The sequence below is a fragment of the Gopherus evgoodei genome, chromosome 8, assembly GCF_007399415.2.
Source record: "Gopherus evgoodei ecotype Sinaloan lineage chromosome 8, rGopEvg1_v1.p, whole genome shotgun sequence".
Taxonomy (NCBI): domain Eukaryota; kingdom Metazoa; phylum Chordata; order Testudines; family Testudinidae; genus Gopherus; species Gopherus evgoodei.
Window position 1 is genome coordinate 5,972,617 of NC_044329.1, and position 144,179 is coordinate 6,116,795.

General features: G+C 45.5%; 4 protein-coding genes across 10 annotated transcripts in view; 3 read left to right on the forward strand and 1 right to left on the reverse strand.

Annotated features, from left to right (window-relative positions):
* The first annotated feature begins 2,263 nt into the window (after positions 1-2,263).
* On the forward strand, positions 2,264-70,930 carry GLRA1 (glycine receptor alpha 1). 2 transcript variants are annotated; one of them, XM_030572755.1, is made up of 9 exons: positions 2,264-2,631; positions 25,043-25,173; positions 38,278-38,345; positions 51,152-51,375; positions 57,293-57,375; positions 58,422-58,559; positions 59,184-59,398; positions 60,367-60,513; positions 70,513-70,930. In XM_030572755.1, exons 1-9 carry the CDS (start codon positions 2,576-2,578, stop codon positions 70,801-70,803), a joined length of 1,353 nt encoding a protein of 450 aa, XP_030428615.1. In that variant the 5' UTR covers positions 2,264-2,575; the 3' UTR covers positions 70,804-70,930. The 2 variants fall into 2 exon arrangements, with proteins under 2 accessions (XP_030428615.1, XP_030428616.1); XM_030572756.1 differs by having other exon boundaries at positions 70,516-70,930.
* Positions 70,931-92,547: 21,617 nt separating this feature from the next.
* Positions 92,548-130,352, reverse strand: G3BP1 (G3BP stress granule assembly factor 1). 6 transcript variants are annotated; one of them, XM_030572421.1, is made up of 13 exons: positions 130,230-130,349; positions 121,496-121,742; positions 111,658-111,771; positions 103,297-103,378; positions 102,295-102,468; positions 99,806-99,896; positions 99,319-99,409; positions 98,703-98,907; positions 97,543-97,644; positions 96,825-96,936; positions 96,274-96,399; positions 96,046-96,176; positions 92,548-93,622 (listed from the first exon to the last, which is right to left on the reverse strand). In XM_030572421.1, the coding sequence occupies exons 2-13, from the start codon at positions 121,540-121,542 to the stop codon at positions 93,416-93,418; spliced, it is 1,482 nt and encodes a 493-aa protein (XP_030428281.1). In that variant the 5' UTR covers positions 121,543-121,742; positions 130,230-130,349; the 3' UTR covers positions 92,548-93,415. The 6 variants fall into 6 exon arrangements, with proteins under 6 accessions (XP_030428281.1, XP_030428282.1, XP_030428285.1 ...); XM_030572422.1 differs by having other exon boundaries at positions 96,046-96,155; positions 130,230-130,348; XM_030572425.1 differs by lacking the exon at positions 97,543-97,644 and having other exon boundaries at positions 130,230-130,352.
* Positions 130,353-131,341: 989 nt separating this feature from the next.
* On the forward strand, positions 131,342-131,899 carry LOC115656122 (proline-rich protein 2-like). The gene has a single exon (XM_030572432.1). The coding sequence runs from the start codon at positions 131,342-131,344 to the stop codon at positions 131,897-131,899; it is 558 nt and encodes a 185-aa protein (XP_030428292.1).
* Positions 131,900-138,344: 6,445 nt separating this feature from the next.
* The window catches only part of ATOX1 (antioxidant 1 copper chaperone), a 10,133-nt gene continuing 4,298 nt past the window's right edge, over positions 138,345-144,179 (forward strand). The window contains exons 1-3 of the mRNA XM_030573704.1: positions 138,345-138,452; positions 140,350-140,425; positions 143,993-144,168. Of these exons, the coding sequence (XP_030429564.1) occupies positions 138,447-138,452; positions 140,350-140,425; positions 143,993-144,117 (207 nt within the window). The 5' untranslated portion in view covers positions 138,345-138,446 and the 3' untranslated portion in view covers positions 144,118-144,168. The remainder of the gene's footprint in view (positions 138,453-140,349; positions 140,426-143,992; positions 144,169-144,179) is intronic.

Here is a 144,179-nt window from a genome sequence, read left to right on the forward strand (position 1 = left end):
CCTCTGAATCTACTCCCAGCTCTAGCACTGATTTGCTGCTTGAACTTGATCTTTAATTTTAAATCACAATTGGATTTTTTCTTCTAAAAGTTCGAAGGGGAATTAATTCTGTGAAGTGCTAGGACCTGCATTATATGGGAGGTCAGACTAGATGCGCATAGATTATGAGGCCAGAAGGGACCTCTGTGAATCGATGGATATTGAGAGAAATCCCAAGAGATACTCAGTCCTACTGGGGAATCAGATCTCTGCTAAAGTCAATGGGGTTTGTTGGTCCTTGGAGCTGGCCCATCAATCAAAAATCACAGTGTCCTTCTCTACTATTGTCGTTCCTTTGCAGTCACCAAAAGCCAGCATAAATATGATTTAACTGTTAACTGGCGATCTATTTAACATTCACTGCTTGGTGCTCCACCCTAGTGCCTTCAGATTACTCTGGGATAAAAGAGGAAAGTTTGCTTCATGACACTGGCTGACCCATCCCAGAAGGATAATAGGGCTAAATGTATATTCATGAGTCAGCAAGCAGATTGCATGATGCCCTTGCACATTGTTACACCCCCAGGAGTCACTGCCAGTTCAAATCAGAGCAGGTTATTAATCAAGGCCAGCTACTGAAACCCAATAGCTAGAGTAAATCTGACTAACCTACTTCCCCCAGCAGCTGCTGGAATCCCTACCAGATTTTACTATTTTTGAATGACACGAGCAAGGGGATATTTTGCACCTGGGCTTGTCTAAATGAGGACATTACTTTTTAGAAAACAAGGACTGAAAAGCCTACAGTGGAGGTTGTTTTAGAAATGACGCCTCCTAAGAGATAGCCCCATAAAGGCATCTTCCCCACTTGATTCTTCATAGACTGGAAAGAAGGCGCAATGGAATAAACAGAATCTTTCTCCCTCATTTCTGTGGGTAGTAGCGGGGCATAGCCACTCCAGAGGGAGGATACATCGCTATAAGAAACCTGACCAAGTGGTCAGAAATCGGATGCATGTAGCGGTCAGAAATGCCGCTGTATGTAGCAGAGGAGGGGGAAACAAGGCACAACTGGGGACAAATCTTGTTACACTTAGACAGCAGCTAACAGGTTTCATTCATTTTTTTTCTCTTAACTCTATCGAGTTGTAAATTTCACTCAGAGAATCAAGCAGAACCAAACCTCCAGCTCTGCTGGTCTCTGTGCGGGCTACAAAGTAAAAGAACAAACAAACAAACAAAAAACCCACCTCCCGCCATCCTCCTGGAGAACTCAGCTGCACTGCCCAGCGCGGAGGCGGATTTCGAGCAACCATGCTGTGATTTGAAACTGACGAGGGCTCCTTACCTGGCTGGCTGGGGGGTTCCTTAGCTTTCATGTTTGCCAAACCTCTGTTAAAAATGCGAAAGCGGAGGGGGTGGAAAAGGCGGCTCCTTTTCAAAGAGCTCCCAAGCTCAGGTGTGTTACACATGAGGAGGATTTCAGAGACTTCTTAAAAAGCCAGTGCCTGGGGGTAAAAAAAATCGTCCAGCGCTTTAAAGGTTAACATCCTCTGCTGAACAACATGCATTTTATCCAACCGCCTCCCGGAGTAGCTTTCTCAGCACACTGACCAATGAAAGCAGCCAGAGGGAAGGGCTTAGGGTGCTGGGTAGGTTGGGTTCCCCCTCCCCTTTCTCACCTCCTCCTCCCCCCATTTTTTGTTTGTTTTGTTTAGTAAATTAATGCAGCAAGAAAATCCCAAAATCTGGCGAGCTCTATCCGGCTGAGATGGGGCAAGGAGGATAATGCAATGGATTAAGAGGCCACTGAGGTACTTTTCTTTCTTTCTGATGACCAGGGGAGTCCCAGACCCATGAAACTTGCCCTCGGCTTCCTCTCCACTTGAGCCCCAAGCAATGGGACACCTTCCCTGCAGCAACAACAACTTACTCCGGGGGGGAATATCCCAGAAGGCAGGAATCAACAGCAGCCAAACGGTCGAGCAGGAGAGCAAGATTTCCGGGACAATACCGCAAAAGCCCAGCACTGACAAATTCTCTTGGATTTAACTGGAGAAGGCACCCCAGCTAGAGGAGGAAATTAAAAGCGTTGGGCTGGTGGGGTGTTTTTTGGGGGGCGTGGGTTTTTTTGGTTTGTTTGTTTGTTTTTGGTTTTTTCCCCTATCCACCCTCCCCCATGGCAAATATACTCTGGTTGCATCTCGCCTGTTCCAGCAACTCGATGCCAGGACTGGGATCCCACTGAAGGGAAAGGAGATTTCTGTGCAGGGATCTGCTCGTCCAACCAAACCACACTGCAGTGTCGGGGGGTGGAAAAAAATCCGCGGTGGAGTTTAAACACCAAGTCTCTCTCCAAGGTGCTGACGCGGGGGTCTCTGTCCAGGGTCCTGAATTCACAGCCTCCTGCTCCCCCAACTCTCTCCTAGGAGGATTGTCTGAACATGACCACGTAGGAAGTTCCAGCACTTTATTCCGCCTGGTTTGGGGGGGCTGGTTTTTATTACCGCCGTCGTTGTTTTTTTAAGTGGAAATTTAATCATTGGTTTATTTCTTTTTTTAAACTCGTGGACTACAAATCACCAGATCCCAAACAATGTTTAACGTCAATGCACTTGGAGTCTACGTTTGGGAAACTCTAGTATTCTTCAGGTAGGCTGTTTCCTACTGCTCACTGGGCTCGGATGTGTGCGTCGGAGTTTGCATGGATGGATGTGCTGATGTTTCCTTGGGGTTAGTACCTGGGCTTGATATTCTCCAGCCATCAGTTGCCCCCCTCCCCCTTTTCCTTTCCGATTATCCCCTGGGTCTGACTATTTAACATTCCACTTTCGGTACCTTTCTGCGTTACTCCGTTTAATTAGCACTGCGTTCTCTCTCTCTCTCTAACCGCAGTGCTGAAAACCCCAGGTCCTCACACTGGTAGGAAAGTGACAACTAGTGGTGGCTGAGAATATTGCATTTGAACTTGCACCACTAAATCGTTTATTTTCTTCTTAAAATTGCAGGCTTCAGGGGGATCTGTTTCCATGTTCAATTATCATGATACCTTTAGAAATAAGGGACTTGCTGATTATGGAATACTCAACCTCCTGTTTTTCAGCCTGTAATGTATGCACCACCTGGACACACAGGAGTAAAATCATTTCTTTTCCTAAACTTTCTACAAACCACATTAAAAAAATCCTAAAATTAGAAAGAAAAATAAACAGATGATGAATAAGGTCATTTTGCAACATGATGCACTTTAAATCTTGATTTTGATCAGTTCTATTTTGAAACTATATCTTGTTTAAAGAATAAGATAGGAGAAAATGAGCACTAACTCTCTGAAGGGACTCTGTATCATCTCTCTTATGAATGCTTTTATTAAACACATCAAGAGAAATATTGGCACATAACAGCACTGCTGTATATGAATGAATAATGCAATCGTCTGTGATGATAATGATAGATGTCACATACATGCATTTGGAAAATCATTCTTCTTTTATGACCTGCAGAGCTCATCCATCTTACACTTCATTGAAATTGCATGGCTCTCATGTGGCAATCTCTGTGTGTTTTAAACATATTAATGCCCAGTATTGTATTTTAATAAGGGACAGCGAATAGTATTCTCTACAGGTATAATTTCTATTGCCAGGGTCATTGTTAATTATGTTTTTTTTTTCACAATAGTAGTGGGACAAGTATTATCTATCAGATTTTGCTAACCGGCTTTTCCCTACAAATGCCAAGGTCTTCCCAAACATAAAACTTGAAACATTTTCCAATTCCTCTGCAATCAGAGTTAAAAAGAAGGAACCCCTGATAAGAAACCACAGTTCACATGCTAATACTTTGTAGAAAATGCACAGCAATTTTGCAGCATAAGAGCAGAGTGCTTCATAATGGGCTATGTAGAACGTAGGTCAAGAAAGTAGGACTTTGGAAACAACTTCTCAGGGACTCTAAAACAACCCAACCTTCAGTTCTTTAAAATGTGTCTCTTCAACTCCCATGTGGCGGCACTGAAAACCATGGTGGAGGTGGGCAAATAGGTAACATTTGTAAGCAAATTAAATCCTTCATTTGGCCAGCAGTAGGCAACAGTGAACCAGAAAGATGAAAGAGAAGATTACTTAAAACATACACATCTTCCCACTTTGCCCTAAACTTTCTGGAATGGTGGCTACCCTTTTCTGGAAAAACAACAACAACAAAACACAACCACCTAGATGGCAAGAACAGAAAAAAATACCTAAACCAAAGTTTGATGTGGTCCTAATATCATAGACAATGACAGCTTCTCCTATAAACAGACTGAGGTTCAGAAGAGTCATATTTGTGTATACTCATTTTTCCTCTTGCCTATCTTGGTCTAAAACAAATTCTGCGCACTCTATGTTTGATTTATATCACGCAGCGTGTGTGAGGGAGAAGGAATTTATATTCAGAGGTACTGAACATCTGCAGATCCTGTTGCCTACGACTGGACTTCTGGGTATGCAGTACCTTTGAAAACCAGGCTCCTGTGTTAATATATATTAATATATAATGCTGTGTATTACATACATAATTGTGCCTGTGTCGCTCATACAAAAAGGGTAGTTTAGTTTTAATGTGTAATATAAAATATTTTAAAATATTCCTGACAATTATCCTTAACAACAGAAGTTATTTGAATTGAACTAAACTATCACCTGCAATTATTTTCCAAATAAGAAGCAAATCAACAATCCCTGTACAGAGTTGGTTCTCCATCTTTTTCCCCCCACTTTACTTATTACAGTCTAAAATCCACCAGCCCGTCAAGTCAGGAATAGTTTGTCTATATTAGCTTTAATAAGATAACTTAAGATTAATAGATTTAATAAGATAACTTCCATTAACCACCGTTTACAAAGTTAATATGCCAACTATCCACGCAGAAGTCATGCATAGCGTAATCCAAGAAAACCAATCTGGTAATCCAAGAATCCAAAACAGAAGAATGCATTACATTAAATTATATGGTGTGCCCACTTTATTATCAGTCTGTCAAAAATATTGTGGAAAAAGGATCTGTGATGTGTCAGCATGACAACTGTAAAATAATAATAAAGAAAAAACCAATAAAGACAGATGGGGGGGGTAATCAACACAGCGGATACAGAAAATAAAATTAGGTCTGCTGTTTAGCCATAAGGCCTCTGCCAGCCTTACAAAAAAAAAAATCCTGTGGGGAAAAATAACATCTGGTGTCTGATTGCAAACATTAAGATATTGCCAATATAATATTTGTTTCTGTTACAGTTGGGGTGTTTTAGTAAGATTTGCCATAAGCAGCTTGATCCGAAGTGTTTTTTTTAATGGAAGAAGGTGTTTTATTTTTCTACCTGCCTTCAGAGAGTGCAGTCACTTTACTGTGACTAAGACAATTATGGAGTCTCTAGGGAAGACCAAATGGAGCGGTGTTTATATCAGACAAATTGTTGGGTTTGTTTTCTAATATTTCTCTAAACTGAACTCCGTAAAGGGGGAATAATATTTCTTGAGTTGATAATGGATAGGGCCGCATTTTCAAATACACCCTTTTAATTGGTGAATACCTTTATGCAGACATATTAAAATAATGTGTCTAGGAGTCAAACTGTCCAATTTGCGTGCACAAATCCTGCAAATTCCATCATGCAAAACACAAATTAGAGGCTATATTTTCAAATTTGACCTGTAATGATCTTGCCTGTATTTCCTGCCTATTGTACCACTGCACTAAACCTACTGATGCAGAAAGATCACTCTAGATGTCAAGAGAGAGTGTACATGCACCTAGGCTATATTGGGATGGGATAGAAAATAAGGGGAACCTGGAATATATTTTTACTGAGATGGACATTGCTTTGAAATGATCCACTAAAATAATATGGGCCCATTTCTTATCTCACTTATACTGCTAAAAATCAAGAGTAATTCCAGTGAAGTCAACAGAATTATACCAGTATATACAAAATCAGATTCAGGCCCTGCCTGAACAGAGAGTTCTTTGCGCTCACAGGAATGATACTAGATTACTGTTAAGAGTCATCTGCATGCTGAAAGTTGCTGCCCATGTGAAAAACCTGTTGGACTGCTTTATCCAATATTTTCCTACCTGCACCTCCTACTCGTCTCAAAAATTCCTTTAAATAATGTATTTGTAAACAATGAGAAGTTCCCATATGGAATATGAAATCCCCGTTAACCTTGCAGAGACCAAGGAACCCACAAATTTTCTTCCATCTCTGGCTCTATGGACTTTAACAAGCAATATGCACTTGGAGCCACTCACTTCTGTTTCATGAAAATACAGCGGAGGGGGTTATACGTCCACACTTCCACCATACCTCTGCAATGCTGAATAGCATTGCAGTGAAATCTGGGAGCAGGGCACTAAACAAGGCTTCTAGAGTCACAGGCTGAACAGATGAGCTGCTGTTTCCTTAAGGTAAGGAGCAATTTCCACACACTAAAGAAAACAACATACTGAGAATTTTTCATCAAGACCTGTTGTGCCTGTGTTCTGAGATTATTCATTTTGTCACTGAAGAAGAATATTTAGCAAAGCCTTAAAATAACTGGTTGTAAAGAGGCTCTTTAACTTACTTAGTCTAGGATCTATAATAGCGCCATTAAAGACCATTAAAAGGGTTGCATCTTCAGAGCTTACAAATGTGATGAGGTGGACAGCTCTTCCAAAAGAAACCTTTACCAATCATTCCACTAGAACAGACCAATTTGGAAGCACCCCTGCTAGAAGCGTGAGGCACTTTTGTATGTTGTCTGATAGAGATTTTTGAATTATATTTGTAATATTCATTTTGATGGGGGAAAGAAAAGGTCATTTTTAAAAATACACCGGACGCTTCATAATATGTAACAGGCTGCATCCTGATGCCTCACAGCTAATCACCACCATCAATTCCTTAGGATGGTAACTGTGTGGGTTATTGGGTCTCTCCTTGATTAGCCGTGAAATCCAAAGGAAACCCCATGATAAAGCAAACAAAAATCAAAGGATCGATAGGTGTCCAAATAGAAACCATGTTTTCTTAAGAGTCTAAATGGAGGAGAGGGAAAATGTAACTGTGCCAGTTGAAAAGAATGCTGCAGAAAAGCCAGTTTCTCCCTCCCGCCACCCTCTCAAAAGCCTTGTTTCTACAGCATGGTCACAGTCCACGGTTGAGTTACTAAAGGCCAGTTTTTGCCAACCATATTCTCCTCATTCTGAAAGTTCATCTGGCATCACTAAATTCAGATGCCTCAGTGCTCACTGAGGGTCCAGATGGCAGAATCTGACCATTACATATGATGAGCATGTAAGATCTTTTGTGGTCCCAGGGATTAGCTGAAAACAAGACCTTCTTCAAGGTCATCTGAGTAAGTGTCCAGAATGTTCCCAATTCCACTCCTCAGGGGAAAAGCTGCCTTTACTGGAGAAGGCCTTGCATTTGAGTTAACGTTGCCACTGAGATGTCAGAGGAGAACAGCCCTCCAATTCATTTTTAAAAGCATATAGGATTTGAACAACCATCCTGGAGTCTGAGGGGTTTGTTACTTTAGCCACAAAGCTATTCAACTCCAGAACGGAAGCACTTGTAAGAAGCAGCATGCTGCCATTCCCATACTCCTGTGTCACCTCATGACATTCATACTGCCAGACTCTCACCGGGTGAATTTGGTAGAATAAAATGAATGTTCTCAGCATCTGAACTAGATGTTAGGATGATAAGGTAATTTCAGTCCAGTCACTGACTAACGCTGACTGATGGCCATTAATCTGAGATGTAAAACCAGCTGAGAAGTCTGATCTCATTTCTACCTGGAGTGCAGCTTAGCAGGGCTCTGCAAACTCCATTGCTAATAGTCACTTGAGATCATAAACCCAAACCTTCTAATTAATATAACTGGTTTTAAATACTTAAAAAAATCACCCTAGCCATATCAGACCATGTCAGAGTATATCCACACACTAGGTCTCAGTTATTCATTCATGGAAACTTTTTAACTTACTTTAAAAACCCCATGTGACTGATACTAAAAGGATAGCTAGGTCACTAAGGAGCTTTGATTTTTCTCTATTTTGTTTGCATCAGCTCTCATAGACTGCAGGAAGGCACATTAAATCACCTTTTTTTCATTATTTGCAGTAGTAACCCTTTTAATTTGTTACTGTTACCTTAGACAGCTTGACTTGCATACCCTCCACTAACTGAGAGCCTTTGGCAGAATCATTTCTATTCTTCCCTTTAGATAGTAAGGTTACATGTGCTCTCCCCATATCTAAGCATGTGTGGCTTTTCTTGTTTTTTTTCCTAAGCCACACTCCCCTCCCCACAATGACTTCACTCATCAGCTGTGACTGTAATGACTCACCTCAAGTGATTTGGGGAAATTAGCTTTATAAAAAGCTGCTAATATCATCATTCCATGGTGGTTTAGCAAAAAGCTAGGGCTTTTGGAAGAGGTGATTCTACTAGAAAGAAATGGCCGGCTGCGTCCTGCTATATGCAACAGAAATCACTATCTATCATGTTTGCAGAGACCCCATCACTATATTATCTCAGAGCTAGCCTCCCATGCCTGCTATACTTGTCTTCAAAGAGGGAGAAAGAAAAGCATCCATTTCATCAAACCTTGCATAGTACAATGTTGTGTTTCTGAGCTCAGTGTTCCACTTCCCCAACAAATGAAACTTAAAAAGTATACTGGTGTCTATATACCCCTGGGGTAGAAAGGTCATTTTCATGATGGAGAAAGGCTTGCACAGATTTACACCAGTATTTCATTCTTAGCGCTCACGGATCAGCTCCTTGGCTGGTGCAAATTGGCCTAGCTCAGTTGTCTTCAGTGGAGCTATGCTGATTTACTCGAGCTGATGTTCTGGTCTGCATGCTACAGATTACACATACACACACAAACAGCTTCTGAAACTCTCCTGATGCTCCAATGGACCAACACACCGATTCTGAGAAACAGCCTTTTTACAAAGCACGCATAGAAATACCCTGCAGAGAATAGAGACAGATCTAGATAGATGCAGTCTTCAGTTATGCGGATGGAGCACAACCCATGATGCAGACAATTATTAATTCCATATATTGCGCCACGGTAAGCTGCCGATTTCAGTACTGCAGCACATCTGGTTGGTCCGTAGGCATAGCCGGCATCATATAAATATGTCTTGATCAGAGCCAATTCCAACTGAGAAAAACCTGAGAAACCTTAATTTACCAACACGGAATTTTGATTTAAAAGCAAAAACAATGAAAGAAGAAACCCTCCCATATTCTTGCATCTTTTTTCCTCCTCCCTCCTCCAATTCCTCTCTGACTCGCTGCCCGCTAGAAAAAGGAGAGCCCATAAATAAAATGCCTCATCGGACAGCCTACAGTGGGCTCTGTTGTATTTATCAGTGCCTCATTGTGGGCAGGGGGAAAAAAATAACCATGGGGTTGCCAAGACAAAGAACGACATGTGTGGAACAGTGGTTCTTGCAGTGCAATCAATCACTGCATACGTTGCCTTCAGACTCAAGCTGGCAGCAGCAACCCGAGATACACCAAAATCAAAGACATTTTTTCTCCCTAGACAATGGTCCATGGTACTTGTTTTCATTAACAATGCAGATCCGAAAATACCTAGCAGGAGTGGAGTAAAAATCAATGGCAATTTGGATGTCTATAGTATTGGCCTGTGTCGGCAGTGAAGCACAGCATAGCTAGAAATCTGCACCAGATAGAAAATTCCCCTCCATCGCCTCTCAGCCACCATTACTTTTTTTATTTTTCTGGCTGTAGTCTTGAGTGACACGGTATGAAGCAAACCCCTGAAAAGTGCCGAGCACCCACACTCTTCAGAGGTGGGAAAAGTAGAAGAACCTTGGAGACAATAAAAGAGAAAGGTAGCTGATTGCATCCAGCAGCTCTGACAGGGTGCTCAGTTCCTCAGAAGATCAGGCCTAATACATATTAAAAAAAAAACCAGTGTGCGAGATTTATAAAAGTCAAAGACAAAGAGGTACCCATGGGAGACACTTGAGTGCAGCAGAGGCAGAAGGAGTGGGACACAAACGTCAAATTCCTGGTATGAGGTTCCTTTCCTGCAATATAAAGTCTACTTTGAAGCACTTGAAAGGACTGTGGCCAGGATAAGCAACTCTTAAAATGACATCTTCTGTCCTCAGTACACACGGCTCAATTCTCTAGTCAGTTCCACCACCTCTATACTAGGGTAACTCTGCCAACCTCTCTGCAATTCCTTTTGATTTACTCCACTAAAGCAAGCCCATAGTCTCCCTTTCAGTGACATCTAGCTCAGATCTATTCCGTTTATGAATCAACACCAGGCCTTCTCCCACCCCTTACCATGATCCTCACAAGCTCTTCCTGCCATCCAAAAATCAAAGCCATTCCCATGCTCTCTGCGCCCTCCATTGCCACCTGCCATTAAGATTGTGGGATTAGAAATTAGCCGTCAATTGCACTGTTGAAGTGTGCAGCTGAGTCAAATACAGCTTGTTCTTCCATAACAACACTGGCCCTGCAGTGTTGGCAGGAGTGAAAACATGATTTTGTCAGGAAACTGCATAGATCTTAGTTGGAGGGTGCATAGGGAACCAGTGTGGGGAGTTCTCACAGTTGTGCCTCAAAGCCTCACATTCATTTAAAAAGTTACATTTCCTTAGAGATCATGAAAGAGCTGGTTAATTACACCAGGAGTCAGAAAGAGCAGAGGAAACATTTACCTTCAGTTCCCCTTTTCAAAGCAAAGTATTCTCTCTCATCTAGCTTTCCAAACCTGTTTTCATTCACCTGGGCTTTCCATGGGCCCAAAGGGCCCTAAATGACTAGGATTATTTTTGATAGAATTGAATTTATTTCTCAGTAAATTCATTTTATCTCAATACAATGTAATTTTCAGATGGAGTTCGGATGTTACAGTAGTGACTGCGTAATTTCACAGATAAGCAATGGATTGTGTCTGGTATCAGGGTGCCTTTTCATAATGTTTGTGGTGTAATTTTACAGAATAAATGACCCTTTGTGTTGGATATTACATTTCTATTAATGAAAAGGAACTCTATTTAATCTATGATTCATCACAAACAGCAACTGTAATAGCGTTATCCAGTCTTAAGAAATGTTAACCATCCCTAAACTGAAAGGGGCTTTATTTTTAAAAAGCATCTGTAGTGAACTCTCTATGTATGCTGTTCTGATGTAAATGCAAGTGATACTAGAAAGGAACACAGGCAGGATAGCAACAAAATGGCAGCTGAAATTTAATGTTGATAAATGCAAAGTAATGTACATTGGAAAGCATAATCCCAACTGTACATATAAAATATGGGGTCTAAATTAGCTGTTACCACTCAAGAAAGAGACCTTGGAGTCACTGTGGATAGTTCTCTGAAAACATCCACTCAGTGTGCAGCAGCAGTCAAAAAAGCTAACAGAATGCTGGGAATAATTCAGAAAGGGATAGATAATAGGACAGAAAATATGTTGCCTCTCTATAAATCCATGGTACACCCACATCTTGAATACTGTGTGCCGATGTGGTCACCCCATCTCAAAAAAGATATATTTGGATTGGAAAAGGTTCAGAAAAGGGCAACCAAAATGATTAGGGGCATGGAACAGCTTCTGTCTGAGGAGAGATTAATAAGACTTGGATTTTTCAGCTTGGAAAAGAGATGACTAAGGGGAGATATAACTGAGGTCTATAAAATCATGACTGGTGTGGAGAAAGTAGATAAGGAAGTGTTGTTTACTACTTCTCATAACACAAGAACTAGGGCTCACCAAATGAAATTAATAGGCAGAAAGTTTAAAACAAGTAAAAAGAAGTATTTCTTCACACAACACACTGTCAACCTGTGGAACTCCTTGCCAGAGGATGTTGTGAAGGTTGAGACCATAACAGGGTTCAAAAAAGAGCTAGATAAGTTTATAGAGGATAGGTCCATCAATGGCTATTAGCCAGGATGGGCAGGGATGGTGTCTCTAGCCTCTGTTTTTCAGAAGCTGGGAATGAGCAACAGGGGATGGATCACTTGATAATTTCCTGTTCTGTTCATTTCTTCTGGGGCACCTGGCATTGCCCACTGTCGGAAGATGGAATACTGGGCTAGATGGACCTTTGGTCTGACCAAGTAGGGCCATTCTTATGTTCTTACGTTCAGATGAATATTTGAGAGCTGTTAGAAATCAAGGGCCGGATCCAAAATCAAAGGAAAGGCCCCACATTTCCTAGTTGTGAGATAAATAGGTTCACAGATTCCAAGCCCAGAAAGCATATATAAATAATGAGAATATACTTACCTAGAGTCTGAGCCCCTGGCCTTGCAAAGGCTTAGATACATGCTTAAATGTATTCACTATAGCCCTGTCTGAGCAAGGTGCTTAAGCACATACCTAACTTTAAGCATGTGAATAGTCCCATTGAGTTTTAAAGGCTTTGCTATATGAAGAAGTGATCATAAACATTTGTGTGTGTGTGTGTGTGCGCGTGCGTGTGTGTGTGTGCGTGAGTGCGCACATGGATTTATTGGATTTGTTTCCTAATTCACGGCCAGCTAAAAACAATATTGTATGAAGTTCTGAATTATTCTTCATTATTTTTTTAAGAGAGGGATTTTTAAGAGACGTGAATTAGGACTGTAAATCCTATTCAAATTCAGCAACACTGTTTCCGGTGCTGCCCAAGACACAAAGATCTTTATCCCTGTCCTGACAAACTGACAATCAAGAAGTCGGAATGTCATCAGACAGGCTGTAATGAGAGTTTGTAGCTTCACAACCGTATATTTAAGTGAGTCTCAGGTAGGGAGAATAACCCCAAATTAAAGTGAAAATAGCAGCATTATCAATACAAGGGCAACAATTAAAAAGATAGATCTGTAATACACCTAAATAGGAATGGAGAGGTAGCTTCTGGTTTGTGGTGGTATGTCTGGGACCCTCTTCTCCCCCAGAAGGTTGCATTGTTTTTGCACTGTGACAATGCATGTTCATTAGTGAGAGAAAAACTATAATGGGCAACACTGAATTAAAACAGTAAATATAAAGCGGCTTGGACAATGTCATTAATCACAAGAGTGGGGATTGTGAGAGCAGCAAAGGACCTGTCCTATACAATCTGTCTGCCCCTTTCCTTGTGCCTTTCCTTTTGACATTGTATATAGCCCAGGGATTTCTTTTTTGCCCTGGGGTTGCTTTTTTCTTCTGTTCTGGCCACCTGGACTTGCTCTCAAGTTGCTCTGTCCACCCAGGGTGAGAGATTGTTCCAGCCACCAGTGGCTCTGCTTCGTTTTTGATCAGTTTTATTGGGATACTTTACAGGTGTGGATGAGGCCCTTTGCAGGAAGAAGTAAGAGATGTGGCTGCAGGAATATGCTATTGAAGGATGTAGATACCTGCATACCTGAAAATGATTTTCCTCTACCTTTTCTAGAGGGTCTTTGATTTTCCAGCGGATATTAACATTCCCTGGAGGGTTAATTTACTGGTGCCAGTGGAAAACTTTCTCCATCCTTGTTATATGCCCATGCAAGTATGTAGTAATAATTTACATTTATATAATACCTTACATCTTAAAGAATCCTAACGTGATTTAAAAACTCTGCCACTAGTGCAATGCAGCCACTTCTGGGGTGAAACATAATCACTGCTTATACAGCTCATAGCAACACTGCACAACATCTTAGGACAAAGATAAGACTTTCAAGTGTGAATTTTTTTTTGCATGACAAAGATGCATGCAGAACCCCTGGCAGTGTCTAATGCATCCTTCTCTTTTGCAGTTCTCATGCCAGCAACATTCTCCTGCCTCAAGACCAATGCCTATGATTCTTATCCAGCTCTTTAATGAAAATACCAAATCCAGATGCTCCTTGAAACTTGGCTTTGCAAGTCCATTCCCTTACCTCATCACCTCCACAGCTGCTACTGGCATGATATATTGTAACCACTATCCATTAACTGCATTGCATGGGGTACAATCAGCTGTGCAGCATTATATGACACTTTGAGTGAAGCGAGAAAGAGATACTCAGAGCTCTGTTCACCCTGCGGCACACCTGCCCAAGAATTCAGCATCAGAGTCCCCAATTCCTGCAATGCGAGTTGCAAAGACAAACATTCAGAAAATTAGTGTGGCTCTTTTTAATTTAATTACATATAAATATTGATTGAACTCTTCATTTCAATATTTAATCTAATAACAACCTCCATTTTTGGAGGGTTTTTCCAGGCATTTGAGGCCACTGTCTGTCTGATGCTTTGCCACAGGATCCAGTGCTGACGTGCTGCAAAAATCAGGGATGACATGATGCAGCAATTAAGATTCCCTCACCCTCTTTCAGACTCTAGGCCTCCCTCTTTCTGGCTGCTGAGGTGGAGGAGAGCAGTGGCAGCAGACATGAGGGAAGAAGATAAGAAAGTAACTGGGGAGAGAGGAATTCTATTCATCTTCTCACTTACAGATAATTGGGCAAATTCTGCTCTCGATTAATGCTCAGGCATTGCAGTACTGAGTTTGCAGTTAGAGGTGGGAGGAAATATGACCAGACTGCCAGCTGGGGGAGCTAAGGGATGGGGAGCAGCTGGGAAGGCAGAAATGTGAGAGAAGACCAGATATTTCAAGGAGGAGTCAGCTGTGAGATTGGCAGCAGGAGAGGATGGGATCAGAGAGAAAGACAAAGGGGGAAGTAGGCAGGAAGGCAGGCAATGGTGAAAGGGAAAGGAACTGGCCATGCAAAGCCACTCAGAAAGGCTCCAGGGAGATTGTTAGCAACTCTTGGCTGACTTTTCTTTATCTTGAGGGGAAGGAGGTGCCAGCCTGCCGGATTCAAGTTCCTAATCAGAAGCTGAGGTCCCCGAAAGGTGCCATGTTGGGGCCAAGGAGGCAAACTCACCTAGTCTAGAAATAATCAAATGTCCTCTTTGCGTGGAAAGGACAGGCAGGAAGGGAGCACAAAATGGTGGTTCACAGAAGGGCCCACGGTGAGACTGAATCCAGCCTCTTTTATGCAGCCCATTCCTGTTGTTCGAGTCCAAGTGCCATGTTAGTGGCTGCTGGCCTCTGGTAGTCCTAATCTGTATAGCTAATATCAGGCCCCTAGGATGTCTCTCTGTCACCAATGGATGCCAATGCTCCATTTATATTTACACCTCCTAGATGGGTCCAGTTTAATAAGGGTGCGACACCCAGGGGTGCTGGTAAGACACTGTGTTTATTTCCTGACCCAGCTCCAGGCTGTAAAGGTTTCTTATCTTACAGTAGTCCAAGAATAAGCCTAGCAACCCTTGAAGGGCCATCTTCTGAGTAAATACAAAACCAGCCTGCCCACTCATGAAACCACCCTGCCATTTCCGGTGCTTCTTTTCCCCATCAAGACAGCAGTGTGCAAATAGAAGCCTCCTCCTCTGCCTGGAATCCTTCAGAGGGATCACCGTGACATCACCGCTCGCTGTGTTTGCCCCACCCAGCAGTCTGTTGGTGACACTGTGCACTGCCATGTGGAAGTCAGAGTTTGGTCCCCCAGGAGTTTGGAGACAAACTCAAGCCAATCTTGAGTAACTATCCCCTGGCTGATGCTCCTAAAAGCATTGGTGGCTTCCTTGCCCAGCCTTCCTAGAGTCCCAGGGAGGGTCAATGTGACATGAGGCATTTAAGAGTGCTGAAGGGGGAATAACATGGAGGAAATGGGGAAATCCAAGCAGATTTCTTCCCTCATTGCCCCAGAACAGAGCAGAACATAGAATGTAAAGTCTTAGACACACCGCTCTGTTGTTGTGATATTTCTAAATAAATCCGGTAGCCAGAACAGGCTGATTAGACAGGAGGAAACTTTTAAGCTACAAATATGATGATAATCAGCAATGATGGAAAGAAAGAAAATAGCTGACAGTTAAAGGAGACTGTGTGAAGATGAGGTGGGGAGGTCTGTCTAAAGTGTTTCACTGATGCTTGTGTGTGTGTATGTGTTAGGACAATGGAGGCAAACTCAGGCTGATCTCGAGTAACTATCCCCAGGCTGACACTCCAAAAGGCACTGGTGGCTTTCTTGTCCAGCCCAGAGATGTTAGCCAAGAAAAATATACCTGATTAATCCGCCACTATGGAACATCTCACGTGCCTGAGTGATCTGAAACCCTATTCAGCCAGCAGGGAAATAAATTCAACCTGCCACATTTAAATGACGGCTCTCCAGGTTCTGCATGTGGTAGGAGCAAACATGTATGGCACAGCATGTGACAGGAGTCTGGCACACTACACTTCCAGTGACAGTGTATCATTTAGCTCAGCACTACAGAGTAATTCCTGTTCAGTTCCACATTAACTACAGGACAGGGCAGCAGCCCAGCGTAGCTGTCGTGGCTTGTGAGTCAGTCAAAGGGGACCCATTGCCTTCAGCAGCAAAGGCACAGACTAGGCACTCAGAGAAATCCCCGGAAATGGAACTGTTGCTTCTGTCGTGAAAGCTACAGGAGAAAAACCTAAAGCTAGATGCGTAGCTCAGCACTCACTCATTCAGCTCGGGACTGGCACGCTGGGGAGAGCTGCTGTCTATGGATCAGGCTCCTGTGCTGTCATGTGAAGGACACACATATATGGCAGACCTAGTCATGGGATCGAGAGCTAGCAGCTCAGTTAATTGGGTACGTCTGCTCTAGTGTTCAGACACCCACTGGGAAACACAGCCTTGGTCCTCCTGGCTAATGGGCTCATACGTTATTTATCACACATAACACAACAGCAAATACAGATATTTTTAAACTGTTTATAACTTGCTACACAAAGAATTTTGCAAGAGGTGCTAGTAGATGACTCAAGGGCTTAACAGTGGGCTAAAACTCTTGCATTTCTGCATCACTGGTTGAAATCCAGCTGAGGTCCATTGTGCCTGAAAGTTCTTTCTGTAACTATTCATCAGCCTGCATGAAATGAGTTTAGCATCTCAGTCCATTTCCCAGTCTCCCGGTCAAAAGCAGAATCAGGAAGTACAAAGATTCCCTCCTCCCCACCACACACCTCATGCGGGAAGGTGGAGAGGGTAACAAACTCACTCTCTGGAGCTTCAGAAAATTAGCAGCCGGACAACTCTGGATTGCAGCAAACAGAAAAATAAATTGCCTGTGGGACTAAACATCGCACTATTGTACGTTCAGTTAGCTTGGGCTGAAATTGCACTTTTTTTTTTTAAATTGCACACTCGTTAAGGCCGAGTTCCAGTGAAATCCATCTATAACCTAGGCTTCCACACTGGCAGAGCATGTGATGTCTTCTGAGTAGTGCCATGATAGCAGTATTATCATCATTCTGATCCCAAAGATTTCCTCCTGATTTCTCTAGGGACTTCCCCATCATTTGCACCCTCCTGTCTTCCTCACTTTAAAATGGGTGACAGCCTTAGTTGGGTGTTTTATATCGGAATTCTATTCATCTTCTCACTTACAGATAATTGGGCAAATTCTGCTCTTGGTTAATGCTCAGGCATTGCAGTACTGAGGTTGCACATGTGTGACTGAAAGCAGAAATTCGCCCTGGGAGGAATACACATAGCACAGCATATTCATATTAAATAGAAATAAACCTCGGAGGACAACTTCCCTTTCAATGTTAGCTAAGCTTGGCAGAATTTGATTTTAATGTTTTTGTAATTTTGATGGATAATATTGATGCTTATCTTTAAGTCTTTTTTTTTCTATTTTTATCCATTTTAAATTTTCACAATTGCGGGAAATTATGGGGCATCAGACAACAATTATGTAATGAAAGTCACCTTTGAGATTCGAAACTTTACAACCATTAAAACACAAATTGTCAATGTCACATGTCAAAATACACAGAGTAAATACCCTCAAATCAAACTCTGATAAGTTTGAAGCAGCATTTTTCTTACTTTGCCTATCTACAAATTTCGATTACCACTGATGGAAATATTTTTTCATGCACTTGTGTGCATAGGGTGAAATTGACATTTGCCGATAAAAATCTAGTTCTTACAAGCCATTCTGTTGATGCATCCCATATTTATGATCACACTATGTAATGCCACTTTAGGAGTCTAACTCTCACTGCTAGTCACCAGCAGGCCCACGCTGGTTTTCCTGCATCCCAGACCTCTCTCATCCATGCAAGTAGGAGGGAAAAGATTTGCTTCACAGTGCAGATTTTATTGCAAATAAATATTAGGAGCCAAAACCTTGCCCCCACTGTGTCTGGTTTGAGCAGCTCCAGTGGCACAGAGACTCAAAGTCAGCTTGAGTGACTAGCTTAGGGTAGAGCTGGTATCACTCTCCATCACTTCGCCTCTCAGAAACCCTGGGGCACAGGTATGACTGACATGACCTTCTCCTCCATTGTCCCTCAGCTGCTAGGTTGCTGCATTATGCTACTTCTCAGGTCTGGACTAACACCCTCCCCTAAGCTGTGTGCAGGTCACCAAATGGCCAGGCCCAAGGATCTGGTCTTCTGTTTCTCTCTGCTGTAAACAGAGACTCAAGAAAAAGAGGAATGTGAATTGCCTCAGTTGAAAGCAACCCCCAAGTGTGTGTCTCTCTTTCACACATTCACACTCACTCACACACCCCTTCTGCATGGCTGTTTCTTGATTAACAAAATCCAAGACATTATTTCCACACAGCACTGTCCTGTAGGAAATGATCATGTAGCACATATTAGATGTACATTGTACTACGTGTCTGAATTGTCCAGATTTCCCTGGGCCAAGTTCTAGCTGGTGTACATCAAAGTTGCTCTAGTGCAGTTAATGGAGTCATGCTGATTTACACCAGACCCTGACCCCGTTTGTCTAACATGTACTATTTAGTTGTGCATTTCCCTCCACAAACACTTGCTTTGCACTAGTTTGTGCTGCTGCTGCCAAATGTTATTGTTGCTCTTGGTATTAAGGATTAACAATTACCTTCCTGCTATTTAATGGAGGAAGAGGAGTGGGGTGCTGATTACATTGCTAGGCTTTTCCTCTTTGTGGGGAGAGAATTGATAGTTCTCTGCACAAGCATTCCACCAGAGCTGGAGGTTTGGGGATGTTGGATTTAATCAGGGGGAGAGCCCCAGCCCCAGCCCCAGCCACAACCACAAACAAGCATCAAAATGCAGCATTGTGGCCAAATAAATGAAAAGGACAGAAAGCAGCTGGATTGGGGACCTGTCTAGACTTTGGGAGAAAGTTGCTTCCTAACTCAGACCCCTGGTTATAAGAATCTTTCCTCTGTTTGTTAGCAAAAGAAAACAATCGAGTAACACAGCTGTTACGTCCATGCAGATGCCAGCCTATGCCGAGGAGTTCTGAAAACTGAAGCCTCAGAAAGCCTGGGTAGTCCATTTTAGGAAATGGGATGCCACAAATTCCCAACCAGCCCAGTTCATCTTCCAGTGATTTTCACCTTCAGATGTGTTCTGCTGATTAGAACTCATAAAGCTCAGAGCCGGGTCTTCCCTGGTGCACCAGCATTTATTCTCACAAATGATAATGCTGGTTCACTGACCCTTTTTGTTGGTAGGATTGTTTAACAGCCGTTCTGGGCCAGATTCACCTGGGATTGCAACCGGTAAATGAAAGGAGCATCCCTTTGTCCTCTGGTCCCTGGGCCAGTACTAAAACACAGCAGGCTTCCATCTTCCTGCAAACCGCACTGTGACTATAGACACTGCATTCTTTATGATTTCTCTTAGATCCTTGGTCGGTTTGGATTGCCAGCTCTTTGGGACAGTCTCGTTAGGTGGACTGAAGCACCTAGCACAATATGGCTCCAATGTCGGTAGGGCTTCTGGGCATTAATGTAATACAGGTAACGAATAGGTTCTGTGTTATGGTGCCAATGAAACTGAAGCAGTGTATGGTTCTATTTACTAGGGGTAAGTTGAGCTGGTTTGGATAACCCAACAACCAACGCTACCCCTGAAGTTCACTTCTTTTTATCTTCAATAACTTTAGACTAACTGGAAGATTTTTTTCTGGCTTGTATCTGGAGGACCCAGTGCTGTCCAGGGAGAGGTTCTGAAACAAGCCATGAAAGGGTCACTTAGGGTCGCACTTCCAAGCCCAGACGGAAGGCGGAATTCCCAGATATCGCACAAGCAAGCCTCTCCTCGAGAGTTTCCATCTCTAGCTGCAAGAGGCTCAGGCAGAGTTCAGAAAATCACCAGACTTGCGGGGGCTTGTCTTATCTGAGCCCCCAATGCAGCGTTTGCCCAGAGCAACCCTCTAGACAGCAGCTGTTGGCATAGCCTGTGCTGGCAATGGTGATCTCCTGATCACATGGGGCTCTCCCCCTGGTCACATGGTAACACTTAGGAGCCCACTCAAGTGCTCTTTAACCTCCTGGATATTACATGCAGCAAACATAGATGGGTGCCTAACAGCCTGCACAAAATGCCACTGGCAATCTTGCCGTGTCCAAAGGGAGAGAGAGAAGCAACTTTTCGGGGTGCACACTAAAGCTCCAGAAGGCAGGGAAACACTTAAGGGCTCTCTCTCTCTCCCCTCCACCTGCCTTCCAGGTCTAGCAAACTTTAAAAGGCAGGGCTGGCGCCTCATCTGAAGTCAATGGTGCTATCCTAATTTACAGCAGCTGAGGATCTTGCCACATACACTTTCTCTCTATTTTCATGTCCATTATCGGGATGCGTGTTTAGCTGTGTAGAAGGTCTCTTATTTAGCAGCACCTGCCTCCACCTACCCAACTGCTCCAGACTTATCTAGCTACACACAAAGTTTTGTTTACTGTTCAGGCAACTGGATGCCAAGCACAATTTATCCTCTGCTGTCCGAGCCCAGCCCTGAGATCTTATCTAGAATTCTCTCTTGAACCTCTTCACCACAATGCACTATCACTGGCTACAATGCAGAAGAATGTTGTGTACATTTTTCATCACTTTCGCCCTAATGCCTCACTCTCATGCAGAAGCAAATAATTTTGTTCCCTGACATAGATCTGAAAATGCATTAGGCCATGGCGTATATTTTAAATTTTATGCAAAGTGGTCAGTTTCAACATGTTTTAAACACGAAAGACCATTTCCCAGTGGTTAAAGCAAGGGATTGAGAATTAAGTTTCTGGGTTCTCTTCACATATCTGCCAGTGACTCACTCTTTGACCTTAGTCAAATCATTGAAGTTCCCTCTGCTTGAGTTTCCTTATCCTAAGAGCGGGGAAGGGGAGGATTTAAAGAAGCCCAATGAAGCTAGATGTCCAAATGCCATTGAAATTCAATGAGCCTAACTCCCTTAAATTCCCTTTGAAACACCAGCCATGATATTGTTTCCAAATGCAGGTAATATCTGTTGGTGAAAGAATTAAAGAAGACCTCTGGGGAACTCAAAAGCTTGTCTCTTTCACCCACAGAAGTTGGTCCAATAAAAGATATTACCTCCCCCACCTTGTCTCAGCTATAACATGTCCATTGCCACATACCTTCCCTTCACAGAGCTGCTGTGAGAATTAATGTTTGCAAAGTGTGCCAGGAGGAAAGTGCTCAGATACTAAGGGGATCGGAGCCATAAAGGTATCTAGCTAAATTCAATTATTTCTAAGTATTATTATTAGACTAGGAAAACTATTGTTATATTTTGCACGTGAATGATTGCAGCAAGCCTATTAGAAAAGATATTTTTGCACGTGAACTGAAGCCAGGCAACTTGTTTCATTTGTGGCTTAAAGCTGAAAAGGATCTGAATAACTGCATCCATGAAAAGCCATTCATTTGCAATATATTAAAGCCTCCTTCCGTACATATACACAACCAAGGCTGCTTTATTAGCTATCAGTTTTCCTGTATGTTCAATCTCTCTGTTCCATCATCTCATTATTAAAGTATGGTAAATTCCGATGGAACTAGAATGGTATTTTTAATAATCTTTTTATACTTAAAAAAACCCTATTAGACTTGTATTGCATTTTTCTTCCTGTATTCTCCCCAAAGCCCACGGTTAATGAGAAGAAATCAGTTTATTGCACTAGCTGGCACCTCTGTGCTGAAATGGCAGGATTCTTTGGTTACTGAGCCATTTGCTGCTTAATTGAAATTTTTTCTCCAGACTAATTTCCATGCAGAGGCTCTTTTTGAATACAGATGTATAGTCCAGGATTGATCACCCTCCCCTCCATACACCCTTTTTCTACCGAGTTTGCAAATCAAGGATACCATTTTTTTAAAGCAACCCATTCTGTTGTGCAATCTCATCTGAAACCTTGGTTTAGGGTGGGGCTATTTGCTGGATCAGACATGGGAATCAGGGTCAGATAATTTAGTCTGAAATATATGAAAACTAGATATACTCTATTGTAAAATCTGTGTGTGCAGCTCAGGTTAGATTTAGATTGAGAGAGGATTAAAGCATAGAGGCCGTAAAGGAACAGAGTAGATAACCAACCTCCTAATTTCATATTCCAGATCACTTCTGGTTATAAATTTTCTCCACCATCAGCAGACCAACATCTTTACTGCTGAAATAGAACAAAAACAAGTTTAAGGCAAAAAAAAAACCCAGCCTTTGCAATTTGCAGAAAATTATTCCATTAATAATCTTCTGGAGATCAAACGTTGTGTTCATGAAGGTTAAAGGCCTAGAAACTGAAACCCTGCTCTTAATTCTTTGCCAGCCATTAGAGACAAGAGTCAATGCAATGCTATCTTCCCTTATACACAGGCATATTATATGCACCTTAAATCACCAGTGACCCCTGACCCATCAGGATATATAGCATGTTGTTTTAGATGTTAGTAAACCTCTATTTTTTTTCTGGGTCATGATAGTAATGTCACGCCATGTCAATCTAGGAGTTTCAGTTTTGGAGAGAGCAGTCCAAAGATGGTTTGTGCTGTAACCATTTAACCCCTGGTCAGTGTGGGTTTGGTGCTGCTCCACCATGCCCCGGCCTCAGAGGATTTGCAACTGTGACAGCCCACAGAGACAGAACTGGCGCATTAGCTCAGGCTGCAGAAACTCATACTTTTAGCTTTGGAGGTCCCAGGTCTAATCCCCAGTGTAACAACCAAGATGGCAGCCAACATGCCATCAACATTAGCATTTGGTAATGTCAATTACCGAGCAGGAGGAAATGGAAGATGATGTTCATAGAGACTTCCAAGCACCATTCCAAGGGGCATTCAAACATCAGATGAAGAGCCCAGTCTAGTACTTCTCAGAGTCGAGGGCCAGCAGGAGGGACCATGGTGATCATTGAGTGTGACCTCCTGCAGGACACAGGCCCTAAGACATCCCCAAATTAATTCTCTTTGAACTAGAGCAGCCCTTTCAGAAAAACATCCCAACCTGATTTCAAAATTGCCTGTGATGGAGAACCCACCATGACCATTGGTCAATTGTTCCATTGGTGAATTACCCTCACTCAGTTTGAGTAAATGTTGAGGAGTCCCCCTGAGTGTCGAGAAAAATCATGCCCCCCCAATAAATATATCATAAAATAACAGTAACTCCCAACCTCTGTCTACCTTCTGATCCTGGAAAACAGTCAGATTTGCACAGGACACAACTACTACTGCAATCCTTTCCCTTCACCAGACAAGTGACAACTGCCTCTCATCAGTGCGCCCCTCCCACTAATAATCCAGCAGGAAGTGCCTTGCCGCCACATTAATCTTACCGTGGGGTCAAATTCAGCCCTGCACAGAGGGTCATTACAAAATCCAGACACCCACTGAGCTCTACCTGGGGCATTTAAGGGGTACGTTGGTCTGGTAATGGCCATCTACATGGAGGTAAATTTCATTCATTACCCTTAGAGTCCCAACCTGTGTCCTCATTTGGAAAGCAGGATTCTCTAATGAACATGCAGCTCTTCCCGCATCAGGACCAGCCAGGTGCACCACATTCCCTCCCCACTGCCATGAAAACAGATACCCCCTAATGTCAAAATACAGAACTCAAGGATATACTGTGCATGGGAATACAGGGCACATTACGGCTGCATCTCGGATGATATATTAGCTCATTTCTATCTTGGAAATTAAATCTTATTGCAAACTTGAAAGTGTAGATTCTAAGATTTATTCCCTCGAGGTGAAATTCATCCCTGCGTGAATAGCAGTAACAAGGGCTAGGCTCCACTTAAGCCGCACCCTACTTCTGTAGGATTTCAGTGGTATCCAGCTCTTGAAGGTTTAAATGGAGTTAACTGGTGCATAGGCCTTGGGCTAGGCCTCTTCTCGGGGGTGAATTTCACCTCTTATGGGACAACAGAGGACTTCACATATTCCATCCTAGGAAGTCAGCAAATTGTCCATAAGTGGCCTCACCCAAGGCCTATGCACCAGTTAACGCCACTTCAGCCTTCAAGACCTGCACACCACTTAAATCCCAATAAGACTGTGGTCCTTGCCTTCCTCACCCTCAAAGTCCTATCTTACCATGAGTATCATTCCAGTGTTAGACTCTGCCATGCTCCAGGCCCCTGCTAGCCTGGCAGTGAAAAACCATGGGGCTGTCTCAGATCCCTGCATTGCAGAGAACTTCATCTGCATTGGCCAGAAAGTGTGGAAGAAAACAAAGTCCCTTCCCCTACCATCCCAGAGTTTTTCATGAACTATGAAGCCATGCAACACCTATTCAAGCTAATGAGAGTCGTGCAGCTCAAATATCCCCTGAGAATGTCAGAGCACTGTACGTGCTCCTATGCTATTTGCTATGTAATTACATGGTAATATGATGGCCTGTAATAAAACTAGGCTAATCTCCGAGTGTGTTTTCCCACTGCGGTTTGGTGCTGGAGGTCACACTTCTGATTTAGTCAGATGCCAAGGGTCCATTCCTACATTAGCAAAAGGATTTTGTTCATTCGTCATCTCTCCAGTACTTGGGATTCTATATTCAGAGATGTTTGGGCTTGGCAAACAAATTAGCAGAGACCAGCCTCATTAAGAATCCACAGAGATATCTGGCCGACCTTGCAGTAGGAAGGAGGCACTGACTGCTCTGCCTACAGATCCCCAGCCCTGCACAACATGGGACACAGTCTCTATAAATGCTACAAACTAAACCTTTCTTTTCTTTTCAATCACTCAGCCTGGCAGCTTCCAAAGAAGCCGAAGCAGCAGCACGGTCTGCTTCCAAACCCATGTCCCCCTCAGATTTCCTGGATAAGTTGATGGGCAGAACCTCAGGATACGATGCCAGAATCAGGCCAAATTTTAAAGGTAGGCACAACCCAGCTCTTTTATTTTGTTTGTTTCAGGAAAAAGTTTACATGCAACCCCATGAATGTCTTCCCAGTTGAAAATGAAGTACAAATACTTTCTATGTACATCCTCCATCCTTTGGGACCCCCAGAAGCCATTTACTAACTTCTTATAGCACTGTATATAAAGGAATCAGTTCATTTCCAACTGAAGTGCAGCTACCTCTGGAGTGGAATATAATGGCTTTTCAGCAGTACACTCAGCAACACTGAAGACCAGGTAAAGGTAGAGCACAAAGATGAAAATTACACCCAATTGAAACTGCAGAGGAGATCTAGGTGGGCAGAATATAACTACTTAGATCATGGGGTCAAGCTACCCATCCTCATATTACTAAACAAGAAAGAGGGCCTGTCTAGATGCCAGCTAGATTGGAGCAGAGGGCCCAGGAATGGAAACAGGGTCTCATTATAGAAAGGGCTATGAACCATGGTGTGGAAATATATATGGTGAATGGGTATGAAATGACCATGCTATTTCAAAAGTGGTGAAGCCATAAGAGAGTTACAAGGGTTGTCCTAAATGAGTTCTGATGGAAGCCTTTAGCCCACACTTCCCCGTCATGCATGTTAAGTATCATACATGTCATATCTGACACGTTACAGAATTATTATTTTAGAATTTAAAAAAATCATTGGGATTATTTTTCACATCCCATCTCTTGGAAAGCCAGGTGCCTTGGTTACAGAGGGAATGACTATGCTACGAAAACACCCCAGGGCCACAAATCTCAGAGCTTGGGTCAAATGGCTTAGGCTAGCGGGGCTCACGCTACAGGGCTAAGAGCAGCAGTGCTGACATTCAGGCTTGGCATGGAGCCTGGGCTCCGAAACCCAGCAAGGAGGGCAGGTCTCAGAGTCAGGGCTCTAGCCTGAACAGGAACGTCTACGCTACGAGTTTCAGCCATAGCACAAGCTCTGCCAGACCGAGGCTGCTACAGGTGTTTTTTGTAGTGTAGATATACCCAGACAGTTTGTCTGAACAAGGCTCAGAGTGAGCTTTAAATACCTCTAAAAACAACTTCAATGTTGCAGTTTGTGAGCCCAATAGCCTGGGGTTTTCCGACTAGGAATGACAGCTGGGCCCACTGGGAAACTGGGAATCTCCCTTTCCAAGGGGATAAAGTCCTGTTTCTAGCTCTGTAGGATACAAGATTGCAGCCATTAAAGTAATGGTGTTTTTATGAAGAGAAAAGCCATCCGTGAGGCAAGACCTCATCCCTCCTGTCCTGGGGCAAGGTTTTTTATTGTTATGGTGAGGAATGGGTAAGTCCACATTAGAGGAAATAAGAAAAGCTTTCCTGTGGCAAGATGATTTTTTGAAAGGGAGCTATTTGAAGATGCAGAGGGGCTTGGCAAATTAGACTAAATCCCAGGGCAGATGGGTTAGTGGGTGAAGTGAGGCAGTGGAAAGAGCAGGAAAATGTAGATTATTCACAGGACTCCCCTCTTTATCGCATGGCCATAGTGCCCTATGTGCAGTATGGGGCTGGCAGGAAGGGGGGTGGTATTAGAGGCATTGTGAAGTATACACACACTTCTGTGAATGCTGTCATGGACTTCCCAAAGGCTCAGAATGGTCAGGACCTTGGTCACTCAGCTTATCTAAAAGATGGCACCAGCAGTGTAGCCATCTCATCCTCATAAGCCACCTGTCTATACTCAGCTGTACTGAATCACAGGGAGGAGCACCACCTACTGCTTGTAATAAGCACTGAGGTTTAGAGCAGGTAAATGCAGGATAGGAGATTCCCTCCGAGACGCTGGAGTAATCACACAGGTGTGTTGTTGCGTTTGATTTAATGTCACATCCGCCTATGTGGTTGGTTTATTTCATTTATTCACGTCCTTCTTTGTTATTTGGGATATTCAGACACAAACAGGTTCTTTGCAGCTTAAGATTTCATCGGTTACAATCTCTTACACTCACCTACAATCACTCTGCTCTGGCTGTAGCATTCTAGCTGTGGAAATGCACTGTCATGGCACTGGCAAATTGCTGTGATTTCAAGTGGAGAAGCAGAAGCTGGAATAAATTAAGGTCCTGATTCTCATTTAAACAAGCCCATTTACGCTGGCAGTGCAAGTGTAAATGCAATTTACACTGTGCAAAGAGTGTAAAAAAGGTCTTAATGTAACTAAGAATCAGGCCCTAACTGTTAAACAGGAAAGATCTGGTTTCCAGACAACCTCAAAACCTAACAGAGTAGGTCAGTGTTATAGTGAACCCTGTCCCATCAAACCTTTGACTTGAGCATCCACCCACGCAAACTATGGTTCTCCAGATGCCAGCTGAGTTGGGCTCTCAAAAAGTGTTGCAGCCAACACAAGGGAAGTCTTTACTAGGCCTTGTTCTAACAGATGAAAAGGGACTGATCATAGAACTAAAAATTAATGATAGCTTAGGTACAAGTGAATGTGACCTGATCACATTTATAATGTGCAAGCAGAATAAAGTCCAGACCAGTAATATATATGCACTTGGTGCTTTAATAGGGCCAATTTCACAAAGCCAATTATGAGTCAAATGAGCTGAGAGGTAGAATTTAATCAGAAAAAAAAAAGAAAGATAATTGGGAATCATTTAAGAACACCTTATTAGATTCCCCAAAAGTCACATTCGAGGAAGAAGGCCGAACTGATTAAAAAAACAACTTGGCTTAGAATGGAAGTGAAGGCAGCTATAAAAAATAAAAAATAATAGATAACAAATGGAAGAAAGGGGAAGTTGGTAGTCATGAATATAAATCAGAAATGGGAATTGCAGAAAATTGATAGGGGAAGCCAATGGACACATGGAGAAATCTACGACCAACAGAATTAAGGACAATGAGTTTTTTTAAATATATCAGGAACAAAAAGAATCCTGAAAATGGTATTGGTCCATTACTAGATGGAAATGTTAGAATTACCAATAATTATGCAGAAAAGGCAGAAGTGTTCAGTAAGTATTTCTGTTCTGTATTTGGGGACAAAAACAGATAATATAGCCTCATCACATGGTGATAACATTCTTTCCGTTCCACATAATATCTCTGGAGGTTGTTAAACAGAAGCTACTAAAATTAAATATTTTTAATTTAGCTGGTCCACACAACTTATATCGAAGACTTTTAAAAGAGCTGGCGGAGGAGGCGGCTAGACTGTTAATGTTCATTTTCAACATACCTTGGTGCACTGGGGAAGTTCCAGAAGACTGGGAAAAAAGTTAATATTATGCCAATTTTTTAAAAGAGTAAACAGGAGTAATTATAGGCCTGTCAACCTAATATCAATTCTGGGCAAGGTAATGGAGCAGCTCATATGGGAGTCAATAAATTAATTAAAGGACGGTAATGCAAATATTAATGCAAATATCATGGGTTTATGGAAGATTGATCCTGTCAAACTAATGTGATATCTTTTTTTAATATATATAGTGTATATATAGTATATATAAAGGTGATATTGTTGACATAAAACATTTAGAACATAAGAACATAAGAATGGCCATATTGGATCAGACCAAAGGTCCATCCAGCCCAGTATCCTGTCTACCGACAGTGGCCAATGCCAGGTGCCCCAGAGGGAGTGAACCTAACAGGTAATGATCAAGTGATCTCTCTCCTGCCATCCATCTCCACCCTCTGACAAACAGAGGCTAGGGACACCATTCCTTACCCATCCTGGCTAATAGCCATTAATGGACTTAACCTCCATGAATTTATCTAGTTCTCTTTTACACTCTGTTTAGACTCCTGTAAGGCATTTGACTTGGTACCACAAGACATTTTGATTAAAAAATTAGATCATCATAAAATTAACCTGGCACACATTAAATAGATTAAAAACTGGCTATCTGACAGGTCTCAAAGTGTAACTGTAAACAGGGAATCATAATTGAGTGGTTGTATTTCCGGTGGGGTCCCGCAGGAATCAGTTCTTGGCCCTGTGCTATTTAACATTTGTATCAGTGACCTGAAAGAAAACATCAAATCATCACTGATGAAGTCTGAAGATGACAGAAAAACTGGGGGAGCGGTAAATGATGAAGAGGACAGGTCGCTGATTCAGAGTGATCTGGATCGCTTAGTGTACAGGGCACAAGCAAACAATATGCATTTTAATAGAGCTAAATGTAAATGTCTACATCTAGGAACAAAGAATGGTGGCCATCGTTACAATATTAGGGAATCTATCCCGGGAAGCAGTGACTCTGAAAAAGATTTTGGGATCTTGGTAGACAATCATCTGAACATGAGCTCCCAGTGTGATGCAGTGGCCAAAAGAGTTAATGCAATCCTTGGATGCCTTAACGGAGGAATCCCAAGTAGGAATAGAAAGGTTATTTTACCTCTGTATTGGGCACTGGTGCAAATGCTGGAATCCTGTGTCCAGTTTCGGTGTCCACAATTCAAGAAGAATGTTGATAAATTGGAGCAGGTTCAGGGAAGAGCCACGAGAACGATTAAAAGATCAGAAAACATGTCTGCTAGGGACAGACTTGAGGAGTTCAATCAATTTAGCTTAATAAAGAGAAGGCTAAAGAGTGACTTGATTACAATCTATAATTATCTACATGGGGAACAAATATGTAATGGGCTCTTCAATCTAGCAGACAAAGGTATGGCATGATCCAATGGCTGAAAGTTGAAGCTAGACAAATTCGGACTAGAAATAAGATGTCAATTTTTAACTACGAGAGTAATTAACCACTGAAACAATTTACTAAGGGTCCTGGTGGATTCTCCATCACTGACAATTTTTAAATCAAGATGCTTTTCTAAAGGCTCTGCTCTAGGGATTATTTTGGGGAAGGTCTGCAGCTGGTGTTAGAAAGGAGATCAGACTAGATGATAGCAATGGTCCCTATGAATTTGCAGCTGCTGCTTCCGTAAAGCCAATTTGTGACATGACTTGAGGGGTTGTGAGGAGACATCATGACCTAGGGGCAACACAAAAGTGGCTATTCAAAAGCAAACTGTCCTGTACTGTAGCATCTTCTGCTTCCTGCTGTGTTGGAGCCCTCATCGACTGCAGGGCCTGAATCCCAAGGACCATGCCTCAATCTGAGAAGTGCTGGAAATGGGCACTGCCATTGCTATTCAGTTATATTCCTTGAGAGTAGGATTTTGTCTCCTCTTCGTTGCATGCAGCACCGTGCACACTACTGATGCTCAGCAAACAATAAATAATCACCCTCTTCCCCTGAATGAGCCTCATAAGAATGACACCAGGATAATAAAGTATGAAAATGGGATTCAGGACCAGAATGGTCTCCCAGCAGCAGGCTCCGCAAATCTTCATTACAAGGGGCCAATGAACTCTCATGAATAATTCAGCTGAGCCTGGTGTTCAAATACAAAGGTGGGGAATGTGGGATAAATGATTAGATAGATGGATGCCACCAGCCCAGTGGGTGACAGCCTGGGACCCCAGCCTCTTGTATGATAAAAGCAGAGCCACTCAGCTGACTCCCTAGTTCCAATCTACTGGCTACATTTTCATAAGCTCAAGCCAATGGGAGCTTTGCTCATAGACTTAAGGAGAAACAGTGTTAGATACTAAGGCCTGGTCTACACTGCGGGGGGGGGGTCGATGTAAGATACACAACTTCAGCTACGGGAATACCGTAGCTGAAGTTGACGTATCTTATTTCAATTTACCTCCCATCCTCACTGCGTGGAATCGACGGCCGTGACTCCCTCATCAACTCTGCTACTGCCGCTCACTCCGGTGGAGTTCCGGAGTCGACGGGAGCGCATTCGGGGATCGATATATCACGTCTAGATGAGATGCGATATATCGATTCCCGATAAATTGATTGCTCCCGCCGATCCAGCGGGTAGTCTGGACATACTCTAAGGGGCCCATTTCACCACTCCCCTGGGCATTGTATAGTCATTTATACCAGAGCAAAATGCCACCAATTCCAAATTGTAGCATTTTACACTGACTTTGCACTGGTGCAAGTATTCCCCAAGGTCCTGGGAAATGGTGAATTGGTCCATTAATTATGGGATTTGTTAGATTTTTTTTTCTAAACATCTCTTCTAAGGGCTTATCTACACATGAAAGTTCATTTGGATTAAGGGAGGGTGTTTGAATTTAAAGCAGAATACTTATTCCTACTTAATGCCCCGTGTGGATGCTCTCATTCCAAAATAAGAGTTAATTATGAACTAGCTTAGTCCATTTGTAAACTAATTCGGAGTAAGGCATTCTTAGAGATGGGGAAACATTCCAGCAAATAGTTAGCTTTTCATTTTAAAAGACATTATATTTCAAAATGTGGAGGTTTTTTTAAATCACCAAAAAAATTCACATAAAAAGTGGAGAAAGAAAACCACAAAAAATAATTGAAAAAAAAAGTCATTTCACATCAAAAATAAATAGATAAATAAAACTCTTTGTTTGGGGCTGAGCAAAATATTTCCTTCAACTTAAAATAAAATGTTTGATTTTTTTCAATTTAGTTGGGAAAAAAACAAAAATCAGTTTCTGTTTCCGCGGATCCAAAGATTTTCCCTGGTTTTTTTGGTTGGGCCCCCAAACTGAAAACATCAGTTATTCACTCATCACAATAAATATTCCTGAGTGGCTCTTACAGTGGCTATTGTTCATTTCTAAACTCTCCTTTCCAGGCTCTTTGTCCTTGACTGTTCCCCCAGACAAACCAGGACCTGCAATCGCAAAGCCACTATCTGTTAGATTCTAATTTCTGTTGCTTATTTTTGTCCCTTACCATCAGGTCTTTTTTTCTCTCCAGGAATAATTGGTCTGTGATAATGCAAAACGCCTAGAAGCAATTAATCATTGCAACAACTCCTGCAGTCCAGCTGCAAGCACTAGGCTCTGTCCCAGGTTTTCACCTTCAGGTGCTCACATTAAGAACATCCCCGGGATGACCAGCAAGAGGCAACACCTTCCGTAATACCAGTGAAGCAACACAGGGTTAAAAAATGCTTCACTGGAACTTCTTTACCACCATGTTACACACCCAAAAGAAATTAAACTTTAATATTTAATGAAATATATACATTATCCTTCTGCTGAAGGCTGTTGTATTGTAATTTTATTCGGGATAATTTAATTTCAGATTTATTTCAATGAACTACACCTTCCCCATGGGGGCAGTTTACTAGCTTAGTCTCCCACACATAAATCATTATCCAATTTATATGGAAGTCACAGCCGCAGCTTTGCAGAGTTTGGGGTTGTAGCTCTCTGAGCACATCATTTAAATTAACTGGCAGTAACTCATAAAGGCACTTTAATGGTTTCGACTGAAAATAATACCAAGACTGTGCTGGATCGATTGTTGGGGAGGTTAAGATTAAAAAAAGGGGGAAGATTATGGAGATACATACAGTTTGGACATCTCCTTGAAGTCACACTTCCATCTTGAGAATAGGAAGCAGCATCTGCGTTTTGTTTGAATTTGGGGGAATAAAATTAGTACTCAGGAAAGTTAGAGTCTGATAGTGCTAGTTAGATCCATTGCACCCTTCCCCCCACAGCCTTGCCTCTGTCGTGAACTGCAGTACCTTTCCCTGCTGTTCCAGGCCCGGACTCCTGCACAGCTGTGTTCCACCCCAGAGGTGGCTGCATTTCAGTGAAGAGATTCCCAGCTATCCATATAGAGTTTGGTTGTCAGAGGTGCTGAATACTCACAGTTCTCATCTGCTTCAGTTGGAGTTGCAGGTGCTAAACACCTCTGAAAATCAAACCCATAGAAAGCAAATTTTTTCTCTCAGATCCAGAGGGTAGATGTTGCTTCACATTCAGCTACACTAACATACGTGTCAGTGAGGAGTTCCACATGGATTGGCAAGAGTCAGAGAGCAGAGCAGAAATCCTTCAAGTACATCAGAGGAGAATGTTGTCCATGCAGTCATTTACCATGTTAGTTTAGCATTTCGCACGCAGTCCCTTTGGGATGAAAGGCTTCACATACACGCAAGAGATTATGAATTATTTGCTAGTGTCATCACCTACACTTTTGAGCCTGGTGTTTTAGCAGCAGTTGCACACACACACACACACACACACACACACACACACACACACACACGTACGTTTTGTTCTTTTACAGATGCTCTTGAGTTTGATTCTGGGAAACCAATCACTCACTTCCCAACCCAATCAGAGCATTACAGAAGGAGCAAACTGAGCACCACCAAAGGGCAAGAGGAATATACTAGACATGTGCCTTGCATAGTGAGTTCACCCAACCAACAAACGGTTGATTATCTCCAGGTCCATTTCACATGGGCTCCTTCAAACACTGGGATGCCAGCTGTTTCTCTTGGTTAAGAGGGGCTGGTAACAAGGAAAGGACACTTTTTTCCATGTGCTGCTCTAGCCTGTACCTGTGTTAACTAGTCTGGAGAGGGAGTTGTGCAGATTGAGAGCTGCAGTTGAGTTGGCAGAGAGCTGTCCGGAAGCTGGCAAGAAGACAACCATTTGGATTTCTGGGAATCTTTAGAAAGAAATGCCTAATGATGCTGCATAGCACTTACGCAAAGCGAGGTGGCTGTGTCTCTGCAAAGCTCAGTAAGAAGAACAAAGCTTTAGAAGGGGATAGGACAGAAATCCAGAAAGGCGATCAGGAAATTCCATTCATTTCTACACAGGAGGGAGTTTACATTGATTACAGACCACAAGCCTCTTGTTAAAATCACTGGGCCAAAAAGGAGCATTTCATCTTTTAGCGGCTGTTGGGTAGCAGATGTGGCCTCTGATGCTTCACTTCTCCTCCCCTTATCATCAAGTGTCAGGCATCTGACACCATCAGCAATGCTGATACATCATCCTGGTAGCCAATAGGGATTTAAAAAACCCACAACCACCATATGCCATTTTCCCTTCCCCCCCCCCCCCCCCCCCCCACGTGAAGCAGTTACAGCCGAGAGTGGAAAACAAGCTCAGTGTAGAAGGGTGGGACTGGGGCTCAACCCTCCCTGAGGGCGGAGGGGAGCCACACTGGCTCACCACACTCTGTCAGCCTGAGTCCTGCCCTTTGCTTCCGGGCTGAGCGACAATGCACGGTCACTTGGGGCTCCGGCCTCCTGCGGCAAGGCGGAGCAACACCACACAGTTAATTAGGGGCCCAGCCCTAGGTTTGGGCGGGGCACCAAACACAGTGGCAAAGCTCAGACCCTCTGCTGCAGGGCTGAGCAAACAAACAAACAGTCTAGAAGCCCAGGCCCTGGGGCAGGGCAGGGCAATACGCAGTTCAGGTGTATAAGGCCCAGGCCCTGGGGCAGGGCAGGGCAATACGCAGTTCAGGTGTATAAGGCCCAGGCCCTGGGGCAGGGCAGGGCAATACGCAGTTCAGGTGTATAAGGCCCAGGCCCTGGGGCAGGGCAGGGCAATACGCAGTTCAGGTGTATAAGGCCCAGGCCCTGGGGCAGGGCAGGGCAATACGCAGTTCAGGTGTATAAGGCCCAGGCCCTGGGGCAGGGCAGGGCAATACGCAGTTCAGGTGTATAAGGCCCAGGCCCTGGCTCAGGCTGGGGCAGCAAGCGATTCAGGGCTCAGGCCCTTGAGGAGGGGCTGAGCAAACAACCAGTCTGCGTGGCCTCCTCAGGCCAGGGGGAGGGGCAGTCTGCCACCGCTGGAGCGGTGGCAGGGGGGACGCAGGCCCTCCCACTCCACTGCGTCCCAGCCCGGGGCCCTGGCAGCAGCTGTCACTCCACTGGTCAGTCAGCGGGGCTCCTGGCCGCAACACACTGACATAGGCTCAGGTATGTCTACAGCCTGACTGGGGTCGGCTGCCCCCGGGCCACTTCCAAGCTCCCCCTCACTGGGTACCTGCCATCCGCTGGGTCCCGGAGCATGGGTTCCTCAGGATACCGGGCGTGGGGAACTCCCAGCCATTCCTCTGTGTACCGGGTGTGGGGTGGCTCAGGCAGCTCCTCTAGATGCCGGGTGTTGGGAAGCACAGGCAGCTGCTCCGGGTACCGGGAGCGGGGCAGGTCGGGCCGGGCCAGCGCTCCTCCGGGTACCGGGCAGGTCGGGCCAGGCCAGCCCTCCTCCGGGTACCGGGCACGGGGCAGGTCGGGCCAGCCCTCCTCCGGGTACCGGGCACGGGGCAGGTCGGGCCAGCCCTCCTCCGGGTACCGGGCACGGGGCAGGTCGGGCCAGCCCTCCTCCGGGTACCGGGCACGGGGCAGGTCGGGCCAGCCCTCCTCCGGGTACCGGGCACGGGGCAGGTCGGGCCAGCCCTCCTCCGGGTACCGGGCACGGGGCAGGTCGGGCCAGAGCTCCTCCGGGTACCGGGCACGGGGCAGGTCGGGCCAGCCCTCCTCCGGGTACCGGGCACGGGGCAGGTCGGGCCAGCCCTCCTCCGGGTACCGGGCACGGGGCAGGTCGGGCCAGCCCTCCTCCGGGTACCAGGCACGGGGCAGGTCGGGCCAGAGCTCCTCCGGGTACCGGGCACGGGGCAGGTCGGGCCAACGCTCCTCCGGGTACCGGGCACGGGGCAGGTCGGGCCAACGCTCCTCCGGGTACCGGGCACGGGGCAGGTCAGGCCAACGCTCCTCCGGGTACTGGGCACGGAGGAGGTCGGGCCAGCCCTCCTCTGGGTACCGGGCACAGGGCTGGTTGGGCCAGCCCTCCTCCGGGTACCGAGCACGGGGGACATCGGGCCAGCGCTCCTCCAGGTACCAAGCATGGGGCAGGCGGGGCCCAGCGGGAGCTCAGGCACCAGCATCTGTCCTCTCCGGCAGCCTCCTTCAAACTGAGTGCCGGGGCCGGGGTTTTATACTTCCTGTCCCACCCCTGGATTTCTGGGGGGTGGGGACAGGTGGGGTGGCTCCGCCCACTGCCGCGCCTGTTCTGGCTTGTCCCTCTCCGGCGCGGTGGGGAGTGAGGCCTCCTCACTACACCCAGTTTAAAGAAACCAGAAATGCATATGTTAGATGTCTGTGAATGACCTCTGTAGGGAGCGCTGTCAGGGCACAGGGGCTCACTTCTAGTTTGTCTTATGTTACTAAAAGTTCATGCTTCAGAGTTTTCTCTGGCCAGCCAGTAGGAGGGTCAGGAAGGGACTTTTCCCCCCTCAGTGTATTATGGGGGGGTACAGAGTTGGATGATGCGTGCCAAGACCTGGATATGCCCACCACTTAGGGTTGCCAGCTGTCTAATCACACAAACCCAAACACCTTTTCCCCGCCCCTTCTCACCCTGTGCCTTCTCTGAGGTCCCGCCCTGCTCACTCCATTCCCCCTCCCTTGCTTGGTCTCCCCTACCCTCACTCACTTTAACCAGGCTGGGGCAGTTGCTTGGGTTGCGGGAGGGGGTGCAGGCTCTGGGATGGGGCCGAGGAGTTTGGAGTGTGGGAAGGGGCTCCAGGCTGAGCCTGGGGCAAGGTGAGGGGAGCAGGCTCTGGGAGAGAGTTTGGGTGTGGGAGAGGGCTCAGGGCCGGGGCAGGGGATTCTGATGTGGGAGGGGGTGAGGGATGCAGGCTCTGGGATGGAGTTTGGGTTTGGGATGGGGTTCAGGGCTGGGGTAGGGGCTTGGGATGTGGGAAGGGGTTTGGGGTGCTGGCTCCGGGAGTGGGCTCAGGGCTGGGACAGGAGGTGTGGGTTCTGGGACGGAGTTTGAGTGCAGGAGGAGGCTCCAGGCTGGGGTTGAGGTGCAGGAGGGGGTGAGGGTGTGGGCTTCCTCCGGGCACTGTGTACCTCGAGCAGCTCCTGGTCAGCGGTGCAGCAGGGATAAGTGGGCTCCCTGCCTGCCCTGGCCCTGTGCCGCTCATGGAAGGGGCCAGCACGTCTCTGCAGGAGGTAGGGGGACAGGGAGTTCTGCACACTGCCCCTGCCTGCATGCACTGCCCGCCCAGTTCTCACTGGCTGTAGTTCCTGGCCAATGGGAACTGCAGGGGCGGTGCTTGCAGGCAGGGGCAGTGTGCGGAGACTCCATCTCCTACCCCCACAGGGACATGCCGGTTGCTTCTGCAAGCAGCGCAGGGCCACGGCAGGCAGGGATCCTGCCTTAGCCCCTGCGCTGCCGGACTTTAAGTGGGCTAAAATCTCCTGATTTGGCTTCAGTAGCCTCCCAAGTTCTGTCCCAAGGCAGAATGGAAGAAGGTTTCCTGTCACACAAAGCTTTTAGAGCTTTGAAAAACATTTCCCATCCAGCCCTACTCACTATCTAGCCAACAACATATCTGAGCTAAAGGAACCAAAATCCAGTTTATCCTCCTGAGCACACTCAAAGGTCAGGAATTTTCATGTGATGGTGAAAGAAGAAGGTGCAAAAAAATTCAAGGCTTACGTGTATGGTTCAAACTCTGTTCTTACTCATGGTTTATATTAAATTTTATTTTCTATTTACCTGGGTCCAACCTGCAGGTTTTGCTAACGCCCAAATTCCAAACACATCATCACATGATCTCAAGTTGATCAGCGCAATATTTGAGTCACATTTCCAGGTGCCCCAGTTGTCATTTGTAGCTCATACTACACAGAAATCCCCAAAGACCTTCTATCCAACCATATCATGATATCCTATCAGTTCAGCCTTCATCTCCAGTCCCCTCCACCTACTTTTCCCCAACCTCCCTCCTGCTTGCAAGTTAAAATACACTTCACAGCCTGCATGGAAGGTTAACAGACCAAACAGAAAAGAATTCCAGAATCCAGGACCCCTGACAGGCCACCCCTGCCAACTGCTTCCACTCACGCATGTCTCTGTATGGCAGTATGACTAGGTTCCATGAGACAGTCCCTCATAGTCTCATGCCATTTGGAGCTTTATTGATTAAAACCAGCATATTGGATCTTTACTCAAGCAAATTCCAGCCAGCACAAGCAGAGTTTTCCGAAGTACTGACTGAATAAAATACAAAGAAGGACCACAGGATTTGGCCTTACAGAACATGGAAGAGTGTGGAATATGACCTAGGGGATATACCTATGACCAACTTAGATTTTCAAACAGCCGCAGGGCAGTGTAGAGGTTATGGTGCCATATAGAAAGCTACATTTCCATGCCAATAGGATTTAGCACTGCAGTGTGGAAGTATGTTTGCCAGTGATCATATGGTGGATTCCTGATCTGCTCTTAATTTGTTGCACAGGCCCTCCAGTAAACGTCAGCTGCAACATTTTCATCAACAGCTTTGGTTCTATTGCAGAAACTACTATGGTAAGTAAAATTAAGTATAGCTGTTCAACTTGTTCGGTCACGTTCTACTTCCAGTGCATGTGGCAAGTTTCCAAACTGCTCTTATTCTGCTAAAGGAGATGGTTGCTCCTCTGTTCCTGGATTGTATTTGAAGGGTGATTAAATTAAAGGCTTTAGTGTACAAGATTTTCATTGTTCAAAGACTAAGATCTTGTATGATCTGTATGCATCTGCACGTAAACATAGGCATTTGAATAGGCAACAATAAGAGGCTGACGTTCTCAGAAGAGTATACAGAAGTAAGGAAACAAGAAAAATATTGTTCTTAGTACCACTTGCAAAAGGCTTGACCAAGCCACATAGTTCAGAGATGCACCCAAGATTTCTAAAAATTCAAGAGCATTTAGATTTGGGATTTTGAATTAGCCCATTGTAGAGTTAAGGGGCAGCAGCTCAATTCAGATCCAATCTGAACCAAACCTCAAATTCCCCAAAATTGGAGAGGGTTTTCACATATGGCTTTTCTTTGGAGCCATTGTCTGCACACAAAAAAATTAAAATGCATTTATTCAGAATCAACATTTGCAAGGTTTTGCAAGCTCAGACCATCTTTGGGGGAAATTAACCAACATTGCTAATAGCTGTATCCAATTTGTAAGGAGCTAGAAGGAGACAATCATGAGGAAAGGAGATAATAGTCTTTAGATGGAGCAATTAAAGATCAGTTGCGACATAATCAGTGAACATCAAACCAAGGCTCTGGAGGTACAATGCCATCCCTCTGTATTAATTAAAGATAATTCAGAAATATGATGTTCAATTACTCTTTTTGTAAGTCTCTCTCTATAGAAGGATGTTGATTGAAGTATGTAAAATTGTCCTGTGCATTTAGAACAGCATTTTACACTGGGGTCACTTTCATTGCCTTTAGTGGAGTTACTCTAGATTTACACCAGAAATCAGAGGAGAATCAAGCGCTATTTATGCTTCGTTACAGTACAGCAGAATTTGTAGCTCAGTATTCTTTCTAATGCAATGTACATTTAGTCCTATTACTAGACACGTGTTGGCACTGATTATTTTTGGTCTAAATTCTTAAGGAAATAAAATCCTTAGATGGAGGGCAGCACTTGTCAATAACATCTCAAATCCTAAAAGCACATTATATTGTAGTGTGCCTAAACTTACCACATTTGTTTGCAGATTCATTTGCAGAATAAATTACAAATCCCTAGACATTTCTATTTGTCCACGAATTGGAGAATGGAACTATTACTAACGTGTTATTTTATTGGATAACTTCATTGGGCATGATGTGGATAAGCAAATCATGATGTGGACCCTGTCTCCATAAAATTCAGTGGAGCCATCCCATCGAATGGCAGAGGAGATAGGGCAAGCCCGCAATAGCCCTCCCTGTGCAATATACAGAAAGACATCATGCAGTGCAGCCTTCTCTCATAACGTTCCTGTTATATATTGCTCCCCAAGGCATTTCACAATCCACTGAAACAATCCCAAGGCACCCTGGTGAACTGGATATGCCATAAAAGGAATGTGTCTTAAGCCTAGCCCAACAAAGAGAAACACAATGCAGACCCCTTGAACACACTGTGGGGATCTGCTCTGTTCTGCAGGGTCCACCATTTTGGAACCCATTCCTCTGAAGAAAAGATCCCCACTACCACTTGGAAAGCGTAGGTTTGAGTGCCTCTGGGAACTCAAGGCAACAGATGTTGATTCTTCTCAAGCAAGCATCAAAAAGCAGAAGTGTAGCACTGGAGAGCAGCTGTTAGAACTCCCCATCACCCTGCTAATAAGCTGGCCCCCACCCCTCCAGCTGTTTTTTTAAATGTAGCAGATTAGCTAGATTGCATGAATGGCATCCTCTCCAAACTGGGCTGGGAGGATGAAAGTTCCATTTCACAGAGGATTTTGAGATTTCAAAATGCGGCTTATCCTGAATCAGTACAAAACCAGAAAATGTCACAGTTCTCCACACAGGAAAATGCCAATCAAAAGCTTGCTTCTCGTCAGCCAGAATGTTTCATTTCAAACTAACCAGAATGTTTTGATTTCCGCTTTTGTACTTTGTGCAATATAATCCATTACAACAAAATAACCCTTTGAAATGGAAAGTAGCTCCAAAACGAAAAATCAAAATATTTTGGTCTGAAAATGTTGAAACTGGACATTTTGATGCTATCTGAACATTCCCCCCTCCCACCGTCCCTAATTTTCTTCTGAAACTATATTCTGGCAAAATCGACCCGATTATGTGAAGCATTTCAGTGTTGACAAAACTGTGTATTCCAACAGCATATTCTTGTCAAAATTTCTCCAGCCAGCTTTACTCAAAACAACTACAGAGACCTGCTTGTGACTGGGTAAGCCATGGTCTACACTAGGGGGAGGGATCAATCTAAGTTACGCAACTTCAGCTACATGAATAACGTAGCTGAAGCCAACGTGCTTAGATCTACTTACTCACTGGTCAGTCGACAGCTGACACTCCCACATTGACTCCGCCTGTGCCTCTTGCTCTGGTGGAGTACCAGAGTCAACGGGAAAGCGCTCAGCAGTCGATTTATCGCACCTAGATTAGATGCAATAAATTGACCCCCGCTGGATCAATCACTGCCTGTCAATCCAGCAGTTAATGAAGACCAGTGGCTCTCAAACTAGGGCCGCTGCTTGTTCAGGGAAAGCCCCTGGTGGGCCGGGCTGGTTTGTTTACCTGCCGCATCCACACTTTCAGCCGATCGCAGCTCCAAGTGGCTGCGGTTCGCCACTCCAGGCCAATGGGGGTGGCGTGAAGTGGCGGCCAGTATGTCTCTTGGCCCAAGCCACTTCCTGCAGCTTCCATTGGCCTGGAGGAGTGAACTGTGGCCACTGGGAGCTGCGATCGGCCAAACCTGCAGATGCGGCAGGTAAACAAACAGTCCCAGCCCACCAGAGGCTTTCCTTGAACAAGCAGTGGCCCTGGTTTGAGAACCACTGATGTAGACAAGCTCTAAGTCTAAAGTGGCGGCTACATGAATGGGGAAGTGGTTTTGCCACACCTGCAGCTCAAGTCCCAGCACCCCTCTCAAGTAACAGTGTAACTGAGATGAGTGAGCATGGCTCTTTGTCACCAGTCCAGAGGCTGGTCCACATGGAGGCTAGAGGCTGCTACCACTAGAGCTGGTGGGGGAAAAAATTTCCATGAAAAAATTGCAAAAGAAAATCACTTTAATTGCATTCAAAATTTTTCACTTTTTTCCCAACAGAAACGGAGAATTAAAAACAAAAATTTTGAAAAGAAAACAAAAATTGTTCCCCCCTTTTTTTGTCATTTCTTTTTACTCCCTTTTTTCACATTAGAAAAGTGTAGAGTTGGGCAAAGGTCTTGGGGGGAGGGGATTTCAAAGGTGAGAGAAAGTATCAACTATTAGTTTTTAAAAAAATGGGAAAAATTAAATGAGAAAATAATTCCCTCCATCCACTGAGTTGAAACAAAATATTATTTTAAAAATTCAACATTTTTTATTTTTAAATGTTTTTTCCAAAACCAAAAAATTGGTAAACTTTTTTCGTGAAAAAAAAATTAAATTTTTGACTTAACTCCATTTTTCAAAGAAAACAAGTCAACCAGCCTTGACTCTGGCCTCCAGCTAAGGGACTTAATTATTTTGCTGGAGTAGTGCAGGCTCAAGCTTTTAGCCCTGATGGTCACAGGTTCAAATCCCACTGTTGACCCAAATAGGACTGGTTATGGTAGCATTGTAGAATCACTGGCCAAACAAAACAAGAAAGCTCAGTGTTCAAGGGATGCTACAGCTAAAGTCTCCTGGATGGCTGGATCACTCTAGCATGCTGTAAGAAGTAACCACATCGCTGGTACCCAGGGAAGCTTAACCACATAGATCTATCAATTCATTTAATTAGAGAGATCTTTAAAATATGTTTTGGGACTTTTAGTTCACACATAAGCCATTACTGTTGACATTTAAAAACTCTAGAGACAGGCTCCATAGCCCACAAATCAGTGGGGATCATTACTGTCAACATGCATACCGCTAATGAGATCACCAGTTCACAGCTGAGGGCACGATAGCAGAGTGAGAAGAAACAGAGAAGTATGGAAAAGGGCAACAGGGAAGAGAAGATACAGGGGCAGGGTTTAGCTACATGGAGAAGTTGTGAAACTCCAGTTTCCACTGATTAGAAAAGTGAGTGGCAAGAAGGAAGGTAATAAAGGGGCAGCACATTTGAAGAGCAATCAGCCTTCCATGAACTCTCTAATGGGAGCTCAAAGGGCAAGAAGTGCAGAGGTGAAATGTTCAGGGAGGTTAGGAGAACACATGGAGGGAAATTAATATGTGGAATGGACTCCCAAAGGCAGAGCCAGATTCAGGGCATGATCCTTCAAGGTCAGTAGAGATGAGAGTCCTCAGCACCTTGCAGAACGAGAACCCAATCAAATATAGACATAGACACAGGAACCATAAGTATGCACAATGCCTTGTGATTGATAGGATACTGTTATAGTGTGAGAGGTTGTCCTCTTGCAGCTTGAGGTTTATATCACTGCTCCATCAGTCCTGCTCTTAATCCAGCCAAAGGATAAGAGAAGCAGCAATTGGGAACATATTCAACATAGAATTAAACAATCACTTTGAGGAGAAAAACATTAAAGGGTACAGTCGGATGGGTCTAGATGGCCTCCTTCTGTCCAGAAATATTGCAATAGAATTCTGTATTTAATAAGCTAGAAGATGCTGAATGTTGCGGTATTTGCAGACTGAGGAATCTAAACAGAACAGCAAATATCTCATTCAGAACGGAAATAGAAACCAAACTCTTCATGAATTGAGTGGGCTGAGTTTAGTAACGAGTTATAAATGAGAGTTTAAGAGAAAGATCATGCTCTGACATTTGGGATTCTGATTCTCCACAGCCCCCTTTGCATATATATATTTTTCAGCTGTTTAACGGAATTGCACACAGGATTCATACCATTTGAAAAGGGCAAACTAAACGTAACCTTATAGCTAACTGCAGCAAAACTATATCCACTAAGCAAGTATCTAATAAGGGCACAAGACCCTGGAGGGTGCAACCATCCAGCTGTAATATAGTTGTTTGTATAGTTCCTGCACAGATGACTTCAATCGGACAATGAATCATTTCTGTAAATGAGTTTAAACAAGCAACCACAACTTCACCAGCCTCAATCCAGCATACACTGTTGATGAAACACTGGGAGAAACTATTGACCCAGTGGCCACGTTCTGACCTCAGATCCATAGCTTCTGAGGTCAACATGAGTTAGGAGTATCTGCAGACAGAACTGGACTCAGTTGTGTAAGTAACAAGCAGGGCAGCGAAAAAACAGTGAAAAGCGTTTTGTGACATTTCTCTCTTTTTTTTTTCAATTTCAATTTCATACATGCAACATTTTTACTTTTCAAAACATGTCCAGAACTGGAACTTTTTACTCAAAATGTGCAGATATTCAAAAATTCCAAAACATTAGTCCCTCCCAAACCAAGATTTCTAATTTTGAAATTCAAAATACCAAAAATGCTGAGGAGATCATTTCTAACCAACCAGGGAGGGGAATGGTGAATTCTCAGAAGGTATTTTTCAGTAAATCAGTTTATTTGTATGAAAATCACAAACAAATGCAAAAACCACCAATGCAGAGGGCTCTCCTATTTTGCTGTGAATATTTTGCACAGCGAGTGTAATTGTTTGGAGTTACCAACTCAGTGAATTACCAGCGCAGAGAGAGCTTTCAAATATGCCTCTGTATTTTATACCAGGAGTTTGGGTTAATTTTTCATATCAGTAATCTTTCTTCAGCTCTGTATTTACAGTTTCTTTATAGTAAGATATACTGATTTGCACCTCTGATTTTACTACAAAAATTATTTTCTAATGTAAAAGCTGAGGTTAGGAAGAGCCTCTTTTGAGTGAGATGCTTTATGGTATACATCCTGCCTCTAGCTCACAGCCTGAGTAACCAGGGGAGGAATCCTTCCAGGCCACTCCTGGGGCTTCCCACATACACACACTTTGCATTGGGAATAGTCTGTGCATCTGCCTAGTTGTAAAGCCACAAGGTCCAACACTTCCCCCACCCCTGCATTGCCATTGAATGAAACTGGTCGGAGCTACACTTTTGTCACATGCAGCTCTCATGCCTTTTGTGTACTCCAGACATTCTTCCCCTCCTCTCCATCCTTTTTCCTCTCATACCTGTTCCACTGCAGGCACAGGTTCGACCATGGTCACAGAAAGTAAGGATTGGGCTTGCCACTCTGTGAGTGCCCATGAGGCTGTGTCAGGCTGCCCTTCTCTTATGTATATCGAAAAAGAGAGCACTGCTGTATTCTACAGCCATAAATGAAACCACAAGAGCTTACGGTAGGAGTGCTGGGGTGGTTACTTGGTTATTATATGGAGACATACCTATCTCATAGAACTAGAAAAGTCATGGAGTCCAGTCCCCTGCCTTCACAGCAGGACCAAGTACTGTCTCTGACAGATTTTTGGCCCGAGATGCCTAAATGGCCCCCTCAAGTATTGAGCTCACAACCCTGGGTTTAAGCAGGCAAATGCTCAAATCATTGAGCTATCCCTGCCCCCCACTAATAGAGAGCAATGCAGTGGTGGTGGGTTTCGGGAATATTTTTAATTGGGGGGGTCACTTTTTTTTGAAATTCACAGGAAAGGGATCAAGGCTCAATGGTCTAGAACCTGGCGAATTTAGATACAGTAACACTCTCTTTGCAGCCAGATTATAATGAAAGTCCTGAGCTGCTTCAGTGCAAAAGTCCATTCCAATTATCGAGAGACAAGGTGGGTGAGGCGATATCTTTTACTGGACAGGTTTTTGTTGGTGAGAGAGACACGCTTTCAAAAACCCTTTACTTCAGGTGTGGGAGGAGCGCTGTGTAAGCTCAAAAGCCTGTCTCTCTAATAGGTTGGGACCAACAAAGCTATAACAACGCTGCATTCCAAGTATAGGCAGCCTTGTCTCGTAGAGTGAAGCAGATTTGTGGGTTTCTTTAGATTACTTCACTCTAATAGGTCCCATTGTACTTGAAGTCAGATGAATGTGTCACCACTGGACTCCCTTTTATGAAATCCAAATAATACCAGCCAGCCTGGTGTTTCATTTTTCCTTCCGGTTCTGTTGATGCAATGTAGGATTCTCGCTTGTCTTTGCACCTTTTGGGGGGACGGGGGCTGAATGAACTTCTGTTGCTCCCTGTGGAATGTCCCTCATTGGAGGTTTTTAGGAACAGGTTAGACAAACCTCTGTCGGGAATGGTCTAGTTATTATTTAGTCTTGGAGAACCTACTGAGGTCCCTTCCAATCCTACACTTCTATGATTCTACTTGATGTAACTAGTGGCAGTAAATAATACTGACACAGCACAGATATTTAAAGAAAGAGACCAAAGGTACATAGTTACTGTGTTACATACACACTGTTTCAGATGGGGTTATTTGCTGATGCTTGGAGTGATGCATCCAGCTGATTGTGCATATAGCAGATAGGGTCGTTCATCTGAAGATCCCCACGCTATTTGCAAATATTAAACCTCAGATCAGCCCTGGGAGGAAGGTACTATTTAGCCATGCTACAAATGGAGAAGTACATATAGAGATTTGTCCACACTCACATAGCAAACTAGCGGCAGATCTGGCTAGAGAGCAGAACTGGTGGGGAAAAAAAAAATCAACAAAATATTTCCACTGAAAAATGCTGTTTCGTCAAAACCAAAGTGGTTTGTGGCTGGCGATGGACCAACTTCCATATGAAATTTTCATCTAAAAGCTTTCTGAGTTAGAGACACAATAGAGTGCTCACCTGGGATGTAGGAGACAGCTGTGCTGGATTCAGAGCTGGGACTTGAATCCAGGAATCCTTGAGTGTACTCACAACTGGGCAATAAGGCACCTCTCCCTCCCCCCCTAAGAGTTGTTCTACTATATATAAATATCCATTGGGCCAGAGAGAGACTGACTACAGCCTGGTGCTTAGGGCACTCACCTTGCAGAGCGGGAACCTGACCCTAGGTCACCTACATTACAGGTGAAGGCCCAAATCCCTGGGCTATTAGCTATTCTGAGATGTGGCTCTGTCTCTGTCTCTCATCCAGCCTTGGGATGGAAAGTCCTGAACTCCCATGCTCATAATCTAAGCTCTGGAAAACAGTCCTTTCATTTAGCAGTAAGAAGGTGGGTGTGAGACACTATAACCAGGTGCACTCTTGTGCTCAGCATCTTTATCTGGTTACTATTCCTTTCTAGTATCCATAATTTTATAAGCCCTGTTGAGCATTCCTTACCCACCGGCCTTCATCACTTTCTTGGACTGAATTTTGCAGCCTGTAATGAATGTGCAGAATTAAAAATAAACCTTCCCCGGTCACACTACCTAATAAGAGAGAAGTGGGTAACGCACTGCCCTTGGGGAGTGCTGTAACCCCTGCCTAGTGGTGCCAGGAGCCCATTCCCTTTTGGGGATATAAGAATGGCCCAAAATAAAAAGCCTTCCCCCTAGTTCCTCTACAGTCCAAGCAGGGCAGCAACATGTCTCCCAGGGTTGCGTCCAGCCTTCTTCCATGCTGGCCATGCCTTTCCTCTCCCTGCACGGATGCATGTCAGGAGCACGAAACAGTTTAATGAGCCCCAGCTGAGCCTTCTCCTCAGTCATGGAACCCTTTCCTGTCTGGTTCCAAACTCCAGCAGGAACCCAGAAATGACAATAGAGCCAGTCACACTGCACAGGTTTCATTGAGGGCAGAATCCAGACCATGGTATTTAAATAAGGCTATTTGAAGCTGCAGACCCCACAGTCATTGCCTGGAAGCTTTAGCCAACTCCCTTGCAAGAAACTGACTGGTTGCTGTTGGTTATTTCCCACCCTAGATGCGTCCATTCCAGCCTGCCATTCCTGAGCAAGCTCAGAGAAAATCTAGCCAAAGGCCCACTACAAATTTATCTAATTTAAGCCAGTACCTAGATTCAACATAATCTGGATTCAGACCAGGACATGGAAAGGCAACAGCTTCAGTGGCACTGATAGATGATCTCCTGCTGTCAATAGACAGAGGGGCAGACATCCATTCTCATCCTCCTGGACCTCTCTGCCGCATTCAATACTGCTGAGATACTGCTCTCTCATATGACAGAGGTGGCCAGACCCACAGCAGGGAGATGAAATGGTCTGAGTCTTTCCTGGATGGGTGCAGCCAATGAGAAGTGATGAGAAACAGAGGTCAGTCGTTTCACTTAATTCCCTACGAGAAGGACAGTGATAAGTGTGGTATAAGAACCCATATAGAATAGAACTAGGGCATCATGGAATTTTTTTGTTCTCGGGTGAGGCTTCTCCATCACACTGCCAAGTCCTGTCATACCTGGACTACGTTCCAGAAAAGGACATTCATTTTCATTTGGCTCGTGGTCAAGTTTGCCTACAAAACCATCCCACCTGCCATCCTTCTACTTCCAGCCTCCTCCCACCCTGTAGCATCCATTGGACAGTTAGTCTGAAGCCGTTCTTGGCTCGATTTCCTTTCTTCCTGGTGACTTTTGGAGCTGCAGCTATGAATTTAACCCAGTAGCACGAACTCTGAGTAACACAAACCCTTGTTGCGGGGTTTGGTTCATTTTCCACAAGGCTGAGCACACTCTGGGCAGCTGCTGCTGAAGTTCCTTCCAAACATGGATTTGACTCATGTCGTACATGAAATAGACGCCACGATGGAGCTGACCTGCTAGCGTTCCGCTGGTTTGCAGCTGAATAAGCAAAACAGCCTTTTGCTTTCTGCCTATTAGACTAATTACATTGATTTTCCCTGAGTGCAACCACCACTGAGCTTTACAAACAGAAAGGGGGGAAATCAATGTATGCAACCAGTTCAGATTGCTACTGTGTGCAATGAATTCAGGGCTATTTTCTATCTGTTCTCCTTTTCTTCTCTTTCCTTCTTTCAGATTTATATGATTGTTAGTTCTGCACAAGGCTGCTCATTATTAGCTGGCCACAGCTATTTCCCATTTTTCTAGAGACACGTTATCTTGGGGAGAAGGAGATGGATAATGAAGTGAGAAAGACCCACCAGAACTTGTAAAGGTGACATCCTGGCTCTCCCCAGAAGGGGAAAGAATCCAATTTTATTCATATTCAGAAATCTATTCCCTTTAACTTAATCAAGAATTGGCCTATGTGCTGTTGGCAAAATTACAAGGTCATTAGTAGCTTCCATGCACAAAGGGTGTGTATGGGGCAGTCTTAAAACTGATTTCTAAAAGAGCTTTGGTAACTGACTGCCCTAATCAAAACTATAGGACACATCCACTGTGTCATCTTCTAATCTTGCCCCAGGGTAATCAGACTGTAAATCATGTTTACGCAATAATAGCAGCTGATCCCTCAGGCTGAGTCAGCTCATTTGGTAGCATTCTTATCCCTGGGACAAGAGATTATATCGGTTCAGATTTCTGATCAGAACTCCGTCTTAGGCACAGCACTGCAAATTGAGCTGTTGCACTGTCAGAGATGCAATCTTTAAGGGAGGATCTTGCGTTCTACAGGTGGGCTTTAAAGAACAGATGGCAGACTCACGGAATAACCCCACAGTCCTGGCAAACACTGCCTCACAGGAAAAAATGCAAACAAATTGGTTCAAATGTTCAAGTTGAGCATTAGACACTGATGAGCCCATAATGGTTGGTGTGCACATAGTTAATTCATTGCCAGTATCTGACTCTCAGCTTTGCAAAATGCTTCAGGCTACTTCAGGTAAGAAAGGCACTAAATAAAACCATGGCCCTGATACTAACAATTAGTTTGGCCAAGGGCAGTGAAATTGGTTTTTGACATGCCACTCCTCAGGCACTGTCTGCCAAGGTACTTGGAGCTTTTATCGCCTACCTGAGTCCGTTCTCTCTCTCTCTCATTTCAATCTGTCTGCTTCGTTTCTCATGCAAAAGGCAGGGAATGGGACAGATGGCCTTGGGAAGCCATTGGGTCAGAAACAGAGAAAACATGTTGCCCCATTATTGTCCAGCAGAACCAGTCATGAATGTGAGCTAGAGATCAACAACCAGTTTGGTCTGGAGAACCCAGGAGAGCTGTGAGACATGAAGGTTATGGGACAAATGATATTTCTAAAGGGACACAGGGCAACGAAATCACATAGCCTATAAAATCGATACCATTCGGTATGAGTGATGGTTGAAGAGGAGAACCAAATGTACTAGCTTAGGAGCTAGAGAGGGGTCTCGAATGACATCACCCCATGCTGCCCCTCCACCCACCTCACAGGAGAAAGTCTCAGAGGAAAAGGCTTGGAGGGAGATTGGCTGAGACTAGTGCCAGAGCTTTAATGTTTATGAACATGTAATATGGATCATCCTCCTTAGGGCTCACTCTCGCTAACATCATTGTTGGGCTTTTTTCTCTTTTAAATGTCCTTCTGGAAATGGAATTTGCGGTCTCTGTCATCCGATTGCCAATTGCCGCCACAGCTGCAGACAGCCCTGTGGCACCACCACCATCCTAGTTAGAAAGAGTGGCAGGTTTTTGCCCTGCGTGGCCCAAATCCTGGAGCCCTCGGTGTTAAGAACTATCTGACCTCCGCAATTAAAGTGCTTCAGCAGTGAGAGGAAGGATGGTCTTATGGCTAAGAAATTAGACTGGGCTTCAGAAGATGAGTGTTCAATTCCTAGCTCTGTCACACAGATTTCCTGTGGGATCTTGGGCATGTCACTCTCCTCAATGCTATTTATTTTGCCTATTTTGATTGAACATCTCTGCCTTGAAGAGTTGTCTCTTACCACGTGTTTGTACAGTGGGGTTCCAATCATGATTAGTGCGGCCTCAACACAAGTAACTTGATAGAGCCGTGTTGATTCATTATAAAATGGATAATATCTACAAAGAACCTATGTAAAAGTGAGACTATAGATAGAGCCCCATCCCAACAGACATTGCAGGGATGGACACCTTGTGTTCTTAAGTGATCCTTTCCTCTATTCACAATCAATGCTAAGGATGGTAATAAACTCTGAACAAAGGAAGGGTTGTCATGGAGCAGGAGCATTGAGGATGATGAAGTAAAAAGGGGAGAAATGTGGGGTCCTGGTGGATTCCCTCTCAGCAAGAAGGTAGCATGCCTACAAATAACAAGGGGGTGGAATACTGAATACAATTGCTTTCTCTGCCCTCCCCTTAATCCTCCACAAGATGCATCTTGCAAATATAATTCCAGCCCTCGACACACTCAGTAAATGAACCATATTTTAGTAGCCCTGGAGAATTAGTGAGAGTGTAGGTTCAGTAGCAGACCCTGGAATGGAACTTTTCTCTTCAAGCTAAATGCACAATAGCAGTGGTTTTCAATCTGGGGTCCAGAGACTATGTCTAAGATTTCCAAAGGGATCCGCACCTCGATTTGAAATTTTGTAGGGGTCCGCAAATGAAAGAGAGCTTGAAAACCACTGCCCTATAGCACTGGTGAGGCTGTAGCTATGGATTCAGGGATCACTGCAGCAGAGCAGGTGTCGTGGACAGCAGCTGTTTGCCCATCATTGTGTCTTTTGTCTACAGAGCTAAAAATACAAGAAAAAATGCCAGTAGGGAATGTCACAGAGTAAGTGTGAGATCCTAACCACACCAAAGACATTGTTTGTTTGCTTGTTTCAACCCAGCTGCCTTCGGTGTCCCTTTCTTCTGCACTTAGCAGTTTCTGGCCACTGCTAGTATTTTTTGGGCACCATTAACTTTGTGCCGAGCGCTAACTCTTGTGCCCTCACTGCAGGACTACAGGGTGAACATCTTCCTGCGGCAGCAGTGGAACGACCCGCGGCTGGCATACAACGAGTACCCTGATGACTCCCTGGATTTGGACCCCTCCATGTTGGATTCCATCTGGAAGCCTGACTTGTTCTTTGCCAACGAGAAGGGGGCCCATTTCCACGAGATCACCACAGACAACAAACTTTTGCGCATTTCCAGAAATGGCAATGTCCTCTACAGTATCAGGTGAGAGGGATAAAGAGAATGGTTGGGGGTGGGAGGACAGTGGGACTAAGCATGCTTGAGGCTGAGTCAAGAAGCTGTTAAATAAACAGAGCATTAGGGGTTGGTCTTTAAACCACTGAACTCCCTGGGTTCAAATCCCAGCAGACTGACTTGATTCCATCCTCACAATTCTGAGGTAAAATCCAAGATGGCAGCCCTGCGCTGGCAAGGAGGCAGCAGCAAACACTGCTGTTTCACTCTTTAGGTCAGGTCTTGTAAACAAGTTTCAATTTAAAATCACATGACACTAACAAAATGGTTAGGATGGGCCTTCTACTGGAGAACATAAGAACTTTTCAACTGTGTGTCATAGGCCTTCCATCCTTAACAGAAAAAGGAGATTCTCCATTAGGCCAAGAGATGTGCTTTTTGAAGTAGGTGGATGGTTCAATCCTCAGTGCTGCTGCAAGCCAAGTGGCCACAGTCTGCAGTAGTGATGTTCCTAAATGGCCACAAATTTGTTACAATATTTTGCTACAAACCAAAATGGTTTTGAATATCAAAGAAACCTCAGAAACCCCAGCTATCCGGGTCTGAAGGATTGGAAAGAGAAAATTAAGAGTCCACACTGAAGTAATTGCCAAGGATTTGTATAGATACTGAGAATAAAACTGTTCTCTTTTTCATTCCCTGCTCCTACATACACTAACATCTCCCTTGGTGGTCAGAGTTCTGCCTTTTTCAATGAAATGCTGTTCACTAACCTTCCAGAAGTCACAGCCATTTCATATGTATGTGTGCATATGAATGGTGTCTACATGCAAAAGAAGGTAACCTAATATACTTAAACCTAGTCCAATTTTATCTACACTCCTAGATATACACACACTAGTATATGTTTCATACACATACATCTAAATTAGGGTGACCAGATGTCCCGATTTTATAGGAACAATCTCGATTTTTGGGTCTTCTTCTTATATAGGCTCCTATTACCCTCCATCCCTATCCCGATTTTTCACACTTGCAGTCTGGTCACTCTAATCTAACTGCTTATATACCCGTACCGCGTGACATGAAACAAACTTAAAGGGGTATTGCCAAGATTGTTCAATCATGACATTACGCTAACATGAAGTTTGTCTCGTTACATGGATTCTATCTTAAGGACTGCACTATCCATAGCTGGGTTGTTTGTTTTTTTTAGTTGTTCCATCCTTTCTACAGCTCCAACTGCAATCAGCCCAGTTTTCAAAAAGCACCTACCTAACCTGAGCACACAAATCCTGCATTTACATGTGCACATAGACTTGTAGGTGCACAACTTCCCAGTTTGCACATCTGACACTTTGCATGAGCATGTGTCATTTAGGTGTCCATATCTGAAGAGCAGGCCTTGCATATTTAAAGAATGTTCCAATGACCCATGAACAAGTCAGTACGTGAACCGCCTGCTCTGGCACAGGGGAACTGCACACATATGCTTGCTGAAGCAGTATTCATCTTAAAACTAACAAATAAATGCAATTCTTAAGATAAATGTAACCAAATAGGGCAAACTCTCAGAACACATTAGCTTCAAGGCATAGCCATATTAATACGGTCCCTTTGAAAAAAAGCATATGAATAAAATTCTCTTTTCTTTAGATTTATGTAGTTAGATACCTACCCAAAAGCTCTAGGCACCCTGACAATTAAAATTACCACATAATAATACTCCTTGCAGCAATAAAGAGAAAGACATTCAGGCAGGAAGAACTAATAATAATGCTAAATGATTCTGTTTTAAATATACCCAGTGCCTACCGAGATATGACACACAGACACTTTGGAAGCTCTGACACGGGTGCTGTGTTTCAAATGGACGGGGAATGTACAGCATGTGCAGGACAGTCTCAGTGGCAGGCAAAGAAAGCACTTCTGTTTGTTATGGTATGGTCCCTCCATAATCACAGATGGCTCAGTCCCCTGGCTCTACACTGAAAGTGCTGTAGCTGGGATGAGTGCTTCCTGAAACAAGGTTGCATTTGGGGTGGAGAAGGAAATCACATCAACACAAGGGAGGTGGCTGAAACCCACTCACTTGCTCAATACACAAACTGAAGCGAGCAGAGGATTGGAGGGGATTCTGCTATGTGATCTCAACATATTATTAGGGCTGTACTAATAGGAATGGGGATGGAATGGGATGGGAAAGCCAGGTAAAGGGGGTTCCTAGATAATCCCTTTCTTCCCCAATTCAAGCACTTCACTTATCCTAGATTTAAATTAAATAAGAACCAGATCTTGCAACCTTCAAATATATGCTGTTCCCCCGGAGGTCAATGGGAGTGTTACATGAACAAGACCTACAATAACCCAGCCCTCAATTCCTTGTCTCCGCTAGGGGTTTACTACCTTTGCGGCTGACCACTGATTGCTGAACTAAGGCAAACTCCTGGTGTAGATAAACCCTTGGCTAAATGGGCCCATTTTCCTCTGCCATTGTATTGAAACTAAGTAGAGTTGCAAATTTGCATGGCTTGCATGCCCAGAACCATCAATCTACACAGATTTTACTCCAAACCTAGTCCAGGTAATCAACCAAACGTTGGGCACCACAGCAAGAAACCCAGTGCAAGTTAAGAGTTTATACTGAAACACCCCCAAACTCACATTGCTTTGGGGATCACCTGGTTCCCTAACCTCAACGGGTAGCGATCAATGGCTCCATGTCTAGTTGGCAGCCGGTTTCAAGCGGAGTGCCCCAAGGGTCGGTCCTGGGGCCAGTTTTGTTCAATATCTTCACTAATGATCTGGAGGACGGTGTGGACTGCACTCTCAGCAAGTTTGCAGGTGACACTAAACTGGAAGGAGTGGTAGATACACTGGAGGACAGGGATAGGATACAGAGGGACATAGGCAAATTAGAGGATTGAGCCAAAAGAAACCTGATGAGGTTCAACAAGGACAAATGCAGAGTCCTGCACTTACGACGGAAGAATCCCATTCACTGTTACAGACTGGGGACCGAATGACTAGGAAGCAGTTCTGCAGAAAAGGACCTAGGGGTTACAGTGGATGAGAAGCTGGATATGAGTCAACAGTGTGCCCTTGTTGCCAAGAAGGCTAATGGCATTTTGAGCTGTATAAGTAGGGACATTGCCAGCAGATCAAGGAACGTGATCATTCCCCTCTATTCGACATTGGTAAGGCTTCATCTGGAGTATTGTGTCCAGTTTTGGGCCCCACACTACAAGAAGGATGTGGAAAAATTGGAAAGAGTCCAGCGGAGGGCAACAAAAATGATTAGGGGGCTGGAGCACATGACTTATGAGGAGAGGCTGAGGGAACTGGGATTGTTTAGTCTGCAGAAGAGAAGAATGAGGGGGGATTTGATAGCTGCTTTCAGCTACCTAAAAGGGGGTTCCAAAGAGGCTGGATCTAGACTGTTCTCAGTGGTGCCAGATGACAGAACAAGGAGTAATGCTCTCAAGTTGCAGTGGGGGAGGTTTAGGTTGGATGTTAGGAAAAACTTTTTCACTAGGAGGGTGGTGAAGCACTGGAATGGGTTACCTAGGGAGGTGGTGGAATCTCCTTCCGTAGAGGTTTTTAAGGTCAAGCTTGATAAAGCCCTGGCTGGGATGATTTAGTTGGGAATTGGTCCTGCTTTGAGCAGGGGGTGGATTAGATGACCTCCTGAGGTCCCTTCCAACCCTGATATTCTATGATTCTTTATTCCATTCTCTTGTACGGTTTTCACTCAGGAGAGCTGGGAGGGCGAGTAAGGGGGTATTTTCCTACCCCAGAACCTCACAGCCTTTTCCCAGGGTCACTAATTTGCCAGAGGAATCCAGAACACTTCTGTGGAACTGTATTACTTTCACTAATTCGCCTTTGGAAAACATCCATTTCCCAACTCTCCGTTTTTTAAAGCAATAAATTTAAGAACAAGCAGTTTTATTAAAAATACTCGGGGGGGAAAGGAGCCAAAAAGACGTCCCAAAGACATTTTGCCTTCTTCCTAGTGTGGATTTGTGTTACATTGGGAACTCCAGGTCACTCAAACCTTCCATTACAACCCCCAAAGGCAGGTGGCAGTTGCATCCCATTATGCTATCTCATGTGTCCGGTGGCAGTGTGGTGCTGCGGAATGGAAAATGAACAGGCAGTGCTGTAATGCAGATCGCCACCATGAGAAATGGGGGGTTGATTCAGTGCAGATAGCAGCTACCAGACAGCAAGCCAAAGCAGTAATCAAAACTGCCAATCATGTAGGCAGAGTTTGGAGACCCCCATTTTTTTAAATCACACTGCGGTTTGAAACTGTTCTCCACCAACAATGTGCACGTAATAAACCAGCCATCAGCGCCAGCTGACCCAGTAGTTAGTGTTCTGTGCTGATGGGCAAGAGATATCTCATCATAATCCCTCTTTGGCTGGGGCTCGGAGAGGTCCAAAGGTGAACTGCTGAGTCACTGCAGTGCTGGAGTTTCTCTGTAAGATAGTGGGATGTCTTGGCAGAAATAAAACCAGCAATATCCAAGCAAGATTGTCACCTCGGTTTCTCTTTACCAAAAGAGGGAAAAATGTGTTAACATAACCAGAATGTAAATCAGATGATCCCCAATCAGCTCAGTCTGACAACTCCTGGGTATGGAGTCCAACTTTCTCAAAGGTATCTTCTTGCTCCGCTACAGCAAGAGACATCTGAACCAGAGTCAGACCTGTATTGACCGGCAACCAGGCATTGCTCTGATACCCTGTCACAGTGCTCAGCAGCAGGCCTGCTGACTGATTAAGGAACAGCGGAGAGGTCTGCAATTGGTCCATCCAGGCCTCCTCAGGCAGAAGGATGTTTTAGTAGGTAGCAGGTTTAAAACAAACAAAAGGAAGTATTTCTTCACACAACGCACAGTCAACCTGTGGCACTCCTTGCCAGAGGATGTTGTGAAGTCTATAATAGCATTCAGAAAAAGAATTAGATAAATTCATGGAGGACAGGTCAATCAATGGCTATTAGCCAGGATGGACAGGGATGCAAAACCATGCTCTGAAGTGTCCTTAGCCTCTGTTTACAAGAAGCTGGGAATGGGCAACAGGGGACGGATCACTTGATGATTACCTGCTCTGTTCATTCCCTCTCGGGCACCTGGCATTGGCCACTGTCAGAAGACAGGATACTGGGCTAGATGGACCTTTGGTCTGACCCAGTATGGCCGTTCTTATGAGTGTGGAGTATAATGCAGAGAGACACAGTGGTGCATCATGGGACATGGAGTCTGACCAGGAGGCATCGGCTAGAGGAGACAATGGGGCACAAGGGACCTGGAACTACAACTCCCACGAGGCATTGCGGTGGCTCAGACAGATATAGAGTTTGACACTGACCTAACCCAAAATATTTTGTTTCAATTTTCCCAACAGAAAATTTTGTTGAAATCTATCATTTCCCCCTACCCCGATGCAAATTTCAATTTGGACAAAGCCCCATTTTTCAACAGGAAAATGTTTTGTTTGAAATTTTCCAACCAGCGCTAGCCTTTAGAAATATCCTATTTGGTGGATCCATGATATCAGACTGGTTCAGATTGTTGTGAGCTTGAGGCATGAAATAAAGATAGAAGCAGCAAGACAGCTTGGTGTAGGACTCTTCTGTTCCACACAATCCAAGGAGTGGTGTGGTCACAACATGCCACCAGCAAAAGGCAGCTGGGATTAAATCACAGGCCCAACTGCTCCGTATTTCTGACACGCTGCAATGTCACACTTGAAACTACATTCAAGGAAGATGCAGATAATCCAGGCAATGCCCCCAAACTGGTAGGTGTGGCCCTGCACAGGTAACAGACTAACCTATCTATACAAGAGTGGGCACCTACATAGTTCAGATGTAATGTAACTACCTGTCAGTGTTCAAACTGAGTCTGGGATTCCCCTGTCTGTCTTCTCATTCCAGGATTACACTAACGCTGGCTTGTCCCATGGATCTGAAGAACTTCCCCATGGACGTGCAGACGTGCATCATGCAGTTAGAGAGCTGTGAGTCCTGAGGGGTTTCCCCTCTAAAGATAACCACCATGTTTCCTCTGTCCCTTTTCAGCTCTCAGCTGGTTCTCTGATTATGAAAGACAAAGGGGGGTAAAAGTCAGGACATAGTGCCTGGCATATGCGTGTCAGCATGATCCTCTGCTCACACTCCTTTCCCTGCCAGCACCCACACAGCCCCACCTAGCATTAATTTCTACCAACAACTATTTCTTGTACCTGTAGTGGAGGAATAAAGCCACTATCAAAGGCAAAGGGCATTTGGAGATGGGGAGAGGAGGGCTCTTAAATCAGGGATCAGAGGCCAATGTAGGGGTCCACATCCCTCCCCTCCTTGTATCCTTCCCCCAAGAGCCCAGACATACTGACATGAGCCTGTCTGTCACTCTGGTCCCTACAATCTTGTTTATTAGTTTTGCCAGGATTGCTTCATTCCTGTCACTAGCATTCACTCAGGGAGCAGCTCTCGGTTTTCCAGGAAACTACCTGACATCTCTTAGCTTGATCCAGATTCAAGCAATTGCTGAACTCCTAAAGAGGGAGCTCTTGTTTATCTGCATTGGCCTCCTGCTTTGAAGGTGAAGGTTCTCCAAGCTGCAAGTGGGGCTTCCCCCCAGCTTTAGGATACATGCTTGCACCTACGTGCCTCCTTAACTAAAAGGAAAGGAAGCCAATGATTAACTTAATGCAGAGGAAGAGGCTGGGGCTGAAAGGCTAAGCTAAGCTAAAAGAATAGCCCAAGCTCATAGAAAATCTGATTTATTGGACAGGAATCCACTGTGATGCATGACGTGCACCACTATAACCACCACTGCCCATCTATACCATTTATATAAGATTTCATCACCAGGTAAGCCTCAGCAAACCTGTTGTGCGACACAATGGAGAGCCCTGAAACCCATCCTATCATGGGCAATCCAGTCTAACTCCCTGCACCCGTGCAGGACTTCCTTCTCCACAATACCATCCCTGTTGGCACCTGTCTTCGACACCGTTTGGTTTCTCGCTCATGTGTCCTATTTGTTCCCTACTCTCAACAGTTGGCTACACAATGAACGATCTGATATTTGAATGGCAAGAGAAAGGAGCTGTGCAGGTTGCTGATGGATTAACCTTGCCTCAGTTTATCCTGAAGGAAGAAAAAGATTTGCGATACTGCACCAAGCATTACAACACAGGTCAGTAACAAACGCCCATCTCCCATCCCCAGGGCCATTTACTTTTACTCACTAAGCTCCTTGCAGTAAGAATTTGGCCCTGTATATTTGCCAGACATCATCTCTTGCATGCTCATGGCATTTATCTAACAATTATATCCTGGAGAACAACCTGTCTAAAGACTTGCTGAAGATACAATCTTCACACAAATGTCTTGCCAGACCCAAAACTTGTGTCTCCTGTGTACCCTTCTTGTGCCCATCAGAGCTCTTTGCATCTGCTGGGGTATTTCATTTAAATCCTCTCCCCAAGCTCACCTTCATATTGTGTTTGTTCTAGAACTCAATGGGGAACTTCAGTCTACAGGCCTGTTAATCTGGCACCTTTCACTAGCACAAATTCACTTTCGTTTAGTTAAAAAAAGATGTTAGAGGGAGACGCATGGTGTTGTCGTGCTGATGTTATTAATGCATGTGCTAACATTAGTGATACTCAGCCTACCACATGCTCCCTTTGCCCAGCAAGAACTGTTTCTTAGCCAGGAAGTGAAAATTGCAGTCAGCCATAGTTTGCTGAGGTTGGATGCTATGAGATTATCATGCCTCCTACCAGTAACCCTCCAATTTAACTCCTGTCATTCTCAGGCAAGTTCACCTGCATAGAAGCACGTTTCCACCTGGAGCGACAGATGGGCTACTACCTGATCCAGATGTATATCCCCAGCCTTCTGATAGTCATCCTGTCTTGGATCTCCTTCTGGATCAACATGGATGCTGCGCCTGCCCGTGTTGGCCTGGGCATCACCACTGTGCTCACTATGACCACCCAGAGCTCTGGTTCCCGAGCATCATTGCCCAAGGTACGGAGCACCCCTGACACTTGGAAGAAATTCCTTCAAACCAATGTATTGAACAGTTAGGGCCAGATCTCCAAATACATTAAGAATTCCAGTCAACAAACTTGCGCATGGGCTTTCCACTACTCTTGTGGGCTCCCAAATTTGTGGGCCACCAGTGGCGACGCTAGCCTCAATACAAATTAAAGCTGAGCTGCGCTAAGTTACACCAGCAGTAACTGCCCCCTAGGGGGCAGCATTCTAAGCCAGAGAACTGCGCTCTCAGGCCATGCCCCAAGTGCCTACAAACTCTTAACATGCATATTATATTAGTTCATATACGCAGTGTATCTCCTACATTCAATATTAATACTGAATCTGGCCCACTAAGATACAATCACAGAATCACAAAAATGTAGGGCTGGAAGTGACCTAAGAGGTCATCAAGTCCAGCCCCCAGCACTGAGGCAGGACCAAGTAAACCTAGACCATCCCTGACAGGTGTTTGACCAACCTGTTCTTAAAAAACCTCCAGTGATGGGGATTCCACAACCTCCCTTGGAAACCCATTCCAGAACCTAACTACCCATATAGTTACAAAGTTTTTCCTAATATCTAACCTAAATCTCCCTTGCTGAAGATTAAGCCCATTACTTCTTGTCCTGCCTTCAGTGGACATGAAGAATAACTGAAACTCTGGTTTCTTCCTATTCTGTATGTGCTACTATTTTTCCCTTGCACAACCCATTGCATCTATACACTAGATAATTTCATATGTGGGATTGTTTTTAAGGGGAAACAAAGATTAACATCGGGTCCTGGACAACATTCCTTTGCTCGGTAAGACAGGTTTTAATGTCTATGAGCTCTTGCTGGGGATATCATGGCTGGCTCAATTGTTTCATTATCACTTTCCAAAGAGCTTGGGGAAATAGTGAGAAGAAAGGCAGATGCTGGAACAAGGTCTCTTAGTCTCCCTCTCTAACCCACAGGTATCCTACGTTAAGGCCATAGACATCTGGATGGCTGTGTGCTTGCTGTTCGTGTTCTCAGCTCTTCTGGAGTATGCCGCTGTCAACTTTGTGTCCCGGCAGCACAAAGAGCTGCTCAGATTCAGAAGGAAGAGGAGGCACCACAAGGTAATATACAAGTCATGCAGAGCACAGCTGGACCCAAAGAGTCCCCACACCCTCTAGAACCTCAGAGGGTCACTCATGTGGCCAGCTGGATCTAGCAGGTGGTGCTCAGTGAAGTCCTTTACATACAGTCAGATAGTGAGGAGGAGCAAGCCAGAGCACATGGCCAGCTCCACTGCTTTTGGGTTCTCCTCCAATATTCAGCTTGCTCCCGGTGGGTACCAAACTCCTTTATTTTGTTTATGATGCCTGTTCAGGGATTTATATTAAAAAGACAGTTCTCCCAAGAGTGACTTCCAGAGGGACTGATCTGGAAGTGCTGCTTGTTGTGATGTTTGGGGGCAGTGGGACGGGGTCTATCATGGAGTGGCATAACCTAGTGAGGCAGCTTACCATAGCATGAAGGTAAGTGACACATTCATTGTATCTGCCACCTTGCTGAATAGCACTACGTTCAGAAGCATCTGCTGCTTGGATTTACTGTGATGTTCCTCTCTAAAATACTCTTTTTTAAAAAAAAACAACCCTTAAAATGTCCTTAGCCAAGCTCCATGCACATTCTCCATGACTGAAATCAATCAGAACATGCTTGTGTTGGGTAGAAATCTACAGCCTGCACACTGGAAGCTTTGGAACCTGTCAGAATGTGCCCCACAGCAGAGATCCTATGCCACAGAGTGAACTATAGAGAGAAATGTAACAGTAGATACAATTAGAGGCAGAGGAATATAAATAGTTGTCTCAGGCTGGCTCTAAATGCAGAGATGAATAGATTCTAAAGAAGCTGAGCTTACTAAGCAGATGAAAGTCATCTCCTCCATGGCAGGTGTCTGGCCTCTCTTGAGAGAGAACAACTCAATAACTCAAGTCCTAGACAGGAAGTGAGTAATTATTTCTGGAGGAGATCCCACCTTGATTACAGATGTGCAAACAGAAGAGAAAATCAAACCAGATCTCACATATGTGACTCAACCAAGTATATGTCAGTGTCTAGTACAGAAGTCTCCACTGACAGAGAATGGAACAGCCTGGACTCTAATAAATGGTTGGTTGACTCACTATGGTCATTAATAAGCAAGCAGTGCCCATCGGAGCCAGCTTCCACAATTTGTGTTAGCACCAATACCTGTCCAGGTCAGCATATTCATGTAACTGTATGATTTCATGGCAATGAACTTCCTAAGTCTACGAGAAAAGAACAGAGGCCGTTCTGCCATTGGTGCACCATCTCATTCGGGAAATAAATCAGGGAACTTTACCTTCATCCCAGTTCCACGCATCATCCCCAGCAGTTAGCACGACAGTGTTCACCTTCCATTTTCTCTATGAACATTCTGGGAAGGGCAGCTGTTTTGGTGCCCCAGGACTGCTCTAAGGGTTGGTGTACAGTGGCTTACTAAGGGTTTGTAACTGCATTACAGCCATTACATTGCAAATGCACTAATCCCTAGCCTATAAGCAGCTGGGATTTTGAACAGCTACATACCTGCTAGGAAAGGGTAAAGCAAAGCTGCTTTTCTACTGCCTTCCATCTCCCCAGTGCTAGGGGATGACTTGGCTCAGGGCTGCTTTAATTTGTTTTGCCTGGAGCAAGTTCCCTAAGTGCCACTCAGCCAGCCCAGGATCTGCAGAGTGCAGCATTTTCTGCACCCACCTGCTCAATGCTCACTGTACAGCTTGAGGCAGGGAGTAGGACAGCATAGCATGCAGCTGGCTCTGCCGGGTTGACATCACCCAGGGATTCCCCTCTATAAGAGGAATTCCCAGCTGCCCGCTAAGGCTTTCCCACTGTGCAAAGTGGAAGGGAGCAGAGCCAGGGATCTGACCCACTAAAGAATGGGATTTATTTGTTTGCTGCTTTATCAGCCTGACTTGCTAGTGGTGCTGACCATTGCTTCAGACTGGGAGTGCCAGCTTTGCTCAGGGACCCCTGGCTTCAGCCCAGGGGACTTACTATGCATAGACCGGAAGATTTAGCAGTTGGCTGAACCACACCTCTCCCAGTCTGTTCTCTCCAGGAGGTTGTCTTATACCCCCCCTCCAGCTGGCCCGTCCCTTACAGCAGAGGAAGGCAGCCTATTAGACGAAGTGCCATGGGACTCTCCCAAGAACTGTAAACATTTACAAGACATAGACAAGAATTTAGGACCCATCCCGTTACACTGAGCCAGGCACTGTCTGTAGGTGGCTCCAAAGAGCAGTGGCATGAATGTAGTGGAATGCCACAACTTCAGCTCAGAGCTCAGCAGACGGCTAAGATGCCCTGGTGAAAGTGCCCTCAATTAACTAGAGAGAAAAGGTGAGTGGGGTAGCAGCTTTTATTGGATCAACTTCTGCTGGTGAGAGGGGCAAGTTTTTGAGCTACACAGAGCTCTTCCTCGGGTCTGGCTCTGCAAAGCTTGTCTCTCTCATCAACAGAAGTTGGTCCAGTAAAAGATATTACCTCACACTTTGTCTCTCTTGTATCCTGGGACCAACATGGCTACACCTGCAAACTTAATTAACTAGGACCATCAACTAAGAAGCAGTGGATTTTCAGCACCATACCTAAATCACTGGCCTATAACAAGAGTTAATTTGTTATGAAGAATCACCCCAGAACTCTAGAAAAATAGGTCAAACCACGGAGAAACTGGACTTCTAGCTGCACAAAGGTTCTGCACATGCTGGAGAAATTGTCACAATTTCAGGAGGTAGCATGATCTAGTGGATAAGATGCCAGGAGACCTGGGTTTTGTTCAAAGCTCTGTAACATCTAGACAACCAACTTCCCATCCTGAGCTTCTGTTTCCCCATCTGCGAAATGGGTGATAATGCTTGCTCACTTTTGTAAAGCATTTTCACAGCTCTGGATGAAGAATGCCGTATAATGCACAAAGACAAATGCTCTATGGGCCATGAGAATCAACAGCAAAGCTCCCATTAACTTCACTTGTGCACAATCAGGCTATGCCATTTAGACAAAACTAGCACATTCTGGTTCTGTGGGAGTGAGAACTGCCTGCTTAAAACAGTCTGAGCTGCAGCCATCCAGCACGGATGCCTCATTGTGCTTTTGTAAAAGCAGCAAAGAGTCCTGTGGCACCTTATAGACTACCAGACGTATTAGAGCAGATCATAATGATCCCGTCTGACCTTAAAGTCTATGAGCTTTCGTGGGTGAATACCCACTTCGTCAGATGCATGTCATTGTGCTTTTATCTCCTAGTCCAGATTCAAGCATCCTTTTCTACTGAGTCGCGCTGCTGCATGCAGGTCGCTTTGCCATACTGTTGACAAAATAATGATAAAAGCTCTAGTTAGGTCATTTCAAAAGATCTGTTTGCCAGAGGTATTCAACCAAACACAAGGCTGCTATTAGGAACCCTGCATAATCTCACAGCAACTTTAATTGGAACAAAGCATAAATAAAAACATCCCCAGTAAGGGAGAGTTGCACCCTCATCAAGACTTGCGGTTGATTGCATATATTCAAAGCACATTGTACAGCTGCTGGAGAACCTGATGGCTCTATCCCAGTGCCCTGACAGGTTCTGCTTTCTGCTCTCTTTCATCTAAGCACTGACATGTCACACTGAATGAAATAATGTATTAAAATGGGCAGCACTGAAGGACCGATCAGATTGGCTGACGGGGACTGCAGCCCACTATGGCTATACAGGTCAAAACTTGCTAGCCCTAGAGCCGTCCCTAACTATTCTGGGGGAGGGGGCAGGCCTCCATGCGGGGGTGGGGCTGGCCCCAGGCTTCTGCATGGGGGGTATAGGGGGATGGCTTGGGGGGCAAAGGGGAACCGCCCCCCAGCACTCACTGGCAGCACAGCTGGTGCCGAGTCACTGCACTTCCCACCGGTGAGAGCAGGCCCGGCCCTGCTGCAGTCCTCAGGGGAGTGGGAGTGGGGCTGGGGCGGGGCAGGGGCAGGGAAGGGGTGGAGTGGGGCGGGGCTTGGCTGGAGCAGGGGCAGGGCCATGGGGAAGAGGCAGTGCGGGGACTGGAGCAGCACACAGCTGCACAGGACACCAGGAAATGTGGTGCCCGAAATTCCCTGGTGCCTTAAGTAGCTTCATACTTTGCATATGGGTACGGATGGCCCTAGCTAGCCCCCTTGCCTCCCCTTCATATCATGAGACCAACATCCTTGAAAGTGCTTCAGTGATGTATCATCACAGGTGAATCTAGACACACTGGCTATATTCTATTCATTTTGATTTTCATTTTACTTAGTGGCCAATGTAAGTTGGCTAGATTTCCCTGTCTGCAATGGCATTGCCCACAAAAAATTTCTTTCCAGATTTCATTTGTACCCCAGAGGTGAAAGTAAGCCGGTAAGGGCCAGTACAGTGTACTGGTAAGAAAGTGGCCACCGGTACGGGCTGGTACACAGTCAACATTAAAGAGCTGCCACATACTAGCAGGGCCGCTGATGGGGGGTGGAGCAAAAGGGACAGTTGCCCAGGGCCCAGCGATTTAAAAGGGCCCAGGGCTCCCAGCAGTGGCTGGGAGCCCCAGGCCCTTTAAATCACTGCTGGAGCCCCAGGCGGCATGGGCCAGACAGCACTGAAGGGCTGACTAGGGGAGTCTGGCCCCAGCCCTGCCCCTTCCTCCCAAGATCCCACCCCTTCTGGGGGCCCAGAGTCCCCCCCTTGCCCAGGAGCCCTGCTGCTCTGCGTAGCAGTAAGTCCTTTAAGTTGCTTTCACCCCGTTGTACTCCTAAATTCATAACACCCTCTCCCCCCAGCACGGACAAGTGTGAGAGACTCAACTAGCCTTTAACTGCTTGCAGACTTATACCCCCCAATACCTTCCATGTTGGAGTCCTTCCATAGGAACGAGGAGGTACAACTGACCTCACAAAGGGTTGAATATCTAGCCCATAAAATATGCAGTTAGTGATTAAATGAGCCACGTTTTCAGTCATGACATTCAGTCATGAAAAGGGCCTAGTCAATTGTTTTGTACCTGCAAAAAAGCATCTCTGCATGCCAATCAGGTTGCTGAGCACCCCATTACCCAGAGAGCATGTGCAAATTGGATGGAGGCATGTTTCTAATGGTGAAAAACTTGACTATGCATTTCCACAGGTGTAAATCAGGGCCAGCAGCAGATAGAGCAGTTGGCTCAATCAATGTAAGAGGAACATTTTCATTCCATTACTATTTGCAATTTGACAATCTATATAGGGACACACTTTGTGAAATTCAACGTGCATGCATGTGTGTGTGAGAGAGAGAGAGAGAGAGAGCTGGCCAATCAGGGAGCAGAAGCAATATCATATAACCAGTCACACACCACAAATAATGAACAGCAAACGGCCAAAGGCAACAAGTTGTGAACACCCCATAGACCAGAGGTCCCCAAACTGGGGGGCACATCCCACTAGAAGTGCATGGAAGAATGTTTTGGGGGAAGCAGCAGGGAGCACCAGCCAGCCCCACTGTGCTCCCAGCTCTGCTCCAGGCCTGCCCCGATCCTCAGCCCCCGAACATGGTCCAGCCCCAGCCCCGCCCTCAGCCGCTGGCTGCGACTCCATTCCCAGACCCAGACCCACCCCAGCTGTGGCCCCAGCCTCGGGCCCGTTACCCCTGTCCCTGCTTCCAGTTCTAGGAGGATGGGGGGGGTCACAACCCTGAAAATTTGGGGACCACTGCCATAGACTGACTGTCCAAGCCCCCTGTGGCAACTACATACTATGGTGTGTGCAGCTTTAAAAACTGTGGTGACCATGTGGTTACTGCCCCTTCAAGGTCTGGAACATTCTGGTCTCACAGAGCACTATTAACCCGTTCATCATTTGCTGGAGTTGGAGACTAAACAGGGCAATGCCAGTTTGATCCCTTTGTGGGTTTTATTCTTGTTGCTGCCATCCTCATTCAGTTAAAAAGGCCCGATTGGCTGATTTGGCCCTGGAGACATGGCGCTCCCCAATAAAGAATAAATTCACAGAAAATCAAGACTGGCCCGTGAATGATTCATAAAGAACAAAAAGAGCTAAATTTGCAGTGACTCTTATTCACAATTATTTGATACATGTGTGTGTGTCCCTGCCTGACACACCTGAAGTGGAGATGGTCGTCAGGACTCCAAAGTTGAGACTGAGATGTGTCTTGCACCATGCACCTGATGATTAGAGGAGTCTGGGTTCTCAGCACCTCTGAAAATCAGGCATACAAGTGTTTGTACTGCATGCTAGTTGCATTGAGATTTCTACTTCAGTCTTCATTGAGATGATGTAGGTGTGGCCCTGCGCCTGTGGCTCATCAGATGCTTGATAGCAGGGCCGGCTTTAGGCTGATTCCCCTGATTCCCCAGAATCGGGCCCCACACCTTAGGCACCTTTTTTATTTTTTTATTTGTTTTACTCACCTGGCAGCGGTCTGCGTCTTTGGCGGCACTTCGGCAGCGGGGGGTCCTCCACTTGCTCCAGGTCTTCAGTGGCATTTTGGCGGCGGGGAGGTCCTTCAGTGCTGCAGAAGACCTGGAGCGAGTGAAGACCTCCTGCCGCCGAAGTGCCGCCAAAGAGCCAGACTGCCGCCAGGTATTCAAATCCGGCCCCGCAGTTCCTAAAGCCCTGCTTGATCTCACCCTCACCTGCCCTTGGAGCACATCCCTAGCTGTGCTAACTGGCAGCCATGGGTTTCTTGTTTTGGTTCCCTGCCACCTGCTGGCAACAGTAGGAAGTAGTCGCCTATCTGCAGCAAAGGAGAACATGACGGTGCTGGCTCAGAGACGCTCCATGACTTGAGAGAGGCACCGGGTCATGTGGAGGTTAAAAGTGGCCCCCACACTTCAGAAATCAGTCGCTCCGGTTTCTACTCAATGCTAATTGCTGATGCCTCATCTACCACGTAGATTAAAATAGCAAAATCCACTTGCTGGCTGATAAATCACATTTCCCAGTGTCTCCCATAATCCAAATTTGCCTAGTAAACAAATTGGATTTAGGGAGGGGGGACTAAAATGATAGAAATAATGATTCTGTGAACTATTCACTTCCTTTTCTCTTGGTTCTAATTAAGGCCAATGTTACCCAGGCACAGAAATGCCCAAGGGGGTGGCACACAGAGATTTTAATGGGCTCTGCAGAGACTCAGGATGTGTTTCATGAAGGGTTATCCCTGCGACAAGCTCGGCCTCGGGCGGGTTTCTGCTGCTCACTGTCTCCCAGATTCACTCATTCTGTGTGTTCCTGGTTTGTGTGTTATGTTGGCTCAGTTCTTCACACTCTCCCCATCTCTCCCCCTGCCTGATGGAGGGACAGGGACAAGGAGAGGCACCACCATGATTCAATAATCCCTGTCTTCAAAAGTATCAACATAACTTCCCAAAGCAAACATAGAGAATGCTTGAGCTTCGGGCAGAGTAGCTCACAAGGTGTACATACAGCACCTAGCGTAATGCAGCCCTGATATCAGCTGGGGCCTCTAGGCTTTAATGTAAATGACTGTGAGCCAGATCCTGATGTTCTGACTCAATGCCCAATTCAGATCCCACTGCAGTATCACACCCACTTCGGTGGGGCTGCTCCTGATTTACACCAGAGTAAGTGAGAGAATTCGGCCTGCGGTCTTTACTGTGGCAAAACTCCCAGCACTTAAGCAAATCCTCCCAACTGAAATCAAAGGCTGCTTTAGAACAGAGCATTTGGCCTCAGCATACCTGAGCTGATTTGCATTAAGGTCGATCCTTATTCAGTCCCTTACTACTCCCATTGACTTCAGAAAGAAGTTTACCCCACTGGAAACAGAAGGATTTGGCCCTGAAAACATGCATTGCTAGGCCCCTATCATGCAAGCCTGTTCACTCCCACTACAGTTGCCAATGTTGGTTGGACTTACTCCTGGAGGATTCATCACATGACAATCTTTCATTAAAGATTAATCTTTCATTCCTGGAGACTCCAGGACAATCCTGGAGAGCTGGCAACTCTAACTCCCATGGATTTCAGCATCAGCTGACGAGGGCTTAATCGGCAAGGGGGATATGGGAGATGCGAGGAAAAACTTAAAGAGTTAAAGCAGGCGTCCAAGGGAGGTTGTGGAATCCCCATCATTGGTTGGAGAAAGACCTGTCAGAGATGCTCCAGGTTTACTGGGTCCTGCCTCAGTGCCAGAGGGTGGACTAGATGACCTCTCGAGCCCTTTCAGCCTGACATTTCTCTGATTCTAGGTGCCTTGCCCCCTGCTGATCTTCCTGACCCCAGCCCAGAGCCATGTGGGTGCAGGCTCCTTTGAATCGACATCATGGGGCAGGCATTGGGAAAGTTTCCTTGATCTCTGATTACTTCCGTCTGGGAACAATGTGCATGGTACAGAGAAGGTTTCTCATCTCCTCTCAGTGCTGGACATTCAGAAGCTTTGGGTCCTACAGGAGACATCTAGGACCACTGCAGAAAGCAGTACAGTGACGGAGAGGGGCTCACTGGGTATGGCAGGAAGTGGAGTATCGAGGAAGGGAATGTTGCTGCAGATAATGCAGCCCTGAGACAAAAGAGGAAGGATGGGCCAGTGATTAGTGCTAGCTTGGGACTTGGTGGAGATGGGTTCAATTCCCAGCTTTGGTCAAGCTATTGTGTGTCTCAGTTCCCCATCTGTAAAATGGAGGTGATAACTAGGCTTTCAGATACTATAGCAAGGGGAACCATACAGACACCCCCAGGAGGAGAGGAGGGGATGTTGGTGAGGGCCTACAGAAGGAACCCAGCAAGGGACGGGGAGTAGGTACATCATGGCAGTAAGTCGGACACCTCCCCAGCTTGCTAAGCTTGTCTAAAAAATAAAAGCAAGGCTTTATTTTATTTTTTGCTCAGATGTGCTGACATGCTCTTGGCTCAACTTTGTAGTCACCCAGCTGTGAGTGTGTAATTCACCCATGCTGTGCAGCTACACGCCCAAGGTAGGGGGCATCCATAAAAGACACTCTGCAAAGAAGGACTGAATGGGGGGGAGGGGACATGTTTAGAAAGATCAGGGAGGAATTGGAATTGGCTGGTGCCACATCACTGCACTTTTATAGAGTCAGTCCCTTTAAAGCACAACCAGGAGAGGCTGCATTTCTTCAGAGATTTAGGGCAGAGGTTTCATGGACTTGCCAGCTGACTGTTGGATTTTGAGCATCATTAGTAGCATGGCCTAGTGGATAGTACACATAACCAAGTGTCAAGAGACCTGGATTTCTATTCCTGACTCAGCAACTGATTCGCTGTATTACCTTCAGCAAATCACTGCATGGTTCATTTTCCCCATCTGGGAAATGGGGCCAATACCTTCCCTTGTAAAGCACTTTGCGGTGCAGATAAAAGGACTGACATCTAAGGACACAGTATTGTCATTTAGGCATTGGATTGTGCAGCGCAGACTCTCGAGCGAGCAAGTCTCCTGGCACTAAATGTCAGTGCACTACTGAATTGCAGATGGGATGACTATTTCCTTAAATGGGGAGGAGATGAAACCAAGTCAACATATTTCCCGAGAAAGAGGGGAATCAGGGCCACAATGAGACTTAGAGGAACAAATAAAGAAACAGAAGTTGGGCTCATTGCTAATTCTGGAACACCTGCAGAGATCTTTTCATGGACGGCCCTTGACACTGCCAAGTCCATGTAACTCCATAGGAATTCTCATGTTGCGGCTTTTACTATATGAGTTACATGGAGCCCGCTCCTTCTGGGCAAGCCGAAAAAGAAGGTATGCGGGGAGGAGGGCAGAAGCAAAACAGGGGATGTGTGGAGGAAAAAAAAAACCACAAAAAAAACAATGACTAGCCTTAAGGAAAGATAAGTCAATCCCATTTTCCAGCTGCAGTTGGATCCCCTGATTTGCATCTGTGCATAATACAGATAGCACCCCTCTATAAGGCTGATCTCCTAAGACAAAGGGTTTGTCCAATACATCAAGGAAGCTGTGTCCACCAGTGGAGTTGAAGGCCATCAGTGGAGAGCCTTATAGCAAGGGTGCATTGTCTCCATCTTATTTTAAGTAGAGCCCTGTGATGAATCTGTTTCAGGAGGATGAAGCCGGAGAAGGCAGATTCAACTTCTCTGCCTATGGGATGGGCCCTGCCTGCCTGCAAGCCAAGGACGGCATCTCGGTCAAAGGAGCCAACAACAACAACACAGCCAACCCAGCCCTGGCCGCCTGCAGGTCTCCTGACGAGATGCGCAAGCTCTTCATCCAGCGAGCCAAGAAGATCGACAAGATCTCACGCATCGGCTTCCCCATGGCTTTCCTCATCTTCAACATTTTCTACTGGATTATCTACAAGATCGTCCGCAGGGAGGATGTGCACAACCAGTGAGCAGGGTCGCCCGGAGAGGAGAGCCAAACGGGATGAGAGGGGAGAAAGCAATCCTCTATACCCATGTGCAATAGCAATGCAGCAATGCATGAATTTAAGAATGTGGCAATATCTACTTTAAAATAAATGGGGGGGGACTTTTAAATATACAAACTGAGGATTACCAGGGGCTGGGGGAAGGAAGTTTTCCAAAACTTGAATTGGGGGATTGCAGTGGGCTAGGTGTTTTACAGCATAGGAAGGTTCGGATTGCTACAGCGGCAGTCCAAGCAGTGTAATATATGAAATATATATTCATGCTTAATTATAATGCAAAAAAAAATCCTTTTTTTAGCCTATTAACAGCTTAAATTCTAAAGCCACTGGAATGATTCATGATTCCATATGCAGAAGATATTGCAATTATGCTTAAATCTGACTTTTGCTCTATAAAGGCCATACCAGTTTCCAGCCAAGCACGCAAAAAAACATACACACAGGAGAGTCATTTATGCTTCCCTAGGTTTGGTGTCTGTGTTTTCAAGTTGGGATGGATTGGGGAGACTCTAAGGAAGAGGCTGTGAGTCATTCTTTTGGCCAAGGATTTGAAAATCAAATATTTTGTCTCTCTTAGTTAAAGCAAATATAGTCCCTATGTCCTTTAGAGACTGGTCCAGTGAGAAATCTGAAAACATGAGCGTGTTAGAAAGGGAGAGAATGTGCTGTCCTTTCCAGCAAACCAAAAGAATGATAATCTTAAGAGGCAGAAATTACCTGTAGCACAAGTAACAAAATTGTTTTAAAATAGCATTTGTGTTTCAACCTTTTTATGCCGTATCTGGTTGGGACAGGGGGTGGAAGGAGAATGGGAAAAACAAATAGCAATTGTGTTTCGATAGAGCTTTAAAAAAACCCTGTGTTCTAATCCTGCACACCTCATAGTGAGGAAGAAGACAGAGAAATATGTGGAATCGCGTTGTATTGGTACAGGCTCAGGGGCATGTGGGGGGGTAACTGTACAGAAAGGGCGGTCGTTATTTTCTGGCATTGCAGAGCAGTAATATTGAAGCTGGGTTCATGGCCCAACTATATTTTTGTAACTTTTTACTGCTGCGTTTAGCTTTAATGTCCAAGGAAAGAGGGACGAGCCTTCTTTTCCTTCTATTGTTTGGCGGGTTGCGGGAGGATCTGGTCCCCGTTGGAGCCCCAAGGAAGCCAGCAGATGAGGCGAAGGGAAGGCCATTAATATTTACATGGGGTGGGCATGGGGCTTGCAGGAGGCAGGCATCTGAAGAGGGGACAGGAATGCTGGCAGATAGGCAGGGAGGCTGCCCTTCAGGCAAGCTTGTGATGCAGGCATAATGTCAGCGTTAGGGGTAGGGATGGGGCATTTAATACAGCTCTATTGCTGACAGACTCAGGAGCAGTGAGGTAAGCACAGTAGTTGCTGTCCTATCCCTGTCTTTGGGGCCATCTTCGATCCAGTAGCCAGGCTGCCGAGCTGCCATGGCTGTATTTTTTATTTTATTTTATTATTAATTTTTTGCGCACTTTAGTGTGTCAGGTGAAAAGAGAAGCAGCAAATGGGAAAGAAGAGACAATCAGTTGGCACTGAAGCACCCGGTCTGGGTCTTGATTGCTATGTAGAGACCAGGACTTAGTTCAGACTAAGGGAGCCAAATCAGAGGTGCCTCGGGAGGTTTCCAACAGCCCTGCTCAGGATTTGCCTTTCAGCAGCTGGAAACAACTGGCCTAGGGCAGGACTGATCCATTTCTATCCATGTAGGAGGCAGGCGTTCAATTTCAGGAATTGCATCTCTACATGTGATACAAGGCAATGCAAAATTCCAGCCCATTTTATACAGGTGTACTGGACCAGGGATGGAATAGAGAGTGCCTCTCGCCTTGGACACCAACTCGGATCTGACCCAGGCCACTTGCAACTAGCCATCTGATGAGAGAGTGGTGAAAGGGTTTGGTGGGCTTACTTCAGCTCCCAGTCCGCAAGCTCATGTCACAACTGCCAGCCTTAGAGCAGAGAGGCCATGGGTGGAGGCTGAACGCCATTCTAGCATAGGCCAGATGCACCTTGGGAAGGGGATGGACGAGGGTGGGGAAAGCTTGCCCATGGCTGCCCAGGCACTACCGGTTCTGTGGACAGACATCAGTCTGCAGGGGTGCCAGGCCAGCCCCTTTCACTAGCACTAAATGCACTTTATTTAAAAATAGAAGAAAAAAAGGCAAAAAAAAAAAAGTGTGTGTCTGTTGCACAGAATAGGGCAAAATGCAGTATTTTCTAACGCCTTGGCAAGATGTACCGCTTAGTTTCAGGGGCTCCTTATCATTGCTGGGGTGGGGACCAGGAGTGAAATCCCAGCCACCTTCCAGTCTTCTCCCTCCAGTCAGGCAGCATAAATCTCATCCATTGAGGATTTTGTTCTTCTGTCGCCGGGTAACAGAGCGTTCCCAGGAAGGGAGAAGTCACTGGAATACAAAGCAATTGGGCAGAGCCGATGTTTAATCTGAAGATGACTTTGAGTCTTGGCTGGGGACCGAGACTGCTGCTGGCTTGAGTTTGCTTGTTGAATTATTGAACCTTCTGCGGCATGAATGGCCTGTTAGGCCAGCTGTGTGCTGGGGAATTGCTCTCAACAGCTTGCCATGACCTGAAGTGAATGAGCAGATTGAGGGAATTTCTTACCTGTCTGACACTAGGGCAGATTCTGCAGCTAACACGCCCCATATCCCCACGTGAACCCCTTGAGGAGCACAGGGAAAACCCCTGCCTGCATTTTTCTGTCTTTGGTCACGTGAAATGGATTCTGGATCCATCCTTGGCACTAATATTTTGGATCCCTGACCATTAAATAATGATTTTTCCCTTCCCTTTCCAAATTCTGATTCATACTCCTAGTTTGGGCTAAGTTCATCTCAGCTGCAACTCCACTGACTTCAAGGGAACTACAGGAGGGGTCAGCTGTTGTCCTGTAGGGAGTGTTCCCATCCACACATTCTTTCTGCTGAACCACTGTGACAGCTGAGCTGTTATGAGCAGTGGTCATCAGATGATTAACCAACCAAACATATTAGTAAGCAATACTAGGGAACATCAAGCCTACTTTGTTACAGCTTTTGTTATAACTTTGTTACATCCTTTTTTGCTTTTTTCCAATTCATCCCATGTACAGAGCATGATATGGGGTGGGGTACCCAGGTCTGGCAAGAGCCAAGAAAACATGCTTATGATTAACTGGATTCTGATCCAGCTTAGAGAAGGGCACTGAACAAAAACAACCCTGAAACTCTGGGCAAGTTCAGATCCAGATCTGAACCCAGGGCCAAATTTGCAGCTCAAGTTCATCTGTCACCTACAATCCTGTCTAGTTTGGGATGTTGGAAGAGAATAGGAGACATACATCCTGATCCTGAAACATCCTGAATGCAGACAGATGGCTGCACCTGCATGGAGCCCCACTGACTTCAACAGGGCTCCAGGGGGCCATATAGATCCACTCAGATGGAGCACCTTGTAGGGCTGGGGCCAAATGGGAGAGATTGGTGACTAAATTCTGGACCTAGTCACTGTGGTGCTAAAGTCAAAGTTTTGCCATTCAGTGTAAACACGATGAGGTCTCTGTCATTTCCTCCCCATTACACAGCTAGTTAATATTTATGTGCTATCTCAGTCTAAGGGCTTGTCTATCTACGTGGGAAACTGACCAGCAGAAATACAGCAGTATAATCATACCACTGACTAGAGCTCTTCTGGTCACATTCCACATATAGAAGAGCCCTTAGTTTTTTTCTACAGTACTTATCCTTGTAGTACCCAAACACTGACAACTAGGGAAGGTTTCACAGTATGTTTCTACACACTGTATTTATCCCGTATATAGTAAGAGAAACTGCCTGCTCTCCAAAGTATACGGCTTTATTATTGCCAGCAATACTATTTATTAGCAACAACCTACAGGTTTCCTATTTGCACTGTAGGTTCCTGCCATAACTGAATCATATCATTACTGCGGCAGTTAACCCTTAATGGAAATTGGGCTCAGAAGGTGGTTTTAAGGACAAATCATAATATTATATAATGGCAAGAAAAACAAAGATTGATCTGGGGTAAATTTTTCAAATGAGACTTAGGCACCTAAATCCCTTTTGAAAATGGGACTTAGCCAAATCACTAAGGCACTTCTGAATATTTTTACCCCTTGTTACCCATTGTTTCTTTCAGACCTGGCTGAAACGGTATAACCACACGATCAGGAATTAATGTTCTCACATGTAAATATGACCATTGAACTAGAAAAATAATAGTAATATACACAGTGGTAGTAATATTGATTTTCATTTTTCCTTACTAATTTTTTTAAGTTATAATTTACAATCAAAGTCAGTTTCAGGTCTTAATCCTGCTTCATGGAAATCGGCAAGCGTTGCAGCTGTATCTTATAGTGCTGAGTAATTCAGTAAAAGTGTTTGATCCTGCAAGATGCTGGGCATTCACCTCAGATCCAGCAAAGGCACATGCTGAACTTTAAGCCTGTGAGCAGATCCATTGATCTCAATGGAAGTACTCATGCTTTAAGTTAAGTTTGTGTTTGAAAGCTTTGCTGAATCGGGGCCAGCATGTTCAGCTCCCTGTGGGATCGAAGCCTGAGACCACCGAGAACTTTGAAAGTTCTTCTGCCAACAGAAAATAAGTGATTTAGGTGTCAAACTTATTTTTCCTCCGCATAGTGCTGCTTGAGCCTTGTCAATTTCAAGGCAGAGCCAGAGTGGCTCAGTTTAGAATGGTCATTGTGTCTTATTTATAGTCCCAAGGATGCTGCAGGTTCTTAAAGTTCGTGGCAAAGATTCCATGCATTTCAAAATTATTATTTTTTTAAAAGAACTTTTAGGAGAAAAGGTTTCACTGTGTTAAAAAATGACTATTTTTCATAGAGATTATAAAATCATATTTTCGTAATTCTCAAACCTACTCGATTAAAATGTAGATATCAACTGGAATCAGACCAGGGGTCCATCTACTGCAGTATCCTGACCCTGGCAGTGGCCAGTGCCAGATGCTTCAGAGGAAGGTGCAAGAAACCCTATAGTAGGCAGTTATGGGACATAATCTGTCCATCAGCAGAATACTGTCGTGCATATTCCCAGGAAACACAGTTGTAAAGGCCACAGACCCACTGCCAAAAGCACTCTTAGTTAGTTCATAGAATCATAGAATAGAAGGGTTGGAAGGGACCTCAGGAGGTCATCTAGTCCAACCCAGGAGCGGCACCAGGGTTTTTGGTGCCCTAGGCAGGGGTCCTTCTGCGCTCCAGGTCATTGGCGGCAATTCTGCGGCGGGGGGGTCCTTCTGCGCTCCTGGTCTTTGGGGCACTTCGGTGGCGGGTCCCAGAGCGAGTGAAGGACCTGCCACAGAATTGCCGCTGAAGACCCAGAGCGCGGAAGGACCCCCCGCCGCAGAATTGCTGCCGAGGGCGGCAAAATGCCGCCCCCCCAAATCCTGGCGCCCTAGGCGACCGCCTAGGTCACCTAAATGGAAGCACCGGCCCTGGTCCAACCCCCTGCTCAAAGCAGGACCAATTCCCAACTAAGTCATCCCAGCCAGGGCTTTGTCAAGCCTGACCTTAAAAACCTCTAAGGAAGGAGATTCCACTGCCTCCCTAGATAACCCATTCCAGTGCTTCACCATCCTCTTAGTGAAATAGTTTTTTTCTAATATCCAACCTAAACCTCCCACACTGTAACTTGAGACCATTGCTCCTTGTTCTGTTGGGAAGCTGTGTGTCCCACCATGCCTTTATGAATGCAAACCCTTTCTTCTTTGAGGGCCAGTCCCGCTCCCATTTCAGTCCATTGCAAAACACCCACGCAGCTCAAATGGAGAAGGATTAGGCTCTCATCCCTTGGTTTACAGGAAGCATGTAGTAGTCTCTTGTTCCCACGAGGAAGCTTTTTAAACTGTGCTTGTGGGTGGAAAAAAGCTCTAACGCTGCTTCTCTTTCTGAATAGATTTCTACCATTTTTTTTAGAGAGGCACTTCATTAGTTAAAGAGATAATTAAGGTACTTTATCATTCTTGAGGGCATTAAGATTAGCACCAAAGAGGAAATTAGCATGCAATAATTTTAGGATCCCAAAGCCAGCATAAAGACAAAGCAAAGCCAAAAAAATTACATTGCTTGTGAGAAAAAAACAACCTCTGATGGAAATTATATTCTGCAGAATCCCATTAAACAGCTTCAAACCAGCCTCGGATAACTAATGTGGGAATGAAAAGCGCTTGCTTAGTGCATATTCAGAGAATAATGGCTTTTTTTTTTTTAAGAGTGCCCTTTTCATGGCACAGCTTTTATTGACCCTTCTCTTGTCTCCCAGAACCGTTTTAGTGCCTGTAAATCACAGAGTTCGAGCTTTACATTTTAGAATGCAATTAACCAGGACACTCTGTGGAGAGAAGAGAGATCAGCAGCACAGGATCACCCCTCCCCTGCTCAATTGCTGGTTGTGCCATGGGCTACACTCAAACTCATTGTTACCTTTTAGGAATCATCCCCTCTCCCTTCCCCACCCCTGCCTCAGACCCTAGATGCGCAAAGGGTCAGGACCAATCTCTCACTAACAAAGCAGATCTTTCTCTCTCTCTCTTTCACCTGACCCACCCCAAACACCGTCCTGGCCAGAGGTGAATGGCTGCAGACACAGCCCTCCAAGATGACCCCTTTCATGAGGACCCAAACCCCGCAGAATGCTTCCTAAGGGCCCTCTCAGCCCCTGGGAGCCCAGGGCATAAGTATAGGACTCAAACTCAGATTCCTCTACTAGCCAACCCACTGACTGTCCAGATATCAAGTAATCCAACACCGCATAGGCCCATTGGCTCACTTCAGAAGCCAGTCTCCCCACAACAGAAGCTCTGTCACAGGGGAGCTGAGGCATTGCCTGGCACAGGAACATGAGAGAATATCATGTGCCTTCATCCCCCAGAACAAGCCAGCCAGAGCTACTGATTTAAAGGAACAGCTCTTCCAGCTAGAGGATCAGCGTCCGGGCGGGGCAGCAGGGGTGCAGCCCCTTTTCATTAAGGAGCACTGCGCAAGTTAAGAGGAGTTACTGTGTCCCAAGTGCCCATGTCTCGGGAAGTGCCCTCCCTAACCCTGCAGTCTCACACTGCAGCTTGACCCAAGTGCCTCATCTGGAAGAAAGATGTGCACACACACTGACATCACATCTTTGCACAGCAGTCTCAATTAAGGCTACACCCACCCCACAAGGGAGATCCCACTGCCAGGGTATCACTCCTCTTTGCCCATGTTTAAATCTACTAAGCAACTGGAAATGCCCAGCAATCTTCTCCATCCCCCTACCCTTCAGCAGAGACACCCCAGTTCACCCACCTCCCCCGGCAGAGCTCTCTGAGGATGGGTTAGGAAACACCTTTGCATCAGAGAATGTGCAGATGAATTTCTTCTCTCCTGCTGATATTTCCCATTCGCTTTTTGTGGAGCAAAAAAGCCAGGGCCCTGGGAGAAGGGGCAAGAATAAGAAAGGGAAAAGACAGCAGCAATTAATGGGGACTTACCTGCAACTGGAAAAGCAACAGCTACCAAAGCACTATGCTAAAATGATCCCATTAGGGCTGCAGCTGCTGGGCTCTGCCCAATTTAAAAGGCCAGCCCCAGAAAGGCATGCTGGGTAAAAAGCTCCTACAAGCAGATAGCCCTGCGGTGGGCAAAGTTAGCCTGGATCAGTGTAGCTATAAAGGAAGCACTGCTAGCAAGAAGCCTGTCTAGGCTTGAATGATTTGCGGGAGATGAGAGTACAGTGATCAGAGCTCCGTCCCCCACTAGACTGACTGAACTCCCCATGGGTTGTGCTCCAGTGCTGGAGAGCCAGCGGGTGATGATTCAGAAGTGACCCTGTGTCATGGTAAATCAAAGCCCAGTGTCAAATTCTGGCTCAGGTAGGGCCCAGCTCATCCTGGTGTGACCCCATTGTCTTCACAGTGTGGCTGAATGTAGCCTTGTCCCTTCTATTGTTTCACACTGACTGATAATGAGCCATTGATTGATATCACCATCAGATTTCACCTACATAATACATGCCAAGGGGAATCTAAATATATAGGATTCCTGGAGCCTGGTACAAGACTAACGAACACTCTCCCTCTAATTTGTTGGCTAAACTTTTCTTTCTGAATTTGCCTTGCTACGTTGGCTTCAATTTAAGAGTGGAGTAGACACTTCAATGCCCAAGCATCCCTTCACACACATGAAAAATATTACTGTGGGCCTCCACTTTCATCACGTTTTACAGAGCAAACAAATGTCCCAATCCTGCAGGAGGGAAGTGCTCCTCCTACAAAGTTATGAGTGCCCTCAACTCACAGAGAGTTGAGAGCACCCAGGACTTTGCAAGATCAAGACGAAGATGACACAAAAGGACAGAGGTCCCTTGATGTTGCCCCTTCTCACTCTTCATGAACTCCAAGAGTAGGAAATAGAATATGGCTTTCTGAGTCTTTCAGGTGATCCCTGCTCAACACTCTCCAGGACAAAAAAACCTCTAATTCTACTGGGAACATTCTCTTCTATCCTGTACTAGTCATCAGATCATCTGAGCAAGAAACATTGTTAAGCAACTAATGCCATGTACACAGTACAATCACAAAGACACTCGTGTTTTGATAAAAAGTGTTGTAACTTCACTACTGGATCTGATAGGCACTCCATTCTGGGGGGCGAATTTAACCAAGTCATGCATCTTCATTAGGTAGGAATGTCCCAGCAATTCCATTTTAAATTTAATGAACCACTTTCTTTATTTGATTGGGCACAAAGATTTGTTACACTCTCTCTCTCTCTCTTTCGGTTTGGATTGTGACTTCTGGAACAGGGTACTGAGGTGTGATTTTCCACTAGAATTTTGTCTTCACTGCAAAGCAGGCTGTGTTTTCACATTGAGTTGGCTATCTGGCAGTAAAATCTAAATAGAGACAAAGCATTTGAGTTTTTATCTGCTATATCTAGTCAAGATAAAGGCCAGGTGGAAAGTATAGTGTTGACCTCAACTAGCTACATTCAGGTTAAAAATTACCTGTGCCTTATCACCTCTAGGGTTTTACATCAGTATAGCTAACTCAAGGTAAAACCCCATCTTTTGCTGCAGTGAAGACACAGCATAAATCTGGGCTTTTTCTACCATACACTCTTTGCCCTGCAATTAAAAATGTATTTCAGGGCAAGGATTGTCTTTGGGTTTGGAATGAAGGCCTGATATTTGGGATTAACTATTATTAGCATTTATTATTTGCTGATGCTACAAGCATAAGTTAAAAAGATGAGACCTGGAAACTTGGTCATTTTCAAGAACTCCCTGCTCCCACCCCTGTACCTTCATTACAGCATTGTACCAATGTGGAAGTAACTGCAGTTTGACACCAAGCGTTGGTATTTTAATGTGGATCCAGCAGGGGAACTGATGTGAAAGAGGCTTGTGCCATAGAAAGTGAGAGGACTGCAGCTGATAGGGTAAGGAGTTGCCTATTTCCCTGGTGAATGAGGAGGTGTAACACAACTATAAGCATCCTAGTATGTGATGAGAAGGAGGGGCGGGGGATGCATTAATAACTGATAAACGGCAGAGATTCTTTTTCATGCCATATTCCGTTATTTGTCTTCCATGGGCATTTAAAGCGCTCAGCTGGCCTCTGACAGATCAAAAGGTGGACATGCCATGTGCTGATTAACAGGCAGGGTGCAGCACTTGTAGATGCTACTCTGTTTTATAGCATTCATATGTCCAGGCTTCTGCCAGGCTGCAGATCAAACCTGGTCATTGCGTACTTTACCTCCAGGGTTTTAAGGCCAACTGCATTGGGATCCTGGGCCACACCCCTCCTGTCTGCAATGGACTAGCTATATTCTGGAGTTTATTGTGTTTAGGTGGTTATTTAGATGGGTCTAGTCCATAAGGTTGTGGAAATGAGGTGGGAAGATGTCCTAGGTGTGACATTGCACTGTTGTGGATAAACACAGAGGCAGCACTTAGAGTGCTCATATAAAGTTCCTTGGGCCAAATTCAGTCCTGGTGCAACTTGATAGACAGGAGGATATTGCTAGCTCCTTTGGGCAGGGATTACCTAACCACCTTCTCGGCACTTAACGAATAATTAATGCGGCAGGGCTGAACTGTGCCCGTGGTCTGTAAAACTTCCTGGTGCTCTCTGCTCTCCTCTTACTAGTGAGATGCCCGCTACAAAGAGCACAACTCCCTCTGGACCCTGTCCAGCTGGGCTCTATATCCTACCAATAACTGTGGTGGGGAGGACAGGACGGTGCCTGCCCATTTCCTGAGAGGTCAGGGTCTGTTGGCATTTCCCCTGTAAAACTTCCTTCAGGGGACTTATAACACAACCCTGAAAAAGCCACTTTGGGCTGAAAATTTGCCATTTAATTTTTAGCTACACAATCAGTGTGTGTGCTCCCATGTGTATTTTACACACACACTCACGTTTGCATCTTCAGATTTCTAGAGGGACTTTTTTTTCTTTTACCTTTTAATGAAATTTGGCAGGACATTGGTCTGTGGTGTTAACTTGGCCCTTTCTGTACACTCAGAAAACCAAACAACTCACAAGGTGTGGGCCTTTGCCATGACTAGAAATAGAGCTCATGCATTTCTCCCATGCCTGCTTCTTACCTCCACACTCATTGCTAGGGGGTTGGTACATCACAAATATCATCTGTCATCTACATGGATTCTGTTGGTTGTGAACAGGGATCAAATAGCACTGAGGGTCGTCTGTTAACGTGAGGTGAAAGGAGATGTGTGCTAAATGTGGCTCTGAAAATACATAAATGAAGGGGTTTGACCATGAATAGACTCTGGGATGTTAAGGCTGACAATCTAACTTCACACTGAATCCCCCCTCTCAACTCACCCTGTTGTGTCTAGATACTTAAACTCCAGTCCCTTTCAGTTAAGGAACATTTTAGACTGGAGTTGTTTCTGGAGCTGGGGGGACATAATGATACTCTACATTGCTCAGGCACCATAGGGTAAGTTAAAGGCAAAACTTTGGCCTTTACTTTGGAACATTGGGGACGAGGGGGGGAGAGGGAGGCTTTTTGTGCTTTCAGTGCTGTTACATTATGGTTTCTTGATACCGCCCAAGTGACTCATTGCAACTGACTTGCAGTGTATCTGGGAAACTGTCGTGAGAATCTGATACATTTGTTTATATGCAGGCTACCCCTTCCCCCATTCTATTTGTTAGTCACGTTCTGCCCTTTCATGGGGGCTCATCCATTACATTGCACTGCAGCTGGCAAAGAACTCTGTTCTTGGATAGGATGTTTAATGGGTTACCCCAGTTTAAAAACCTGGTTGTTACTAAGGTGGTGTTGGCATGCATGGTGGAGGGGGCTAAACTAATATAAACCAGGATTAAACCAGTATGAGAGCGTCTACACGCAAAGTTGCCCAGTTTGACTAAATCAGTACCATTTCTGTGCACTTAGAAAGCCGTAAGAGTAAGTCTTCACACTGCAGAGCACCTGTGTTATCTTAGCCTAGCTGTAAGCAGCTGCTCTGCAAAGCCATACGCCAGTTATGGAGGCCCACACTGGTGCTGCAGTCACCTGCGTCACTAGGACTTCTAAGGACCCAGCCCATGATTCTTTGGGCTGCAGTAAGATGAGTCTTTCTAGGGTTCTCACTGAGTGAATTGTGGGAGAACTTACCTGTCCTTCTGTGCACAGGGGGGGAACATGGGAAGACATTGGATGACTATCAGCACTTGAGTCCTCACTGCAAAGTGGTGAGTTACCAGCTGAGTGAAAGCAGATCTCAGGCTTTAGCCACCAGCCTCAGATGAGCCAGGTAGGTGGGGCTGAAAGCACCACTAAACCTGGGTCATTGAGTTAGTCAAGGACATAATTTACTGTGGGGAAAAGGGGGAAGTTGATTCCCAAAACCGTGGTTTTCCCTCCCACACCACTTTTCATAGGTCCCTATGATCCAATTTTTGTACTCCTGTGCCTCAAATTTGCAGGATATAATATATTCATATATAAAATGTTCTATACACTGACAACTTTGCTCCCCACCATCAGAATTTTTCTGCAATAACCCCTGATTTTATTGTGTGGACAGGAACGAGAATAGGAGCACCACCAAAGTAAGAGCCTGGGCTAACTCTCCAGTGAAGACAGACCCTTACTGTCTTAATTTCCCTTCCCCCTTAAGCTTGGGGCCTGGTTCTGATCTTGTTTTTTGCCAGTTTTGCACTTCTAACTCCATTCAGTTCAATGGGATTTATGTCAGAGTAATACAAGTAGAAGATCAGAATCAGTTCTTGGTCTTCATGCTTCTTGCTACATCTATCATCACACAGGCAGATCGTTACTGGAATAAAGCTATGCAATATTAAAAGGGTTTGTCAGGAGTGATACATTTGAAACCTCCCCAAGAGATGCACTTAAATCATTTTAAAAAGGTCCCATCCCTTCCCCTAGATCTGTGATGGGGGGAAACGACCAAATAATCAGCCCTGTGAGGTCAGGGCTGCTCCAAGTTTGGTGACCAGCCGACTCTAACAAGTGGGCGCTTTTATGCATCATTGCTCCTGGGCCAGCTCCACATCTCTGAGACAGTAGGCAACTCTGCAAAGTAGCTCTGAAGTGTTTGGAACGGAGGATGGCCAGCTGTTTCAATTCCCTGCTGTGGCAGCAATGGGAAAATGCACAAGCCCTGGGCATGTCTCTCATTTCCCATGTCCGCAGCTGACCAACCCCAGGACTGGAATGCTGTTGTGGTTCTCACATAGGAAGGCAGATGATGGGGTTTCATTGTTGCCTTAACGGAGAGGCTGTGGGAGTGGGGACTTTGAAACAGGAAATGTGAATGATAGGGAAGGGAAGGGTTCAAGACTAGGGTGACCACACAGGAAATGTAAAAATCAGGACTGGGGGGTAATAGAAGCCTATATAAGAAGACCCAAAAATCAGGACTGTCCCTATACAATCGGGACATCTGGTCACCCTATTCAAGACCCAGATCAGCTTTGGCAATATCTCAACAACCAAATCTTGTGATGCATGCAGAAATAAAAGGCAATAGCTATAAAGTAGGAACAGTAATGAAAGGGTGCCTTTCAGTACACTATTACTGGAGCGAGGGTCAGGGAGACATCTCCCCGTGTACGTAGTGGGGCAAGACTGGCAATCAGCCACCTCTAGCTAGTAGAGGTTACACAGCTATGGTTGGTAAGGGAAAGTTATGAGAATGAGGTGCTTCAGCTCCTCCAGCCCTCCCTAAAAGGTAGATAAAGGAAAAGCCAGTAAAGCAGTTAACCTTTCCCGCTACTTATTGATGTGTATACAGTGCACCTGGCCGGCCGGCCGGCCAGCCAACCAGATCCATCCCTTCCTCCCCCTTGTTTTCATTAGGATCCTGCACCCCTAAGGTGAAGCTACTGCCCCCTATGTTGCTTCTTGTCCACCAGGAATCAGGGTAACTATTTTTAAAATCCCCCCAATTTCTCATTCCGGAGTCATTGTTCACATTATCTGACTCTGAAAATGGCCTCAACAAGGAACTGAGTAACGGAGGCCTTTCCAGCTCTGAAATAGCTCTTTACTCTCCGTTGCTCTGGATCCTTAACTCCCAATGGGCCAAACGCTGCCCTGGTTTAAGCATGCAGGACCTGTTTAAACCAGAGCTGAGTTTAGCCTGTTACCTTCAAGGGGGACTTTTAACATAAGAATGGCTATACTGGGTCAACCAAAGATCTATCTAGCCCAGTATCCTGTCTACCGACATTAGCCAATGCCAGGTGCCCCACCGGCAATGAACAGAACAGGGAATCATCAAGTGATCCATCCCTTCGCCCATTCCCAGCTTTTGATGGAGAAACCACAAAAAAGGACAGATTTGGTGCCCTCCATTGTAGATATGCAGTTCTACATTCTTTTTTTTCTCTCCTGAGATTCCCAATTACTTGTCTGGATCTGAATCCGAAGAGGTTGCACTGTTCAGATACAGGGATGACATAGGTAGGTAGAAGGACACAATGGGAGCCTTAACAAGAACACCATCCAGGTTGACAAGCTCCTAAATTATCCTACATTAGAAAAAGGATTGTTTGAAACAAATGGTCACCTCCTACTGAAAGTTTCATGGCCCTCAGCCCCAGCACATTGGTCTTGCTTTTAGAAGCCACCAACACTAACCCAGGCCCTTGAAGTTGTTGGGACAATTGGAAGACAGGACTGGCTCCTGGCTTTCTCCCATTGAGACCCAGCAGGGTACCTGCACTATCCAAATCCTTGCACAGTGAATCTCAGTTCCCCCCTGGTTGGATTGAAGGCAGCTTAATTTGGGGGCCTATTGGGGTTGGAAATGTCTTCAGAATTATGATCTTCAGTAAGCACTTGAATGGCAGGGATGAGCAATCTGCAATGCCAGACTTCTGCTCACTGTAGCCTCTCACAGTCTTGGTGTACATAGCACTGCATTCCCTGCTGCTTAAGCAGTCAGACATGAGAGGCAGGCCCAGTCTGGGAATTTGGAGCAGGTCATAAAGTTTGGCATAAGGCACAAAGCTGAAGGGTAAGTAGTTTTATCCACCTGAGAGGTGCACTGATTACCCTGAAATGCACAGCCTGGAGCATCTCACTCCTACTGTGAAGCTGAATTCAGATGTGAAAAATGGAGACCGACTGTGGGCGGTTCTAGGGCCTGGTTATGACATTACTGACAGCTCCCACAGGGGCCAGAGCTCTTCACCTATTTCATGAACTAACCAAGTCCTTGGGAAAAAGGTAACTTTGCATGTGGGTTTGAAAGGCAGCAAGACCAAGGCAAAGTGAGAGATTTTGAAAAGCTGAAGCAACATGCCAAGGACTTCACCTGAAAGGACGTACGTGCAAACATCAAATTCCATTGCAGCGTATCATCTCCCTATCACCACTTAATACCACTCTGAAAGCAGCCTTTGAATCCTGACGCTGGGGAAATTTGTGTTGCCTGTCTAAGCAGCTATTTGTTAGCCAGCTCAGGTGGATGGTTACAATGGCCATGCAGAGGAACAGTACCATTATGGCTGGGGACATCACATTGGCTATGTTGTCTACCAACATTCTGCCACGATGTATTATGCATCACATGTAATGTATCCAAACTGAAGTGGGTAGTACAAAACATATACATAAATAAAATCAAACTACCATCAGATATCTCCACCCTCGAAATATATACACACACCATTTACATTATATTCCAAAATGAATAGACCTATCTTTATGCACAAACCAAATTCCTAAAAATTACTTACTTATACATGATTTCTATTTAAGCCAAATAATGCATGTGTGGTTTTACTCTGAAGGGGAGAACACACACACACACACAGTAGGAATTAAAACAGAAGTGAATGGTTTCTCAGTACATCCTTGAAACATGGCAGCTCAGAGTCCCCAGAAGTATCAATCGTATGTTAAGTTTGACCTACTCGTATTTAAAGACTTTGTGCCTGTGAAAAATGTCTCCCTAAAGTTTGAAACAACGCTGCTGTTCTCTCATATTTTCTGCCTCTCTCTCTTCTGTAAGACAGTCCTATGAAAAGAGAATCTTGGTTTTAAAAGCTCATTTGGCCTCCCACTGCTCATTAGTAGAGCGTCTTAGTACTATTTATACATGGCAGCAGAGTGCTGCCTCCTGGTTTGGTCTTCCTCCATCATCTTTCACTCCTCTGTTTTAAAATGTGTGTCAGACGTTACGTGAGCCTGCTTGAAAACATGCTCCTGCAACATTTGCAACCTATTCAGCGCAGCTTTGGGATAACATGCAACCAGAAAAGGGAGAAGAGATTAGAACTTGGCTTTGTTGTAGATAATTTGCTTCAATGAGTGGAGCATTGAACACAAGCCTTGGCATCAGAGACAGAAAGTAACCAAGATTTTTAAAACCCTTTCCATTCTAATAGCTTCAAGGGTTACTAGTAACACAGAAAAGGACTGATTTTAAGTACAGGGATTTTAATCAGAGTTTCTCTTTAACTTCATTCAAAACAACATTTTAAAAAGAAAATACACAAAGTTGTTCATATTCACCTGCTAAGGCTTGGGCTGCTGTCTGGTGTGAAAATACCATCAGCCTCTTGCAAGGGATTGTGGGCAGGTTAGAGGAGAATTGTCTCTCTCCCGAGCTCTGGTAAGCAGAAAGAGAAAATTGGACCCCCACCAACTACTCTCCAACCACTCCTGGTGCTAGAAAGGAAGTTCAGGTTTGCTCCTGAACATCCTGCTGTAATAGAACTTAACACCCACACTCCTGTAGCTCCTCCCTCCGCTGAAACCCTTCTCTCAGTAGAAGCATGCCACCGAGCCAGTGGCAAATCAAATGCCCAAAAGTAGGAAGTCAGATAGGAAACAAGTAGCAGGAGCAGAAACTAGTTTTCATGCTATGATCAAGAACAAAACCAGGACTAGAGAAATACAGAAAATATGCACTGAAAGAGGTATTGACTCTCACTGAAAGGGACTGCATTTTCCAACAAGTACAAACTGGTCTAGACAGAAAAAAACAAAAACAAAAAAACACACGCTTGCTTAAGTTTCTCTTCTCCCCTGCCCCTCTTAAAAAAAAAGTGACCTCCTTGTCTTTTCTATGTGAAATTTATGTATTTGTATATATCAGTACAATTGGTATGGCCTTAATGCTCCATTTAAGGACGTATTTTGCTATATGGGGCACAGACTGCAAAGCAACTGCTTCCTTAAGAGTAACATTTTTACGTCATGATAAACAAACCTATAACTTGTACAAGTACAATTTGCATGAACACAGAAGCAATGGCAGATTATTTTTTTGGCTTCTAAAAACAAATTTAAAAAAGTTCTATTTCAGCAGTTTGAAGATGGAATGTAAGATTTCTGTGGTAAGTGTATATAAAATATATATATATATATTTATTGAACCATACATTCATGCCAATTCCAATTAAAACAAAATAAAAGTTTTCTGAAATTTGCTTTCGGTGGATTTTTAGTACCCGAGATGTCATTTTAAAGCCAGTGCTAATGGCTGAGAAGTGCTGCTCTCCTTCAGTATTGCCTGGACATTTCAGTAGGATCATTGTACTGTGTACTCCAGTTTTTCGGGGGGCGGGGGAGGGCAGGGGATCTTCTCATACTGCTTCCCTCCGAGCCCTCATCTACACTGCAGTTCCTCACAACAATGGTAGGCCCAGTGTTTACTCTAGCAGTAGAGATAGATGAAAAAACTATCCAGATCCCCAAACCTCTTTTGCTGCTTTGGACCTTAGTAGGGCTGTAACAGTTCAGGAATAGAGTTTGCTCTCTTTTACACTATCCAGACTGACTCTAGAAGGATTTAGGCCCAGGTCTGTTATTAGGTCACCTACTGAAAGGAGTAACTTTTTACTCTGTTGCACCCAGGTGAGCGTGCCCTGTACCCACGCACTGTTAAATGTCGAAATGGCTTTGCTTTTTCCAATCAGCATCAACTGGTGTCCAGATGGCAGGTTGGGCACATTTTTTTTTGCCTTTAGAATAGGTTGGAGCCTAAAAACAGCATGTTTGAGGTGATTTCCTAGAACGGTGGCATTTCTTTCATACTGCTCTACTCCCCAAGTTCTCACGGGAGTTCAAGTAAGGTTCCTGGCACTGCAGCACGTTACCTACTTGTTCTTTATGCATGGGCACTATACACCACTGACGAGGGGGAGAAATCACTCTTTAGCCACCCTTCTGAGAACTGGTGCATTACATTGCTTGTACATAGCGCTGTGTTTCATGGTTGGATGAAGTGATCCCTCCAGCGCCTAAGGCTTTTTAAAAGACCTTATTCAAGCAAAATTTCCTCAAAACTGAAGCCTGGGAGAGAAACGAGAGGAGGGACACTATTTTTTCCCCTTTAATGCTTGATAAGGCAATTAAGTATTGAATTTCCATTAGCCAGGCAGTATATGGTACAGTGCTTAAGTCAAGACTGGAAATACCTGTGAAAAAGAGGGCTATGGCCACCTTTTTATACTTCCCTAAGGCAGGCCATTTTCAGCCTCTCGCCCCCCCCCCCCCCCATTTCAGAGCCTATTTACATTCAAGGAACACTCCAGTATGCGATTTAGTAAAAAGTATTTCTGATTAGGCACGTCAAGAAGTTCACTATTAAATCCAATTATTATGTAGCCGGCTTAACCAGAGAACATTCAGATAAGTTTCCCAGACGGCCTGAGACTGTAGCTTTTCAGTTACCAGGCAGGCTGAGAAAGGTAACGCTGGAAAGAGAAACAAGGACAGGCACAAGCTGTAAATGCTTTAGCAGGAAGTGATTAGGCAAAGTGCTAGTATTCTCAGCCATGGGCAGCAGCATGCAAGGAGAGCTACATGCAGCTACAAAATCCCAAGTCTTTACCAGGCTCTCAGACATGAGGAGGAAATGAATGCATGGACACTAACTTTTCCATGACTAGTCAGCCTGACAGAGAAATTCTTTCCATGAAGTGGAGGAGGTAAGAGATCAGCTATTCCTTTCTGGTTTAACGCAACAGTTGCGTCTCCCCAAATGAACACTGGCAGTAAGAATCACAACAGGAACTGCTGGCTGTTTACTCTCTGGGGGCTCATGCTACAAGGCGCAGACACAGGTAGTAACTTTTGCTGGGCCACGACAAATGTTCACCAGACACATGCTGCTATTTTATAGCTCCAGCTGCCACTCTTCAGGACAACCACTCTATTCATTCAAGGCACTGCACCTTCTACAAGCAGAGGTAGCACAGCCAACATCAGGGACAGCGTTTCACGCACTGAAATCTATCCTATCACTCAACGGACCAACAAAAAATCTTGGCACATGAGAGGTGATTAAGCCTCTTGGCTCTGCTTGTCCACTGAACAGGGGCTGCATGCTATAGGAGGGCCTCAGCACAGTTGTGGACGATAAGGTTCATAACAGCAGAATCATGTATAGAAACACCCTTTAGCCATTCATCCATTCCATCCCTCTTCAATTTGAGCTCAACTTTTAGCTCTGACCATAGCTTGCTAGCTTAATAAAATCTATTATGTTCATGTTACTTCGGCTGAAGGGGTTGGGGGGGGAGGGGAAGAGAGAATTACAAAGACCAAAGACATTTGACTGAAGTGAGAGTTTAGAGTTGACTGAAAATCTCCCCCCCAGCCTCTGGATAGGATTTCCCGTTCGCCTCCCAATACTTATAGAAAGCTCTGATTCAGGTACGTCTACGTACACAGATTAGAACTGAAGCCTAGGGACGTGCCCTCCATTCCTTACAATGTAGGCTTGATAGTACAGTGCTAAATGCGTACGGGCTAGACCAGCAGGTAGACAGCAAAATAAGTAAGTTTATACTTTTGGCACTAGTATTAATTCCACACAAACGCCTGCTCCCTGAGGAAGTGACTATGCACTTGTTACCTCTTACCCAGAGAAAGGAAGGCTCAGTTTAACACCCTGCTGCATTTTTGTAGAAGTCCAGAACCTCAGGAACCCTTCAGAGCAAGGCTCACGAAGGCCTGCTGCTGCCTTACTAAGCAAAGGGGTCTGTTCACTTGGAACAAGTATTTCCTCTCTACCGGAAAGGCCCTGGAAGCAGACATATGCCCCCACAGTGCCACTCAGCTTTGGCACATCCACCCTGCCACAGATGAACAGAGGAGCAGACATGCCAAAACTGTACCAGGTCGCAACATCTAGCGGGAGGAGGTGGGCCCATACCCATGGGATAGAAGCCACCATGGGTGCAAGGTGGGCTCATCACAGACTTCATTCAGATTGTTACTGTGAACATCGTGACCGCCATGTCAAAATTGTAGCCTTAATCATGAATTTGTAGTGTCTGAGATGCTGTTGACGTAAAGTTCTTAAAAAGTAGTTTCTCCTATAACAAAACACATAAAAAGATGCAAGACTTTTAAAATTTTTGCCTTTCATTCACCTTAGACTATGAAAAAAATCTGGTCTGTTTTGCCTCCTGTCTTTCTTCTGGCACTATAACAATGACGTGGTTCACACCACAGAAGACTGGCTGTCTAAACAGAGAGAGCCAACACAAAATCCCTTTCAACTCATTTAGCCTTTGCAAGTCTTCTCCACTGTCTTCCTGAATTTATATTTTGAGCCCAAAACTATGACAAAATCCCTTTGAGGACATACTCCTTTAACGAGTGGAGAGGGTTCACAGCTCTGGCACGTGCAAGGCATAGGTGCTATTTACTGAAACTTTGCACTTTGGACCATCAGTATCTGTTGCGAGAGTCTGATTTCTCCTCAGCAGAGACCGTTCTCCCTCCCCACTGCAGTATATCATACGCACCCATCATTATGGAGCGGTAGTTGTGAAAAGTAATGAAAGAACACCAGTGGGGAAGACTTCAGAGAAAGACTTGAACTTAACCCTTTGGCAATGATAGACACTATGTTTTCCTGACATGAAGTTGGGAAAACCATTTAGAACAGACACTACCAGTTATTACCGCAAGAGGGAACTGTGTATTTCCTGTATATCTGTACACTAAAGTGGCACACTGCAAGGCTAGCCATTACAGTTAGCTCTGCTCAAGTGCCAGGATGTGCCTCTATACTTCTGGGAGCAGGTTAAAAAAAGCCAGGTCAGTCTGTAAGAGGTCTGAGGAGAGGTGGGTTGAACAACAGTTTTTAAACAAACAAAAGCTTCCAATGACTTTAGTGAGGTGTAGACTGTTTACATCAACTCTCACAAGTAACTTTTCTGGTATGGTTTATAGTGACCTCCTCCTGGCCACAGAGCTCTGTTCTAGTTTGTAAAGCAGAATGAGTCAGAGACCATGAGATATGTATATACCATTACATCACATCTGCACAGATCCTGCATTAGAAAACCCAGACACACTGAATCCTGGTTCACGTGAAAGACAATGACTAAAAGCTCTCCAGGGTGTCCACTGTGAGGCAGATACTGCAGGGGGCATATGAGCTTGATATACCATCCAGTCACTTTGTATCAACGTAAGGTGGTGGTGCATGGAGACACTGCTCTAATCTGACCCCAGTGGCTTCTGGCATTAATCTGGAAGCAAGACTGCAATTTTCTTCCAGATGTTTTTCCATACAACAGAATTTAAACACCATACCTATTACCAAAATAGTGAGCTGTGCACTGGAATCCTTTAAGACTGCTGTAATAAAAACTGTACACGCAGTCTTGTCTTATTTTCAATTTTAGTGGAGTCTAAGAACGAATAAGGTATTTATTCAATACCAGGAGTATATACCAGCAATTGATAAGCAATCAGTACACCTCTAGCATAATTATCAGAGGCTGCATGTGATCTAGGGAGTTTCACCTCCGGCAGAGGGGAGTTTCCAAACAGATGCCAAAACTGCAAAAACGCCCTACCCACCCACCCCCAATAAAGAACAGAGTAAGTATACAGGATCCTAAAAAGCACATTTACATTTCAACAATAAAAAAATATCTACAAGCACAGTTTCCTAGTCACAACAGGAGATGTTACAAAATCGCATAACTTTTCAGTCAGCTGGAAAAAGCAAACAAACATTCAGCCAACCACCAACATGCTTTATAATATTAGACATCTCTACCTACCACCACAGCAGAGATTGGTTCAGTTTCCAAAGCACCTTTTGTCATTATCTTAGACAGAGGTAGTGATGGAAGGAATGGAGGTGAAACTCTCCCTTCACAAGAATTCCAACATACTCCACTTGATAAAGCAAATCTAGACTTTTTTTATTTTTATTTTTTAACAATTTGCCAAGACTGGAATGAGAGATAAATAGAAGGCACAACAATTTTGCTTTTTTTTTTTATACAAATACGAACTAAAACATGAAAAAAACTCCCTATTTCAATAAAAAAAATCAGGAAAAACGTTTTAAGTTCTAGACATTTAAAACCTATCCCACAATCCAAAATTTGTAAGTGGTAAAACAGTAGTTAGAATTCCTTTTCGTGATCATGTATCAAAAGAAAAAAGATTCTATGGATACCCTTTATTCCACTTTTACAGCGCCACAGAGAGAAGAGTGAATGTCAATTTTTCAAGTGGCAACATGGCCAGACCAGAGGATGTGCACAAGACCCTCAAGGGACAAATAATAGTTTCTCCTGCCTTGAAATGCTTGCCAAGTGCTAGGTTTTCCTACAGGCTCTGAACACATGCAGGTGAAAGATTATTCCACTGACTGAAATGCACCCAATTTCAGTACAGAGCAAAAACACACACAAAAAAAAAAGCCCACACATTCCTTTAGGAAAGACCCACTGGTACAAAAAAAAAAAAAAAATCCAGTCCGTAAGTTTGCAGTGAGCAAGGAACTTCAGTTCTTTTCTTTTTAAAATCCACTTTTCCTAAAATATTGTTCCACAAAGCTGGAATCTGGGACAAGGACTGGGGGGGGGGGAGGGAATCACAAAACCATAAAAACAAACAAAAAAAAAAGGGGCCAAAAAACAGTATCAAACGTAGCAGTCTATAACAGGCCAGGGCCACATTCCAAGATACCCAAGGCTGAAATTCACAAATCTGCAGGAACAAGGGTTTGTGCCACCATGCCAACATCCTTGATGCATTCACTGGCGTTGCCCGATGCCCCTTCCAGCTCCAAATCCTGGTTTCTGAGACATTCCTCCACGTGGAGGCCCTCGAATCCCACCTCCCAGCCCTCCCCGAGTGCCTCCAGGTCCACGTGGTCTGTTGTCTCTGCGGTCACCCTCCCTGGCAGCTCGTGTTTTCTTCTCCTCCACGTTCAAACGCACCTCTCCCCTGAACATGATGGGCTGCAAGAGAAAGAAAAAAATTTACCAGCATTACCAATGCAGCTGTAACTCTCCAACAAAGCCTTTCATGTGGGTAGGTTTATGCTATTCCCATCATGGGATTAATATTAGGAATGGGAGCAAGACAAGAAAAAAGGAAATAAAGCTCATGGCAGCTACGTATTTACAGGTTTAAAAAACAAAACAAAAACTCACTACATCAGTTGTGTAGTCAGCCAGAACATTTTGTTAGGGTGGCAGGAGAAGGCTTGGGGGTGGCGGGGTGGGCGGGGGGGGAGGGAAGAAGAAGAAGAAGAAAAGGGACAGTTGATACATCCTTCCAATTGTTTGAACAGTGACTTCTCAGGCAGTTGAACACTTTACATGCTCCACCTTTCCTAGCAAGTGGTTAGATAAGATGAGCTTGTTTCACTGACACACTTTAATACAATGAAAAGTCATTCAGATTACTGCTACAGTGTTCCAGCTGACTTTTCTTCTGATTTGAAGCAGCTCAGAGGCCCATACTGCACCCTTCCTGCATTCTGGTGAAACCCTTCACTTTCAGCAAAGCAGCATTTTGTATTGTGCAATGAGGCATTACTGAGGGTATGTCTATATGGCAGCAAGAGAACTCCCATAGTACACGAAGCCACATTCTGGGCCTTTCAGTGTGCTGCAGCAGTGCACACATGGTGAGTTAGTGCACCGTGCACTGTAGATTCACAACCTGGCTTGTGACACAGTAACTCACTGTGTAGACAAACCTTGAGTTGGCAAATTGCACTGAAGCAGGGAAAAGGCCAGTCGGAACATATGCCCTCTTAGCATTAAAAGCTAAATAAGCTACTGCCACATAAGGCTGAGGAATTAAGTCTACAAAAAGCTAAGAAATTCACGAGTGATGGTTCCTTCATACATATATCAATTATATCTCATTAGAGACCATGAATTATTCTGGATGCTCTAAACATATAAAGAAGGGCTTGAAAATTCCTCTTGCCAGTGACAAGCAGAAAGCTTTTCAGCTAAGATTCCCACTGGATGATCAGTTCCCCTGGAGCTGCCCGAGCCAATGCCCTGGCATATGAGGGGTACCAACACCCTTCCCAGCAACCAGGTATGGGAATAGGGTTTAAATATTTCTGTCACTTTGCCCCAGACTCCACTGGCAGGGCCTCCCTTTCACAGGAACTGCTAGAAAGCAGGTTTAGCTCTCTGGTTGATAGTTTACTAGTAATCTTTAAATCCTGATATGTAGTATTTGCAATGTAGCAGAGATAGTATTGTTGCAAGAACTGGTCTAGAATTAAAAGAAATGTGCTTGTGTCCAGCATACTGTGCATGATTGTTGGAGAAGATCAATACACATATAACTAAAGTTAAATTACAGAGGGAAATAAGGGTTCTGTATTATTAGAAGTAAAAAAGTATTTGAACTGTTCAGCCCTGGGTTAAATATATACATAAAGCCCCCACCTCTGTCTTATATTACCAAGAAGGAGAGCACCACTGTTAATTATACTTTAAGTTGGACACAAACATTCCCTAGAGCCTGCAGATTTGTGACTTGCAGGAAAAGAGCACAAAATGATATGAACGGATTTAATACAGAAAGGGCCAAGGACTGCCCACTCCTCTCCAACAGCCTGTAAGTGTGATGACACACCAAGGAGGTGAAGCAGGAAGAGAAGTGCCCCTGATTGCTGTGAACTACAACTCTCTAACCGCTGGCTGTACAGGCACAGATGTGTGTGGGTGCAAGGTGTTTACATCTACCACCTACACAACAATCCCCATGGGGTCACTAGCTACAGCCCTTTACATTCATAGTGGCTGTGGCCAGGCTGACTCTGCACCCTGCCTTGTTTAGGGTGTAAATTCCTTCTTCAGGTCAAACACTAACATGGTTCCCCTGCTTTTTCAACACTTCTTTATTTGGGCTCTGTGTTTTCCATGGCAGCCTTATCTCGCTTTTGGTTTGCTTTAGGAATATAAATATCCGTCCAAAAAGTTAACCCTTTAACCATTTAAATGACACAGTTTTAATCATTTAAACAATTGAAGGGAGAGGGGCTGCTCCTGGAGCAGGCAACTGCCAGAGTCTGGGGGCTAACATTTAGGATTTGTTAACCAGTAAGGCTCATGTTAACTGTTTAGGTTTGTAAACTACTAGTTTGCTTCATCACTAAATTTGGCCAACTGTGTGTGTTAATTTCCAAAAAGCACTGAACACGTGAATCACACTTATTCAGAGTGGTTCATTTATGGATGTAAACTAGGGGCAGAGGAAGAAGAGAGGGGCTAAAATCAGCTGGCTAAAAGAATGTCCTTTCTCCTTAAGGGTCAGGCAGACATTGCCCACCATTAACAGAGAGGAATGGATTCAAATACAGTAGTTTGCAGAATCAAATCTCTGCTGATCCAAAACACCACCACCTTACCCTATTGCTAAGGATCTTCTGAACTGGTTCAGGATCATCGAACACCACAAACCCAAAGTTCGGGAGCTTCCCACCGCTGTTGATGCGGAGTTCCACAACGTTCCCATAATCTGCAAGAGAGGAGCCAAGTTCTTTTGTCACACATTAGAATGTTCTGCAGAAACAGACATGTGCTTATGGTTGCAGCCCCAAAACCCTATGGTGAACACAGCAAAGTCAGCGACTTACTTTGGAAGAAGTCCTTCAGTTCAGTTTTATCCACATCGTGAGGAAGGTTCCCAACAAATAGCTGGTGACTGTCTGGGTACCTAACAATCCGTCTAGTTTCCATGTCACCCTGCTCACCTTCACGAACTTAAAACAAAAACAAACAAATAAACCATATTTGCTTAAAGCCAAACATCATGCACAATACCTGAACAGTTCTAATCATCGGTGTAACTGGTATGCAATAAGATTCAGTACCTCAAGTTCTAGGGAATTTCAATAATGTTCACAATAAGTGCAAGTTTCCAATGCATGGCTATGAGCAAACTAAAATCTAAATATTACAAACTTTTTTCATATTTGTGAAAGTTCATTTCTAATACAGAGGTTCAGTCCGAGATCAGCTAAAACAGCAACAGTAGCAGGAGTGACAGAATATCTATCATTAAGAACTGAAAAACCAACACTAATTGGCACATGGTATATTGAGTGCTTCATGGCTTCTTAGGCAATTAAAAGGCGATAGAAAGGGAAAAAAAGTGAAATACTTATGTGCTTCGAGCTTTTCTTACTTGGTCTTGGCCCTCTCTGTGGTGGGATGCTTGTTCGCTGCTCCCGCACCCTCTGATCCCTCTGTGGCCTCTGTGGTGGAGTCTGGGATTCAGGCTTGGACTCAGGACGGGGCTGCAGAAATGAACAACCAGTAAGTGATATGTAAAAACAGGCAAGGCTAGTAGCAAAGTTCATTTTTCAGAGTTTACCATCAAAGTTTAGATTATACCAAGATAATTGCCAATTTGCAAAAGACTGGTAGTTCTTTTCATCAGTGACTACAGAATGCATTTCAGCTCAAATTATACTTGTAACTTCAAAATGAAATGCTGTTCTGTTTTACTGTGTAGTGCTCACTCAATAAAATGTACCCTGGGGCTACACAATGTCAGAGAGTGAGATGAAGTGTATCCTGCCTAATCATGGCTGAAAGATTTTAGTACCTCTAACTTGGCGAGTTTGCCCAAGCTCTGTGGAACTGCCCTCACTAGAGTTTTGCATATTTTTCAAGGCAGACACACTATACTCAGTGAACACATTTGGTCCACATTGATCAAGGTTTTCTTCACAGCTACAAGGGTTACAAGTGTGATTTTTGTTTAAAAGGTTATTTAGAAAACCCCTAACAATTCCCAAACCCCCCGAAGAACCCTAAAATGCATGCTACGAGCAGGGAATTTCTACTGCGTGTTCCCTCCCAGGTCACCAAGTAATTTGCGATTAGTGCAGAACTCTTACTTGCGAGGCTGGTACTTTCACAACGTGAGGTGGTATTCCCAACACTGGAACAGCTCCACTGGGTGGGAGGTTCTTGCTGGTTACAGACGCCCACGAAAACGTCTAAAGGAATGAACAGTGTTACTCAGTAACTCCAGGCCTGCCGTTCTAGCTGTGCCTCTCAGAAGTGGCAGCTGAGGTGGTGGTAACAACTTTAAAGCCACCTTTGAGCCTTCCGAGTTCTGGGTCCAGCCCTCAGCAGTTTCCCCACAGCTGCCTATGAACCATCCCAACTCAGAAAAGCCAGAGTGCAGAGTATTCCAGCCACACACTGTCTCATTCCCAGATTTGTGGCACCCATGGATCCCCCTCCCCTGCTGCAATGGCGGAATCAGCCTGTTTCCAACCCCTGAACACTGCATAAATAGGCAGGGATGCAGCACAGAATTGGGGCTATTGTTAGAGCCATCACCGCAAGGGTTACACCCTAACCATATTTGGAAAGGTACCTTCACAGCCATAAGTTGGATGGGCATAGTTTGACCTTAAAAACAGTGGCTACTGATGCTTATTAGTAAAAAATTTTCACAACTGTGCAAAATGCATTTTAAGGACTTTTCTATCCATTTACATTTTCACAGTTGTGGGAAGTTAGATGGGGCAGATGCTTATTTAATGACAGTAGACGTATAACTGTTAACACAAACGGACAATATCATATTTCAAAATATAAAAGTAATTATGCTGAAATCAAACACTAGTAAGTTCTCAAGCAGTACTTTTCTTACTTTGCCTAAATTTTGATTATTAACAATCAATAAATCCCTAATCCTTCCAAGCGTCACCAGAAGCATCCAATTTATTGTTAAAAAATATGCAAGGACAAATTCAAGCCACTTTCTAGAGCAAACTCAACAGGAACAAAATACAGAGGGCCTTGATAATGTGTCGTCATATTGAGATACCAGAAACCAACTAACTGACCAATTGCTTTTCTGTGGATAAGCTCAATTTGAGGTGAAAAGGACAATTCAGGAGCAGAAGAGAAGTCTTATGCAAAAGACCTTGGATCTCTCTCATCCAGCTACCCCATCTTGCCAGAATAAAAAGAAGATGGTGTGTTATACAAAATGAAGAGGAGACAGAAGATGAACACAGATTGAAGTCACTCATTCCATTACCCTGGAGTCCTCTTGCACCACAGGAGCGGGATCTGCAGGCACCGGAGAAGGACTCTTTTCCACAGTCTCCTCAGGAACAGTTTCTTCCAATACTGGCTCAGATTTTTCTTCCTGCACTTCTGGTTCTGGCTCCGGTTCTGGCTCCGGTTCAGGCTCCGGTTCTGGTTCCACTACTGACTCCTCCAGCTGTTCCTCCAAGTCATTGCTGTTGAAGAACATCACCAATGGAAACAATATCTCTCTCTTTTCAATTTGGATAAAGAACAGTACTGAAGGCACGCTTACAACCCAGGTATGCAAAGTACAACACAATCAAAATGAGCAGCACAGCAAAATTCACTTCAGTAGGTATATACTTCCTGGAGGCGTGAGTCACAGGTTATTCTGTAGAACATCAAAAAAAAGTGTTCTCAGTTGAAAACAGTTTCTCAGCCTCACAGCTAGTAGTGTATCATTTAACAATGCTTATGTTACAGCTTCTGCAGCAGAAGTCCGACTTCAAGAGATAAAACATGTTCATTCCTGACTTCTCTTCACATTTGATTCCAGACCTGATCCTTAAAGAGATCACACAATGCAAAGTTTGCCATCACCGTATTAAGAGTTTAGTCTTTACCTTACAGACTGCTCATAGTAAGCGCCGGGATCATCAACTGTCTCAGGGGTCTGCTGTCTTTCCTCAGGTTCCTCCACCTCCTCCTCAGATTCTACAGTGGGTTAGGGAAGGAAGAGAACTCAAGTTACACCTATCACATTGTCCAAGCTCAGCAAAGGGATTCTTAAAAAAAAAAAAAAAAAAAAAACAACACCACACAAATTTTTGGGAAGTTATTTTAATATCACTGCAGGAAGAAGGACCGTACAACAGTTTGCATTTCACCAGCCCATGCTGAAGTTCCAGCAGTAAAGAAGGGACAGAAAAAATTTTTTTTTAATATATATACATACATATACACACGAGACAATTTGAATTTACTGCAAATATGCCTTCTCATAAGAGAAGAATCTTCTCTGGTCTGAGAACTGAGAGTTGTTTACTATGCCCACTAATGCCACAAAGGCTGGCACCAATAGAATTCTCCAGGCTCCTGGTACTTACTTACCCTCCGGAGGCTCAGTGTCCGAATCACCAAAAACCTCATCTTGGTAGCGGAAGATGTCGTTATGGACATAAAACTTATTTGCAACAGAACCCTGCAGGCAAGCAGGAATAAGAAGTTGGTTCCGTTATATTCGGTCCCAGAGCAAAACATTACATGATTATGAAGAGTTTAGAGCCATAGTGACAGATCCTGGTCACAGCTCTGCCCCTCCTGTGACACTCTGGCTATGCGGAAGTAGCAACTGTCCCAGAGGGAACCTCTGGGTGGCACAAAACCAGCAAAGTTGCTTCTACACTCAGACCCCAAGCACAAGGGACATTCTTGGGCAGGCCATGAGGGGAGAATACTAGCATGTGCTGCACTCTACAGAATCACCACACTAAGTGATGTAACTTAAGAGCAGATTTATAGTTGAGGTTGCCCTAAGCTATGATAGGACTGGCTTGGCCTCCAGTCAAGCAGAGGATCAAGGGAGTGGAGAGGTTGCTTTGTACCACTTTTTTCTCCCCCTTCCATGTACTGCACTAAGCAGCTTGGCCAAACCTAGGGATCTGGGCCACGGTGATTAGGGAATATTTGCCATTCTAAGAGGAAAAACCTATAAACTCATCTCCAATATGGAAAATTCAAGTACTAGGTTCATATTTGCTTTGACATATTGAATATTTTAAAAAAGAATAAAGGTTTGACATGCCTGTCAAAATCGAAATACTGTTGCAATCATAACAGCCACTCCACCATAATAGCAAGCACACAGCTGTAGGTGACGGAGAGAACTATGATATAACCCATAAAACTCTGCAGAAAACAATGAGACACTGAACAGCTTTTAAAATGATTCCTGAAGCAGAAAGGAAAAATGCTATTCATTCCAAGCAAGCAACTATACCTTGCTTCATTATGACTGACAGGATCAATAATGCCAAATTAAAGCCAAACAAGAGGTTAGCAACTGTATCTAGTTGTGGATTTGAAAAGTTTTTTGAAGGGCATCTCAACAACAACTTGATAACAATAGATCACAATTAGAAACAGACTTATGGGCTTGGAGCTGCTCTACAATAATTCATGAATACCTGGCAAATCGGGATGTTTACTGTGTTAATATATAAGGAAAACAAACAGGAAGGAAACACAATGGCTCAAGATAATACACCTGGGGCACTAACATAATGCTAGGCTGTAAAAAGCCTGGGGATCAAAGTAAAAGAGACTATAGAAGTTTAAAAAGGGACTCAAAAGCAACATTCCCTCTAATTTTTCCCATGCATGTTAGGAATGAATTGTTATGTGCACCAATATGGAACTGATGTGTGAGGGGGTAGGGCCAATGAGTTCAGGGTGCAAGAAGGGGCTCAGAGCTGGGGCATAGGCTCAGGGTGCAGGGAGGTGAGGGGTGCGGGTTCTGGGGTGGGGGTCAAGGATGAGGGGTTAGAGGTGCAGGCTGCCCTGGGGCGGGAGGGCAGGAGGAAGAAAGCCACCTCTCCCCAGCAGCTCTGGGGCTGGAGGGGAGGGGGCACAGCAGTTCCAGGACTGGAGGGGAGGGGGCTGCCTCTCCCTGCTGCAGCCCTGAGCACCTGCACGGCCGTGCAGCTTAGAGGGAAGTTAGTTCAAGAAGGGCAGGCAGTTGTTCAGGGAAAGCAAACCTAACCCAGGACCTGCTGAGGTGTCCTAAGAAGATAGGCCTGCCTTCACTACCATGAAGGTAAGTATACAGTGAGAGACATGCATATACCAACTACTTTGCTGCACTTTGTCAGTGTTATTTTCTACTTTTAAGACACGAATGAGTTCTATTTCAAATAGAAAAGGGTCAGAAGAAGTTCATTCCATTCTATACCAAGTGTTCACTACTTTTAATCTATCTGTATCTGGACAGCACATCATAGCTCATGTGTCTGTGTCTGGACTTTAGAGAAGAAAAGGTGATCAAATACAGAATAGCCAGCTCTTTATGAATACCAAGAGACTGACGAGTAATCTAGATGAAATCCCTGAAAGCATCCTGACTTTACGGATAAGTCTAGTGTCATACTGCCTATGTAAGCATTAGAGAATTTATTAATAAGCTCAGAGACGAGCTCTTTGCTGAGATGCTGCAAAGTAGTAGTAGTTTCAAGTAATGTCCTTTCTTAAAGCATTTGCAGCACACCACTGTTGGACTCTTGTGCAAGAAACACTTCCCAGTTGGAATCTTCAGATTCCAGTGCTGAGCAGCTACAGCTGTTTTCATAAAGCGGCAAAGAGTTCTGTGGCATCTTGTAGACTAACAAATGTATTGGAGCATGAGCTTTCGTGAGTGACATGTGAAGTGGGTATTCACCCACAAAAGCTCATGCTCCAATACATTTGTTGGTCTATAAGGTGCCACAGAACTCTTTGCCGCTTTTACAGATCCAAACTAGTATGGCTATCCCTCTGATACTTAACTATTTTCATGTCAGTACTAGCACACTGTTAAAGTAACAGCAGAGCTCCATAAAGCATACCTCGGGTGCAAGTACAAACGTCTGCATGAACCTGCGTACTGGTTGCATGTTATTGGAGAGTTCTCCCATCACCTGGACTACAACACCATCATTAAGAGTAGCATGGGCATCCACATGACGGATCTTTGTGTGGCAGTCCTTAAAGTTCAGTGACAGCACCTTCTTGTGGATGTCCTGCAAAAGGCAGAGAAGAATCAGTTACCCATTTTCTACATTAATTCAGTTTATCATAGAGGCTTGTATAGTTCAGATCAGTGGGTATAGAGAATACCAAGTACAGGGTGAGGCTTGCTGCCTAGGGTTGCCCTTAAAGCCCTAGAGAGCAGTGTCCCAAAAGCCACTCCCCCTTGGTGTAGTTCTTTATATTTAAACTTTCCTCAACACCTCAGCCTTCACTGTTTTAATCTCTCTAAGTCAATCTGCTGTTTGGCTTTTTCCCCTTCCCCCTCCAGTTTTGGTGCCACATGCAAATTTGATCATAAAATGAATTCACATCAAGGCAGCAGACAGACAAACAACCATGCCATGTACTTTTTCCTTCAGAGTTGAGACAAGAGTCAAAGAGGACACTTGGATTTTGCTTTAGTTTGCACAGGGTATCGTTGCTTGAATACCATTAAATGCTTCACCACTGTGACAGCATAGCCTAGGGCACTCTGCTTTAATGTGGTGTTCTTATCAGTATGTTATATCCATCTCCAAATTTCATAGCTGTTGACAGTTTTGGGAATGTGACAAGTTTGCCTACCAAGCAAAAAAGGATGGCAAATTATTGCAAATCAATTTTCAAGTCCCAGAATAGACTTGTCCAAGATGTTCATACTGCACCCAGTAAAACTACGAACACCCCAGAGCTTATGAACACACACATGCTCAGTATCATCTAACAGACAGATCTGCTTGAAACACTAAACAAGCCAGAAGATCTTAGATCAGAAAAATCATAACTGTAAACATAAAATTCTCTGCAAAAGTATTTCACTCAGTTTTACAGAAGCTTACAGATTGCCCATAGACTGCATCAGCTGGTTTTCCATTGGAATCCAAGCCACCATGGACATAGGAAGAATTCTTTCCATAAAACCTGTAGAAGAGGGAATTTATAGATTAAGCCTCGTTGCATTAAAAATTGAATCAGCAGACAGTATTTTACTATAAAAATGCTATATTTGAACTAAGTCTTATTAATGGCACAGTGTCAAGACTGCTCAGTCCAAAAATTGTTGTTTATTTTAAAATAATGGAGATATACCCATCTCCTAGAACTGGAAGGGACCTTGAAAGTCCATTGAGTCCAGCCCCCTGCCTTCACTAGCAGGACCAAGGGATCTGGGGCAAAATCAGTACTAAGTGGCCCCCTCAAGGACTGAACTCACAACCCTGGGTTTAGCAGGCCAATGCTCAAACCACTGAGCTATCCCTCCCCCCAGTTTGCACGCAATTTCAGTGCATGCAAATCCAAATTCCTATTTGGAAGTATTTGTTCTTCAAAACCAAAATTCTTCAGTTTTCCTACTGCAAGGCACAGAGTTCAGCACAGAAGATAATAGGCTCACTGAACAGGCCATCGAGTTTTCTGCGCTTTTAAAAGAATTCAAGGGGTGTCTAAAGTCACCTTGCCAGTTCCAGGTTCTCTGGATAGGTTTTAGGAAGACAGTACTCTGGAATCTGTCATCTTCCCAACGGAATCAAAGATACCCAAGCCACTGGTAGAGGCTCAAGACACTAGTTTTGACATGCAACTGTACTCTGGAAAGTGGCCTCTAGAAACAGTAGTGTTCATGTTTATTGCTTCTGTGATTTCTAGATCAAAAGTTTGCTTAGTTAAAACTCTTTTACCCCAAATAACTGCTAACCCTGTAAACTCACCTTAGTATATAAAAATCAAGTTGAATTATTTCTGGCTTTGACACTTTCAACGAAGAATCTAAGTGGAACTCGGTTCTGTTGACTGCCAATTTTACAGACCTTTCCTGATCCTAATTACACTATATTGGTTTTATTATACTCTTAAGAGGAAATAAAATTATCTTAAACAAAAAACTGAACAAGACATGCCAAACCCAGTATCACTATTTACCCAAGTAGAGCTCCACTGACCCTAAAGGACACCAGATGACTGCAGAAAGCCTATAAAGACTGTTTTTTAAAACATATTTGCATGCTGACTCTCAACCTCAGCCGAAAGAGCATGTGAGCTGGTTGAAGAAGCTTTAACAAAACCATATTCAGCTGGAACATGCAGTTCCATCAAAACAAATCCTTTGTAAAATGTTTTTGGTTTTGGAAGAAAAAAGTTCTGACAACACTCATTTCAATTTGTTTGGAACTAAACATATTGATTTTGTTTTCAAAATATTGTTTTGAAAATTTTATATCATACATAAGCTTTTTTTTAAAAAAAAAAAGCAAGTCAATGAAACAAAAATGTTTTAATCAACCCAAAATTATTTCTTCATTTTTTTTTGAGAGTTTAGAAATTCGTATCTTGAAATCCTTTGCAAAATGAAACTTTTCACTAGAGCTATTTATTTTAAATTTTGACACACACCACAACTCATCTTTAATTTTCCTTCTAAAGTCAGCAACCGAGGCCATGTCTACATCTAAAATTTTGCAGCGCTGGTTGTTACAGCTGTATTAGTACAGCTGTATAGGGCCAGCGCTGCAGAGTGGCCACACTTACAGCAACCAGCGCTGCAAGTGGTGTTAGATGTGGCCACACTGCAGCGCTGTTGGGAGTGATGCATTGTGGGCGGCTATCCCACAGAGCACCTCGTCCCACAGCGGCGCTGGGGCTTGTGGGAAGGGGAAGGAAGTGTGATTGTCCTTCTGCTTCCTGTTCCAATGGCCAGCGTTGCTTTGGTACACATGCGGAGCACTGTGGCAGTATTGTGACTCTACAGCGCTTTTTCTGCATTATCTTTCAAGAATGGATCCTCAGCTACTGAATACCTTACTAATGACTATTGCCAGCACATCTCGCCTGGCTGTGGATCTAGTCCTTAAGCTGCTAAATGTGCGTGTGACTGACATTGAGGAGTTGGATGATGGTACTGAATCGCATCAATGTGCAGACAGTACAGTGCTAGTGGCAATAACAGACGTGCTCTGCTCCGTGGACCGGCGCGTTTGGGCTCAGGAAACCAGCACTGAGTGGTGGGATCACATCGTCCTGCAATCATGGGATGATGAGCAGTGGCTGCAGAACTTTCGTATGAGGAAAGCCACTTTCATGGCACTTTGTGATGATCTCGCCCCCAACCTGCGGCGCATGAACACGAGATTTAGAGATGCCCTTTCTGTGGAGAAGCGGGTGGCTATTGCAATCTGGAAGCTGGCAACTCCAGACTGTTTCCGATCGGTGGCGAACCAGTTCGGAGTGGGAAAGTCCACCGTTGGAATGGTGCTGATGCAAGTTTGCAGGGCCATTAATCAAACACTGACAAGAAGAAGCGTGACTCTTGGGAACGTGCAGGACATTTTAGATGGCTTTGCAGAAATGGGGTTCCCTAACTGTGGAGGGGCAGTAGATGGGACGCATATTCCTATTATCTCTCCACCCCACCTGGCATCGGAGTATATTAATCGCAAGGGGTACTTCTCTGTGGTTCTGCAAGCGCTTGTGGATCACCGTGGGCATTTCACTGACATTTACTCAGGATGGCCTGGAAAGGTGCACGATGCACGCATATTTAGGAACAGTGCCCTGTTCAGGAGGCTTAGGGCCGGGACCTTTTTCCCAGATCACAAGATAACAGTAGGGGAAGTGGAAATGCCCATCGTGATTCTGGGAGACCCCGCTTACCCCTTAATGCCCTGGCTCATGAAACCATATACAGGGAAGCTTGACAGGAGCAAGGAACGGTTCAACTACAGATTGAGCCGCTGTAGAATGACTGTGGAGCGTGCTTTTGGCCGTTTGAAAGCTCGCTGGCGCAGTCTGTTCGGGAAGCTAGATTTGATGGAAAGCAGCATTACCGCTGTTATATCCGTGTGCTGCACCCTCCATAATATTTGTGAAGGGAAGGGTGAAAGGTTCAGTGAGGAATGGACCTCCGGGGTTAGACGTTTGGAGAATGAGTTTGCTCAGCCAAAGAGCAGGGCTAACAGGGAGGCCCAGGAAAGGGCTTCAAGGATTAGGGATGCTATAAGGGAGCAATTTGATGCTGAGAGCCAGCAGTAATGTTTGGTGCATGTGTTGTGCTTTGCTTTACCTTGCTGTGTATAATTTACCATTTCTATCACCAATAAAACATATGGAAAGAAATACAAACCAAAACCTTTTATTTGTCATACAGTAAAAAACAGGTAAGGGGGTATGGTTGGTTCACAGTACATTCAGAGGTTTTACTATTTCCTATTTTACTCAATTGTGACCGTCTGATGCAACTCACCATTACTTTGCTGCAGAATGATGGGGGTGGACTGCACTGGGTAAGAATTATACATATCTTGGTTAGTAGGTGATCTTATAGGTGTTGGGGGCAGCTGATGATAATAAGGAACTGGGTGCTGCATAAAGCTATTTTGAGGATACACAGGGGGACAAGGAACAGTGCTTTGGGAAGGCTGTGGGCTATCACGGTATATATTTGTCTGCATGGCTACAAGAGACTCAAAAGACTTGGTTTGGCGAGACAGGAGTCTCATCATCTGCCTGGCTATTCTTTTGGCAGACAATTCCTGTCTCCTGCTTTCTGTCTGCCTCCATTCATATACAGTATTTCTCCATTCCTCAGTCTTCCTACTTTCCCTGTTGTAGTGGTTCATAATGGTCTTGATCAGTTCCTCTTTTGATTTCCTAGGATTGCGCCTCAAGTTCTGTAATCTACGTGAGGCCGGTGATACAGCTGCATTACTCGAGTTGCCTAGAAAAAATAGAGATAGAGACATGTAATACACAGGGGCATCATTGTTTATTATCAACTTCTGAAGGACATTTGAAACTGTAGGTAGCATCCCTCTCACATACCTCATATAACACTGTAGAGGTCAAGAAAGCTAAGTCATGTCGAGCAATGGGGTGAGTACTTTTGCTTAAATTTCTCCCATGTTAGTGGGATGCCTTGGTTCCCGCTTGGAAGGGGGGCTGGGGTAAGGACAGAGCACACCGCCGGGCAGGGTTCCCGCTTGGAAGGGGGGCTGGGGTAAGGACAGAGCACACCGCCTGGATGCCTACGTGCTGGGAAGGGCGGGGGGGGGGGGGATTGGGGCAGAGGAAACAGAGCGCCGTGGGCTGGGGAGCCGTGAATCTAGCTCCCTGCCCTCAATTATCCCTAAACTATCCACAGGCTTTCGTAATGCCAGACATATCACTGCTGCGTGTTACCAAGGAAGAGAGGGAGGGTCTTCTACAGGATTGCGGATACCGCCCTGGCCCCTATGCAGCTCGCCTGTGTGCGGCCATGGTCCCCCCACCCCTCGCTGCACAGTGGATCGGACGAGTTAGCCTGACCGGGACAGGGACCACGGTGGCTCTCCCTATAAACTTGATAAAGCACATTGCCCAAGATCTAGCTGCAACTTTTCAAGAGATTACTCAGGCAGATTACACAGATGTCATAGATCACATCAATGGGCTATTCCACGTTTAGGCATGCATGCAGTCAGCCATTACGAAAATCCTGCTATCACAAAGCATTGCAATCTACTTACCACGAGCACGATCCTCAGCTTCCTCATCAACGTCCGCTTCCAGCTGCTGCGACTGGCTAGTCTCCTCAGGGCTGGAGAAGAGCTCCTGGCTGCCTGTGTCCTGAGACTCCGGGGTGTCCCCCTCAACGCCAGTAGCATCACTGTATTCATCCTCTACACCATCCCCCACTTCTCCCTGCTCCGAACTCTCCATCGTGCTCCTAGGATTCACGGTGGGGTCACACCCAAGAATGGCATCCAGCTCCTTGTAAAACCTGCAGGTTGTGGGGGCTGCTCCTGAGCGTCGGTTTCCCTCACGGGCTTTGCAGTATGCACGCCTCATCTCCTTAATTTTTACTCTGCATTGCAAGGCGTCCCGTTCGTGGCCCCTTCTCATCATGGACTGCGATATCTGACCATAGGTATCATAGTTTCTCCTTCTGGAGCGCAGCTGTGTTTGAACAGCCTCATCTCCCCACACACTAATTAGATCCTGCAGCTCTGCATTGGTCCATGCTGGGGCTCGTTTGTTGCGTGGAGGCATGGTCGCTGAATGATTGATTGATTAATTGCACTCCACGCCTGACTGAGCAAACAGGAAGGTGGTTTTTTAAATTTCCCGGGGCATTTAAAGGAGGGTCAGGTGAGCACAGGGCAGAGGAGTTTTCTTGATTACCAGAGAGGTATCCTCACGTATGCTGGGATACCTGCTTATTCCACGGAGGTCAAGAAAAGCGCTGGTAAGTGTCTACATTGGATCACCAGCGCTGGATCCTCTACACCTGAGACAAAACGGGAGTACGGCCAGCGCTGCAAACAGGGAGTTGCAGCGCTGGTGATGCCCTGCAGATGTGTACACCTCCAAAGTTGCAGCGCTGTAACTCCCTCACCAGCGCTGCAACTTTCTGATGTAGACAAGCCCCTAGTATGCAGGAGCAACATCACAAGAGTGAGACTGCAGTGATTTACAGACAGAATAGTACTCTCTTTAGGATAGAGGAGCCACAAAAGAGGCCTGTTTCAGTCAAAAGTACCTTGACACTTCCCATTCAAAGTGCTGCTAAGTGGAATCAGTGCCACAAACATTTCCACTACAAAACTTTGCCTCTCATTTCCTTTGCACAGTTTGCAACGGCTATTTCTGAGAAATACAAGTAATACTTGCTAGACACTTCCATGGCTTGACAATCCATTCAGTTAAGAGCTTCTCCTGGCAAGTGAAAGACATACATACAAGCCTCACAGCTTCACACTGCTGCCTAGGATAATTAGCAAGACTGTAGGTTAGTTTAACTCCTGCTATTCAGAACTCTATGGACAGCAGTGAAACTGACAGGACCCATGCAAATATGTGTCTGGTGCTGCTGTTTGGAAAACTGTGAACAACAGCATAGGCAGGCACTGAAGTATTTGGGGAAGACAGCCAAAACAAAACAAAAACAAAACAAAAAAAAACACAGCGGAAGTAGCAGGAAACACCCCCCTCCACCATTAGAGCCATCAGGAGGTTCTATGATTTGGGGAAGTGAAAGACGAGCTCTTCCTTCTGCCCAAGAGACATAACCACCAGTATTGTCCACCACAGCTCCCTGGTAAGAATCTTATCAGCCTCTTCCAGCAGCTGGGATTGGTGCCAGGCTTTGTAGAATCTTGGTGTGCTCCTCTCCCACAAGCCCAAAGCTCATCTTCCATATCAACCTAGTCTTCTGGCTAGCAGATGCCATCTGCCAATATTTAGTCAAGTCCTGATTATAAATTATATTCAGAATGATATTTTTATTAACTTAGAGACTTAAGAGATACGAATGGGCAAAGTACAGGTGAAGCTTCCATTTTATAGCTTCTTCTACCATTTGCTAAAATAGCAGTAGTATTACAGAGCAGAGAATTTTGCCAGCAGGTACAAGTTAGATTAGAATAAAACCCCTGAGAATATGCAGTAAACTCTGTCTGGACTAAATGAGTGGGTTAGCTGCTCTGCACACTTGTGAACAATTATAAATCATCTTCACTCAATACCTGGTGACATTTATGCATAAAGAGCAGTTTCAGGATTGTGGGAGTTCTTAGCTTATCTAGTATGGCAAAGCATAACCCAAAGCAAGCATAAGTCTCCCAGTGAAAGATATATTTATCATCAGGGTGGACCTATTTAAGTCAGCAAGCAGGAAACCCTAATTTAAATAATTGATTTTAACCTTATTTAGCATTTGCACTTGTTATTCTAAAGAAAGGTTAATTTCCCCTGGTTGGTATAACCATTAAAAATGTGTTTATTTCCAATCAAATATACCATTTATAGTAAACTTGACCTTTACACATCATCATGAGTCTTTTTGCTAACAAAAAGAAGGTTATGGGGTGACTATCACACTTTATAACTAAACTACATGAGAAACGAAAATGTGATTGATAATAGGCTCTTCAATTTAGCAGACAAAAGTTTAACAAGATCCAAGGGCTGCAGAATGAAGCTAGACAAATTCAGGCAAGAAATAAAGCACAGATTTTTATAAGTAAGGGTAATTAGCTACTCGAACAAGTTACCAAAAATTGTGGTCGATTCTCCATTACTGGTAATTATCTAGATGGGAGGTTTGTCTAAAAGAAATGCTCTAGTTCAAAGAGGATTTAATTCAGGAAAATTCTATGACTGGCATTATGCAGGAGGTCAAACTAGATGATCACACAGCAGACTCTTCTAGCTTTATAGTCTAGGAATATACAGGATGATAAGCAATATAATTGCTTAAATAAATGTGTACAGATATATAACATACATTTTTACTTTATGTTAGAAATGCATCATTTGTCAGTTTCTTGTTTACTAGATCATGATTTCCCTGAGAATGTGTGTCAAACTGCATTTGAATGGCAATTGGAGTTCAGTTAAAAGTGCAAAATTCAAAAGGGCCCTGCTTTGAATAAACTAATGCAAAGGAAAATATTCTCTCTGTACCTGTTAGCTAACCTGAAACCCAAAGTAATCAAGACAAAAATTTTCCACACAACAGAAACCAAAAGTAGACATTATTCTAGATGTAAATACCAGCATTCATTTAGTTGTAAAGACTGAAAATATGGATACTTAATGCAGTAAGTGACACTGTGACAGTTATAAAGCTTGAGTTGATTTCAAAAGTTAAGAGATTTTTTCCTCTGATTCAGCATACAATTTAAAATTCCAGAACACTAATTCCTTACACTTTGGGGGCAGATTAATGATATAATGTGCCTTTTAAAAATTAATTTAATCTATTAAAATAAGTTCAGGCCTTAAAATAGGTTATCATAAATTCTAATTTAATTTTCAAACAGGTTTATTTTAATTTAAATATTTTTAAAAAAAATATTGATTTTTAACCAACCTTATTATGATACTAAGTCTTACAAATGAGATCTGAATGAGTAAAGAAGCTCCAGACTAACACCAAACAGAGCAGTTCTCAAAAATGTAAGCACTGACAATTAGAAATACCTTAGACAAATAAAAATTGTCTGCTGTAACCTTTACTTTTATCTTCTGTTCTATTTGGTTGCAGCTGGGAGTGAATTAATTTAATGTAAGATTAGCATCCACCCAGAAGAAGTTAATGCGTTAAAAAAACCTATCCAAATCTTGCATCTGGCAAGCCAAAGGAGGGCACAGGTGTGTTACAGTTTATAACATAAAAATATTGTTAAATACATGCAAAAAAACCAAAGTGAAACATTAAGATGCATTACCTGTGCAGGTAGTCTGGTGCTTGATTCAGCAGAGTATAATACTGTCTCACAAATTCCCGCCCGACCAGCAGGGGACTTGGCTTCTCCATCACCATTTCTTTGGTCAGCTGAAAACTGAAGAACAAAAGCTCCATGAAAATTTTGCTCACTATATTGTTGTACATACTGAGACATAAGACAACATGAAAGTATATAATTACAAGGAAAAACAAACACTGACATTTATGATTAGTTTTAACACAATAATGTTATCCACTTAATTCATAAGGCGGTACTGTCAACTTTTTTACGCCGGGGGAAAAATGACAGCGTGAACTCCATTTGAACAACTGGATTTTTGTCCCATTTCATTTCAACAAGAAAGAGTTTAAGGCCATGTCTACATCTAAAATTTTGCAGCGCTGGTAGTTACAGCTGTATTAGTACAGCTGTATAGGGCCAGCGCTGCAGAGTGGCCACACTTACAGCAACCAGCACTGCAAGTGGTGTTAGATGTGGCCACACTGCAGCGCTGTTGGGCGGCTTCAAGGGGGGGTTCGGGGAACGGGAGAGCAAACCGGGAAAGGAGACCAGCTTCGCCGCGGTTTGCTCTCCCGTTCCCCGAACCTCTCTGCAAACCGCAGGGAAGGAGACCAGCTTGCTCGGGGTTCGGGGAACGAGAGAGCAAACCGGGAAAGGAGACCCGCTTCGCCGCGGTTTGCTCTCGCGTTCCCGAACCCCCTGCAAATCGCAGGGAAGGAGACCTGCTTGCTCGGGGAACGGGAGAGCAAACCGCGGCGAAGCTGGTCTCCTTTCCCGGTTTGCTCTCGCGTTCCCGAACCCCCCTGCAAACCGCAGGGAAGGAGACCTGCTTGCTCGGGGTTCCGGGAACGCGAGAGCAAACTGGGGAAGGAGACCAGCTTGATTACCAGAGGCTTCCTCCTTCCACGGAGGTCAAGAAAAGCGCTGGTAAGTGTTTACATTGGATTACCAGCGCTGGATCACCAGCGCTGGATCCTCTACACCCGAGACAAAACGGGAGTACGGCCAGCGCTGCAAACAGGGAGTTGCAGCGCTGGTGATGCCCTGCAGATGTGTACACCTTCAAAGTTGCAGCGCTGTAACTCCCTCACCAGCGCTGCAACTTTCTGATGTAGACAAGCCCTAAGTGTCCTAAATTCCCACATACCCTGGTAGCAAGCATACAAGTAAGGTTCTTCAAGAGGATTTCCTAAGCGATTAAGTCGTTCACAGCCGATTCAAGCTCTATTTATCTCACCTGACTTCTCTCTCACACACACATCCACCCTAAGTGAAGCCTATGCCACCGTATTAAGACCATTTTAAAAAGGTCAGTCCAACCCATTTTTGTCAACAGCACAAAACTCCTACAGGACTCTAATGCAGTTCTAAATTATCTCAAATTTAACCGACATACTGGACCGTATTAAGGTAGCCTAACGAACAAAAGCAAACTCCTTCCTTACCACCCATCTTCCCCCACTTATCTATTGGGTTTAGCTGACACGTGATCAGCTAAGTCAAATGAGTTACAGTGTATCCAGCATAGGACATAGACAGTCTATTTACCTTTTATTTAATCCGACTGGATTAATAATAATAATAGAGAAAATCTTTGCTGCTAAGAGATTCACAAAACATCTAGCTTCTAAATCTTAATGTCTAGGTCAGTCTAAAAAAGGAATCTAAGAACACAGGGTCCCTATGCACTTGCCCTCAATTATTCACATAAATCGGTGCAGATTATAAATCAATGCCGGAGTTTTCTTGCTACCTGTACTGGAGTTCAAGCTGGGTGATTGTTGCTTCATACATCACCATTACAGAGATACTAGGGTACTAGGATCGGTGCTTGGTTGACAGTTTTGTTGTGATGTAAGGCAGAATACATGACAGCTGGCAGTCATGCCACTATACTAGCTCTGCAGTGCTGGCAGTAATAAAAAGCTAGTAAAAGTTCATAGTAAACCGAGCAAATGTTACCCAAAAGGCATATGAAAGACACTTTCCCCCCCAATGTTCAACACCCTAATCCCTTCTTCCTGCTGCCAATCAGGGTTTTAGAAATGTGCCATATCTGCCCCACACATCCATCACTCAATCTGAGCCTCACAACCGATTAAGTCAATGGTGAATTTTAGATTAGTAGCACAAAATTTTAAAAGAATGAAACCAAAAATAGCTTCAGAGCTGGAATCTGGGCTCCTCCAACAGCTTGAAGGGGCCATAACAGCCTCCTAGGGAATTTCTCCAGCACAAAAGCAGCATGAACCAACAGCAGCCCTACTCTGCCCTCTGGCATAATGCCATCGTGGAGGTAGAGACACAGAGAGAGAGAGAGAAAGAAAATAGCCTTTCTGAATATTGTATGATGCAGAGCAGCCTGTAGATGGCCAGGCAAGGCTGCCCTAAGTCAGAACAGCCTCCAGACCTGCTTTAACTCATTCTGGAGGCTACACCAATCCAGGAGGTAGCCCAGAATTGGAGTGGTACATAGCCACCTTTGCCCTCTCTTACCTGGGCTACATCTTTTGTGCTGCACCTCTGAAGAAGTACAGCACCGCATCTCAATCTTAGGCTGTGTCTACACTGCCACTTTCAGCACTAAAACTTTAGTCGTTCAGGGGCGTGTGTGTGGGGGGGGGGGGGGAACACCACACACACACACCCAGTACAATTTATTGCCAAGAGCCATGCTCCCAGCAATAAAAGCTATCACATCTCGTTCAGGGTGGTTATTTTTTATTGCTAGGAGAGTTCTCCCGCACCGATAAAGCGTGACTAACACAGGCAGTGTAGACACACTCTTAGTTTTGTTATTTTAAAGTGACAACCAATTGGAGTCCATCATAAACCAATTCATCAGAAATATTCTGAAAGCGAAAGTCAATAGCTTTGGTGTTTGACTTTAAGGACATGTGCATCCTAAAAATTCCTTGAGTCACATGTTTGATAAAAGCTATGCGCAAGGAAGCAAGTCGTTCAAAGATGAAGAAAACTACAAACACAGACATACAAAATTTGACTATTAAGGGATCATAATGGTCCTATTCTCAGTAGGACAAGTCGTTATCAACATGTCCTGATATTAGCCAAGTGTAAGTTTTGCACAGGACTCAGTCTTCTCTAAAGAGCCAGGGGGAGAAACAGCAAGAGATGGACTCGAGAGACAGAATTCTAATCAACAGTCCTGAACAGAAGTCACTTGACTCTCAAAAACAATAATCAAAATCAAAGCCAAGCCTACAGAGTTTTCACATATATAAAGTATTGCTCTTGCCTTTAATTGTATATGCCGTCTCACTCTGGGCCAAAGTCTCAGCTCTGCTCTGGCAACCCAACAGGGATGGAAAGCCAGCTGGGTACTCCCCGTATGTAGAATATCCAGGGAAACCAAGCTAATATAGCTGGCTCTGACACCTGCTCCTGAACTTCTCTTCCCTTCCCCCTGCATACAGGGGCATCCAGAAGCTCAGTACACCCTTGAGTCAGCAGAACTGCCCCAAATTACCTTCAGGATTCAGGAGTGAAAAAAAAAAAAAAATTACTGATCTGCCCTGCCCAGATGCACTATGCCCTGTTCCAGCATACCTAAGGCTCCAGCCCTATGCTGCCAGAGAAGAGTGTTTTTGCCCAAATTATAGGCAAGAAGCCCCATCAAGCTTACAACATGCAGCAGTCTAATGGTCTGTAACTAAGATAACACCAGAACAATTTAGTAAGAGACAAATATTGATGGTTTCCAATATGCACATAGGCATGCAGAGGAAATTATCGCCACAGTGGAGGATGTAGCAGATACACAAACAGTAATCTCAAACTCCATAAAAATAAAAAAATCAGGGAAGTCCTGAATATCACAAATTCCTAAGTCTACCTTATCAGATTCTTTATACATTTCAGCTTTGTTCATCTGATAGCCCACACGCTGCCTCCTTCTCTACAGTAACCAAACCATGCAGATGAGGTTTATTCTCCGTTTGGTAGGACTTACGAATAATACATTTAAGTATCATGGTAGCACCCAAAAACTCAGTTGTGACCAAGATGTTACTGGGCTGGGTACTATGAAAATGTAGGAGACAATCCCTGTCCTGGAAGACAGTAAAAAAAGACACAAAAACAGACAAAGGTTAGGGAACAGGGATACAACATACCAGCAAACTAATATGGTGACGCTTGATACAGCTGTGTAAGTTACACATTTAGTTATTTAAATTGGAGTGGAGAAGGGTGAACAATGACAAGGATTGAAGCAGCACGAGGAAGTCAGAAAAAGGAAAGTGGGGGAACAGTCATGCTAGCTATGACATGCAGTGAGGATTTTGTAGACCACCACATCTGAGATGAATTTTAATGAATTGGAGGATAAGAGAACGGCTGAACAGATTGTATCAGGAGTTTTGCCTACATAGGCAGTGGCGTGGGAGAGACTGCAAAAGCGTTTAAAGTGACAGCCTTACTGATGGGCAAAGGCTGGAAACTTTTAGACAGAAGGAGGAGCATGGCTCAACATTGTGATGTTACTAGATCAGCTAGGTAAAGTAGAGTTAAGTTGTGAAGGGCTATTTAAAGATAATCTACGGAGAATTAAAAGATTTGTGCTCTCTTCCCCCACCCCCAAATGTATATAAAAAGAGGTCTAATTTGTGACTTAATAAATGTGTTCATATTTTACCTTAATCTCAGGAATGCCAAATCCCAGAAAATAAGATTTGACATGCCCCAGAGGATACGTATTTGTGAGCTCCTGCTCCTTTTGTTGAAAAGGCTGGTGTATAAAACCTTGGAAACAACAAAAAAAACACCACACATCCTTTCTTCAAGGTCCTACAGGTAATGGTGTTAAACAAGAACTAAAACTAAAACCAGGTTCTCTCAAAGTTGACTGAATAGCTTTCAGTCTTTTGATATAAATTTCAAGAATTCTGCAAGGCACCAAAGACCAAGGGAGCCGCACATATCTGGCCCACAAGACACACTCAGATTCTGTAGACTCAGCTTTTATTTAAAAAAAAAAAAAAAGTTTCTAACCATGATGTTTATGCAAAAAACATGTGAAACATATGTATAGATCCAGCTCCCCATCCACTATTAATGTAACTGGGTACTTAATTTAATTAGGTGAAAATTCAAAATCCCAAGGATGACACTGCAAATAACCTCAAACTATTAAAGAAAGGGGGGGAATATTAAATTGGCAGAATTAATAATGATGAAAAATAGGAGTAAAGTCTTATCCAATACTCACTTTAAGAAAAGAAGCAAGATTTAGTTACTGCACAGATCACACAGTGATGCTGTAACAAACTCATGAATGATTGGATTTTCTCATACTCATATCATTGTTTACATTTGTAAATGAGCTGGATAGCATGTTAGTAGATGACATAATACTTGCTTGTTTGCCTATAAGCCTGTTTTTTGTAGCACACAAAAGATTTTGGAATACCCACATACGGGGGGGCCTGATCTAACTCCCAGTGACCCAATAGGAGACTTTTCACTCACTTCAGTGGAAGCTGAATTAGACACACAAAGATAACCATTTTCTATTGCTTTCAGAATGGAAGTCCAAATTGGTACACTTGTGTTTCACAGCACTGTCATGACCTACTATCACAGAATTCGACAAAGTCCCAAATCCAACAGAATATACTGTACAAAAAAAACCCACCATTTTATCAGAATCCTTCCCCCTTTGATTTGTATCTTTTTCCTTTCATAGATGAATGTTTCCTAGCCACTAGGGTTCACATTACTTTGCATGCTGCTGTGTTAGATTGTGCCACTACTATCCTGAAGACAGAGTTCCACCTCTGCTAATCAAAGATGGATTTTATCATACAAATACCAGACTAAATTAGCATAGGGCAATTCTAATTCAATACTTGCTACTTAGTCCTGATATAGACTTTTCATTTACTGCTGACTTGTACATGCAGAGAGTAATAAAAGGAGTCCTACTCTTATTAAGCAGATTTAAAAAGAAAAGTGAAAAAACCAACAGGATCTAATCAGTGGACAGCAATCTGTTTTTACTTCAGTTGCACCTGCTGCTTTTCTACTAGCAACCATCTGCTCACGTTCTCCAGCCAACAACCTGAACAATATAAACCTCATCTCTCCAGAAAGAATAATTGCTCCACACCACTCAAGAATATATTGCTATCATTATCCTATGGCCAAGGAACAGGATAATGTAAATGTGTATTTTATACTGTCCCACATCACAGTAATATCTGAGTGCCTGAGTTATCACACACCTATCTTTTTGGCAGTGGTGATAAGGGAGAGGGCCTTAAGAGAAGAGCTGGAAACCAAATGATTTCCTAATATTCATTCATCTTACTCCCAGTGTAAGGAATAACTTATTAGATTACTCTACTCCAGCATAAAACCAACAGGTTAACTACATTCTGTATACTGCTACCAAAATTTAAACCCTAGCCATGTATTAAAGCAAGAGATTAAATTTAGACAAATATCTCAGCTAAATTGGTCTTTACTTGGTTGGTGGAATTTTTCATCATCTGTTATAAGCTACAACTTTGCAGAAAAATCAGTGCGAGTCAGAGTTTCCAAAGTATAGTTATGTAAATTAAAAACTGATTTATGCATACAGTGCATTCAACAAATTAAGATTGAGAGTCACAGCTTATTACCATATCTGGACTGTGATAGATAGGTGTTCTTTCAGCTTAGTTTAATGCTAATCAATTTTAGCTCTTCTAAAGCATTCACCCAAATTACTATATAAATCAAAATAAACTAACCCGTGGTTTTCAATAATCCAAGGCTGAAGTTATAAATTCAACTGAGTCCTAGTTGTGTCACATTTCCTCCAGATATCCTTATCTCCTGTGCTCTATATGCAGAGTTCAGGTTCACAGTGAGGCCAGCTAGTGATCACTAAAGCCATTTAATCTGTCATAATGATCCCAGGGGGGTAGGTTCAACTGACATTTTTAATCAAAAGCATTCCAGACATCCCTTTTGAGGAGACTGCTGTTGTGTTTAAGTACTACCAAGTGTGCTACCAGAAGGGTGCTTTACACAGTTGAAATCAAAACAAAGAGGGGAAGAAATGGTTTCTAGAAACCTCAGGATCAGGCTACAGTCTTTCTGAATAGCTTACCTTCACAGCCCCTTTTACCTTTACCTTCCACCTAACTCATCACTATATCTTTTTGCCAATATTTTAACCTTAGAGAAAATATCAAAATACCAAAATCACTTCGAAGCATTAGTTTCTTTTGATGGGAAGATTTTGCAGCATAATGTAGTGAATAATCCTGCAAACAGTCTGATCCTCAATCTTCTACAGTTACCATATTTAAAAATAAGGACTCATCTGATATCTGTTACATCAATCCAATTTTTATGACTTCTTGTAAATTTACAGAATTCTGAGGAAAGCTGTCCCAAGCCTTTGTAACCATAAGGCAAGTGTGTGCAAGGATTCTCACCACTGTCACGCCACTTAAGTGACGCCACAACAGCCTTGAGAAGCTGCAACACATTTTTAGTTTTTTCACTTCCATAATCTTATCTAGTTATAGTAGGGACATTCTGGCACCATGCACTCAATAGGTTCTCCATGTGAGGATTTTTGCAAAGTTCAGGGTATGACTATAGTTACTATATATCCTAGCTCCTGACTGTGTTGGTAGTTCCTTAACCTCTATCAATTGCTACATTTTGAAAGCTGAAGCTTAGAAAAACCTGTACAGTAACAGATTTAAAGAAGTTGTATGTATCCTATTCCATGCTTGAAAAATACAGGCTATTGGATATTTAAGATATAGTCATTAGTAATCACAATTGCTGTAATGAAGTGCCATTTTCCAATTTTTCCAGGCTGCTTAGTAACAGGTGAGAATGACCTGCTCATGTGAGAATGGCACAGTATAAACAGTGATTTGTCAATATGACTGTAGAATAGCCTACACTAGAATCATAGTCCAATGTGAGTCCACCATGGGACGAATGAAAAAGAGCAAACACAGTAAAGAAACTTAAGAGAAAATCCCTACCTCCCCCGAAAATGGACTAAACAACAAAATATAGATAACTAATAATGAACACATAAATATTCCATTCTGCTCCGAAAATCTTTTAGATGGATCCATTTGGCTTTGTTCACTCAAATTGGGGGGGGGGGAAGCAAGTGGGTACCTGTGGAAAATGATAGTGTTACGAACAATACAGATCAGATAAACAATATGGTACAAGCAGGATAAACATGCATCTCTAAGTGAAATCCAAAGCACTGGTCTCCTAGCTGGTGAAGCATATCATTAGGACAGCTTGTTCTGAAGTAGAATAAGTAATATGAACTTTTCAAGGAAATACCTTTTTAGTGTTTAAATATGCAACAAATACTGAGCTACAAGAGACCAGAAGGAATGGATAGCCCACTAAACTCACCCTCAACTACCTGGGGAAAGAGGCTATTAAAAGAACAGTTTTTGTTGACAAGCAAGACTGCATGCACCTGTAGGGGCCAGCACCCCATGAAGTTCAGGTACAGAAATTTTGATGCATTAGTTATCAGTAACATGGGCAATTAATGTCGAAGTTCTGTCTTCCATGAGTTGGGGAATAACTACAGTAGAACCTCAGAATCACAAACACCTTGAGAATGGAAGTTGTTTGTAACTCTGAAGTGTTTATAACTCTGAACAAAGTGTTATGGTTGTTCTTTCAGAAGTTTACAACTGAACACTGACTTACTACAGCTCTGAAACTTTACTATGCAGAAAAATTCTGCTTTCCTTTTTTGTTTTAGTAGTTCACATTTAATAGAGTACTATATTTGTTTTTTTGGTATTGGTCTCTGCTGTTGCCCAATTGTGTACTTCTGGTTCCAAATGAGGTGTGTGGTTGCCTGGTCAGTTCGTAACTCTGGTGTTCTACTGTACTTGAAAAGATAAAGGGAGCCTTTAAAAAAAAAATACCTAAATGGTTCACATATTTATTTAAATTTCAAAAGCCAAGAACCCTAAATGAAAAAGAAAGCCTTCATGTGAAGGCAGATGGAAAGCAGAAAGAATTTCAGAAAGTTACCTGTTTATAGACAATAGCACTGTTTTGTACTTTTGACTGTATGGGAGAGTGTGAGAAAGACTTCCAAGCATAGTTAGTTTACAGTAAAGCCAACAGACTGCAGCAGCTGAATGGGCACAAACTGCTCTGTTGCCTCTACAGATACAATAAATCAAAAACCTCATCTCTTTGGAAGTAGGTGCACAAAGCTAAGTGCTGGAATGTCTGACACAAGGTCTTTTATTCATGAATAATGGAATTTGTAATGAGTTACAGTGACTGGTATTTTAACTGTTACATTACTTTCTCCTGTGAAATATTGCTAATGCAACCTATCAGTGACTGCCCACTGAAAAATAGCAGCAAGTGAACCTCAGTCAACCCAGCACAGAGTAATTAAAAAGTGTACAGTGAATACCAGGGGTTGGCAACCTTTCAGAAGTGGTGTGCCGAGTCTTCATTTATTCACTCTAATTCAAGGTTTTGCGAGCCCCTAATACATTTGAACGTTTTTATAAGGTCCCTTTCTATAAGCCTATAATATATAACTAAACTATTGTTGTATGTAAAGTAAATAAGGTTTTTAAAATGTTTAAGAAGCTTCATTTAAAAATTAAATTAAAATACAGAGCCCCCCGGACCGGTGGCCAGGACCCAGGCATTATGAATGCCACTGAATCAGCCAGCGTGCCGCCTCTGGCACGCGTGCCATAGGCTGCCTACCCCTGGTGTATACTAATACAATTAAGTGGATTATGATTACTAAAGGACATTTTAATTCAAAATGTACCTGTTTCTAACAAAAAGTTGACCTGGATCATCAGTACACTCACTCATTTCAGCCAGCCAACACTAGGTCTGCAATAAACTCTAGTTACTGTTGTAGAAGGGAGGCCATATAACTTGTAGAAGGGTGGCAGCACAGCCTAGTGAACAGAGCAATTGACTGTGATTCAGGAGATTTGAGTTCTATTCCAGGCTTTGACACTGACTGCCAGCTGATCCTGGGCAAATCTTCTCTGCTCCTGTTCCTCCTTCTGTAAAATGGAGATAACAACTAACCTCCTTTGCAGAGAGTACTGAAAATCTGATGAAACACATTATATATGAATGACGTACTACAGCAGCTGGGGGGGGCAGGGGTCTGAACCAGAGGCATATCTCCTGGTTGAAATAATATAGCCAAACCATCATGACAGGAAACCATCTAAATTTTTAAAAGCGTCCTTGAAAAATCTACATTGTACCACACAGAAAATTTTTTTTTTTTTTAGAGGGATGAGATTTTTTTGCTCGATGACATGCTAAAAAAATCACATATAAAAAAATATGCAAAACAGCTCAAAAGTAAGTTTAAAGTTAGCATTTCCCAGACCAATATTTGGAAAAATATACACCTCTACCCCAATATAACATGAATTCAGATATAGTACAGTAAAGCAGCGCTCCGGGGGGGGGGGGGGCAGGGCTACACAGATCAAAGCAACTTCGATATAACACTGTTTCACCTATAATGCGTTAAGATTTTTTGGCTCCCGAGGACAGCATTATATTGGGGTACAGGTATGTATCTATCTAGACACACACACACTCCACCACTTGCCAATGGCAGAGGGGAAACCTTTCCAGACAGGCCTCTACACAATACTAATAAATAAGCCACAAACTTACTAAATTACTTGTATTCTGCAGAAGTTACATTTCCAGTCTCATTGTTGATAATAAACCTTTCCAAAGACAAACCAAGAGTAAATAGATGCAGCATTGTCTGCCAGTTTGTAGACAAAATCCAGTGCCTCTGCTGCTGTTCAGTTTTGCCAAGCAGCAAGAGCTAAACTAACTAGTGCTTTTCATTGCTGCTATTTAGAATCAGAGCAGTAGTGGATCAAGAATGTTAATTTCATGCTATAGAGGCAGGCACAGGAGGATGGTCATAAGAGAAGAAACCCCAGAATATGAAGGATAAGAGAGTAGTGAGACCAGCTCCCCTCAGAGAAGATAAGAAGCTCTTGGTAGGGAAGAAATTAAACAGACCAAAATAAATAAATAAATTTCTTACCCTACCTGCAGCTAGGGGCATGGGAGGGTGCAGCTTTCACTCTATCACCACATCTACTAGCTAAAGGCGGATATTAAAGACGTAGTCCAACATACATAAGGCTCAGGGAGAGAAACCTGGTAGAAATCCCAACTTTCTCCCATAATCAGCAGCTGAGGTTAGCAGGGCTCAAGGTTTCTCATGAAGATGTTGCCCTTGGACCCCACTGACTGAGCTTCCTCATGACATTTCATAACATTCTCTGCCTAATAGGCACCTAGTAAGTTTTTCATATCCTGACCCAAACACCACATTGCTATACAATGCTGCTGGCGATACTAGTGGTATTGGGGGTTATAATATTTCAGTGAAAGAACAAGGACTAACCTACACAGAGTTCTTCACTTTTTCAGAACAATATACAATAGGTTGGAAGCTAGCTTCCCTATACTGCTGGAGTCAGCAAGAACCAGTCTCAAAAAAGGACTAATCTATTCAGCATTATTTTCATCAGAAGGCAATAAGTTTCAAAATTTACCCTTGCAGATCTGGATACAAGGGGGTCAAATAAAAGGTCACCATGAGTGTTAAAAATTGAGTGCTTGGGATAGAGAAGATGGTTTTGGTTTTACTTACATTCTAGACAAAAAAAATTCAGATCCAGTTTATTTCACCATTTGTTTTTTACTCCTGCTGGAATCCTGCACCACTGCATAAAGCATAATTTCCACAGAATTAATGTTTCCTGCAGAATTTTATTCTTCCCCCAGTACTCCTGCCTGGCAGTGGGAACCCCTTATTCTGTGTTATTTTGATATATATAAAAAATGTAGAATTTTAAAATACTGTATGCAGAATTTTTAGGCAAATTCTCGCAGGAGTACTTTGTGTCCAAAATGAGATGTACCATGGACTAAGCAGTTTCACTTTCAGGTTCTCCTGCTACTAGCACAAGGTTGTACCACATGTTGCAAACCCTACTGGGTATTGTTTGTTTTTACTGGCATATCTGCCTGTAAACTCGACATGAAAGCAGATCTCCAACCCTACTAGCCTTCTAAATGCACAGAAAGAGGAAAAGCTTCAGAAAATTCATAGAAATTTCAACTACCATTAGGTTTTGTAAATCCTAGGACACAATGCCCCCCACCCCCAAAATGCTGGTCCTAGTTCAGGCATAAGAACTTCTGATCTGTGGTACTGGACCAGTGCCTGCAGAAGTTTACTGATCCTAAACCCATTTGTATTGATTTTCTAGTGCAGGGCTGGGCAAACTAAAGCTTACTTAAAGTAAACTTACAGTTTAATATGACAGTCAGGTGTAATAACTGGGTGGGGAAATTGCATGCAGGGCCATAAATGTAGGGCTGGGGTGCAGGAGGGGGTTCAGTGTACAGGAAGGGACTCAGGACAAGGGGTTGGGGTGCAGAAGAGGTTCAGAGGGGGCTCAGGGCAGGGGGTTAGCGATGGAGGCTCCAACCCAGCACCGCTTATCTTGAGCAGCCCCAGGGTGGTAGCAGCATGCAGCAGGGCTAAGGCAGGCTCCCTGCCTGCCCTGCCCTTGTGCCAAATCCCAGGAGTGGCCAGCATGTCCAGCAGTGGTTTCTAAGGGGTGGGGCAGGGCGGGGAGCTCCACCACACGCTACCTTCACCTGCGGGTACCACCCAAAAGCTCCCATTGACTGCGGATGCCTGTTCCCAGCCAATGGGAGCCGCGAGGGGCAGTGCCTGCGGGCAAGGGCAGGGCACTGAGCCCTCTGCCTCCAGGGGCCACAGGGACATGGTGCCAGCTACATTCAGGAGTGGCGCAGCGCCATGGGGCTGGCAATCCCACAGGTTGAACTGAAAGCCCTAATGGGCCAGATTTGGCACACAGGCCATAGTTTGCCTCCCCTGCTCTAGTGTTTCTAGTCCTGACAGTTTACAAGATATTTGAGCCAAGAAGCATGAGGTATCCGTTTATTAAGACACAGTCAGTATTTTCTGTACACCATGTGCTAATTTAAGTACTTCAATAGTCCTATAAGTCAGCTGTTTTCAGTATTTGTACCTTTTCTGCAGTTTCCTCAACCAACCAAAGTGAGAGGGGCTATTGCAATGTTATTGCCATAATAACCAGTTTTTTTTGACAGTTATGGGCAGCTTCAATGGCCCAATGAAGAGAAGAAAAATCATTCACCATTAGGTCCACAAATTTTCCATCTGGATTCACTGGGCCACTGCAGCTTCTTCTAAATATAGACACAGGTCTTATTTCAGTCCCATTTTATTGCTAACACAAGTAACCCCTCAGATTTCACTTTAAGAGGGAACTAAGTAACAATACAAATGTTAGAGTTAAGTATGAATACTATGAGAGATTGATAAAATTAGCATTGGACAAGCATATGGAAAAGTGGTTTTAGTATGTTATGCAACATGCACACTTTAAAAGAGCAAGTTATCCTGACCATCTTGCTCTTGTCCCCACTTCAATGCTGGCATGACTTTAGACATGAGAAAAATGTTTTTGCCATCTGAAAACAGGATCCCAGAAGTTTTGCAACAGGTGTGTGACAGTCTGTACCCCATATTCACCCCTTTTACAAGATTATGATAATTTTGTGCAGGATGTTTCTTGTGAGATCATTTGAGAATGATCATTGCTGTCCTGGTGGGATGTGTACGACAGCATTGCATGTAGTGTCATGGAATTCTAGTGTGTGATGTTGCTGGGACATGTTCCAGGTCTGTAGAGCAGTCATGGGCCAGCTCCACAGAGGCAGGGGGTGGCTAACACCTCAGTCAGGTGTCAAATGGAGTCTGGTGGACCATCGCATGGTTGAGTGGCTGTTCTTAGGCAGGAAAGACGGGGTGGGGGTAGGGGGAGAAAGAGAGAAATCTACATTTTGACAAAAACAGATTGGTGCTCTCAACACAGACTGTCTCCTGGACCTCGACTTAAGATTATTCTTGAAGAAGAGAAAGAACTAAAAAGGGAGAGCAGATGCCCCAAATTCTCTCCCTTTCTCTCTATCCACAGCATTGACAAGACCTGAGGAAGAAGGAAGCAGCATTGGACTGGGGGAGGGATTCTAACTGAAAGACATTCAGCCAGCAAGACTGAAAAATGTAGAGAGAGATTGACCTTTGCCTTGAATTCACTTTGCTTGTTAAGTTAGGCATTAGTTGCATTTTTTATTATTTTTTTGTAACCAATTCTGACTCTTTTGCCTCCTTACTTGTAGTCATTTAAAGTCTATCCTCTGTAATTAGTAAACTTGTTTTATTTAAAACAGTATGTTTGGGAAACCCCATTTGAGATAACTGGATTTGTGCAGATCATTTTCTATTAATCAGAAGACAGGCTTTACATGAGCATGCATTGTCCAGGAGAAAGCTGGACAGTGTAAGACATACACTTCTGGGGAAAGTCTGGGACTTAGAATTTCCTAGTGGTGTTCTGCAGTGTAATTCATGAGTGGCTATAGCACTCATACAACTGTGAGTAACATGCTAGAGCCTGTGTGTGAGCAGACCAGGAGTGGTAGCTCTCAGAGCAAAGCAATGTAAAAGGCTCCCCATGTTGGAGATCTGAGTAGAGACAGCTGTTCATCAGTTCAGGTTGTACCCTGGATAATTTCACAGTGTTTAACACTTTTTTCTTTCATCTAATACTCAGCACAACAGCACTGGGAGTGGCTCCAAAAATATTTAAAAGTTGGGGGGGGCATGATTCAGAAGAGCTTGAGAACCCCTGCGCTAGTATCAGATGCATTCATTTAATAGTTTGCATTTAGTATCTAACCTCTCTTTTTTCCTAGAGAAAGCAGCTGGACATTTCCAACACAGCAGCTTTAGTTGAAACAATTCTGACTGATATTTTAATCCAACACTGAAGACTTTCAATACCAATCAGTTAGTTAAAATGCATGTCAATAACTGTACACATGCCCATACTTTGTGAAAAATTCTTATTACATAAATGAAACCAAAGATGAAGTGCAACAAACACAGTAGCTGATATGTACATGCACACGGCAGCATCACTTGTCATAAGATCTGAGACCTACTCCATTTTAATCCACCTTCTGACTGCTCCTGTTCAACTTCCCACCTGCCATGTCACTTAAAAATACGCAGCGAAAAAGGCTTGGGTTATGTCACTGGAAAGCTGCAGCAGTTAGTTTACAAGTGTTTGGTAACTCATCCAACAGGGCCTGTCATGTGTCAATTTCAGCAGCTCTCACTCAAAGTCACCAAGGTTAAAGGCCAAAAAACCTTGAGAAACTAGTCCTCAGGTTTGTTTTTTAAACTGGACTTTCTTTAACTAGTGTTCCTGTGTATAATTTGGTATACACAATGTGCAAGGGAAAAGCACAATCTCAATTAGCATGTGTTTTCAGTAGAGTTCTCAACAATCTTCAGCAGGTGACGTGCTAAAGCCATCCTGTGAGGTGTTTTTCCACAGCATGAACTGAAATGTTACTAGGAAAAGGTTTTTTGGTCTAAATTTCAGCCTTAAGAATGCTGTTTGATAACACTGAGCTAACAGAGGTAGACTCAATACAGTGAGTCTTTAAAGCAGTTCACGTGTTTTCTAGCAACCTTTGTGGAAGTTTGAGACTAAAGTGAATTTAGTTATTTCCCCCCGAGAGCGCTTGCAGCCTGGTTTGGTACTTTAACAAATAGATAAGAACATCATGACTACTGCTCCCAGGTAAATAATGGACTTCTTTAAAAAGTAATTTTCAGAAGTTTTAGTAGATTTTAAAAACAGATAAAAAGTTCAAATTTGTGCCATTACTATCCTTGATAGTCACCATCTAAAGTGATACCATGGCTACAGCAGAATGGACAAATAGCCAATTGAGGACTAGTGAACTATTATACAAAAAAAATTTCCTCTTGTCACTAACAGACATGATAAGACACCATTTTTGTACCTTTATTAGTTTTGCTGCTTTTGTGGCTGCCCAGGACCATGAAAGGGTGCAAAGGATTCTTTGCTATGTCATTCCACATTAGAGCGCCTACAAAAGATTCCCAAATGATTTACATCTTGCTAGGGAGTTTGGGGATGTCATGAACACAAGGCAAGTATTTTTCCTTTCTTTGCTTCCATCTTCTAGCTTTCAAGTTGGTTACATTAATACTTAATGTAAATTCACCAAGTCAGACACCTCCCCATCTTCCTACTAAGCTAAAACCTTATAACAATGGATTTAAATCAAACGAGACTTGAAACGTACTGCTTTCTAACAGCCAACTTCTAACACAAAAAAATGAGTACACGGATATATTTTGCATGCTTACATTTTATAAGATATTTAGAAACTGCTCTTAAGGCATAATCTGAGGGATACATTTTAATGTTTAAAGCATATTTCTGACACCTGGGAACAAAAATGTATGAATTTCTCCCTCACACAATAGTATTACTCTGTTTCAGGCAGGTCTTTAGTTATCCAACTACTTAAAGGAAACTCGCAGTTTAATGACATTCAGGTGTAACTGGGTAGAACAAGCAGCTGTACTTTAGACATTTTGCTGCAAGTCATGACTTGATTTTACTTCAAGTCAGCAGACAAATGCATAGTATCCTCTGAAAGATGTGAAGAGGGTGAACATTCTACCACAGTCAACAACTGTCATATACCTCTGAGAATCTAAGTCAGTGACCAAATATGTAGTCTACTCTCATTTTCCCTGAAATCTTATTTGAGAACCTAGCATATTCTCTTAACCCCTTTTGCCCATGACTAAGTGAAGTGACTGATTTAGTGTATAGAAGATGCTATTTTCTAGAGAAGAAAGTAAGCCTCAGTAGCTGAAACAGGTTGAGAAGATATGCATAATGGCCTAAAATACATTCCAAATGATTTTAATTTATACCAACAAGAAGTTACAATGTTCAGGGCTTGGCAGCCTCTCTACATTTCCTAAAGCTGTCATTTGTTTGTGAAAGGATAGGCCTGACAAAATAGACTGGAAACATAGCTGTTTGCTGCAAACATGCCTCACATCCAACTAAGAAGATGCCACTTCCTTCACATGGAATACATAATGCTTAATGCAGATGTCTCACCACACATAACATCCACATACCAGTAATTCCAAATACAATCTTGCAAACTAACTCTATGGAAGGCATCCAAAGTGATGAACAGTAATACAGGTAGGGCTTTCACAATCAAATCAGTTTGGAGCCTCACATGTGACTGGGAGCTCTTCAGACACTCTCCTCTACACAGTTCTGTGTTTAATCCCAGCTCCACCACTGTCTTGCTGTGTGACCTTGGATAAATCATTTAATTCCACAGAGAGAGGAGTGTTACCCCATCTGCAAAGGAGGGGTGAAACTTACCCTCTTTTGTACAATGCAGAGATTTACAGTTGACTAAGGCTACACTCTCGAGGGGTGGGTATTTTTCCATGCCACCTTAACCCAGGAAGAAACTCTGCAGCCTAGCTACCTCATGTTGGCATTTTACATATTTGATAGAAAACAAAGGCTATGTAAAGCACAGAACAAAGCTTGCAGCTTTGTATCTAGCCTCACACAATGAAGTTTCGTTCTCTCCTGTTTGGGTCCCTCCTCTGAACTCCTCCTCCCCCCTTTCAAATGTTTGCTTTCAGCGAGGACACTATTGTCCAGGTTCCAACAACGGTTACTTATTTCTACAGCCTCACTCCTTTCGGAGGAAGGTTCCGCTCACATCCATGATGCCAAACACACAAGGGCTTTCAAGCAAAGGACCCGTTTCGTGAAACGGTTTGCGGTTCTAGCCCAAACTGCTCCAGGTTTGCTGTCCCCACGGAGAGCGCTGGCAGCCCCCGTCTCCAGCTTGTGTGCATGGAGCACTCTGATCCTTGCAGGTCAGGAAGCTGCGGGAGCCCCGGACCCCCCCCCCCCTTCAGTGACCTACAGCCCCGCCCCCCCCGTTCCCACAGACACCCCCCCCCGCCGGTAACCTACAGCCCCGCCCCCCCCGTTCCCACAGACACCCCCCCCCGCCGGTAACCTACAGCCCCGCCCCCCCCCGTTCCCACAGCCCCGCCCCCCCCCGTTCCCACAGCCATCCTCCCCCCGCCGGTAACCTACAGCCCCGCCCCCCCGCTCCCACAGACACCCCCCCCGCCGGTAACCTACAGCCCCGCCCCCTCGTTCCCACAGACACCCCCCCCCCCGCCGGTAACCTACAGCCCCGCCCCCCCCGCTCCCAGACACCCCCCCCGCCGGTAACCTACAGCCCCGCCCCCCCCCGTTCCCACAGACACCCCCCCCCGCCGGGGCTGGGGGGAGAGAACACCAGCTTCCTCCCCCTGTTTGTTGCCCGTCTCGCCAAGAGGCTCCGAACCCCGCAGCTCAGCCGGCCCGCGCGTGTCTGTGACGCTGGGCGTGGGAGGTGGCGCAACCGTCCCGGGAAGGACGTGACGCCGTTCGCAGCCGCCCCGCTCCCGGCAGCCCGAAGGAGAGGCCGCGGCCGGCCCCCTCCGCCGTTACCTGCGGACGGAGCGGGACTGGAGCAGGAGGCTTCGCTACAGGCCGGTCGGGGAACGGAAAGACCTCACGCAACGGCGTGCTCACCCGCCGGCTACATATATCCGGCGCGCAACCTAACCCCGCCGCAACCCCCCAGCCAATCGCTGAGCGCCGCACTTCCCAGCTCGGACGCCGTTTGGCCAGAGCTGCGAAAAAAGGGCGGTGCTTGATGAGCGGCAATCAACTCACCCCATCCCACTGCCTTGTAGCAGGCGGCTGTTAATGTGAGCGACGTAGGTACCAGCCAACAGACGTTGTAGTTTCAGCCACTGAGGCGGGACAAAGCTCAACTGACTTCCCCACTGGCCAATGAGGCGACGCACCTCTCGCTATTAGGTGAAGGTTGGAGAAGGCGGGGACTCAGATGCCCTAGTAGCGTGGTTGAGCCGTACAGCGGCGTCCTTGAAATCTAGCAAGGTAAACCCCGTTTTAGATAGGGGCGGCACTCAATCCAGCACTGAGAGCGATAACCAATTAGAGAGCACTCATGGGCGTGACTGACAGGCCAGAGACTAGAACCTCTTAAAGGGAAACGCACCACTAAAAAAGGGGCTGCCCTTCCCCAGCCAGAAGGCAGCGCCCCCCCTGCTGGAGGGAAGGGTCGCCTGCTCCCCATCCCGCCCCAAGCTGCTGCAAGCCCACTGAGCCCACCAGGCTATCCCAGCCTGCAGCACCAGGGCCCAGGCCTCCCACAGCCTCCTGGGCCCCAGCAGCATCCCAGGCCAGTGGCCCCTGCCGCCTAGGCTCCACGGGGCCCGCTACACAGCCAGGGATCTGCACAGACCCCAGCACGCTGAGAACCCACTGAACCCACCACATCCAGCCTCCAGCCCTGCACGGCCAGCCTCCCGCTGGGCCCCGGCCTCCCGACCCCTGCACGGCCCAGTCACCCGCTGGGCCCCGGCCTCCCTCAGCCTCCCGACCCCTGCACGGCCAGCCTCCTGCTGGGCCCCGGCCTCCCTCAGCCTCCCGACCCCTGCACGGCCCAGTCACCCGCTGGGCCCCGGCCTCCCTCAGCCTCCGGACCCCTGCACGGCCAGCCTCCCGCTGGGCCCCAGCCTCCTGACCCCTGCATGGCCCAGTCACCCGCTGGGCCCCAGCCTCCCTCAGCCTCCGGACCCCTGCACGGCCAGCCTCCTGCTGGGCCCCGGCCTCCCGACCCCTGCACGGCCCAGTCACCCGCTGGGCCCCAGCCTCCCGACCCCTGCACGGCCCAGTCACCCGCTGGGCCCCGGCCTCCCTTAGCCTCCCGACCCCTGCATGGCCCAGTCACCCGCTGGGCCCCCGCCTCCCGACCCCCGCATGGCCAGCCTCCCGCTGGGCCCCGGCCTCCCGACCCCTGCACGGCCCAGTCACCCGCTGGGCCCCAGCCTCCCGACCCCTGCACGGCCCAGTCACCCGCTGGGCCCCAGCCTCCCGACCCCTGCACGGCCCAGTCACCCGCTGGGCCCCAGCCTCCCGACCCCTGCACGGCCCAGTCACCCGCTGGGCCTCAGCCTCCGGACCCCTGCACGGCCAGCCTCCTGCTGGGCCCCGGCCTCCCGACCCCTGCACGGCCCAGCCTCCTGCTGGGCCCCGGCCTCCCGACCCCTGCACGGCCCAGCCTCCTGCTGGGCCCCGGCCTCCCTTAGCCTCCCGACCCCTGCACGGCCAGCCTCCTGCTGGGCCCCGGCCTCCCGACCCCTGCACGGCCCAGCCTCCCGCTGGGCCCCAGCCTCCCTTAGCCTCCCGACCCCTGCACGGCCAGCCTCCCGCTGGGCCCCGGCCTCCCGACCCCTGCACGGCCAGCCTCCTGCTGGGCCCCGGCCTCCCGACCCCTGCACGGCCAGCCTCCTGCTGGGCCCCAGCCTCCCTCAGCCTCCCGACCCCTGCACGGCCAGCCTCCTGCTGGGCCCCAGCCTCCCGACCCCTGCACGGCCAGCCTCCTGCTGGGCCCCGGCCTCCCGACCCCTGCACGGCCCAGCCTCCCGCTGGGCCCCAGCCTCCCTTAGCCTCCCGACCCCTGCACGGCCAGCCTCCCGCTGGGCCCCGGCCTCCCGACCCCTGCACGGCCAGCCTCCTGCTGGGCCCCGGCCTCCCGACCCCTGCACGGCCAGCCTCCTGCTGGGCCCCAGCCTCCCTCAGCCTCCCGACCCCTGCACGGCCAGCCTCCTGCTGGGCCCCAGCCTCCCGACCCCTGCACGGCCCAGTCACCCGCTGGGCCCCCGCCTCCCGACCCCTGCACGGCCAGCCTCCTGCTGGGCCCCGGCCTCCCTCAGCCTCCCGACCCCTGCACGGCCCAGTCACCCGCTGGGCCCCAGCCTCCCTCAGCCTCCCGACCCCTGCACGGCCAGCCTCCTGCTGGGCCCCAGCCTCCCTCAGCCTCCCAACCCCTGCACGGCCCAGTCACCCGCTGGGCCCAGGCCTCCCTCAGCCTCCGGACCCCTGCATGGCCAGCCTCCCGCTGGGCCCCGGCCTCCCGACCCCTGCACGGCCCAGTCACCCGCTGGGCCCCAGCCTCCGGCCCTGCACGGCCCAGTCACCCGCTGGGCCCCGGCCTCCCTCAGCCTCCGGACCCCTGCACGGCCAGTCACCCGCTGGGCCCCGGCCTCCCTCAGCCTCCCGACCCCTGCACGGCCAGTCACCCGCTGGGCCCCGGCCTCCCGACCCCTGCACGGCCCAGTCACCCGCTGGGCCCCAGCCTCCCTCAGCCTCCGGACCCCTGCACGGCCAGTCACCTGCTGGGCCCCAGCCTCCCTCAGCCTCCGGACCCCTGCACGGCCAGTCACCCCCTGGGCCCCGGCCTCCCTCAGCCTCCCGACCCCTGCACGGCCAGTCACCCGCTGGGCCCCGGCCTCCCGGCCCCTGCACGGCCCAGTCACCCGCTGGGCCCCAGCCTCCCTCAGCCTCCGGACCCCTGCACGGCCAGTCACCCGCTGGGCCCCAGCCTCCCTCAGCCTCCGGACCCCCGCACGGCCAGTCACCCGCTGGGCCCCAGCCTCCCTCAGCCTCCGGACCCCTGCACGGCCCAGCCTCCCGCTGGGCCCCAGCCTCCCTCAGCCTCCGGACCCCCGCACAGCCCAGCCTCCCGCTGGGCCCCAGCCTCCTGACCCCCGCACGGCCAGTCACCCGCTGGGCCCCAGCCTCCCTCAGCCTCCGGACCCCCGCACAGCCCAGCCTCCCGCTGGGCCCCAGCCTCCTGACCCCTGCACGGCCAGTCACCCGCTGGGCCCCAGCCTCCCTCAGCCTCCGGACCCCTGCACCGCCAGTCACCCGCTGGGCCACAGCCTCCCGACCCCTGCACGGCCCAGTCACCCGCTGGGCCCCGGCCTCCCTCAGCCTCCCGACCCCTGCACGGCCCAGTCACCCGCTGGGCCCCAGCCTCCCTCAGCCTCCGGACCCCTGCACGGCCCAGTCACCCGCTGGGCCCAGGCCTCCTTCAGCCTCCGGACCCCTGCACGGCCAGCCTCCTGCTGGGCCCCAGCCTCCCGACCCCTGCACGGCCCAGTCACCCGCTGGGCCCAGGCCTCCCTCAGTCTCCGGACCCCTGCACGGCCAGCCTCCCCCTGGGCCCAGGCCTCACACGGTCTCCATACCACAGTATGGCCCACACAGGTGTTGCCACTTGTCTTCATCTAGGCACATGTGCTGCACTGATCATCATGGTATCTCAGTGCTTTTTCCCACCAACCCAGTCTCCCTGGAAGGGTCCTAATGCTGCTCCACTTTGTGCAAAGCACTAAACCGTCTCCATTCCCATTTATCTCCTTGGGGCTGCCACAATGCGTAATTCAGTATCAAGGTTCAGTAGTGCCATCACCCGTGGGGCTGATACTAAATCCTCTAAAAGATTCTGACCCAGGGCTCCCTGGGTTTACCAAGCCCTACCAGCTTGTGAGGCAGGTGTGCTCAATCTTCACTGCTCCCTTAACCCACTGGGAAAGCGAAGGACCTGCTCTTAAGAATTTTCAGCATATGAATATGATCAAATCCATTCCCATTAGACATCAAAGTCCATCCTGGGAATTTCCCAGCAAACATCCCAAGTGACAAGTCCGCTTGGATATCAGATCAGTAAAGGTTACCCGCTATGTTCAGCGAGAAAAGCACAGACTTGATATCAATGCTCACCTCAAATGGAGTTGAGTGCAGGAGCACCAGGATGAGAAGACAAATCGCTTAGTTCACCTGTTTGTACATTAGCATTCTTCTTTCACAATTTCTTACCAAAATAAACAGATAAATCAATTCACCTAAACTTGCTCTTAGACTTTTGATAAGAAACAAGTCACCAAAATGAGCCTGGGGTTGAGGCTTTTGCATTGCCTTTTCAGTTCTCTACCCTAAAAATATCACTGTCCGAGTGGAAAGAGATGCCCAGTTACTGATCTTTCACATAAAATCCAAGTTGCATTGCATTTCGTCACTTGAAAGGATTAAAGAGCTCCATAAGGTAACATTAGCTTTCATACCACATCCCTACTTTACCAAAGTAAAAGCCGTCAGTGCTTGAGGTCAGTTTCCTAAAGCACGTGTTTGTTTTTGCTGTATCTCAGCAAGTCTCTGGAGGTGGCGACAGGGGGCGGACAATTGAATTGAATCTTCTTCCAAAGGGCCAAAATTTCCCTTCACCTACATCCTGTGCAAACCCAGCTAATCAAAGGTGTTGTCAGAGTGAGGATAACATTTGACCCTATAGTAGGGACTTAATGCCTCTTGTTCCCCTAGAGGACAGTCTTTTAAGAAGCCATTGTGTAAGTCTCTTCCCCTTTTCTCTTGTATGGAGATTTACTGCTGGCATTATGCCATCCTCAGCATTAATATTCCCCCCTCCCTTTTTTTTTTTTGCTATTTATATCCTGAACCACATTGCAAGCTGCCAGCTCATAAATCAGTAGCAAGGCCTTTGCAGAGTTTAATACAAGCCAAGGGACAGCCGTGTAAAATAACCCCTCTCCCAGCCCCACACTTGGGACACTTGTGATACAGATTCAGAGAGGCACACGGCACAGTGCAGCAGTGTGGTCTCATGAATAACCCCATTTCTTATAAAAACAGTCACATCAGCACCTACTTCTACAGCAGTGAAACAAGACGACATTTCCATATGCAGTGAAATGGCATCCGCCCTGACCCCTGTGCCTCAAGGCTGGTATCATCTTCCACCCTGCCTCCCTTGAGGTGGGCCCATGTCCAGCTAATTCAGTGAGAGTCATGACTGGCAACTGGAACCTGCTGTTAAGCTTGATTCAAAGAACAATTGCTTTAAGAAGCAACTTAGCTTGCTCTGGCTAAGGGCCTGCAGGAGACACTCTCCATTCACATTATTTATCCAACTGAAGCTTGGTGTTCTTACAAGGGAGAAGTGAGCCAGGCACACAGTGGTCAGTTGATGTCTGTAACCCCCTCCTACACAGTGCACTTCCTGTCTTGTCACACACGGCTCTGCCAACGCAGCCCATTCCTGACCTGCAGCAGGCCTGCTATTCCAGTCCTCAGCTCACCATGCATGGCTCAGCCAGTTCATCTAATCCAACCTGCCACGCCCCTTTCTGTTCCAGTCCTGGGCTCCTCAAACAGTTTGACCAATGCATCAAAATCCTAATCTGTCACATTTTCAGCACTGATTATCCTGGAATCTCTACACCACTGCCCATGCCTCTCAGTCCCACTGTGCAGCACCTCCTTCACATCACAGCCTATTCTCAAATTTACAAAGCAGATTTCTTCAAGAGATTAGTTTAATGCAGTGCATTGGGATGGGGGCCAAAGACAGAATCCACCGGCTCGCTAGCCAGAGCTTGGGAGATACTTGCAATTCCAGTGTTCCCAGCTGGATTTCTGTCTGTCATTTCACCCGACCTATTCTAAAGCAGAAAAACTAGAGCACCTATCAGGTTTTCACTCAATGCTCCACCCCATGCTGGTCAGGGTTCTCCTGCTCCTATACAGTTTAATAACCTCTTACAACTCATAGGCTGAAGGGAGATTTCCTGAAGCAACTAGCCAAGCCAGCTCCCTCCAGCCCATTAGGCATCTAATCCTCACTTATCTCCTTCTCCCAACCAGCAGCACCCTTTTTATTCCAGTGCTGAGGACTACCATTTTAATCTCCAGGGTGCATGTGGCTCTGTACTAAGGATGGTGGAATTCTCCAACAGCTGTTAAATATCCACCATTGATTCAGAACTTTCCCAATTGTTTCACCAACTTCTTTCTTTAACACCACCCTCCTTTTAAATCTCTTTTCTTTTAGCGGGTACTTCTATTGCTCTCTCACACACACATTCTTATGGAGCAGTTTGTCCAGCAAGTTCAGCTGGGAGAAAGTCTCCTTTCCCCAAACCCAATCAGATTCTGAGTATCTGCACTTGACATCAGCTTTAATCCATTTCCTAATTAGGAGTGAAAACTCTTTCATTATTTAAAAAAAAAAATCACCCTTCATCCTAAATTGTTCAAAACCTGATTTACTGTCCCAGTCACAGCTCTGTAGAAAAGGGAGGTGAAATGTAAGTGTGTGGGGTTACATTTGGGTCTCACCTACGCTAGAGAAGTTTAGCAGCCTAAAAGCCATTTGGTTCCTAAGGAAACACTGGGTCCTCCACGAAAGTGCTCCGAATAGCGCATATGCATCATGCCAAATATAGCTTGGATTAAATCTGCTTTCAGCGGGTCTAAATGCAGGGCAACTCACTCTGAACCAGTTTAATCCCAGCATGAACAGAGAACCCCAGTCCTCCCACAATTACCTTTTCTCTCTCAGTAGCAAATAACTTCTGATCTCAATCCTCACCCTGCGCTTTTTCATTTGTCTTCCCTATTCAGTTAACCTCCATGTAGAGTTTCTGGCTACTGCCCTCTGGTGCAGTGGTGGCATTGCAAAGTCTCACAGAATCGACTCCTTCTAGAAGCCGCACCAAGAACAGGAACTGTGGGATAGATATACAGAAGTCACCGCAACTTGGAATGGTTTAGAACAGTGCTAGTGCGAGTGGGCAGGGTTGAGGCACAATTCAGTGTGACTTGTGCGAATGCAGCTGGCCAGCCAGTTGCACTTAAAACTGGTTCCTCGTCAGAGAGTCCCTTAGGAGCAGTTCTATTGTCTGGTGTAGACACAGCTTTTGTGTAATAAATGGTGGGTCAACCCTGCCCTGTATGACAGCGATGTCCGGCAGCCGGATGCTTAGGGGAGCACCAGGCAGGTGATGGACGCTCCCCTTAAACTAGCTTGGCAGAGTATAGCCTATGTGCAGGGTAGTACTCCTGGCAAGTCCATGATGCATATTAGCAATTATTGGGCCCCTTTAGCGTGATGGGAACACAGTGACGCCTGTGACAGGCCTTTCCCAAGTCTCTCAGCTGTTCCAACCCAAAAAGTAACAATCGCTTTAAAATAAATAAATAACAAGACCTCCCTTTAAGTGAACTGCAGGGCTCCAAACCTCAGGGGCTCTCCATCTTCTGCATGGCCTGCCTGGTCAGGACCCATCTATTCTCCTCTGTGTTACAGGTCCCCCTTTCTATGCTCAGCCACAGAAGCTCTGGGTCTGTTATAGCCCCAAGTAGGGCAGCTCTGTAGCTCTCCCAGCCCATGCTTTCAGCTCGAAGTCCCCAGATCAATCCCCAGGATGTCAGCCAAGGCAGCTGTCACGCTTTCCCTGCCTAAAACGCTGGGGGGATGCTCCTGGGACACCCCCTAAAAGCCTGGGGTCAAGTAGCGATGGCTTGGGTGTCATCAGGCTTCTGTGCAGGGGGCTCATACTGAGCTCTCAGCCTCTGTCTGTGGGGTTCAGCCAGGGGCATCATTACAGGGAGGGGGGGATTGTGTCACCCCAGAAAGCTCCATAGGGGATTGTATTAATCCTATGAGGGGGGGGGGGGGTAATGGAGCATATGGCTCCGGGGAGGGCAGGCCAAGCCAGGCCTAGGGCCACTTGTCCCCCTTGCCTCCTAGCCAGTGGCACCGCTCGGCAGCCCCGGAGCTCTCGGGGCGGCTGGTGCAGGAGCCAGGCAGGGCGGCGCCAGCTGCAGGGACGGGGCCGGGAGCCGAGCGAGCACCGCGGCCCAGAGGGAGGCGTGCACGGGCCGGGAGCAGCCTGCCCCGGGGGAGGAGGCGGCGGCGGCGCTGCACGTCCCGGCGGCCTGTGCCTCAGTCCGCCCGGAGCCGGGAGAGGAGCAGCATCGCCCGCCGCTGCCATGCCGGTGGGTGCGCCGGCCGCTCGCTGCTGCAGGCCCGGGACTGCCCCGGCGCGAACCCGGCGGCTGCTCGTGGGGTGCAGCTGGGACGCCCCCCCCCCTTTCCCCGGGTCCCCACTGCCGGAGGGGTGGAGCATCCCCCGGGCCCTTTCCGGCCTGGATTCCCACCGGCCGGGGAGGGGCCTGATCCGAATTCGCCCGAAGCCTGCCGGGGTTCGACCCGCTGGGGGTTGGTCCGGATACGGAGTCCAGAGGCGGATCCAGGTTTCCCCCAAACCTGGGTGGGCCCGGGCCAGTGGATGCTGTGCCCAGCAGGGACCGAGGGGAATCGGTTCAGGCTGGGCGTTTGCCTGAAAACCAGATAACTTGTTACTAGTAGCTACAGTGGGGACACGCCCGGGCCTCTGGGGCTGGAGATAGTCCTCAGCACAGGTTAATGGCACCTGGTTTCCTTACTCGTGGGGGATCCTTATCCTCACGCTTGGGAGAAGCCAAACAGCCACAAAACTAGCTCGTTCTCCTCCAAACCAACCCTTGAGGTTCTCTTGTGCTGCAGAGGCTAGGAAATGCCTGAGGGTCAGGCTGCTGGGGTATTGAGACCACTGCTTGTCATCCTGCTGAGCAATGTTCTCATCGGTTCCTTCTGCTCCCCCTTGCCTGTATCATGTCTTCTCTTTTTGGCTTGCAAAGATTGTAAGTTCCTCGGGGCAGGGACTGTGTTTGTACGCCTGGCCCGATGGAGGGCTTGGTCCATGAAGCCCCTTATTTACACCTCTTGCTGCCATGGAGATGTTTGCACCCAGTTTAACAGAAGGGGAGGGATTTTCCAAAGTTTTTCATTTTGGGAAAGTTCTCTCAAAATCAAACTAACCTTAATGAATTTTTAAAATGTCAACGAGAACAAAAAACTGTTGTTGTCTTTCTGGATGAAAACGTTCCCTTGGAGCCTTGGGAACTCAAATGCCGTGGGAGGGGGACAGAAACTGACTAAGGGCTTGACTATACTTAAAATGCTGCAGTGCTTCAGTGTGGACACTACCCACACCGAAGGGAAAGGCTCTCCTGTCAGGGTAGCTAATAGGCAGCAACTGAGTTGGCAGAAGAAATCTTCTGTTGACCTAGCGCTGTCCACACGGGATGTAGGTCAGCTTAACTATGTTGCTCATGGGGTTTGGATTTTTCACACCTCTGAATGATGTAACTGGGTCAACCTAACTTTCTAGGGTCAAGGAGCCCATGGCCTTGAAGCAGCAGTGAAATGAAGGCAATTGGTTTTATTATCTAAACAGCGAACATACAGCGTTAGTGCGAAAAAAGAAATGTAGGATTCTTTCAGTTGTAATAACTGAATATGTTCATTAATAACACAGGCAAATATATTGTATGTTACCGATAGAATATCTCTGAGTAGCAGCTAGGATCATAATTAAAAATATTTGTTTTTTTAAAAAATGTGCCAGTCATGTCCCTTTAATCATGTTTTCAAGGTACAGTAGTATTGTTTGTATTGCAGTGGGGTGTGTAGGTGCCACAACTATGGACAAGGATCCTATTACACGAGGCCAGTATAAGAAAAAGAGAGCCCCTGTCTCAGAGAGCGAAGAGTCTAAGAGAACATAGCAGGGGAATACAGACAGGTTGTGAAGCACAAGGAAGCAATGAGATCAAGTAACTAGATATGCTGGAGTTTGCAGAAAGCTTGGTTTTATGCCAGACTACGTTTGCAGTGTTTGGATTACGATCCGTGCCTGGTAGGATTGGGGTGAGAGCACCTTTTGTATGTGACGTTATGAGGGTTTCAAACTCAGGTCTCCTGAGGTCCCAGGCCAATGTATTGGGATCATTGCTGACAAAGCAAGATGGGCTCCTGATTGTCTCCAATCTGTTCTCTTCCTTATTTCAGAAGCACGAATTCTCCGTGGACATGACCTGTGAAGGCTGCTCCAACGCAGTCACACGCGTTCTCAACAAGCTGGGAGGTGAGTGGCACTGCTCTGAGCCAGGTGGAGAATTGCACGGGGATCAAAGAACAGCTTTCATGGATGTGGGAGTTTCCATGCTAGCCTTAAGGGACCAACCGCTCCTATGGCAGTGAAATGGAAATTGTAGTCAAGTGCCTCACTCAGACTGGCCCCCACCTCCAGCTGACGATTGGCACACGGCGGCCCTTGCGTCAGAAGAACCATTCTGGCCCAAACACTGAGAGTTTGTGTTGTTATCATTGTGTCTGGGACATTAACCGGCCAATTGCAATGTCCAGTACATATGGATAGTGGCTGCTATTTGCAGAGGCATCTTTCCTTCCCCATATCTCCGTGGTCACAGCTGTTGCTTGCCTAGCACTGTATGTGGAGTTAACGTGAGCATCACTGGGGTCACTGTGTCCTGGCAAAGTCATCCATGGCCGGGGGTAGTTCTCAATCCTACATGGGAGGGAAGGCCTCATTATGCTGACTCCTCCTTTTGTAAGAGACAGTGCAGCCCCCCAGGGGAGGAGTATTGCTTTGGACTGGTCCGCCGTGGCATTTGTCCTGGAAGCTCTGGCATGCCAGATGATGCCCTCCACCAACAGGGAGCTGCTCTGTTGGCAGGTGACAGAGCCAGCACAAGCCCCTGTCAAGGCAAATTGTGGATTGTCTGGCCTGGATGAAGGACCATGAAATCCTGGCCCTGCTGAACCCCAGGGGAGTTTTGCCGTTGACTTTAATAGAGCTGGGATTTCACCCTGTATGTTATAAATTACTTCCCTAAAGAACTGGGTCCTCACTTAGAGCCTTCACCTGCTCCCCTCTCTGCAAAACCGGCTCCTGCTTTTGTTCCTAGTGTTCGGTTTGCTCTTCGCCATGTGTGGCACCATTTCAGGACTGGGTCTGGGGAAAGTTCAGGCTACTCTTGCTGCTACCTGAACACCTTGGGGCTGGCACCTCTGGCCCAGTTGGGGCCCTTCTGTCACTGATCAGTTGCATTCCTGGCAACAGACAAGAGTCTGCCAGGTGATCTTCTGCTGATGGAAACTTGCCTGGGCAAAGTAGCATTTCTGGGCAGCCAGGAGAAGGGGCATGAAGCAGGGGCATGCAGTGGCATTAATGCTGCACCTGTAAGAGACAGCAAGGGACAGAGCCCCTGTAGGGGGCTTAAAGAGCGTCTTTCTGGGCATCCTTGGCAGAGAGGTGAGCGACATCTAAAACACGACGTGCCCATTCCTTTTTAAAATCCACCCTGCCCCACCCCTTCTGGCTATTTCAGAGCCAGACCTTTCTTCCTTTGTAGACTGATGATGGGGCCTCTCATGCCCATTCTTGAGGCACTTGCCTGCCCGGGCCTGGGGGAAGACTCCTGGCAAAGAGAAGCAGAAAGGACTTTGGCCGACATTGCAGTTGGCTTAGCACAGTGTTGCCCAATCACGTTCACAGAGGAGCAGTTTGGGGCTGGAAGGTTGCCTGTTCCAAACTCAGTCCTGCCCTCCCCCTGCAGATGAACTGGGGGTCAAGCCACTCCTTGAAAGCCACCCACCCCCTTCCTGTGGGAGCCCCTGCTGCAACTGGTTAGTCAGTAACTAATTATTGATCTGCAGTGGCAAGATGTCTAATTGGACTCTGTGACCATTGCTGAGATGGGGGAGGAAAGTTGCTCAGAGCTATCTTGTAACTGCAGGAAGTTGCAGTCAACAGACTGCAGCAGTTTCTATTTTCCTTTCAGGGCAAGGCCCCCACCAAAACCCACTGACATCCCTGGGAGTCTTTCAGCCGACTCCGTTGGGCTTTGGACCAGGCCCTGAAAGCAGAAGGAGCAGAGGCCTGGTGCATCTAGCATACTCCTCCCCGTGCACTGCTGCTATAGGGAGAGCTGTTGTAATTCCCCTGAGGGATATTGCCAGCTCCAAAACAAGCACAGGGTGCCCATCACTGAAGTGGCTATGGAGAAACAGGCCGACCTTTCCCGCCACTGATCAAGGAGCCTGCACTTTCCCATTCAGCTGCTTTTACCACCTCTTCCAAATGACAGCCCCCAGCCCCCATCTGTGTTACAGAGGAGTGGAGTCTGCCCCGGGGTGGGTATGTTGGCAGCTGCCTTCCCTGCCCAATAGAGGAGCGACTCCTCATGGAAAGCCCAGCTTTGTTCAGCTTGACTGAGAGTGGGTTAGCCCAAGTTTCAGCTGGAGAGCTAAGATCACCAGGGGAATGCTCGGCCCTCCAGTTGGCCCGCTGGACTTTTATTTATTATAGACTTCAAAAATAAAATATATTGAAGCTGGTGTCTCCTGAGCTGTATTTACCAAGAAAGCCACGCTGGGGTTCCCAGATAACCAGATGGCCGCTCCCCAGCAACGTGGCAGGTGGAACAATAATTGACAGGGCAAAAAAACCTCAGAGCGCTCTGAATGAATGCAAATGCGCCCCGCGCTGGTAGCTCATGCCAGTTCTGGTTTCACATGGATGCCTCTCCCACCCTCACCCTGTGTGGCCCTGCTGCATCAGGAAGAGATCAGGAAAATGCCTTTTCCCAACAGGCTGGCAGTGTTAGCACTGAATCAGTCCAGCTTTGCTGCTTAGCCTCTCGTTGGAGTAACTGCGTGCTGCTCTGGAGCCATAGACTGTGCTGCCCTTGGAAGGGAAGGGCCAGGCGGGAGGCAGCAGGCGAGCTCTGAAGTGGATAGGTCTTGGTAATACTTTTGTCTGGTGGTGGTAATATGTTGACATGCCAGCAGGAGGTGCACAAAACCTGTGTTAACAGAATATCCTTTGACTGCCCCGCTCTGTGTGATGTACTCCATGTATCCCAGGGGTAGTTTTTCTAGTTAACAGTGTGCCTTGAGCTTCTGCGTTTTCAAACCCCAGCAGACAGAGGGGCCACTGGAAACTAAATTCCTGTCTCTCAACTCAATCCTGAATCCCTGCACCCTTGGCCTGCTTCTCAGCACTTTCCTCACCAGTCACACTTCTAAGGATTGTCTCTTTAAACCAAGGGGATGAGGACTTCTGGTGGTTGGAGGCATAGGCTGAGAAGCTCCTGACTTGCTGTCTGACCCTGGAGAATGTCACACAAGGTCCCTGGGCCTCAGTTCCCCCCCTCTGTGAAAGAGGACTAATAAGATAGGCTGTGCCTTCCTCCCATGGGCTGAGGTTGTGGGGAAGGAGCCCCACAAAGCACTCTGAGACCTGTGGAGGATAGAGGCTAAAGAAATGCAGTAGAGGGGTATTCATGCCCTCTCCTGAGGTTGCAGTGAAGTTAAAAGGCTGAGTTAGCGGCATGAGAAGCTGTATGGTTGGGGGCCTGTACCCGTGGGGCAGGATGGCACGTCTGAGCAGGAGCAGTGGTTGGGTGATGTCTGAGTTTGCATCAGAGCAAGAATGGGCACACACTACCAGAGTCTTGTTTATTTTTTTAGGCTGCTCACCTGGTTCTCAATGGGATAGTCAGTGCATCAGCTCTACCACATCCATTACAGGGGGGAAGAGTTGCGGGGGGTGGCCATGGTGGGTGCGCTGTTGGAGGCTGCACGGCTGGTTCCTCTCACATGTAGGGTATCTTTTCTCCTCCCCCAGGTGTCCAGTTTGAGATCGACCTGCCCAACAAGAAGGTGTGCATTGATTCGGAGCACAGCGTCGACACCTTGCTGGCCACGCTGAAGAAAACTGGGAAAAGCACGTCCTACCTGGGGGAGAAATAACCCCCAAGCCGATGGGTCGGAGGGTCAGGCTTTCTCCACACCCCACAGGAGGTCAGTCTGCT

What these genes read in the sequence shown, in the direction of transcription:
- LOC115656122 (XM_030572432.1), top strand. Translation starts at nt 131,342, where the DNA reads ATGGCCCAGTCACCCGCTGGGCCCCAGCCTCCCTCAGCCTCCGGACCC.
- G3BP1 (XM_030572421.1), bottom strand. Translation starts at nt 121,542, where the DNA reads ATGAGTGAGTGTACTGATGATCCAGGTCAACTTTTTGTTAGAAACAG. An exon ending in CAACTTTTTGTTAGAAACAG is followed by an intron (nt 111,772 to 121,495) that starts GTACATTTTGAA and finishes TTTGTTCTTCAG; the next exon opens with TTTTCAGCTGACCAAAGAAA. An exon ending in ACAGAGAGGGCCAAGACCAA is followed by an intron (nt 96,400 to 96,824) that starts GTAAGAAAAGCT and finishes TTTTGTTTTAAG; the next exon opens with TTCGTGAAGGTGAGCAGGGT.
- GLRA1 (XM_030572755.1), top strand. Translation starts at nt 2,576, where the DNA reads ATGTTTAACGTCAATGCACTTGGAGTCTACGTTTGGGAAACTCTAGTA. An exon ending in AATGTCCTCTACAGTATCAG is followed by an intron (nt 51,376 to 57,292) that starts GTGAGAGGGATA and finishes TTCTCATTCCAG; the next exon opens with GATTACACTAACGCTGGCTT. An exon ending in GGAAGAGGAGGCACCACAAG is followed by an intron (nt 60,514 to 70,512) that starts GTAATATACAAG and finishes AATCTGTTTCAG; the next exon opens with GAGGATGAAGCCGGAGAAGG.